Consider the following 144,179-nt stretch of genomic DNA (forward strand, 5'->3'; position numbering starts at 1 on the left):
GATTGGCAGTACAAAACAACGTGTGGCAATAACATGACTGCTGGAAAGCATGCTTTGTATTTTGGTCAGAGACATTACACTGCTCTCCTGTTTTTTCTTTTGAAGATTTATTTACTTCAAAGAGTTACAGAGACCTTCCATCTGCTGGCTCACTCTCAGATGGCTGCAACGGCCAGAGACGGGCCAGGCCCCAAGAGCTCCATCTAGATGTTCCGTGCAGGTGGCACGGGCCCAGGAATTTGCTTTTTCCACATTGTCTAGCCGAGCAGTGGAGAAGCTGGGACTTGAACCAGTGCCCATATGGGATGCAGGTGTCCCAGGGAACAGCTTTACCTGTCAGGCCACAGTGCCAGCCCCGAGTGGGCTCAATCCTTAAATGGCCCACACTTTGCTGGCATGAGAGCTTGCACTGAGCTGAAGTCAAGGGCCATCTCCAAGTGCTCACAACGGATCCACTTTAGCAGGCTCTTGCCAGTCAATGATGAGTTAATGTGAGCGTTGAGGATGTGAAACACAACAAATATATTTAAATACCTGAGTTTTTGATAACGTTAAAAAAAAATTGGTCACTAGTAAAATCTAACATGAAAAAGTATATTTTGTACATTTGCAAACCAAGGAAATGAAACAGGCATTTATTCTCGCTTCCTGACATGAACTGTCCTAAATATGGGCTGGAGGGAGGTTTTCCTCTTACGGCAATATTTCAGAGGCTGGTGTGGTGGTACAGCGCGTTAAGCTTCCACCCGTGATGCTGGCATTCCTTATTGGAGTGCTGGTTCAAGTTCTGGCTGCTCGCTGATCCAGCTTCCTGTTCATGTGCCAGGGGAAGCACCAGACGATGACAGCCCAAGGAAGTGGAGCCCTGCCACACATGAGGGAGACCCAGATGGAGTCCCAGGCTCGAGGCTGCAGCCTGACCTCATCCTTGCTATGGAGGCCATCTAAGGATCCTCTGTGAGGATCTCTGGTCGCCGCTTTCCCCCGTGGCTCTGCCTTTCAAGTAAATAAATCCATATACGTGTGGCTGTATTTTTAAGATTTGTTTTATGTACTGAAAGGCAGAGAGAGAAAGATCTTACATCTGCTGTCCCACTCCCAAGTGACCACAATGGCTGGGGCTGGGGCATGCTGAATCAAGGAGCCAGGAGCTTCCTTTGGGTCTCCCAGTTAGGTGCAGGGGCCCAGGCACGTGGGCCATCCTCTGCTGCTTTCCCAGGTGCATTAACAGGAAGCTGGGCGAGGAGAAGTGGAACAGATGGAACTCGAACTCATGCCTATGCTGGAATAGCTGCTGCAGGCAGTGGCTTAACCCGCTATGCCACAGCACCTACCCCCAAATAAATGAATCTTTAAAAACAGGAATCTTTCAGTTGACAAATGTGAAGAAATAATGATGGAACTGGAGGGCTTTTCTGCCAGCCTTAATGAATGAGTAACTCGAGACTGTAGTCATTAAGGGCGGCTGATGTCCTGGAAAGATACACCCTTACAGCCCCGTATGTGCCTCCTGATGGATAAGCCCGAGGGAGACACATTATGCTCCCTTCCAAAAACTGACCTCAAATCAAGTGAACTGGACTCAACCACCAATTTTTAAAAAGAAGCGAGGACAGAGGAGCATGTTAAAAAACAGACTTCGAGAAGTTGGGCAAAAGTGCCCAAGTTCCGATACAAACGATGCACAAGAGAAACAAGGAGAGCAGAGGGAGCTGTGCGGAGGCTGGGCGAGCCGACGGTGCAGCTGCAGGGGGGATGCGACCAAGCACAGAGGTCTGCTTACACATCGGAAAATAAACGCAAACACTGAACCTTGGGGTAGTTGTTGATTGCCAACTTCTTAAATATGCTAATGGTATTGTAAGCTTCAAAAACATTTGATTTTGTGAGCGGTTCAAATCGAAATATTGGCATTTGCTGGTGAGTGGTATGTAATGTAATTGGAGTGTGTGTGTGTGGGGGTAATGCAGGGATGGGCTGGGGTGTGTGTGTGGGGGTAATGCAGGGATGGGCTGGGGTGTGTGTGTGGGGGTAATGCAGGGATGGGCTGGGGTGTGGGAGTGTGTGTGTGTGTGGGGGGGGTAATGCAGGGTTGGGCTGGGGTGTGGGAGTTGTGTGTGGGGGGGGGTAATGCAGGGATGGGCTGGGGTGTGTGTGGGGGGGTAATGCAGGGTTGGGCTGGGGTGTGGGAGTGTGTGTGTGTCGGGGGTAATGCAGGGATGGGCTGGGGTGTGGGAGTTGTGTGTGGGGGGGGGTAATGCAGGGATGGGCTGGGGTGTGGGAGTGTGTGTGGGGGGGGTAATGCAGGGATGGGCTGGGGTGTGGGAGTTGTGTATGTGTGTGTGTGGGGGTAAGGCAGGGATGGGCTGGGGTGTGGGAGTTGTGTGTGTGTGTGTGGGGGTAATGCAGGGATGGGCTGGGGTGTGTGTGTGGGGGGGGTAATGCAGGGTTGGGCTGGGGTGTGGGAGTGTGTGTGTGTGGGGGTAATGCAGGGATGGGCTGGGGTGTGGGAGTGTGTGTGTGTGGGGGTAATGCAGGGATGGGCTGGGGTGTGGGAGTGTGTGTGTGTGGGGGTAATGCAGGGATGGGCTGGGGTGTGGGAGTGTGTGTGTGGGGGTGTAATGCAGGGATAGGCTGGGGTGTGTGTGGGGGATAATGCAGGGATGGGCTGGGGTGGGGGAGTGTGTGTGTGTGGGGGGGTAATGCAGGGGTGTTCACTAAGCAGTTCTAGCCATGAACTAACTGTGATTCAAAGCAAGCCAGGAGATTTAGGTAGTTTAATATTTGTCATAGTAGAAATTTTTTTTTCTGAATCCGCTCGCTGGCTTGTGTCAGCGTGTTGGCTTGTGACAGCAGCTGGGGTGTCGGACGCCACACCTATGTGCCTCACTCAGGTTCTGGCTCCCTGCTGGTCCACACCCTCACGGGCAGCGGCTGACCATGCAAGGTCTTGGGCTCCTGCTGCCCACCCAGGAGACCTGCCCACCGTGTCTCTGGCATTGGCCTGGTCATGCCTTAACTGCCCTGAACATCTGGAGAACGAGCTGAACAAACCAGCACATGGGAGATCTCTTTTTCAAAAATAATGAAAATAAATTAAAAAAAAATTCATACAAATCCATTTGCAGCTCACTGACCCCTGTTGTTTTAATATTAAAAGCTAATTATTACTGATAGTATTAATATGGATATTTATCCAGTGGCTTTCACAGGCGATCTGGAGGCTGGCTCACCAACCGGGAACTCTGGTTTCAACTCCAGCCTTCCCCTTTGCCAGCAGGATGGGTCTGGACCCTCAGCTCAGGGTCTCCCCGAATCCATTTGGGAGAGAGGTTTCTGCATTGCTTTGTTTGGCAAAGTGGAAGTAGCCACCGTGCCTACCTCTCCAGGTTGCAGTGAAGATCAGGCTACTTCGTGCATTTGCTCCAGAAGCCACGGAGCACCCTGCCTGCAGCTCTGGGAGGGGTATGGGGTGCAGTGGCGCAGAAAATGCAGGGGCCAGGTTGGAACCTCAGAGGGAGAGCCCCGACATCGCAAATGAGAGGCACGAGGGAGAGAAGACAGCCAGTTGGCTGCAGAATGACTTAGCGAGCCCCAGGTCCGTGTGGGACAGTGTGGCAGAAAGCGCGCACCTGTGACTGACCGGAAGTCTGCTCAGGGATGTAGCGGGCTTCTCAACGCAGGTGATTCTTTTACTTCCGCCAGTCCCTTTTCCATTTGTGGCAATGTCTGCGGGGAATTTTAGTTACCTCTGTGGGAAGACACTATTGGCAGTGGGCAGAAACGCTGCGCGTACCTAACGCACAGGGCAACCTCCACCGCAAAATGTCCACTGCGGCGAGCTTGCGCTATCCCGAGGTACAGAGAACAGGAGTCAGAAGGAGTCGGCTGTGTTTGCCTGAGTAAAGGAAGATGGAGGAAGGAGGCAGGGCTGAACCATGGCGTGCTTCTGAGGCCACGATGAGCCACGTGGAATTCTCCCCAGAACAGAAGGGGAAACGCGCCGGGGGCCGTGAGGGCGCAGGATGACCCACGCTTAACACATTATAAAAGGGCCTCAAAGAGTTCATGAACAATGGGAAGGAAAAGTAAATCTTGGTGCCAAAAACCAAACAAAAAGCTAAGAAAATCGCTCGGCCACGTTTCTCCTCAGCCCCCCGGGAGACCGCCGGGAGCCAGGCCTCTGCGCGGCCGCAGTGACTCCTCCCGGCCAGCAGAGGGCGCGGGCCGGCACTTGGCCACTCGCCGCCCGGGGCGGGCCTCCTCTTGCCTTCCCCCCGCGCTCGCCTTCCCTTCCCCGGCCGAGTCGGGAAGGTGGCGGCGGCGGCGGTTGTCCCGGGCCGGCCGGTCGGTGCGGCCCGTGAGCGCGCGCTCCGCCGCGTCCGCGCCGCGTCCAGCGCCGTCGAGGCGAGCCGCGGCGGGCGGGCGCAGGGCGGCGGCCAGGGCGGCCCGTGGGGGGAGCGCGGGCCCCCAGGCGCAGCGCCGCCCGCTTCCCGGCCCTCGCCGGCCTCCCTCCCTCGGGCGCCGCGGCCATGGCGGCCAGCGCCAAGCGGAAGCAGGAGGAGAAGCACCTCAAGATGCTGCGGGACATGACGGGCCTCCCGCACAACCGCAAGTGCTTCGACTGCGACCAGCGGGGCCCCACCTACGTGAACATGACGGTCGGCTCCTTCGTGTGCACGTCCTGCTCGGGCAGCCTGTGAGTGCCGGGCCCGGGGGGCGGCTGCGGGGCGGCCGGGGGGCGCGGGCAGCGGCCGAGGGTCCAGGCCCCGCCGTGGGCAGGGTGGGGCCGGCGTCCGCGCTCACCTCCCTGCTCTCCGGGGACGAGGAGGGCCGTGCGGGGGGCCCGGTAGTACGGCCTGGGCGCGGCGAGGCACCTGCTGGGCACGGTGGACAGGGGGTGGACGGGGGTGGACGGGGGTGGACGGGGGTGGGACGGGAGCAGCAGGGGCTCGGCCGTCTGCGCTTTTGTTGTCCACCGTCTCCCTCCTCGGGCTCAGTATCCTGGTGACTGGGAGAAAACCGGCGTTTCGGAGTAGTAAAGGAGGGGGAGGGATGGAAATATCCCGACGGCAGAGATGTGAATCCCCAGGGGACGAGCTGGAGAGGATTAATTCCGGGGCGTGGGCGGAGGCGCAGAGGACATAGGCTGGGAGGGTTTTTTGGTTTTTTTTTTTTTTCCGGGTCCCGAGAGAGCCTTGAGTTCGGGGGAAGTTTGGCTGGAAGTCAGGAGGAGCGGCAGGCGCGGGGTTGTAACTGCGGGGCAGCGCCCACGGCCCCGTCGTGCGGAGCCCGGGCTTAGGGCTAGGACACAGGACACGACGGCTGACCGTCTCCGGTTACTGGCATGGTCCGTGTTTGCCCTTTGTTTAGATGAGAATGTGCATGCCGTGGGGAGTTGGCAGATGATTTGAGAACAGAGAAGGTGCTCTTCCGTGCTGATTGTCTTGGATTTAAAGTTAAGCTGTTGTGAAGTGGTAGGTACTGAGCAGTGTCCAGAGCCTCGACTCTTAGGATGAATAAGCAGACAGCATACGCAGGTGCGGGAGGCTGCTTTCTTAGAGAGTTGAAAATGCAGGACTTTTTTTTTTTTTTTTTTCAGTTGGGCTGTCGGGCATCCCGAGTTCTCCCAAGTATCACTTCTTTGACAAACATGCATGATGAGTTAGGTTCCTGTCGTGTTTTCCATGATGCCTTGAGGTGTGCAGATAAATGCTGTGAGATTTGTATTCTCTGGGTTTATCCTGCGTTGGGGCGTGTCTCAGAAAGCTCACACATGCCACTAAACGATGCCAGGGGTCGGCTCTGGCTGTGCTGGTATAGCCCCGAAGGCTCGTTTCAGATTTGTCACCAGACACAGGCCAGCTGGCAGGACCTGGGAGGCGTCTGGCTCGTGCTTTTTGTGAATGAGGCAGAAAATGAAGTGAAAGAAGAAAATAATATAATTATAAGTGTATTTAACTTTTAAGGGACACTTAAGATGTCCTGAACATAAAGTACTTTAATGCATCAGTATTTGAAATAGGTTTACACACATTTGTATGTATTCACTGTTGTAGACAATAGATTCACACCTGTGTTCATTCAGTAAACAGCTGAAGTGAGGTTAGGTTATAAAACCTTAAAACGGGCCCATGTGCAGCAGCCTAGTGGCTAAATCCTTGCCTTGCACCTGCTGGGATCCCATTTGGGCACTGGTCCCTGTCCCGGCAGCTCCACTGTCCTTCCAGCTCCCTGCTTGTGACCTGGGAAAGCCGTTGAGGATGGCCCAAAACTCCTGCACCCCCAGTGGGAGACCCGGAAGAGGCTCCTGGCTTCCAGTGAGCTCTGCTTGGCCACTTGGAGGAGTGAACCCCCTGACCGAAGATATTTGTTTCTGTCTCTCCTCCTCTCTGTATATCTGCCTTTGCTTTAAAAATAAATAAATCTAAACCCTTTAGGCTGTTGGAAGCTCATTGTTAGTGAAGGGGGCATCCTGATGCGTCAGGTTGATGCTTTCTTGAACAGCTAATCCAAGCACTTCAGTTAGAGCCAACACTGGACTTGCACCTTCATGTTCAAGGACTGGGGCGATTTTGAGGTGTATGTCACACCAAATTATTTGTTGTGTGTCTGTTAGCATTAGTGTAGTGGATAACATTATAAAAAAAGATTGCTTGTTTTAAAAACTGATTCATGAATTTTTTCATTGAGGGTTTTGATGCAATAGAAATATATTCTCTTTCTAATACTGATTACTTTATGTAGACAGTACATTTAAACTTGAATTTTCTGGTGGAGAAATATGGTCAGATGGTAATTCTGCTCTTTTTTTGGACTATCATGGTAAGTATCCAAGAATTTTAATTCTTTAAGTTAAAAACTGAACAGATGAAAGAAAATGTTACACAGTTATTAATGTGAAATAGGTTATAACCAAATGCCCTTTCCAGAGAGCTCTTTTGCAAGATCCATTCAGTGTATTGTGGGATCACATAAGTGATATGTATTTTTTAAAATGTATTTATTTGTTTTAAAAGCAGAGTTACAGAGAGAGAGAAGGGAGAAAGAGATTTTCCATCCATTGCTTTGTTCCCCAAGTGGCTGTAACAGTTGGGGCTGGCCCAGTCTGAAGCCAGGAGCCGGGGTTTCTCCCAGGTCTACAGGTGTGTGGGTGGCCATGCCTAGGGCTGCATTCTCTGCTTTCCCAGGCACATTAGCAGGGAGCTGGATGGGAAGTGGAACAGTGGGACATGAACTCGTGTCCATATGGGATACTGGCAGAGGATTAGCCAGTTGAGCCATTGTTGCAGACCCCCAACTGTTGCCTTCTTATAAGTACTGAAGTTTTTCCATCTTAACAGGGCCGATTATGGGGCTTTTAAACAGAGTTGGACCCGTCTTCTGCTATCTCTTCCTAGAGCAGCTGCTGGGGCTGGCCCAGTCTGGACCAGGAACTGACAACACCATCCAGGCATCCTACGCAGGTGGCAGGGGCCAGTGCACGCCAGTCCCCCACTGCCAAAACATGTTCTCAGTGCATTAGCAGGGCGGCCTATTGGAAATGGAGCAGCCAGGACTCTACTGGTGTTGCAGGCAGTGACTTAATTCGTTGCACCATGATACTGCCCCACAGCTTCTGTAAAGTTTTTAACTTTATAACAAATAGAACTTGTCGGTGCTTTAATTTAGCATTACACGAATGCTTTTTGAATATGTATCCACTGTTCAGATAATTTGTCTTTTGATATATAACGTAGACACTGTGCTGTTTATGATTTCAGCATTTTAACTTTTTTGAACGAGGTATTTATGTTTGTTGAAAGGCAGGGGGTTGGCAGTGGGAGACAGAAAGAGATCTTTCATCTGCTGGTCACAACATCTGGGGCTCGGCCAGTTAATTTGAAAGGAAGAGGCAGAGACAGAGAGAGAGGTCTTGCATCCACTGACTGACTCCTAAAATGCTTGCTGCAACTGGGGCTGAGTCAGGCGTCTAGTCTGGAGATGAGTCTGGATTGTCTTGGAGCCTGGGCCTGCTGCCTCCTGGGGGGCACCCTAGGCTGCAGGTGGCCTGTGCTGTTCGGCTGCCTCCTGGGGGCGCTCTGGGCTGCAGGTGGCCCATGCTGTTCGGCTGCTGCGCTGACTGCCTGCTCCTTGACTGTAAGGCAGTTTGAATGCAGAATTGTTCTGGATTTTTACCTCATTTTTCAGTCTTATATAGTTCTCCAGTATTACGTGACAGCCTTTCCTAGTGATTCAATTTTGATTCATTTTACATGGAAGCAATTCTCATGTATTATTTTGTGTAATATTCAATTAAGTTATCTGCCTACCAGCTGCTGTACCAAATATCTTATCAAGCACCGTGTCAGACTTTTGGTCATCAAAACTCAGCTGGAAGAAGTAGGAGAGATTTGCCTGTTGGTGACTGTTCCTGGTGTGGTGTGCGAACTGTAGGCTTTTCAGAGGGGCGGCAGCGTGGTTTCCTCAGCACTGTGGTCGGAATGTTCTCTGCTGTGCTGTGAGCGTCTGCACCAGGGCAGCTCCTCGGCGCCGGAGCTTGGCGACAGCAGTGTGACGTTCACACGGTGGCGGCGTTTCCACAATGTGCTCACACTTTGTTTTACTCATTTTTCTGTGATTTTTGGCACAATTGTGATTGTGGGTGCTTTGATGATTTGTTTTAAAGTAGGTAAAGTATAATTTCTGAACTTATTAAAATTAACTGTTAGTGGAAGAAATTAAAAATACTGTTTTATGGAACTTGCTGACTTCTGGATCTGAATTTAAAACCATTGCTCCTTTAGGAAATCCTGCATCTGCTCAAGTAGCATTCTTCAGAAAGCGGGCAGCTTTCCTAGGCTGACTTCATTCTTTTTTCTACAAGCATGCGTGACTCTCAGATCAGTGAGAAGCTGGTGAGGAGACACGCAGTGCGGGATCGCGGTATCCTTGCCATGTTTTCCTCAGTTTAAGTAGTCGAAGCTCTATCATGGGAAGCATGGTTTGAGTCCTCTAATACATATAGATAAAGCAGATGTATACGTACAGAGAGTAAGTCGGTAGCTTTAGCAGCAGGTTCCCTGTGACGTCTGTTAGGGCCTCACACCTGGCAGCTCATGCACAGAAGGCACTCGATTGAAGAGGATTGGAATGAAATTCATTAACTTTATGGTGGGGAGGGAAACTTGGATTGTTTGAAATATGGGCAGTGGTAATTTAAAAATTGTTCCAAGAGATGTTAATCTTTTTTATTGATAGCATGAATGTGTTTTTTAGGTGCATTGGTCATAATTACACCTTGCTTTTGCACCTGCTGCTTAGGAAGGCCATTAACAAAGTGCAGGTACTTGGAGGAATGTATTGTAGGTAGTCTGCATGTCCTGAACTCAGCATGTTTTCAGATTTTCTGTGTCTTCTTCCTGTATCTGGGGGGGATGGGGGAGATAAGGGGAGAAGCCACACCTAGCCTCCCAACCTGCCCAGTACCTGAGGGTGGGGGACAGCCATGTGATGTGTCCCAGGGTCCAGATGTAGAGCTTGTTTTAAGGGTTCAGCTCAGGTAGTTTTGAGAGTTCTGAAATGCTGTCAGTCTTGCTGATCCAAAAATGAGAAAATCCTTCCAACGTCCATTGGCTGGTGTAGTTGACTCTAGAGTCTTCATTCACCCAGATTTTTGTTTTCTTCGTGTGGGTGTGGTAGTTGTCCAATTTGTCCTCCTTCCTCTGCTATGGTACCAGATGTCCTCTGCAGGTCCCAGTGGGCTGCTGTGTCCTCCATGTGCATCAGGGCCTGTTGTTCACTGCTCCGTCCCTTCCACTGAGGAGGCTCAGTTCTGACACAGACACTTCATGGTGAGACCACCAATGCTGCATCTGAGACCCCATGTCTCCCCACATGTGCCCACCTGTGCCATCCCCAGGCCCCCTGCAAGCCCACACACCAAGTCCTCACAAGTGCACCACCAGGCGGCTAGTGAACTTCCTCCAGCTCTATTGGTGCCCCAGACTGCTCGACACAGGCCTCACATGACTCGGAATCCATGGACCCAGCACCCAGTGTGCAGGTGGGCCTGTGGCTCCCCCGTCTCCCACTGCGCTTGGGGCTCACGGACCAGGGACCTGCCATGCAGGCAAGTCCAAGGACCCAGGCCAAGTGACCCAGGCCCTGCTGGACCCCTGTCCTTGGGCTCACAGATTTCAGTGAGTTTTTCTTTAAAGAGATTACTTATGGGGCTATGCACAGTAGCCTAGTGACTAAAGGCCTTGCGTTGCTCTTCCCAGAAACCCATATGGGTGCCGGTTGGTGTCCCAGTACCCCTGCTTCCCATCAAGCTCCCTGCTTGGGGCCTGGAAAAGCAGTAAAGAATGGTCCAGGACCCTGGGACCCTGAACCCGCATGGGAGACCTAGAAGAAGCTCCTGGCTCCCAACTTCAGTTATGCTCTGGCCATTTTGACCGTTTGGAGAGTGAACCAGCAGGAGGAAGACCTTGTCTCTGTGTATCTGCCTTTCTAATAAAAATAAACAAAAAATTACTTATGTGCAGTAAAGAAAATAGCAAAGACACGAAAACAACCCAGATGCTGGTCCAAAGAAGAGTGGGTAAGAAACAGCACTACATCTACTCCCATGGAATACTACTCAGCCGTTCAGAAGATGGGAATTCTACCATTGGCAACCAAAACGGTCCCGATGGAGAGCATTATGCTCAGTGAAATAAGTCAAACCCAAAAGGACAAATATCATATGTTCTCTCTGATATAAGGCAACCTTCGTCAAATACATGGTCAATAGCCCTCTCATAGCTGTTTTTGCTACAACTCATGGGTTTTGATATTTTTGTTTTTATTTTCATTTCTACAAAATTACTAAATTTTTCACTGATTCACAGGTCGTATAGTAGCATCAATTTCTTCAAGAAGGCTTTTGATTTTCTTTTTAATTTCTTGAGTGACACACTGGTCATTCAGTAGCCTGTTATTTAACTTCATGGCATTGTACATTTTTTAACTTTTCCTGTTGTTGATTTTGTTTTATGGCTTTTCATTTAAGGGGATGTATAGTAACTATATAATAGCGACCATCATGTCCAGATGTGAGGATACAGTGCAGTGTGCATCTGTACTTCCAGATCAAAGATGGACTTCCAATGAAACTGTTAAAAATATCTTGGCCATATTATACTGGACTGTCTGTACCTGCAATATCAGGATTCGCTTAACAGCAGAATGGTGGACTTAGGACTGTTTATGAAGGAATGTACTATTGTAATCATATAGAGGAAATCGGTGTGGGGGGAGGCATCCTGGGAGAGGGTAAGGGAAATCCCAGAGCCTATGGAATTGTATCATTAAAAAAAAATTCTGCAAGATTTGTAGAAATGTGTTTTCATTACTTAAACCTGTGTGTTTAATTTTTAAGAGGAAGAACAGTTTGTTTCAGTTATTTCTTATTTATTTATTTATTTGTGTTTGTTGGAAAGTCAGATTTACAGAGAGGAGGAGAGAAAGATCTTCCATCCATTGGTTTACGCCTCAAGTGGCCGCAACAACTGGATCTGAAGCCAGGAGCCAGGAGCTTCTTCAGGTCTCCCACATAGGTGCAGGGCCTTAAAGCTTTGGGCTGTCCTCCACTGCTTTCCCAGGCCACAAGCAGAGAGCTGGAAGGAAAGTGGAGCAGCTGGGATATGAACCTGCGCCCACATGGGATCCTGGCGCATGCAAAACGAGAATTTAAGCCACTAGTTACCACACTGGGCCCCTTTGGTTTCAATCCTAATTATCAAAGAAACACTATACACATAATTTAAGGTAGGGGCTGTGACAAGCAGGTTAACCCAATTTATGATTACCTAAAAATCAACTCTGAACTCTTTTATTTTTTTAAAGATAGTGGCGAAGAGGCTGAGAGAGAAGGCTCTTCTGCTGGTTCATGCCCCATGTGGCCATAGTAACTAGGGCTGGGCCAGGCCAAAGCCAGGCCCCCACAGGTTGTTCTGGGTCCCATGTGGGTGCAGAGGCCCGAGTGATTGGGCCATCCTCCACTGCTTTTCCTGATACATTAGCAAGGAGTTAGGTTATCTAGGTCCCAAACTGGCACCCATGTGGGATGCTGGCCTCTTAAAAGAAGGCTTATTGTGTTACAAATCTGCTCCAACTCTGAGCACTTTTTGCAGTTCTGTCCTATAGTTACCCAAATGTTTCTAATTAACACACTTAGAATATTGCTTTTCCAAAGCCAGTTTAGGCTTTTATTGAGGTTTTAAGCGAAGATGGAGAATGATGTGTATCTGTCTGCTTAACAGAGCTCCCACCGTGTTCATCCATAAGGGCTCTCCTCCTCTAAGTTTATCATTGTCTTGTTTTCTTAGTTGCTTTGTTTGATTTTAAAAATACATGATAAAAACTGACCTGAGTAGACTTTTGGACAAATTTGGGTCTTAATAATCCCTGTGGTGTTTAGTCACATTTTAAAAAAAGATTTTTTTTTAAAAAATTTTTGGAAAGACAGATATACATAGAGCAGGAGATAGGGGGTAAAAGATCTTCCATCCACTGATTCACTGCCCAAATGGTAACAACTGCTGGAGCTGAGACAGTCCGAAGCCAGGAGCCGGGAGCCCCTTCTGGTCTCCCATGCAGGTGCAGGGTCCCAAGGACCTTGACCGTCTTCAACTGCTCTCCCAGGCCACAAGCAGGAAGCTGGATGGGAAGTGGAGCATCTGAGACATGACCAGCACCCATATGGTATCCAAGCCGATGCAAGGCAAGGGCTTTAGCTACTAGGCTGTCATACTGGGCTTGGTATCTAGTTACATTTAGAAGCCAGTGACAACACACAGTTGCAGAACCCAGCCCAGGAAGAAGTGGACAGGACAGCGACCAGGACAAGCAGCTCTGGTGTAGCACTGGGCCTCCCAAGAGAAGAATGCTGTCAAGGGCTTTGCTGTCCCACAAATCGGCCTAACTCAGCACCAGCTTTGGTAGCCGTTTAGGGAGTGAACTAGCCAGTGGAAGGCCTCTGCCTCTCCGGCCTTCATTCCTTCCTCCTCTGGAATTCTGAAGAAATAAACCACAGAAAATATTAAACATAAAAATTTCCCTCTGCCTTCATTCTGCTTTTTCCCTCATTCCTTTACTGCCTTTCTGTGTTGGGTGGACTCTCTTTCTAGGATCTCTACATCTTTTTTAGGCTCCTGATTAAATCGGACAGGAGGCCATTTTTTGAGCATTAAATGGATGGTGATGCCTTAATTCTGTTCCCATTTTAAAAATCACTGGTTTATTAAAATTCACAAAGCTGAAAACACTCTAGGAAATTGTTTCCAAACCTTTATTTTTAGCTTTGAGAAATCTGATGCCGTTCCTGTTACTCTTTTTAGCCCATTCTCCCACCCCTCCTTGGGGATTATTTATGATTTTTAGTCCTTGCTGTTTTTTTAAAGATGCATTGATTTTTATTGCAAAATCAGACATACAGAGAGGAAGATCTTCTGTCTGATGATTCACTCCCCAAGTGAGCGCAATGGCCAGAGCTGAGCTGATGTGAAGGCAAGTCCTCCACGTGGGGGCAGTATCCCAAGGCTTTGGGCCGTCCTGGACTGCTTTCCCAGGCCACAAGCAGGGAGCTGGATGGGAAGCGGGATCCTGGCGCGTTCAAGGTGAAGACTAGCTGCTAGGCTACTGTACCAGTGCCAGTTGCTGCTATTTAAAAGGGAATTTTTTAAATGTGTTTTGAAAGGTGAGGCAATCGCTGGTTCCCTTGGGCGTGTTCTGTGGTAGAGAGGAGGGGGAGGGTGGGAGAGACAGAAATGTTCTTGTCTTCCACTCTGTGTGGGAAGCAGCCCTCTGCGTTTTCAGTCTTTACATCATCTTGGAAAGGGGAGTGTTTTCATGATGCCACCCTGTATCCTTGAGAGGGGCAGTAAGTCCTAGGGGATGGGTCATTGATTGACAGGTGGGTGGGAATTCCAGATTGCAGGGGACTGTGACTTCTGGCTCTTGACCTTTGGCTGGTTCCTGCCTGTCCCATCTCACTTTCTCCTTTAGTAGGCATTTCTGACTCAGTGCAAGGCTGCAGGTTCATCACATGTTCTGCATTTGCTTTCTGCTGATTAGGGATAAAGGGCTTACCTATCCTGGACTCGGAACTCTTCTTATCTCATCTGATGGATTCCTTTCACTTGCTGGGGAACTTCCACTCAGTGCCAATGAATATGTCACCTGCATCTTCATCATTACTCTGAGATGTTGTTGACTTCTTAGCACAGCAGTCAGAACATAGGTGGTCTCACCGTGCAACATGTGCACCAAGAACAGACCACCTCTGGGTCCCTGAGATCAGAGATCTTGATGTGTCTGACGCCATCATGAGATGAAAAGAAAGACATGCTGCCTACTGACAACAGAAGCCGTTGGTGGTGCTTTCCCCACAGTGGGTGCTACAGGCTGGCCCAGGGAGCCCAGTGTGCTGGCTCTTTGGGTCCCAGCACAGTTGTTAAAAGGCATCTTACATTTGTTATAGGTTTTAAATGTATATTTTATATTATGAAATTTATTTTCAGTAAATAAGCATTAAATCAAAATGGACAAATTAGCTTTTTCTTTCTGCCAGTATTGGCAACTACATGAATTTCCACAGCCTATTAAAATATTTTAGTCAACTTCTTCCCCAGCAAGGAGAGACAACTATTGAACTAAGCTCTTGGGCTGGTGTTGTGGCATAAAGAGTTAAGCCACCCACTGCAATAGCAGCATCCCGCATGGGCACAGGTTTGAGTATCTGCTGCTTCATTTCCTTTACAGCAGAAGGTGGGCCCTGCTGCCATGTGGGCGACTTGCACGAAGCTAGTGGCTTCAGCTTGGCTCTCGCCTGGTCACTGGGGCCACTTGGGGAGCGATCCAGTGAATGGAGGATGTTTCTGTCCATCTCTGTAACTCTTTCAAATAAATAATAATTTTTTATAAAAGCAGTGGAGTTTTCTTAGTCGCCCTGCACAGATTACTTGAGCAGAAGGCTGTTTGCAAGATTGAGGCATAGTTAAGAGCAGCATACTGCTGGGTGTACCAAGTGAGTCATGCCATCTGGTTCCTGGGTGCTGGTCACTGAAACTAAAATTCATAGGAATTTGTGAATTATGCAGCTAAAACATATTAGGTTGTGCCAGTAGTTTACTTCATGACTTGGAACCAGCTAGTTGGCAAATGTGCTTTCAATATATCAATACTGCAGTTTTTTTAGTGAGTCAAATAATCTTTTTGCACAGAACTGGAGACTTACTGTATGTTTTAGGGTTTAGAATGAGTGGCACATCAGGTTTGGCTGTTTAAAATGATGCAGTTCATTATTGGCCCTGTTTAAGAATGGTGTAGTGTGCTTGCCCAACGTTTTCATATAATAATTGTATGTAATATCCTTAATATGTTCTGTAAATGCTGAATTTACATAGCAGACTGGCTGAGTTTAGCAAAAAAGGGAAGTGGCCCCAGCCTCTAGGAAAACACCTTACCCATAAATATTTCAGTCTTATTCAATCAAAGGTTTCATTCATTTATGTAGCCAAATTGGTAAGGGAAGAAAATGATCTGCAAATAAGAAACTTAATTAGTGTAAAAATTGTGATTGCAAAACTGCAATTGATTCTTTGTTGAGTTAGCATACACGGGTATACAGGTCAATGGATTTTAAGTAACTTCGACTAACAGCAGAATGTGGGGGACAGGGTTGGAATGAAACAGGATGCTGATGCAAGACTTGGTCCAGCTTTCTGCCTGTGCAGCCCGTGCTGCCCTGGAGGCAGCACTTGATGGCCCAAGGGCTTCAACTGTCACCGCTGGCCGAGGCCTGGACGGGGCCCAGAACCCCTGGCTTTGACCTGGCCCTGCCCGTGCTGGTGTGGACATTTTGAGTGTGAAGCAGCAGATGGAAGCCCTTGCACTGCACTCTTGCTTATTCTATTGACTCATTTGCTCTGCCTTTTGTCACTACAGAAACTCTTAGTTCTTATTTTACTTTAGTCCTTGGCGCCTACTCTTGTGTTCTGCAGCACTGCAGGCTTTGTGTTGGTGAGAATGGCAGGTGATGGCATCATGGCAGTGCCATGCTGTTCACGTTGATCCAGGTTGGTAATTGGGCGCTTGAGCAGTTTGTTCCGCCTTTTCACCAAGCAGTGTTCTTTTGCTTATTCATCCCTTCTGTAGGATTTGAGGGAGCGTTGGGTTGCCTCTACCTTCTGATGCGTAAAACTATAGTTGCTGTCAATATTTGTGTACAAGTTTTTGGCAAATAAAAGTTCTTATTAAACATGGGTAAAATACATAGGGATTGCTGGATACATTTTCATAAAGATGCTTAAATTTCTAAATTAAAATTTTAAATAATTGTTAAAAGTTTGAAATTTACATTTGGTTTTATTTTCCATTTACACTGATGTGGAAGCTCTCAATTCTGTATTTTATGCTCGTCTTTAGATTGTGGTATTCATACAAATGTGGTAGGGTTAACAAGTATATCCTTTTAAGTTTTCTTTGAGAAAGAATTTGTCTGCCACTGGATTTCCCAAATACTTGAAACAGCAGCGGTAGGTAGGGGTGCCAAGTAGGGGAGCTGCGAACTCAATCCAGTTCCTGCACGTGGTGGTGGAAACTCATCCGAGCAAGATGCAGGGAGCTGGAGTTTGGAGCTAGACAGGGCATTGAACCCAGCACTGTGGTGTGTGGACCCCCTGTCTTCCCCAGGAGAACAAGTATCTATCCCTGGGCCTGGCGGTGTGGCCTAGCAGCTAAAGTCCGCGCCTTGATCGCTCCGGGATGCCTTATGGGCACCGGTTCTAATCCTGGCAGCTCCAGCTCCCTGCTTGTGGCTTGGGAAAGTAGTCTAGGATGGCCCAAAGCCTTGGGATCCTGCACCTGCGTGCGAGACCTGATTCCCGGCTTCGGCTTGATTCAGCTCAGCACCAGCTTTTGCGGTCACTTGGGGAGTGAATCATCAGACAGAAGATCTTCCTCTCTGTCTCTTCTCTCTGTATATCTGACTTTGTAATAAAAAATAAATAAATCTTAAAAACAAAAAAAACCCCAAGTATCTGTCCCTGAAATAGATCAGTGTTCTAAATATTATTGTGAGCACAATGTTAATTTTTTTCATTTCCTTCTACAAATTGGTTATTAGTAAACAGGTGATGCTCAGTGTTGCCTTTGCGTTTACTCATTTGTTCTTTGCATCTTAAGATTTTTTTGGATTTTTTTTTAAGTTTATAAGTTTATTTAGTGATGGACTCATGTGGTGTAGATCCTTATGTTATCATTTGTCTGTTTTTTAAAGTTTTATTTGAGAGACAGTAAGGGAGGGAAAGAGGAAGGAGAGAAAAAAAAAGGGAGAGACAGGGAGAGAGATCTTCCATCTGCTGGTCCACTGCACAGATGATCCTAACAGCCAGGGCTGGGTTGGAGTGAGCAGACTGGGACTCCATCTGGGTCTGCCCTGCGGTTGGCAGGGTGCCACGCTCTGCTGTCTTCTAGCACAGCATTCTCAAGACAGCCGGGACTAGAGCAGCCGTTACAGTGTGGAAGCAGGTGTCCCAAGTGGATGCTTAACTGCTCCGACAAAAGCCTGCTGCCTACTTGTTTTTCTTAATTTGAAAGATAACATTATTTTGATTTTAAAACTTCAAAGATAGCTTTGCCTCTGAGATTATAGTAATTTTTTTCTCTTACTATTTGAAGATTATATTCCTTGTATTAATTAATGAATTCTTTGGAAAAGTCAAAATATTTTTCCTTTGTCTTAAGATTGTTCTTAAGATTTTTTTTGGTGTTTATTTGTAGATCATGCCTTTTATGGCATCTGAACAATATCTGCCATTTTCTCTTCGTATGTTACCACTTTTTGATTTTCTCTCTTGAAAGACAATTTATTATTTGTTTTAAAAGCTGATTATCTTTTTTTCTGTTTTCCTGCATGTCTGTATTGCCTTCTGAGTTATTTCTTATTTTTACTTTCCAATTTCTTGATTTTTTTTTTCCATCCAGCTTCATCAGATCTGCTCCTTGACTGATTTGTTGACTTGCCTTCTTCCCCCAAGATTTGTGTGTTTAATTGAAGGGTAGAGAGAGAGTGGTGTCTTCATCTTCTGGTTCACTCCCAGGCGACTGCAGTCACTGAGCTGGGCCCGGAGGAAGCCAGGAGTATGAAACTCTGGGTTTTGTACATGATTGCAGGAGTCTAAGGACTGACTCCCCCTCCCCCATTTTAAAAATTGTTATTATTATTATTTTATGATACAGTTCCATAGGCTCTGGGTTTTCCTTACTCCCTCACCAAATCCTTTCCTTCCCTTCTGATTTCCCCTCCATTATGACAATAGTATAGTTCCTCATAAACAGACATAAGTCCTTCATTGCAGGCATGGACAATGGCAGAGTCCAGCATCCTACTGTCAAGATAGTAAACAGTTTTAGTGGGAGTCCATCTTTGATCTGGAAGTAGAGAAATATACTGCATTATATCCTCACATCTAGATGTGATAGTCTATTACACAGTTATTATACATCCTCTTAAGTGAAAAGCCATAATACAAAATCAACAACAGGAAGAAAAATAGAAATTTACAATGCCATGATGTTAAATAACATGCTACTGAATGATTCACATGTTGCTGAAGAAAAGAAAATCAAGAAGCTTCTTGAAGAAAATGATGCTGCTGTATGACCTGTGAGACAGTGAATAATTTAATATGAGAAAAAATTGTTTTGAAGAATTGAAAGTAAAAACCAGAACATCAAAAATCCATGATATAGTTTCCACTTATCTTTGTTAGTGAGATGTTTTCCTGTAGACAACATATAGATGGGTTTTGTTTTTTAGTCTGGTCTACTAATCTGTGATGTTTGATGGTTTTAAGCCATTTACATTCTACTTTAATATGAATAGTTGGTAATTTGGTCTTTCCATTTTAGCAATGGGTTGTTCATTATTTAATTTTGCCTTCTGTTGTTATTTTATTGGGATGTTCTTCACATTTGCCTCTGGTTTTGGTGGGTGCTATTCCTCTTCTCTGACAAGAGAACATCTAAATATCCTTTGTAGGGCAGTTTTGGAAAAGGCATATTCTTTTAACTTTTCTTTACTATGGAAGAATTCTATTTAATTTTCAAAAACAAAAGCTTAGCTGGTTATTTTATTTTGGGCTGACAATTTTTTGCTTTTAGAATCTGAAATATGTTGCTCCATTCTCTTCTGGCCTGCAGAGTTTCCTGGGAGAGGTCTCCTGTGGGTTTGGTTGCCATTCCTCTATATGTCCATTGAGTTTTTTCACGTGCACATTTAAGGATCTTTTCCTTATGTTTGACTGAAGATAGCTTGATGATCATGTGTTGTGAAGATCACTTTTGGTCCCTCAAAGTTGGCTTAATTCAGATCATGGTCTAAAAGGTGTGCCATTCATCTGACAGTTGGAAGGAAGAGAGGAAGCAGAATAATAAAGTGGAGGAGTTGTTCATCCTGAATTTTTCTTAGTTTTGGCTAAAATGATTATTGAATTTAAAATATTACCGTGGCATACTTAATTACTCAAAAATTTCCCAGAATACATTTGAAAGACCTTGGTCCATTCATTTTGTTATTGTTAAATCTTTCATTTGATTTGTATGGGTAACAGATGAACTGGCAGAGTTTGGAAAATGCTATTGATGTGCTGGAGAAGGTAGAATTCAGATATGGTGTTTATAAGAGGACATGACTTCAAGGCAGTTTCATGAAACGTTGTGTAACTTACTGTTACTTTGTGTTGATTAACTCTCATTCTTCTTGGTGGAAGGCTGATTTTGGACAGGTGGACATGATTTCAGTGGCTCTTACTCTCTTTGACTACATTTTTATTTAATTATTTAGCTGCACAGTTAAATGTCATCAAGATAAAATCCTTAAGGCCAAACATACAGAAATGTCTTTAGTGTATTAAAGGGTCTTAAACTTAATCTTTGTATTTACCTGTTTCTTGGTTTTCTTTATACTACAATGGTTTCTTGAATTTCTTTTCCATGCACCAGTGGTTTCTACTTGAATACTTAGTTGAAAATGGTATTTATTGTGAATCCTTACTTAACGTGGTAGAAGGATGGGACTTTATTCAGAGTGATTATCTGCTTTCATGTTGTTAATTTTCATAAAGGTATAAGTTAATCTAAAATTTATTTACAAGTAGGGGCTATTTGATAAGAATCTTTGTATAGCTCTAACACTTTCACAGATGTTTTAAGAAACATGGACATGTATAAATATTATGTTCATAAAGTTCACTCTAGAGCTTCCCTTTCCTTCCATCACAAGTACATTAAAGTAATATTTGTTTTGCAGAAGCCCATAAATATAGTACATGTTCTCAAGTAGATAGCTAATTGAATTTATCTTTAAATTAGGGTGGATCTAACCATGTTACAAAGGTTAATAGCTTAAAATAATTAGCTACTTTTATGGGGTAAAAGTAATGCTCTGAACTTAACTGCTAAATGTTTTAAAATTATTAGGTTTGTCATTTTTAAAAATGTGTAGTAGTAAATTCTGTCAAATATTTTATTTTTTTAGGCGAGGGTTAAATCCACCGCATAGGGTGAAATCTATCTCCATGACAACATTTACACAACAGGAAATTGAATTTCTACAAAAACATGGAAATGAAGTAAGTGCTTTTACTGTTTTCAACTGTTTTAAATATCATTGTCTAGAAAGTTTTTTTGGGTATTCTGTATTTGGTAATGTTGTAATGTTCATATTTAATGGTGTGCTGGAATTTCTTGGGGGATTTCCTGAGCAGCAGGCCCTTGAAACCACTGAGAGTGAAGTGACAGTGTTCAGCAGAGAAAGAACCACTGGACACAGTCTGGTTGAGCATGTCTGCTTATTGTAAAGCATGCACAAGCTAATATAGACTAAGAAAGGGGAAGGCAGAGGATGTTTCCCCACAGTCATCCCACCCAGTAATGACAACTGCAATTGGCTGGAAGACTTGTCTATCTCTCTGGACCCTCCTGTCACGTCACAGGTCCTGTACAACACACATGGCTGGCAGGTATGCTTCAGGTCCCATGCAGATAGGCCTGGGGTCACATACAGCACACAGGCTGGAAGGTGTGTCTCAGGTCACCTTTGTCACGTGTGGCTGCTTGGTAGGCTGCGTGTCGCATTTGACTTCTCAGAGTTGCTTATCAAGGAAGTCCCAGCACAGCTCATTCATGGACAGAGAAAAGAGGCTGGGGTGCAGCCCACCATTCTTGCCTGTATGACTAGCTAAAAGGTCAGGTTGAAGTCTTGGTTAGCCGAAACTATTGTCAGGAAGCGTCCCCCCACGACACAGTGTGCCGTGTTCCTATGACCCCCACATAGGCCAATCCCCACCCTCGGCAGGGATCCAAGGGTGATATCCCACAGGAATTAATGTCTACTACATAAATACTTTACCTTAGACCTTAGGTGAGTCTTTTGCTTAAAGCTCATTGAGGTTAAATGTAAAAGGCATTTTTGGAGGCCATCTAGTATGAGATACAGGTTAATCTTTGCTTTGAAAAAAGTCAAAAAGGAAGAGGAAAAATCACTGCTGTATTAAGCTAAGTGAGCTCTAGTGTGACCAGTTTTCATGTAAGCTTCTTTTTTTATTACATGTTCCTTTGGGAGTTTATGTAATGGTTAATGTACATAGAGGGCTGGTGGTTCTGAGGGGAAGCCTGGTGTTGTGGGGAAAAGCTGGTAGGAGCTTTGACTGCGCTTCTGGTCCTCCTGTTGCAGTTCTGTGTTCTGCTGGTACTATGATTAGTGATGTAATTTATTGTTCTTGCAAAGACAGATTGACAGAAGGAGAGACAGGAAGGTCTTCCATCCACTGGTTCACTCCCCAAATGACTACAAAGGCTGGAGTTGAGCTGACCCAAAGCCAGGAGTCAGGAGCTGTGGATAAGCTGCAGACTGGTCCAAAAATAGCAAGGCTGAATTTTTAACTTTTTTTATGCTCAGATTTATTTTTATTATTTTTTCATTGGAAAGGCGGATATACAGAGAGGAGAGACAGAGAGGAAGATCTTCCGTCCGATGATTCACTCCCCAAGTGAGCGCAACGGCCGATCCAAAGCCAGGAGCCTCTTCTGGGTCTCCCACAGGGTGCAGGTTCCCAAAGCTTTGGGCCGTCCTCGACTGCTTTCCCAGGCCACAGGCAGGGAGCTGGAAGGGAAGCGGGGCTGCCGGGATTAGAACCTGCGCCCATATGGGATCCCGGGCGTGCAAGGCGAGGACCTTTAACCACTTGCGCCACCGCGCCGGGCCCTGAATTTTTAACTTTTAAGAGAGGTTTATTGGGGCTGGTGCAATGGCTCAATTGACTCATCTTCCACCTCCACGTGCAGCATTCCATGTGAGTGGTTTCTGTCCTGGCAGCCTCGCTTTCCATCCAGCTCCCTTTTTGTGGCCTGGGAGAGCAGCAGAGGACGGCCCAAAGCCTTGGGATCTTGCTCTCGTGTGGGAGACCTGGAAAGAAGCTGCTGATTTCTGGCTTCGGTTGAGCTCAGCTCCAACTACTGCATCACTTGCGCAGTGAGCCAGTGGATGGGAAATCTTTCTTTCTGTCTCTCCTTTCTGTTAATCTGCCTTTTTAGTAGAAATATATCTTTTAAAAAAGATCTCCATTTCTTAAAAAAAAAAAAAGCCCACAACAAACCTGTTATTTATTTGTTTAGTTTTAAGAAAAAGGTTGATTTATTTGAATGCAGATGCCAGTGAGGGAGGGAGAGAAATCCTGCATCCTCTGGCCTAACCCTCAAGTGCCAAGGCTGTGCCAGGCTCTAGCTAACTCCATGTGGGTCTCACAAGTGGCAGGAGCTACAGTAGGTAGCAGCTTTCCTGGGTGTGTTAGGCAGCGAGCTGAATGGGAGCTGCTCCATGTGCCTGCCCCAGGACCGTATTTTTAATTGTGTTAAGAATACGCAAGGTGAAATATAGCCTCTTAATAAATGATATAGCATAACATGTTTAAATGTAGTTTATTAGCTGTAGATGTAGTGTTGAATGGTAAATCCCTAGAATGTTTCTAATACAACTGGAACTTTTTATTTTACTTTTGAATAAAAACTGATTTATTTGGAAAGAAAGTTGGAGAAAGAGAGATCAAGACTGTGTATCTGCTGGTTCACTTCCCAAATGGTTGCAATGGCCGGAGCTAGGTGACCTGGACCAGCAGGTGTGTCTCACATGGGGGAGAGGCCTAAGGACCCAGGTCATCTTCTGCTACTTTGCTGGGCACATTGATGGAACTGGGTTTGAGTTGGAGAAGCTCAGACTGTAACCAGCGCCCAAATGGAATGCTGGTGCTACAGGCAGTGGCTTTATTTGCTATACCTTAACATGCCCCTTACCTGGAACTTTCTACTCGTTGAATAACAGTTTTTGGTTTCGGTCCCTGCCATCAGCTGTTCTACTCTCTGTAGTTTGAACTGTCTTTGGTATCTCACATAAGTGTAACCATGCGATAGATGTGTTCTGTGAATGGTATAACTCAGCTAGCAGGAAGTTCTTAGGATTCATCCTTACTGTTATAGAACTTGCAGGAGTTCTGAAGTCGTACTTTACGTCAAAGTAGACTTAGCTGGTGTAAAAACAAATGTGGATTTTAGGAAATTCACTATCAAATAGTTGAAGCAAGTATAAACATTAGAAGTGAATGTAGGGACCAGTGAGTGATACAACACAGCTGGTAAGACTACCACGTGCAGTGCTGCCTTCCCACATGGGTGCTGGTTTGAGCCTGGCTCCTCTGCCTCCGTTCAGCTCCCTGCTAGTGGCCTGGAAAAAGCAATGGAGAATGGCCTGAGTGTTTGGACCCTTGGTTGAAGCTCCATGGTCCTGACTCAGCTTGGCCTAGCCCTGGCCTTTGAGGCCATCTGGATGGAGGATCCTTCCCTCTTTCTCCCTCTTTTACTCTGTAATGGATTTTTGTAGCCTTTGGGAGCGAACCACAGGTGGAAGATCTCTGTCCTGTTTTTGTTCTGTAAATCTGCCTTTCAAATAAATGAAAAGTAAAATTAATGGATTCATGAGTTTGAAGGCCAAACAAAGGCATGCAGGTTGCTAGACCACAGTGTTAGATAAATAATAAAAGCAAGAAGTTTCACAGAAACGGAGGAAGCACTCATTCGGTTGAAGGAAAGTAGAGGATTGGAATGATCTCATTAAGAGACAGCGTTTGCTGAGTTTTGAGGGTAACTAGGACTTAAGCTGGCAGGAAAGACATTATAGAGATGGGACAGACATAGCGCACAAACAAAAAGGCAACTTTACGATAGATTTCTAGGAAATGTAGCACCTTGTAAATGTGGGTTAGGAAAGGTCAGTGTACTCCGTCAGCGTACCTGAGGCTATCTTAGAATCCAAACAGTGGACTGAGCATCTTGATTCTTTTTGGTATAACTAGTGTCTGTGTCCTTAAAAGCCTAAGGGATATGTAGTTGCTGAGGATTGGTATTAAAAAGTAAAGAATGGTTGTTAAATCTTTATAATCATTCACATGTGATCGTTCTTTTATTAGCTTATTTAAATCTTGAATGTAGTATATGTAGGGCCTAATACACAGAACTTAGGTTTATTTTCAGAATAGATAATGTATTTCTAAGTGTTAGCTTTTTAAATCATTTGGAAAAGAACCATACTCAATTGTAAAAATTTAGAACTGAAGTAGCACTGTTACACATCTCGCTCATGGATGAATTCATGATTCAAAAAGAGTGTTTCATTATGGCTCCGTTGGTACAGTTGATTAACATGTAGTACTTACCTGATGAATGCTTCAGAAAGTCTGTTGACTTAGGTGGGTGTTTTGGATCTTCTCCTTCCACTGGGGATTTTCGTGTGTGGAGGGCTGTGTTTGGTTAGTCACTGTGGAGGATGTTGCTGAGTGGAGTAGGCAAGCTATAGATGGGGGATGACTTGCAGAGTGTCAAGCCACATGCTTTGAATGTTTCTCCATTTATGTGGTCAACAGGTGTGTATAAACCCCTGCATGTATGATTTAGTTCAGTCTTAAGTAATTTGATGCTAAAATAGTGAGCATCCTGTTTATTTTCAAAGAAAATCGTGCGCTAAGCCTGTGTCAGGAGTTTTGGGAGAGGACCAGCAAGTTACAGACAAACAGCATGGTTACACCAAAGGCTATGGATTTATTGGATTTTGATTCCCACCTCTTGTTGCCCTAGCAAGAACTGAGCAGCAGGGACAGATCAGATTATTTCACCATCCATATGAGGCCACAGACCTCATATTCCCCATCGCTATTTTGGGAATTGGGTTTTATTTTATTAAGATTTATATTTATTGGAAAGGCAGATTTCCAAAGAGAAGGAGGAATAGAAACACCTTCTGTCTGCTGTTTCAATCCCCACATGGCTGCAGTGGTTGGAGCTGAGTCGATCCAAAGCCAGGAGCCAGGAGCTGCTTCTGGGTATCCCACGTGAGTATAGGGTCCCAAGGCTTTGGGCCATCTTCGACTACTTTCCCAGGCCACAGTCAGGGAGCTGGATGGGAAACGGAGCAGCCAGGATATGAACCTGTACCCATATGAGATCCTGGAGCATGCAAAGCGAGGACTTTAGCCACTAGGCCAATGCACCGGACTAATTTGACAAAATCATTTAAAAAAATCAAGAGAGGAAGACAATTACTCCCTCTTCAACACTACATGTATTGAATTCAAACTATAATACAATTTCTTTAAATCATCTATGATCTCCTTAGCCACTAAGCTATCGTACCAGTCCTTAGGAACATTATTAAAATCCAAACCAAAGCCTTGGGAAGAAAATAAATCTTAAAGACAAATTTTTATTGAAAATAAGAAAAATAAACAATGGAAGAAAAACTGATAATTTTAACTAAGTAGAAGCATGAAAACTACTGAAACTCATAGCAAATACAACAACTCAAAGGCAGTGCTGTCAATAGGTAGTTGTCATGCTATTTTACTTATAATATATATATGACTTCTAAATTCAGAAAGTATGGTAGATCGAAACTCTACTGTAACTGTGCTGATAGGAAATTTGTAACTGCATTTGGGACAGGGTGGGTAGTGCTTACTTGGCTTATGCTCCTTGCTGAAGGAGAAAGCTGCAAGGCTTCCTGCCCCGGGAAATCAGTGGCAGAGAGCTGATGGGACAGGGATCTGAACAGCTAACCAACTGCTAGGCAGGGCTGGGAATCAAGGCTTAATCAGATCTGCCTGCCTTTTATAGAAGAAATAGATAAAGATTTTTTTTCCCCCCGTTTAATGCAGAGTTCCATACTTAGGAGATCAGATCCCCTTTCTTAAGAAGTTGAATTAAGACATATAGAGGCTGACCTCTGGTGAAGAATCAGTTGAACTGAAAGGGTAGCATGTACTGGGCCTTGTGTGGGTTAGTGAAGAAGTAAAAATAAGCAAATACTGAGAACGGTAAGGGCATGACTCTGAAAGCAAAAATGATAAATTGTGTTGGAACTGCTGATAGTTGAGAAAGCAAAGCTCCCACTGCTGTGGCTCCTAGGTAGCTTTCTCTGGGCACCTCGTATCCCATGAGGGTTTTGTTTTCACGAAGCATTGCTGTGTGTGTCCCGGGCCTGTTTACTTGTCATCTAGGCTATTTTATTGGATTTGGGTTTTTTCAACCTGTGCAGGTATTGTATATGTTTTATAGTAAGCTATGGAAGGCTGTGAGTTGTGTGTACAGCCCTTTACTAAGTCTTCACAGTGAATATCTTGAATTGGAGCTCATGGTCTCTGCCATAACAAGGATTGGAAGAAGGGGCTTTGGCACAGTAGCCTAGTGGCTGACTTCCTTACCTTGCATGCTGAGGGGTCTCAGTAGAGGATGGACCAAAGCCTCGGGACACTGCACCTGCATGGGAGACCTGGAAGAGGGTCCTGGTTCCTGGCTTTGGATCGGCTCAGCTCCAGCTGTTGCAGCCACTTGGGGAGGGAATCATTGGACAGAAGATCTTCCTCTTTGTCTCTCCTCTCTGTACATCTGCCTTTCTAATAAAAATCAAATCTTTAAAAAAGAATTGGAAAAACAGCACATTTAATTATCCTTTAGTGTTCTAAATATTTGCTCTATTCATTTAATTTTTTAATCTAATCCCTGTTTTGCCATTTTTGTTTCTATCCAAATCAGTTCTTTAGATGACAAATGTTTAATACCTGTGTGGTTTTTTGCCACAACTTACTCTTTTTTTTTTTTTTTAAGATTTATTCATTTTTATTACAAAGCCAGATATACAGAGAGGAGAGATAGAGAGGAAGATCTTCCGTCCTATGATTCACTCCCCAAGTGAGCGCAATGGCCAGTGCTGTGTCGATCAGGAGCCAGGAATTTCCTCCAGGTCTCCCACATGGATGCAGGATCCCAAAGCATTGGGCTGTCCTAGACTACTTTTCCAGGCCACAGGCAGGGAGCTGGAGGGGAAGTGGGGCTGCCGGGATTAAACCAGTGTCCATATGGGAGCCTGGCGTGTGCAAGGTGAGGACTTTAGCTGCTAGGCCATGCTGCCAGGCCCAATATGCTTAATTTTAAAATTTTTTTTTTTCTTTTTTTTTTTTTTGCTTAAATAAGCTAGGGAACCAAATATTCTACATCGGTGTGTGCTTTTCAGTTGCAACAGAAGAAAATATAATTTCTACAGTACATATTTCAAAACTAAAGAGGTTGCTTTTATTGCTGTACCAAATGTCAAGTGCCTGCTTTACATCTAGTATGCTGAATACAAAAGTAAAGAGAGAAGTTTCCTGCATCAGATTGGCATTAGAAATTGTGACAGGTTATAAAAATAACGTATTGCACATTGTATCTGAATTAAATGAAAATAATGGCTTTTTAAAAGATTTGTTTGAAAGGCAGTGTCATGGAAGGAGATAGGAAAAAACCTTCCATTGCTTACTAATTGCATAAATAGCAATAGTGGAGTTGGCGGGAGTGGGCTGAAGCCGGAGCCAGGGACCCAGGAATCTGCTACTTGCATGGCGTTAGTTGGATACTAATACGCAGGATTTGAACTCTCAAGTAGCATCTAGGGCTAGCATGGGGCTCTCAGCCAGCATCCCGAGTCTGATGCAAAGGCCCACTGTACTGTGCAAGCGCTTACCCCAGTTTTGTCCTTTTGGATTGAATGGTCAGTGAACAGTTTCTGAAGCCACAGCCTGGCTAGAGTAATGATAAAAGATAAGTATGGAGAGTTTTTAGGTTCTGTTGGGCCTAGTGGACTATAATGAAAATTTTGATTCTTAATGAGTCATTAATAAGAATAAATAAATAAAAAAACAGAAAGTAGGAAGAAGTGAATTGAATTTGAAATCAAGTAAGTCTGAGAGTCTCTCCCCTCTGTTAATGTGAGTGAAGATAAATGTGCTTGGGCCCGGCGCGGTGGCGCAGTGGTTAAGTCCTCGCCTTGCACGCCCGGGATCCCATATGGGCGCCGGTTCTAATCCCGGCAGCCCCGCTTCCCTTCCAGCTCCCTGCTTGTGGCCTGGGAAAGCAGTCGAGGACAGCCCAAAGCTTTGGGACCCTGCACCCGCGTGGGAGACCCGGAAGAGGCTCCTGGCTTCGGATCGGCATAGTATCGGCCCGTTGCGCTCACTTGGGGGGTGAATCATCGGACGGAAGATCTTCCTCTCTGTCTCTCCTCTCTGTATATCCGCCTTTCCAATGAAAAAAATAATAAAAATAAATCTTTAAAAAAAAAAAGATAAATGTGCTTGTGTATCTCAAGTGGGCACATACAGCTTGTGTGTGAGTTGGTTTAGCTGTTCAGGTACATATGTTTCAGTTACACTTTATAAAACTGGTATATAACGTGGTTGCTAAAAAGATGAATATAAATGCAGAAATGCAACTTTTATGATCTCGTCTTTACCAGAAAGAAGCGTGCTGGTCCCTGACATACAAGCAGTCATGGACTTAATATGGCCCCATCACATCATCCAAACAAGATGGATGTAAATGTAAGAGAATGCAGTCTCTTACATAGAACATATTTGTGATTCTCCACATGCCATTCAGTTTATGAGTTGTTCTCCATGAGAAATACCTTTCAGCTCCTGGCTGTTAGCATAGTCGTGCCATTACAGGCTTGGTGAAAGTAAGAAATGTTAATGGTGTCCTTGATAATCCATATATAATAATCCATTTTCTGATTGTTAACTTTCTCTGCTTTGTTTCTTCTTTGAATGCCTAGATTTTGTGTAGGTCTCTGTAATTAGGAACCTGTGTATAGTCTTTCTGCTTCTGAAAGGTGGGTAGGATATCTGCTCTTCAGCTCCCGTTATTCCTGTACTTTCTGTATGTGCTTATGTGCAGGAGGAGAGAGTCATCCCTTCTCCATCTCTGTGAAGGGGAGTCGGGGCAAAAACGATGTCTGAATTCCAGGGGGATGTGAATGTACAGGGGCTTAGAGATTGTCTGAATTCTGAACAAGTCAATTATTGGTGCTAGAGTAAGGAAAATATTACTTTGTTAACTTTATAAGTTTATTCTGTTGGCTATTGTGATTTAATTTTTAATTTTCCACAAGATCCAGTTTTGTGAATTACAGATTTGTTAGTTGAATACTGGCTATAGCACAGTTCTTTGGTTTAAGCTTTGTGGTTAATACAGAGCTTTAAATGAGGGCTGGCACCATGGCACAGTAGGATAAGCCTCCATTTGTGGTACTGGAATCTCGTGTAGGCACCAGTTCAAATCCTGGCTATTCCGCTTCCAATCCAGCTCCGTAATCTGCCTGGGAAAGCAGAAGTAGTCTCTGCCTCCAAGTAGGAGACCTGGAGGGAGCGCCTAGCCTGTGGTTTAAGACCTGCCCAGCTATGGCTGCTGTACCCACTTGAGGAGTGAATCAGCAGGTGGGGCCAGAGCTGGGCCAAGCTGAAGTCAGGAACCAGGAGCGGCTATTTTTCTTTATCTCTCCTTTTGTCTCTGTAGCTCTGCATTTCAGATAAAAGGGATACAATGCAGTATACATCTCTACTTCCAGACAAGGATGGACTTACAATGAAACTGTTTACTGTATCTTGACAGTAGGATGCTGGACTCTCTGCCATTGTCCATGCCTGCAATGATGGACATATGACTGTGTGTGAAGAACTATACTTTAGTAATGATATAGAGGAACTAGGTGAGGGGGGTTTGGAGAGGGGGTAAGGAAAATCCCACGAACCTATGGAACTGTATCATAAAATGATAAATAAATAAATAAATATTAAAAAAAAATTTTAAGAGAACTGAAAATAGACCTGCTATATGACCCAGTTATCCTAGTGCTGGAAATGAGATCTGCATATGCGAAACAAATCTGTAATCCTATATTTACAGCAGCACAATCTACAATAGCAAAGACACGGAAACAACCCAGATGTCCGTCAAAAGAAGAGGGATGGGCCCGGCAGCGTGGCCTAGCAGCTAAAGTCCTTGCCTTGAACGCCCCGGGATCCCATATGGGCGCTGGCTCTAATCCTGGCAGCTCCACTTCACATCCAGCTCCCTGCTTGTGGCCTGGGAAAGCAGTCGAGGATGGCCCAAATCCTTGGGACCCTGCACCCGCGTGGGAGACCTGGAAGAAGTTCCTGGCTCCTGGCTTCTGATCGGCATAGCATCTGCCATTGCGCTCACTTGGGGAGTGGAATCATCAGATGGAAGATCTTCCTCTCTGTCTGTCCTGCTCTCTCTATATCTGACTTTCCAATAAATAAATAAATCTTTAAAAAAAAAAAAAGGAGTGGATAAAGAAACTATGGTACATCTCCATTGAATAATACTCAGCCATTCAAAATAATGAAATTCTACCATTTGCAACCAAATGGTCCTAACTAGAGATCATTTTACTCAGTGATATGTCAATCCCAGAAGGACAGATATTATATATTCTCTCTCCATGCAAAATATAAGATCAATAGCACTTTCAATACAATTTTTCCTGCAACTCGTGGGTTTTGATGTTTTTATTTTCACTTTTTCAGAACAGTTTCTGTTGCTAACTTAATTCTTAATTGGCTCATAGGTCATTTTCTCCGAGAAGGTTGTTGATGTGTATGACTCCAAGCAGTCAGTCCCTTTTTCATTTTGGATTTTAGCACACTATTTAATGCCACTTGCACTAATGTTAATAACATGTGAAATCTTAGTTTCTACATGGATAGTGCACATGGTTCTGTGAGTTCTCATTGCAGCCATTATTTTGTTCACGTATTGCTGATTTTGTTTTATGGCTTTTCATTTAAGGGAATGTGTAGTAACTGTAGCAGACTATCATACTCAGATGTAAGGATGTGGTACAGTGTACATCTATACTTCCATATCTAGGATGGACTCCTGATGAAACTGTTCAATATGTCTTGACAGTAGGATGCTCAACTCTGCCGTTGTTTATACCCTTGATGTGAGGATACACTTAAATAGCAGAATGAAGGACTTAGGACTGTTTATGAAGGTCTATACTGTTGTAATAATATAGGGGAAATCAGTGTGGGGGGAGCAATTTTGGGAGAGGGCAAGGAAAATCCTATGGAATTGTATCATAAAATTGAAAAACTTTAGGAAAAGGTGTTGAAAGTATGAGAAAGTCCTAAATGAAACATGCTCAATGATTCCAGTATAAACGGCTGTCCTGTAAATGTACCACAGGGTGTCAGGAGTGGGAGCTTACTCTGTCATGATCACTTTTTCTTTTTCATTTTCTTTTTCTGTTCTTTTTCCTTTTTCTTTTCCTTTCCTTTCCTTTTTCTCATTTCAGGTATATTTGTTTTTATCTTTAAGTCAGAGTTATAAAGAGAAGGAAAGATCTTTCATCTGCTGATTTACTCCCCTAAATGGCTGCAACAACCAAACCTGAGTTGATCCAAAGCCAGGAGCTTCTGGATATTCAAAATGGGTACAGGGTCCTAAGGACTGGACCATCACCTGCTGTCTCTCAGGCTGTAAGCAGTTAGCTGGATTAGAACTAGAGCAGCCAGGTCACAAACTGGAGCTCATGAGATGCTGGCTAGCAGGCGGAGGATGTCATGTGCCATGCCACTGCACTGGGCCTAGGATCACCTTTGTTTTGAAGGCAGATCTCTGCAGTTTTTACTTAATTTCATTACTCCATAATCTACCACTGCAAATCACTTACAAGACCATACCTAATGTTAGAACTATTTGAAGGTTACTGTATATTCCTATTCTCAATACCAAACACATTATTTGCCTTTTACAGATGAAGAAAAACGAAGTAGCTTACCTGTGTCAGGTGGATTACAGTTGGAATTCAGACTTAGGCAGTCTGATTTTCTAGCCCAGACTTGTAACCGCTGTAGCCACCACGTTAGTCTGTACTTAGAACTGCTGATTACTTCCTCCAATGACACCATCAAGCTAGCCTGTATCCATTGGTTCAGCCCTTGGCCTCTAATACTTGATTGCTTCGCACTCTTTCTAGTCTCCTACTCTGTCCTTCCCCCTTGTCCTGTGAATACATTTTATTACTTGATGTGTTTTCTGGTTGGAGTCATACCAGTCAGTCCCTTTTTCATTTTGGGTTTTAGCACACTATTTAATGCCATTTGCACTAATGTTAATAACATGTGAAATCTTAGTTTCTACATGGATAGTGCACATGGTTCTGTGAGTTCTCGTTGCAGCCATTATTTTATTCACGTATCACCTTAGATTTCTGTATCAAAACTCACATTCTCTGACATCCCCAATCCCCAACTAATGCTGTCTTCCAAGCCCATTTTTCTTCCTTTTCTTTTCAGATGATTTATTTTGGGACCAGTCTTGTGGCTTAGTAGGCTACTCCTCCACCTTCAGCCCCAGCACCGCATATGGGTGCCAGTTTGTGTCCCACTTGCTCCACTTTCCATCCTGCTCCCTGCCTATGGCCTGGCCAGCGCTCATGGGATGCTTCAGCTTAAGCAGTGTGCCAGGCTCCTGACCTTCAGGCCGTTCCAATCGTTCTGGAGCAGCTGTCAGGACCTATGTTCCTCTTTTCTGTTAAACCTCTGTTTTTTCCATCACCCTCATTAGGTTTTCATTTTTTTCTTAACCTAGCTTAGATTCCCCGCTAAGACCATCCTTTTGTGTTTTAAAAATCATATATAATAGCTGTAGGAGTTTTAGAATGTAAAGATTAAATCTTACCAATTGTCTTAAACTAATTCTGTTAATTATAGTTAATTGACTTAGGGCAAATGACTGTCATGTCCTTTGTTTTCTCATTTAGGGGGTTTTGCATGTTTATTAGTTCAAGAGAACATTAGATGAGAAAATATTAGAATATAGAGTGACATATAGTAATACAGAATAATTACTATAATGTTTATTTTCCATATATGGGAAAGGTTGAGACAGGAGGAAGGGTGACAGAGCCCCCTTCCAGCTTGGTCTGAGTAGGTGGAAGCCAGCACTGAGTCTGTCTCCACGAGGGTGGTCCTGGGGTTGTCACATGTGTGCATGACCAAGAGACAGAGAGCAGTGTGCAGAGTTGGCCCCAGGCTGTCCTAATGGAGTGTGGATGTTCCCAGAGGTGCCTTTACTGCTGTGCCACTGGCTCCCCCAGTGTAAGGTTTACAGAGTTCCAACTGTAGGTTACCCGGTCCAGCCTGATCTCTATAAATCTCAGCCTGTGAGACAAATGTGCTGGGGTGTGATGATGTTCGCTTGTATCAGCTCTTACTGCTTGAGTGACTTTGGAATGCCTGGTCAAGAGGGAATCGCAAGTAATATTTTGAAACATGTTTGAGGGCAGGATAGGAGAGGGGAAAAAAAGAGTGAATCCTTTTTTCTATTCTTCCTCATTTTGCTTATTTCTCCCTTACCCAGTTCAGTGAGTGGGTAAGATGTTTTACCTTTGATTAATGAGATGTTTGTCATGCTTTTTTTGAAACTAGATACTGTATGCTTTTCACATGGCATAATTGGTTATTTAAATGAATATAGTTTTGGAAACCTGGGAACTTGTGTTTTAGAGCTTTACTGAGGAAAGATTCATTGATTGTAATAATTTATAGCAATGTACAGTTCTCTGAGTTGTGACGTGTGTAGTAGCATGCTTCCACCATTTTTCAAGTACCCTTCTGCTCCTTGTGATGAATCTGCTAATCTGCTTTGTTGTCTTCTTGGCTACAGATAAAGTTTAAGTGATTTAAAGCATATGGTATCAGTTGTTGTGCTCATCTTGAGTTTTTTTATACTTTTTCTTTGACACTAATTTGTTCCTTTTATTGCATCCCATTTTTGCTATCCAAAATGTGTGTATTTTGTTATTTATGGACATTCAGATTATTTCCAATTTGGTTATTGCCAAGAAAGCTGTTTTAAGTATTGTGTACAACTTTCTGTAAGCATGTGCAGGAAGTGGAATCATTGGGTGTGTGCTAGTTGTGTGCTTGTTTTTTTTTTGAAAACTGGCAGATGTTTTTCATAGCGATTCCATTTTACATTCTCACAAACGTGTAATCTAGTTAGGCTGTGTCTTTCCTGTGCTCTGTGGATGTGGATGTCCTGGGCTCCCAGTGCTGTTTTAATTTTCATATTCTGCATGACTAGTGATATTGGGTGCCTATTTGGCATCTGCATATCTTAAATTTCTGTTCAAATCATTTCCCCTTCTTTTAAAAATGTATTTAACTCTTAATAATTAAACTGTAGGAGTTTTTTTAAAAAATATTTTGAAGTTGTTTCAAGTTATTATGATATGTTAAAAATATTTAAGTTTTTGAAAGGTGTTTTTCATTCTGCAAATGCTTTATATCAGTTAGTAGCCTGCCTTTTCAATTTTTTTCTTTTAAATTCTTTGAATAATTTAGTTTTTAATTTTATTGGCATCCTCTTTATCACTTTTTTCTTTTTGCCCCAGGTTTTGTATTGTTTTTCTGAATATTAGTTACTTGCTCAGATTCTCACTTTGTGTGCGTTGGGCAGAAGGCATAGGAGGGAGCTGAAAAGCTGGAGTTGTAGTGTCTTGTTTTTACCTTTCGTATCTTTGTTTATTGTACTTTAACAACAAGTTTTGCTTTTTGTTCTTAATGGCTGATAGTTAAGCTTGTTAAAATGGTTTATAAAATCACTACTGGTCCAGTCTTTTGTGTTTGTGGTTATACCAGTTTTTTGATTTACTAATGGTTTATACATTATGATCATGTCAAATGCAAAACACCTCTTGCTCCTCACAGATTCTCTTTGATTTTTCAAGCCCCTGTGATTCTATTAATAAGTTTTAATTCATTCTGCAGTGATAAAGTAAGCTTAGCTTCTTCATTTCTCTTTTTGTTTTAAGATTTATTTATTTTTATTGTCAGTGCAGATTTTACAGAGAGAAACAGAGAGAGATCTTCCCTCCACTGGTTCACTCTCCAAATGGGAGCTGAGCCAATGCAAAGCCAGGAGACAGGAGCCTCTTCCAGGTCTCCCACACTGGTGCAGGGTCCCAGGGCTTTGGGTCATCCTCGACTGCTTTCTCAGGCCCAAACAGGGAGCTGGAAGGAAAGTGGAGCAGCCAGGACAAAAACCAGCGCCCACATGGGAGGCTGGCTCTTGCAGGAAGAGGATCAGCAAGTTGAGCCATTGCAGCAGCCTCGCTTCATTTCTTACAATAAGAAATAACCTTATTGAAAGCAATGCCAGTAAAATTACGAAATGAGTTAGCTTTTTTCCCTTAAAAAGTTCAGTAGGTGAAGATGAATTTAACAGTTTTTTTTTCCTTTATATTCTTTCCCAAGGTCTGTAAACAGATTTGGCTAGGATTATTTGATGATAGATCTTCAGCAATTCCAGACTTCAGGGATCCACAAAAAGTGAAAGAGTTTCTACAAGAAAAATATGAAAAGAAAAGATGGTGAGTGAATAATGTTTTGTTTGTTTTTTAGAATAAAGGCTCCCCTAATTGCATTAATTATGGGTGAGGTTGAGCAGACATGATTGACATGATACGGGAAAGAAAGTAGACTATAAAGCAGGCAGTAAAAGGCGGGAACGTAGGTAGGAGGTGGTAAGTGGGATAGGCCGGTGGGGGAGGCAGACCTCTGTTTGCTTTGAGCTCATGATTGGCAAGTCTCCCATCCTTTTCACAAGCTTCCCAAGACCCGTTCACTTCTCTAAACTTTTTCTTAAGATCACTTAATTGCATCTTGCACAATGTCGTCATTCGTAATATTCCTTGCTTTCCACCCAAGAAGTCAGTTTACTAGCTGGTGAAGAGAATACTTATGTTCCTTTTTTAAAAATTCATTGGTACTAAATTAAGCAGCAGCTCTGATGGGTTGTATTTGTTAGTAGTGTGTGCTTCCCAGCCTGGCAGGGTCTGCAGTGAACTACCCAGAGTTCATCACTGTTCACTATGTCAGCACGATTTAAGACTCAGTAACTGTGGCTAATGCAATTCCTTGGAGGCTTTATTAATAATTACTATTTTTCTTGGTAGGTTAAGGTAGAGAAGGGTCACAAAAAAGTTAATGGGGCAGTGCCTGCTGCTTATTTCCCTGAGGAAATGGTGTTTTAACCCAGAAAGAGAGCCCTTCGGAGCCCGTTGTCCTGAGGGACACTGGGCTGTGGCTTTGTTGGAGCAGTAGATACTATTTATGTCAGGATTGGCCAGGACTGTTCAGCTGTGCTAGATACATTAGGTAGGGCTGCAGATTAAAGATTAAAAAGGGAGCAACAAAATTTTAGTTCAGGAAATGAGAAAATATTAGAATATAGGTGATATTTAAAATGTGGCACAAGTAATGTTTTAAAATGTAAGATGTACTATCTTTTTATCATTTTCATTTTTAGTAGTTATTCACCCTAGCTAAGACTTCCTGCAGAACTTAATTTTTATACTTGTCATCAGTGTTACTTTCATCAACTAAGGTTAGCATAGTTAGGGTTTAGCTGAGGTCTTACAATATTCTTCCAAATTGTAACCTTAAATTACTGAAAACAAATCTTAAATAATTGTAATTCATATTATTTTTTTCTTCCTGCACGTGGAGTGGTGGGATAGATGAGGGTAAACATCAAATAAGAAGCCCAGACTTGTAGATTTGTACACAGTGCATCTGCCTACCAGTAACATGGTCTAGATTAATTAGAAGAGCTTAAAAAAAGATGCAGGCATTTTCAAATGCAGCAGAAATACTGCATTTGTGGGGTACTGTAGGCATTCGTTTTGCAAAGGGATTTGGAAATTGGTCTTTTGACTAGTTTTCAAAATCATTTCCTAGCTCATGTTTTTTCTCTCCCTTTTGCTTAAAGTAGTTTTATTTTTTTGTAATTATTACATGATTTAATAATAGTTTACACTTATGCTAGCGCCTGTTCCATGAATTGTTCTAAGTGCTTTAAAAATGTGAGGTGGTTTCAAGCTCATAGCAATCATATCTCCAGCAATAATAATAATAATAATAATTTAATTTTCTCATAGTCTTTGAGTGGTGGAACTGTGATTGAACTCTGAAATGGGTGCTCCTAAATTATTGCTTCCCAATTTCCTTCACCTTCTTGGGTCTGAGGTGCAGGAGGTGGGGAAGGGCAAAAGCCCACATTTGAATTCTAGTGCTTGTCTACGGCCATACCACCCTGAACGTGCCCGACCTCGTCTGGATTCTAGCACTTGGGTTAGCGTTGCTGTTGACATTTAGGCGTGTATTCATACTGCACTTTCTTTACTCTCTGCATATCCCATATTAATGTGACTGATATCAAGCCTGAAAAATATGAAGGTGTTCAGACATCTTTTCATGTTAAAGTGATACGATTTTGTAAAGCATTATGAGATTAGTAGCATGAATTAAATATTTTCCTCCTGCTAAGTGGTTTGTTTCCCAGTTTTAGTATTATGTAAAGTATCGTGTTGACATTGTATATGCCTGTTCATTGTGCACTTAAATCCTGGAGGTGGATTTCTGAGAGCGGCACTTCTGGGGCACAGAGCATGTTGGTAATGGTCTAGCTGGTAGTCGGCGGCAGAAAGTTGGTAGCGTTTGCACTCAGCTGAAAGGTGCATCCCACCATGGTTATAGATAGCTACATTTGTTTGTATTGCCTTGTATGTGTGGACTTCTCTATTTAAAATGGGTTATTGAAGTTGCAGATTTGTAATAGACCTTTATGTTTATCCTGTTAACTGAAATAGAGTGTTTAATCTACCTGTTCGTGTTTCTACAATTATTTTATGATCTATAAAGACATTTTAGTTTTCATAATTTATAGTCTTAAATAGTTTATGGTTATTAATGATAGGTTTTCTGTTTTTAAAAAGTGATTTGTGTAATCTTAAAATGATAAATAATTGAAATAAGTTCTGTGTTTACTCTTCATTAGTCTTGATCTGAATATTTCAGTTAAGCATAGCTTTAAACTATCAATCCTAAGTGAAAGAATTTTCAAATAAGATTAAAATGTTGAAACCATTTTATAGGGATCTAATTAGCTTATCGTTTTAAGTGTCGGATTTACATTTTTCTTAGTTAGCAACCTGTTGTAATTTTCACATGTTTCAGGTATGTCCCGCCAGAACAAGCCAAAGTGGTGGCATCTGTTCATGCGTCTATTTCCGGCTCCTCTGCTAGCAGCACCAGCAGCACACCGGAGGTCAAACCGCTGAAGTCGCTCCTCGGAGACTCTGCACCAGCACTGCACTTAAATAAAGGCACACCTAGTCAGGTGGGTGGTGTGAGACTTCGTGGAGACCTCTTCATGATGACCAAGGGTTGAGAATCCTTTAAGCATTCTTTCAGAATGCCAGTAGCATTGTGTACTGATGGTTTGTAATAACTCAAGCATTATTAGTTAAGTAGAATATAATTTTGCTCTTACCACTAATGAATTTCTTTGTGGTTTTGTCAAGGCAGTATGTTGCTATAATTGTTTACAATGCACAAAATTAGTAAGACATGAATCTGGTGAATATGAGTTAATAGCTTCTGTGACATAGAAGCTTGACATAGGAAAGGTTAAGCAAGGGGGTTTTCCTACATGTTTGATTATGGAGCATGTTGTTGAAACTAAAGTGGCTTTGCATCATATTCTAAAAAACTGAAGACTGGCTTTTTTCCCTAGTTGGTGCCTGCAGTTTGTGCTTGTGCACTTCAGTATAGTTGATGGAACGCTAACATTGGTTACACATCACAACTGCTGGTGTTAAGAATGGTTTTAAGGTTTGTGGTGTGGGTTAAACCCTACCCCATCAAATAATGCATTCTAGCACATGTGATAACTCTTATTTTCATAGTATAAAAATGGAGAGAGGAATTAAGTCAGCATACTGTAACTTCCATATATGCTTTAAGGTTGATAAATTGGAGCTGGTTTCATGTAAAGTTATGTATCTAATATTTGGCTTTTAGTCTCCAGTTGTAGGTCGCTCTCAAGGACAGCAACAAGAAAAGAAGCAGTTTGACCTTTTGAGTGACCTTGGATCAGACATCTTTGCTGCCCCAGCCCCTCAGTCAGCAGCTACCGCCAATTTTGCTAACTTTGCACATTTCAATAGTCATGCAGGTGAGTGTTTTTCCTGGCACCTTTTGCCCAGGATCTTTACAAAACCCCAGGAAACATCCATACTTGATTGAATTTAAATATCAATGAACATGTTCAGTTGAGAGTAAACGGTCATTTATAACTGTTCAAACTTAATATGGAGCAAACTGTGGTGCTTTTGGTCACATAAGAGCATCGTTACTGTGAGATGTGGATTAGATTTCTTTCAGCAGAAAAGTAGAATACTTGTCTGCAGCTTCTTCCGCCTCTTTTCCTCTCCAAATTGTCCTGTTGAAATCGATAGTTTGTGCCACTGTTGTGCCCTGGATTCAGATAACTCAGTCAGTTATAGGCCTTTGTTGTGTATGCATTGGTGAAGAGGGTGACTAGGGCGTTACTCCATAGGGTTTAACAGGAGCAAAATTTTGGATTTTGTGTGTATATGTATATATTAGTTTTTTTTTTCCAATGTTTGCTATTGGTGTTTAAGACCTGGATCCATTATAAAAAATTATATTCCTTCTCAAATATTTGTCTTAAAACCTTTTTTAGCCTCAGCTCTCCAGACCAGACTTTACAGCAAGTGTTTAGTTGGTGGATACACCAAAGTAGACCCAATCAGACAGTGAACCCTAAACACATTTTCTCAGCTGGGTGCAATGATGCTGACAATGTCTCAGAGCTATCAAGACTGCTTCAGCCATGCCTAGGAGCATTCTTCCTCATTTTGGGATCTCTAAGGTGACATCAAATGATTATCTCCCCACTCTCCCTGGGCACTGATATAGTTTGACAGCAAGGAGCAGTCTGTCCCCTGTCCATGTGCCCCTGTCCCCCAAACACACAGGAGGAATAAAAAGAAGCAAAAAGAACTGAAACATTTAGCTAACCCAGTTCCTCCACACCTCATCCCTCCCCACCCTAATCATGCATCCCTCTTAATTATGTGAACTTTTAATTTTTTTTAATTAAAGATTTAGCTTAGTCTGTGGCAGTTTTTGTTTCTTAAGACTTATTTGTTTATTTGAATGTAGCAGCAGCAGCAGAGAGGAGAAACAGCATTGCTGTCCTCTGGCTCCAGCCCCGGCTGGTTGTAATGGCCAGGGCTGGAACAGGCCTGCCCCATGACCTGACCCACGTGTGTGCTGCCAGGTAGTGGAGCCTGGCCTGCTCTGGCCTGCTCTGGCCTGCTCTGGCCTGCTCTGAGCTGCTCTGAGCTGCTCCTTTTGCTATGGTTCCTGCACTCGTCTGCAAGGGCTGCATCCTGACAGAACAGTTTCCCTAGTTCCTCTATTGGCTCTCCTCCCAGTGGCAGTTGTTGTGCACACCAGTGGGTCCTTGGTCCAGGTTAATTTTGTCCACCTCCTGTCTCGGTAGGACAGTGTCCTTACCAAATAGGGCCGCACCCATTCTGATTCTCACTGTTGGGTGCTGCATCCCAACCACACCTGGTCCACACCCAGACACAGCTCTCACTTGGCTCAACAGGAGTCGAAACTTAGCCCAGCCTGTTCTACATTCACCCTGGCTCTCACAAATACCAGTGGATGCTGGAGTCTGACCCAGTCTGGCACTCCCCAGACCCAGTGCACAACTGTTCTGAGGGAGACTGTAGCCATGTCCAGCCCAGCCTGCTGCTGCCGTTCCAACTCTCACGCTCACCAGTGGCAACGCCAACCCAGCTGTAGCGTCCCCTTCTTCCCCAACCAGGCCTGGTGCTAGCCAGAGATCTTGTGTGTGCCAACATAGATGGTTGTTCCACAGGGCTGAGCATCCATGTGGCATGCTTTTGTTCTTTCCAGTTCAAGAGAAAAAATTGTTTCATCCTTAACTGATACGTGGTGATGCCCCTTTATGCCCATGTTCCCTTAGTGTCATCATTGCTTCTTATATTACATATTTGTTATATCTCACTTTATTTTTGTTCCCCATCTGTGGGATAGAAACAGCCTTAGACTGGGTACCGAAGAGATAACTCTTTTGGTAAAATTCTTTACATACAGTCTTTGATTTACCATATGGGATCCCGGCGGGTTCAAGGCGAGGACTTTAGCCTTACGCCTCAGCGCCAGGCCCTATAAATTAGTTTTGTTTACCTAAGTAGTAAAGTTCAAATGAGATAACTCACCTGGAAGGCTTAATGCATTCTTTTCTGTCTCTCATTTCTTTCCCCCAACATAGACATGTATGTATATGTATATATAGATGTGCATGTAATATAGACCTTGAAGTGTATGTGTATGCCTGTGTTTCACAAAAGGAATTGCACTGTCATTTTTATTCTCTTATAATCTTTAGATATTAACAAAGGTATCTCAAAATGGGTTAGATTAAATTCCTTAAAGTTTGTAGAATTTACTTGAATGCCAAGATAGTCCTTTTTTAATTAATGGGTTTATTTGTGTTTAAATTAAGCACTAATACATTTTTAATTTTGCAGATCCTTAATTTTACTAACAACAGTCCTTGGAGATGGTGATTATATTCAGTAACTAGAAATGAAAACTGATAAAAAAAAATTGAAAGCCCCTCGTTTTCATCGATTGTGTTTCATTAAAGTGTTTGAGATTCTGTGTGGAAAACACCAAGAAAATATGATTTAAAAGTGGGCTTGAGTAATAGGAAAGCATGTGCTGTGAACCTCATTTGTCTTCTCTCTCTTCGTAATGAGAGTAGGGAAGGCAGGCACAGAAGTCTTTTACCTGCTTGTTCCCTGTCCAAGTGACTGTGGCTGTCAGTGCTGAGCAGGCTGAAGCCAGGTGCCTCTGCAGGGCCTCCCGCTTGGTTACAGGGGTGCGATCACTGGGCTATCCTCTGCTCCTTTTTCCTTTTAGCAGAGAGCTGGATTACAAGTAGAGCACCGGAGACCCAGACTGTTACCACTGTGGGATGCTTGTCCCAGCAGCAGCTTTACCTGAGCCACAAATACCAGCCTCTGACCTGATTTGCTTTAAGTGCTGGCATGGTGGCTCAGCAAGCTTATCCTCAGGCTGCAGTGCCAGCATCCCCTGTTGGATCTGGTTTGATTCCTGGCTACGTCACTTCTGATCCCGTTCCCTGCTTGTCACATGGGGAAGATGCCGAGGGTGGCCAAGTCCTTGGGACCCTGGGCCCAGGGGAGAGACCTGGGCCAGCTCCCTGGCTATTAGCGGTGATTAGCCCTTGGGGAGACATGGAAGATTCCTCTGTCTCTCCTCTCTATAAAATCTGCCTTTCATATAAAAATAAATGAATGAATGACTAAGTTGTTCAAAAAAGCAAAAACTTGCATTTTGGAATATAGTGCACAGTAAACTGGAACTTCCTACGCGTGTTCTGTTTTTGCACTGTCTAGTTATATATGTTTGTGGTAGAACTTTGTCTTTACTAGACTTTTCAGTCTAGTATGTGAAAGATTGTAAAGAGCTTCTTTCTTTTATCTCAGAAATTATGCAATAACAATTGTTAGTGAAAAAGCTGATAGGAAGCCATGAGGTGCTATAAAGGCTATGTATGCAGTTAGGATGAAGTCTCCCGATTGTTAACCCACAGTCCCTTTTCACGAACTGCACTTGCTCACTGTATTCTTAGCAGCATTGTATGGTAACTATAATCTTAATCACATTTTTTATTACATTTGTTAATTTTGTGTAGCTATTTTCCGGAATATATTTGAAGAAATTCTTAAAAATTACCTTTCATTATTTTTATTTTCTGGAAATTATTGAATTTTTGAATGAAAGGTATTCAGAAAGCATGCCATTTACATTTTTAAAGATTTATGTATTTTTATTTGAAAGGCAGGTTTATAGAGAGAGGGAGAGACACAGGGGTAGAGAGAGATCTTTCTTCCACTGATTCAATCTGCAAATGGCCACAGTGGGCACAGCTAAGCCAGGAGCTAGAAACTTCCTCTGAGTCTCTCCTGGGTTCAGGATCCCAAAAACCTGAGCCCATCCTCTGCCACTTTCTCAGGGATAAGCATGCAGTGGAGTACCTGGGACACAGACCAGTACCCACAAGGGATGCTGGTGCTTGCAGGCAGAGGCTTAGTGTGCTACACCAAAAAAAAGGGTACTTCGAAAGTTCATGAAAAGATGAAATTAAAAGATGTTTAGTACAACAAATTTGCTATCTTTGTCATTTGTGTCTAGTACACGTTTTTTGTGACACACATTTTTTTTGAGAATGAGAGCAACCCACATACTAGAACAAAGGAGTAGAGTGCCAAAGACAACTTGTAAAGGGAAATAGCGTATTTTAGATATAGTTGCTTTCTTACTGTCACGTCCCTTCAGATTTATATAAGAACAGTGGTTAATATAATATGATCTATGCTTTCCTTTCTAGATTAATGTTGCTTTCTTATTCGAAGATTTTTTATTTAGTAACTTCCTTTGATTTGTTTATAAATAGAATATGCATTCATTTCAAAAGCTTGACAGAGTCTTGACAGATAAGAAGAGAATGGTATTGATTTGAAATCCACTTCTGGAAGTGCCATATTTGATGTAATAAAATGTCATATTTGATATAACAAAGTTGACAGATGAAAGCTATCTGAAGTTTATTAACTTGTTTTATTTACCTTGGTATTACGTTTTAATGGGATTATGTATCATTTTACATGATTTTTTTCGGTGTCAGCCCTTATATTGCATGGTATGTTTGCTGTTTAAGGGATCTGTTTTTGGTGAACAGTTGATTTTCTAAATTTGTTTTTACCATTTTAGAAAACAGTTTAGTGTTTAGGTGTAACCATACTCATTTGCAAAATACACATTTTTAGAAGATTTATTTATTTTTAATTGGAAAGGCAGAATGACAGAAGAAGAAATAGATCTTTCATCCACTGGTTCACTCCCCAAATGACTGCAGCAGTCAAAGCTGAGATGATCTGAAGACAGGAGCCATAAGCTGTCTCCTGATCTCCCATTCAGATGCTGGCTCTCAAGGTGTTGGGCCCTTCTCTACCACTTTCCATGGTCATAACCAGGAAACTGGATGGGAAGTGGAGCAGCTGGAACACAGACCAGCATCCAAATGGGATCCTGGAGCTTGGAGCCTGCAAAAGATTTTTTTTACAGATTATTTATTTTTATTTGAAAGTCTGATTAACAGAGGAAAGGAAAGTCTGGGATAAAGAAACTGCATCTACTGGCTCAATCCCCAGATGGGCACAAAGGCCGGACTTGAGCTGATTTGCAGCCAGGAGTTTCTTTTGAATCTCTCACACAGGAACAGGATTCCAAGGACTTGGGCCATCTTCCACTACTTTCCCAGGTGATAAACAGGGAGCTGGATGGAAGTGGAGCATCCGGTAGCCTGTGCATGATTGTTTTTAAGGTGCATTTATTTTTATTTGAAAGGTAAAGTTACAGAGAGAGGTACGAGGGAAATCTTTTTCCACTGATCGCTTCCCATTGGCTGCAGCAGGCATAGCTAAGTCAGTGGAGCCAAGAGCTCCTTCCTGGTCTCCCTCATAGTACTGGGTCCCAAGTAATTGGGCCAGCCTCTGCTGCCTTGCTAGACCATTAGCAGGGATTTGGATCAGGAGTGGAACAGAAGGGACACAAACTTGCGCTCATGTAGGATGCTCACGCTTGCAGGTGAAGGATTGGTCTGTTGAGCCATGGTCCTGGCCTCATAAGATAATTTCTCTACGAAACTTCCTGGAAGTGGAATTACCTGCAAATGATATAAATTAGCTGCTTTTTACTGTGTTCACGATATTGAAACTTTCTGTGTTGTTTGATGTGCTTTACATTCTGCCTCTTAGCATTTTCTTTCCCATATACACCATTTCTTATCATTTGTTTTGGCTTATAACACTTCTTAAATTGTTTTTCTTGTTTAAAATTTGAAAAGAGTTTTGAGGAAGTCTGGAAATTTGAGGCCTCAATTAAGGACTAGTTGAGAAACTAAATCTGTTTTTCCACCCACTATAAGTACAACTTTGTTACAGTATCTACTAGTTTTTATTGGTTCCTAAATTTTATTATAAGATTAAAATTATAGATTGCAAATTTAAAATTAGCAGCATGCAAATATCTTCAGTGTTTTGATGATGCCTTTCATTATAAAGTAGGCTTTTTGCCCACCTTTATATGCCTTTGATACAAGGTTCTTGTAAACTGAGAAATGTCTGCATCATTGCCTCAGGTACTTATTCAGAATCACATGGCTAGTTATTTTAAGTAAGTGAAATTTTTAGATTGCTTTCTCTAACTCACATTTTATGCTTTCAGTTTTTTTTATTTTTAAGGAAAAAAATTGTTTTTATTGGAAAGGCAGATATACAGAGATAAGGAGATACAGATGGAGAGATCTTCCATCTGCTGATTTGTTCCCTAAGTGGCCACAGGAGCCAGGATCTTCTTCTGGGTCTCCCACGCAGGTGCAGGCTCCCAAGGCTTTGGGCCATCCTCCACTGCTTTCCCAGGCCACAAGCAGGGAGCTGGAGGGGAAGTGGAGCAGCCAGAATATGAACTGGTTCCCATATGGGATCCCAATGTGTGCAAGGCGAGGACTTTAGCCACTAGGCCATTGTGCCAGGCCCAATTCAGTTTTCTTTGTTAATAGAATCATTTTTATAGTACCATTCTTCCTATCACTCAGAAAGCATAGATTGTGTTTGGAAATTTCTGGGTGCCCTTCAGGAAATTGTAATTGAGGTCAATACTGGCAGAGTTTAGGGACTGGTGTCTAAATGAATTTTCTTTAAAATGAGTTGTGATTTGTCGACAGTTTCCATAAGAAATGTTAAATTCATTTGTCATGTATTTTCATTTGTAGTTTCATATTCATTAACATATGTTGTTCCTTACCATTTACAGCTCAGAATTCTGCAAATGCAGATTTTGCAAACTTTGATGCATTTGGACAGTCTAGTGGTTCGAGTAATTTTGGAGGTTTCCCCACAGCAAGTCATTCTGCTTTTCAGCCCCAAACTACAGGTAGAGCTTCTCCAGCGTCATGCTTAAATGTCTCCTTTAAAGAGCAGAGTACTTTAGGTATTGCTTGGAAAACACTCTAGACTGAAATTTTGTGAGTTTAAAGTAGTTGTTTCTTAAAAAGCTCTGGGGAAACCTGCTTACCTGCTTATTATTATTTGTTTTTGTATGTTCATTTGTTTTTCTGAGCTCCTTGTCATGTCATCTGATCCGACATGTCAGTTGTCTTTCCTCCTCTTCCTGCACAGGAATCTTCCTCGCACAGAGGCAGTAAAGTACTGAGAGAGAGTTGCTTGGGCTGGTGGAAACATGTAGGCTGTTAGACTCTGAATCAGTGGAACAAATCGCTTGCATGAAACCAAAAATGTTAATTTTCAGGACAATTAGTTCGAGAAAAAGTTTTAAACATAATGAATCAAAGCTAGATGATTTAAGAATCCCTTAATAAAACGAGGAGATACTTTTCTGTGCAGAAATTGGACTTGGCTGTGGCTACTCTACCTTATTTAGATCTTTGCTTGATTACTTTTCCTTCAACTCTTAACTCTGTACATATGTCTGAAAGTTTTTTCTTTCAATTTTCTTTTTTTTTTTTTCCTTAACTTTCGTCATTTACGTACTGTCTGGCTGTCCAGCATTTAGAATGCTTTCATCTAGCTGCAGCTTTGGTGAATTCACTTCCGCTTTTCCTCTCCAGGCTACCCACAGTAAGTCTTGCTGTCACATAGGCTCTTTTACTGATCTGTATATGTATGTTGTATTTTGTGAGTGTTTATAACAGTTTTTTAACATTTTAATGATTTGATTTGCCATCTCCTTGAGAAATTAGAAAGAGCAGAATACTATACAATAAAGTCAATACAGTTTTTAATTATTTGAAATTAAATTGTATAAATTTAGAAAGTTTAATATGTACTTTGGTGCTTGTAGTGCAACATTATGTTTTGAATGTTAGCACATGTTTCTTGGTTTCAGTTGAAACAACCAGAATTTAATCCCTTAAAGAAGCTTTCTGTCTGTTGGATTTAGGATATCTAAACTGAGGTGCCCAGTGATAGTTTGCTGCTTCTGCTTTCATAATATCTGCACTTTGCTGTCACTTTAAAATATATGTTCATGCCTTTTTTTGTTTGTTTGTTTAAGTTTTAGAAGCGTAGAGACAACTCCCACTCCAAAAAGCAGTCCCCAGATGCCCACAGTGGCCAAGATCGGAGCTGGTATCTGGAACCTTAGTACAGGCTTATCGTGTGGGTGCCAGGAGTCCAGCTGTTTAAGATATTACTTCTCCAGGGTTGGCACCATAATGATGCAGATGTTTTAATAGATTTGATCAAACATCTCTTTTCCTAGTTTGATTGCTTATACTGAGGTTTAGGAATAGAGAACTAGTATCTCAATTGTAAAAATCAAGAACAACGAAGAAATACTGACTTGAGTCTTGTTTTAGTACTTTAGAAGGTCTCTAGGAAACAGAATAGTAGGAGAAACGCCATAGTGTCCTTTAGTTGATTTTGCTTTACAAGGTCAAAAATTGCTTTATTCTATACTATGATTTATATGCCTTGAACTATGTGGTATCTGTGGCAATACCAAACATATGATGTTATATTCCCATTAAATTACTAGGTAGAAATAAATAATAGCTCTTTTAAAAAGTGTTAGTTTCACTTAAATGCTGGATCAAAATAATAAACCTTAAACATTTGTTTGAAACACGTTACCACAAAGCTAAAAATGCTTGAATTCCACTAGCAAGATATTTTACATCTTAATTGTAGAGCTTTACAGAAAGAATTAGTAAACATTGTAGTAATTGCAAATAGCTGGATATTCTGTAAAGTAACTGAATCTGGAGGTAGCATGTGTTACTGCTCTGAATTATATCCTTTACTTCATAGTAGATAATTAAATCCAGAATCATGTCCTTTTTCATGTTACCCAGGCCTTTAAAATTCTAGTTTGGAAAATGATAAGAAGTCTGTGTAGGTGAATAAATTTAAATGCCATTTACCAGTCTTTGATTTTAATAATATCTGTGATTATAAGATTCAATACATGATCATAGAAAATGTTCAGTGTTTATTGAGCCCTTACTTTAAGAAGAAATGATCGTATCATCTACCAAAAGGTATTGGGAAAAGTATGGAAATTTCAAGTGTTTTGTTTATTCTGTTACAGGTGGAAGTGCTGGATCAGTAAATGCTAATTTTGCTCATTTTGATAACTTCCCCAAATCCTCCAGTGCTGATTTTGGAGCCTTCAACACCTCGCAGAGTCATCAGACAGCTTCAGCTGTTAGTAAAGTTTCAGCACACAAAGCTAGTTTGCCGACAGCAGACAAATACGCGGCCCTTGCTAATTTAGACAACATCTTCAGTGCTGGGCAAGGTACCACCCTTTAAATAAAACAACACATATTTTATATTAAATGGTGCCCTCTGTGCTCACTTGGGCAGCACATATACTAAATGGTGCCCTCAATTTGTGCTTCAAAATTGATGACAAAAACTAATTTTTTAAAAAAACAATTTAAAAAATATAATTGAGGAAATTGTTTTTTCCTGGAAAGCCTGTTTTTAATCGCCATAGGGGAGACTAAAGACTATCACTACAGCTAACTAGGTTAATTTGGTACTACTTATAATATATTCGTTTTGAAATATTCTCTATATTTCATAGTACATTTTTCTAAAACCATTTTATATTCAGTCTTGGTTTTCAGGTCTGTAATGTGTCTCTACAGAAGGCAGTGGCCTGCATCAGGCATCCGGTGTAGACTGCGTTGTGCAGCCTTGTGTCTGCATAGCGAGACTGAAGGCATGCGGCTGCATTCTGTGTATATATGTCGGGCATTTGGAACAGTGCTTCGTGTACAATGCCTGGAAATGCTGAGTTATTTTTGAAAACTGGGAAAATGGTACTGATGTGTTATTCACATTACATCCAGTATTTTTGGATTTATATGTTGACTTGAGTGAGATCTCGTGTTTTGAATTACTTTGGTATGTTATTGGTCACAGTCTTAGCTGTTAATTGAAACAGTGTTCTATCTACCCTAGAGGTATGTAGAGCAACTAATAATCTTAAACAGTATTATTTGAGTTATTAGACTAAGATTCAGGAGGTCTCATCCATTGGGTTATTTTAGCTACACATCAGTTGTACATTTATCTGTATTCATTTAAATTTATGCTTTGCTCTCTGTTCCCAGGTGGTGACCAGGGGAGTGGCTTTGGGAGCACAAGTCAGGCTCCGGTTGGGGCTGTGGTCTCAGTGCCCAGTCAGCCTAGTGCGTCTTCAGACAAGTATGCAGCCCTGGCGGAGCTCGACAGTGTTTTCAGCTCTGCGGCCACGTCCAGTAATGCATACACTTCCACAAGTAATGCTAGCAGGTATCTTGTCTTTATATTTTCTATTGTTGTATTTTTCTTTTTTTTTTTCCCCTCAGGGTGGTTAAATAATGATTATTTGAGCATATAACTTTTAAGTTGATGAATAGTTTTCAAAATTTGAGGAAAGTTGAGGGAATTTGCTTATAAACTTAGTGTTTGATGGGCATGCAGGTGTCCCATGGAGGCAGCAGTTAAGTTCTGGATGTTCTACTTCTGACCAGATCCTGGGCAAGTGGCAGAGGATGGTCCAAGTGCTTGGGCCCCTGCACCATTGTGGGAGACCCAGAGGATACTCTGACAGCTGGCTTCAGCCTGGCATGGGCTGGAGCAGCCACCTGGGCAGTGAACTAGTGGATATAAGACTCTTATCTTTGTCCCTCTGCCTCTCCCTCGCTGCACCTCTGCCTTTCAAAAGAATCCTTTCAAAAAACAACAGTGAGCCATCACAATTTATACTTAATGCAACCAAGGTTTCGCTGCTTTCATTGTTGAATGTTAAAATGCAATTCAAAGAGTATGTATAGCTATCTGAAAGTGGACAGTTCTTCACAAGTTGTACAGACTTAACTTTGAGAAAACAACCTGAGAAGTACTAAGGCCTAAGAGGCAGTTGTCAGTTAACAGTTTCAAAAAAATATATATATATAGTGTTTCGTAAAATAACCCCATAATACAAACTACACAAATAATTTTCTTCAAGATAATCACATGCTTCAGTGTGCATGACTACTTGATGTCTTTGTTAAGTGCAAAAAGCATGCTCATTTAAGGTTAAAGATTTAATAATTCAAAATTGGTTATTTTGGTGCCAGCATGGTGACACATCAGGCAAAGCCTCGGCCTGTGGTGCTGGCATCCCTATGGGTGCTGGTTCATGTCCCAGCTGTTCCAGTTCTATGCAGCTCTTTGCGTATAGCCAGAGAAAGCAGTGAAGGAAAGAAGACTCGTAGCGTAGGGATCCTGCATCCACGTGAGAGATGCAGAAGAAGCCACTTGCTCCTGGCTTTAGATAAGCTCAGCTCCAGCTATACGGCCATTTAGGAAGTGAGCTAGCAAATAGCAGATTTCTGTCTCTCCTCTTCATGAAAGCAACATTTCAAATAGATATATAGTATTTTTTAAAAAAACTGATTATTCAAGTGTGTTTGTCATTTTTCTGAAAAATGAATTTGTTAAAAGAGCCAGTACAATGATTCAACTGCCTGATCCTCCACCTCCAAGTGCTGGTTCTTGTCCTGGCTGTTTCCATTCCCATTCAGCTCCCTATTTGTGGCCCAAGAAAGCAGTGGAGAATGACCCACAGCCTTGGGACCCTGCACTCACATGGGAGGCCTGGTAAAAGCTCCTCTCTCCTGGCTTTTGATTGGCTCAGTTCCAGCTGTTGCAGCCACTCGGGCACTGAACCACTTACTGCCTCTCCTTCTCTATGTAACTCTGACTTTCCAGTGAAAATAAATAAGTCTTTAAGAAAAAAATGAACTTCTTAAATCTGTTGCCTTAAGGGAAATGACTGATTAAAATAATGCTGTCAAACAATTGTGGAAAATGTACAGGTTCCACCTTGAACTTGACAGTTTGCTATTAATATTCTGATGATATGGTTTTTTACATTAAAGGCTGTGGCTTTTAATTTCACTTAAATAGGTCAAAATTTGGCAAGTTAGCATAACTCCTTAAACAAGTATTTTCTGAATGACTAATGTGCAATATGAAGTTCCTAAGCCTAATTAAAAGTGCGGTGAGGGGCTAATGTAGTGAAAGGTTAGCAGCTTTCTGGGGGTACCCGCACCCCACACTGGTGTGCTGCGTTTGGGGTCCTTGTTCTCCCTGTCACGCCTGGTGCCGACCTATACCCTGGGGGGCAGCAGGTGACTTGGTCCTTGCCGTTCATTAGAGACACTTGGAGTTCCAGCTCCTTATTTGGACCTGGCCTAGCCTGGCATTTGGACAGTGGAACAGCAGAGGGAAGACATGTATCCTCTTCTCTGTTACTCTGCATATCAAATAAATGAAAAAAGGTTAAAGCGTTGTAAGTGTGAATGGGGTAAGCTGTTCATTGATCTGGTCTCAACTTCCAGAACAACTAACCTTTCGGAAATGACTGTTAGTGTTTTCAGCATGATATCAAAGGGTAGGTTCACCAACTCCTGAAAGGGCTAATAAAAAATGGTTGTCTCTTATTCAGCTTTGTTTGTAAGGCCATATTTCCTTCATGCACTTCAGCCAAAAAAGTTATAACTTAATCTCTTCTGTCGGTTAGCTGCTAAAAGAATTTGGAAAACGAAAACAGTTCTACTCCTCTCATTAAGTCCTTTTTGATTTGAAAATGTAGCTAACTCCCAAGTGCTGCTTGTGTTACCACCTAATGGGTTTATTAAGTGGATGAAACATTTAAAGCCAATTTTTTTTCCAGTTTTAATTTCTGATTGAAAAATGCAGCACTCACAGTTTGCTTATTAATCAGGTCTTGGTAGTTAGGGAGAAAATATTAACATGTCCTGAGACTTGAGTTTACCCACTGCTATACTGCGTGGTTAGTGTTTTATGTTTCATAGCTAACCTATAGAGAGATTACAAGTCTTTTTTGTTTGTTTTACATTTATTATTTTTCTTTAATTTGAAAGGCAGAGTTACATAAGGGGAGACATTGTCTGTCCACTGGTTCACTCCCCAAATGGCTGTAGTGGCTGAAGTTGAGCCTATCTGAAGCCTGGAGTCAGACTTGTGTCACTGTCTCCTGTGTGGATATAGGGCATCCCAGGACTTGGGCCATCTTGCGTTTCTTTCCAGAACACATTCAGGAGGCTGAATCAGAAGTGCGACAGCGAGGAATAGAACATAATGGGTGCCAGTGCCATGGCAGAAGCTTGGTCTGCTATGGGCTAGCTCCAACCCCGCGTCTATTTTTTTTCCTCTGTCTTACATTTAACTCTTTGAACATCTCTTTTCAGCAATGTGTTTGGAACAGTGCCAGTGGGTGCTCCTGCACAGACACAGCCAGCTTCTTCCAGCGTGCCTGCTCCATTTGGAGGTAGGTGCTTCTGGTGAATGCACTGGGTTTTATACACACTGTCTATATATTGTATTGCATTTGGGGTGGGAGTAATAGAAAACATTCAAGTATTTTGTCATCCGAAGATTCAAATTTTCTTCTTCATAAATATATTGAAGAAATATTTTAAAACTTGTAACACCCTGATACACCTGGTATCCATTATATTTTATAATTTTTTAAAGCTACGCCTTCCACAAATCCATTTGTTGCTGCTGCTGGTCCCTCTGTGGCATCTTCTACAAATCCATTTCAGACCAATGCCAGAGGAGCAACAGGTAAGATTGAAACGGGGACAGGGAGCCTTGGGAAAAGCGTTGCAGAGTAGCATGTGAAAAACCAGGAGGGGGACCTCTGTCTGACAAGTGAAGGGGGATAGATGGAAGAGTTTGTGTAAGGCTGATACTAGCGGAAAGTTGGTAAAATTGTGGAATTTCACAGCTAAGAGGGACTTGGAATTACCTCTCATTTACTTCCACAGTCAAATCTTTGATCTTTCAGATAGGGCAGTACAGATATGGAGATGACAACTTCTCTATTAGAGCCACACGTGTGATTTGGCATGGGTGTGAACTGGTCTGCTTTCACAATTACTGGTTGTAACTCTTGCCTTACAGTTTATTTATTTATTTTTTTAATGGAGAAATATAGAATGCATTTCCTCTTGTTACTGTGCTGTGCAGTGGCATGCCAGAATTTCTTAGTTCTTGCTAGCTATAACCTAGTGCCCACTGATGGACTTGCCTAATCCTTCCCTCTCTCCTCTGCTCCCTCTCCTAACATCTCTTTTCTTACCTCCCGTTGTCTGTCTTTACTTCCATTTCCTTTCCTTTTTGTTAAATCTAACAATGTCTTCCTCAATACCTTAAGTCATTTCAGGTTCCCTTAAATATCTAATGCATATAAATATGATTGTGGATCATTACTGTATACCATATTGTTTAGGGAATGGCAGTGAGAAAAAAAGAGTCTGCAAATATTCAGTACAGACCCCTGTGCTTCCCCAAGTGTCTTCAGTCCATGGTAGGCTGAGCCTAGGGCTGTGGAGGCAGCGGGTGCAGAGGCTGATGGAGCCTTGTCTTCAGGCTGTGACCAGCAGCTGCCTTCTCCTGCTCTTTGCTTTTGTCATGACAACAACTCGGAGGGGATGGGAAGTGATAATTCTGATTTTGTCCCATTGCTATCCCTCAAGGGTGCTAAGGGACAAATCCAGGGAAAAAGTGTTCTTGGAAGAGTAAAAATGGGGAGAAGCAAGATTTTCTGTTTTCACTCTAGTTTGCAGATGACGGGATTGAGGCTTCATAGTCATTAAATAATATTGTACAGCCAGAAATATACTTAGGACTTATTCAAATCTCTTAATCACCTGTCTCCAAAAGTTTTGCTGATAAAATAATTAATTTAAAATGCATGGAAATCATTTTTTGAAAACAGTCCTACTTCAAGTTGTTGAATAAACCAGCACAGTGGTTCAACGGGCTAATCCTCTGCCTTGCAGCGTTAGCATTCCATAAAGTTAGTGGTTCTAGTCTCAGCTGCTCCACTTCCTGTACAGCTTATGGCTGGAAAAGCAGCAGGTTATGGCCTAAGTCCTTGGGCTCCTGCACCCATGTCGGAAATCCTTAAAAAGCCTGGACAGTTTGGGGCATGGTCTAACAGCTGGAATGTTTCCCTGTCTCTCCTTTCCCTATAATATGCCTTTCAGATAAAATAAATAAATCTTTTAAAAAAAAAAGTGGGGGTGGGCAGAAAGGGCTTTAGTATTTGACAACCCTAGTGGATTATCTGTTATACTTTTTTGTGACATCCGTCCTCACTTGTAAGGTTCGAGTTGTGACAGGTGCCTTTTCCTTTCATGTGTGTTTTGCCTTCTTTCAGCGCTCTTAGTGTGTATATGTATACAAAAAAATTTTTTTTTTACTCAGATTTCAGAGAAAGCAGGAGACAGAGATCAAATTGACTCATAGTGCCCAGTTTATCTGAGTTATCTCTGTGTATTTCTGGTTTTCTGGATTGTATGACTGTTCTCCAGAATTTAAGGTTGTATTTTGTAAATGAATAGCATCCTGGTGTCGGTCATCAGGAGTGCAGACCTCGCTTACACTTGTTTCTTCACGTGAAACAAGTGTCAGCACTTATCTTCAAAAATGAAAGCCACCAATATCTTTGACATTGTCATTCCAATCTCCCTTTTTACAGTATAAATATTATGTTGTCATGAATATAGTTAACTATAAGGCTCATCTTGTTAATGTGTTTGATGTGTTATACTATCCACTTGGTAAATGAAACTCTTTAACAAGGTAAATTTACTTTTGAAAAAAGTTATCCATAAGTTAATGACATTGGTCTCTTTATGCCTTTCCATAAGGCCTTTCTGGAGCAATGCATTCTCAAGTGTTCCCTCACGCTCACTTTGGTAGGTGGCCACAGCTGATGCCTTAGCTCTGTGTGGCAGTGTGTCTACCCGCTTGTGGAAGCTTCTGCTAGTGTTCTGGATCCTTGCATGTGGAATTCAGTTTTTCCCATGTTTGAAGATGGAGTGGGCATGAATGCTTGGCATTGGGATTACATTGTATTTAAAGATATGTGAAAATCTTTTCTATCAATTTATGGTTAATGCTGAATAGAAAGCATTATTGCTTAACTCCATGGTCATATTTGAATATTGGTAGCTGTTCTGATTCTTAGTTTCAATTCCTAGTAAATGGAGGAGATGTTTTTGATGTACCAAAACCATTTGGCCACATTATTCCATGGAGTTTGGTATTGCTTCACTGTATCCAGTTTGCTTTTTAGAGCTTTGTTAGAAAGTGATTGCCAACATCACGTCGGTGCATTGCTGTGTGTTACACAAACCTCTTGTTTCTTTTGCAATGTCTTCATCATTCTTTAATTCATGTGTTTCCCAGTAACCTGTTTTTCCTGTTTCCCTCATGAAGTATAAAAATGATGTTTAAAACTTTTATTCTAGTTAGGTTCATTGAAAAAAGCTGCATTGTTACCTTACAACTATGAGGGCTACTTTGAACTTGTTTTTTAGTTTGAAAAAAAAAAATTTCGTGTAACATTTGTAGTATTCATTGTGCCTTGAGTCAGCAGAGAGTTGATAAGGTTCCTAAGATCAGAGAATTTAGTGAGCTACAGTGTGATGATAAAAATATTTGGTTGTAACTTTCGGAGTCCATTTTTTGAAGCTTTATTTTGTTTTCATTGGAAAATCAGATATGCAGAGAAGACAAGAGACAGAGAGGAAGATCTTCCATCCAGTGATTCAGTCCCCAAGTAGTCGCAATGGCCAGAGCTGAGCCAATCCGAAACCAGGAGCCAGGAGCTCTTCCGGGTCTCCCACCTGGGTCTGGGGTCCCAAGGCTTTGAGTCATCCTTGACTGCTTTCCCAGGCCACAGGCAGGGAACTGGATGGGAAGTGGGACCATTGGGATAGAACAGCATTCATATGGGACCCTTGCGTGTGCAAGGCAAGGACTTTAGCTGCTAGGCTACCATGCCACGCCCCCAAAATCTATTTTTAAACATGACTTTTTTCTTTACTCATTTGACATTCTTTCCAGAAGATAACAGTCTTATGATTATGTTTTTATTTATCTTGATTTTTAATTTTTTTAAATATTTATAGGCAGGAAATAATAGTATAATAGTTTTATTGTAGTGTGAATTAGTTCATAAGCAGTTACTAAGGTTAATAAAAGTAGCACACCAAGTGTATGTCAGTGATTCACACAGTTCCGTTGTGTGCCTGTTGTGCCTACCATGTAAAGACAGTGAGACGTGCAGGCAAGGGAGTAGATAGTGTTCTGTGCAGTGCCCATTTACTCTGTCAGGAATGTTGATGTTTCCAATCTGTGTACGTTTTGCATTGATTTCTGTGCTTTAGCAGCAACCCAACCTTCTTGCAACCCTTTCTAAAGCTGCCTTCCTTTGCCTTGCAGCAAAGGAAGAGTCCGTATTTTGCTTTTGGAGTTGGTTTACTCTCTTGATGGCTCTGAGTTTAAAGTGTTACAGATCATGGGTGGTGTACCGCTAACCCCGTAACTTTGTTAGGTCTTGTAGAGACGTTCTAATTTTTCTTTCCAGGAGCACTATATATGTGTGTGTGTTTTGTACACACATGGTGTGTGCACAAAACAAATTGTGTGCTGATATATATATGTGATTTTTCACAGTGATGGGCTTTGAGGAGCAGACTGCTCTTTCAGAACTTAAAATTATGTGTGAGAAATGTTCTTGAATTTAAAAGTCACAGTTTTACTAATTTGTGGACATCGAGTTTCAAGAGAATAAATTTTCATAGATAGGCTATATAGTTCTGACGTTCTTTTGGAATTTCAAATGTTTTTAAAGGTACATTTCATGATTTTTGAAGGTAAGTGATACCTGTTCTACAGTGTTGAGTATGAGAAATAAACAAGCTTGCACACATCTGATCAACCTTTCTTTCTCCTATAAGCCGCAACCTTTGGCACTGCGTCGATGAGCATGCCGGCAGGCTTTGGCACACCTGCTCCCTACAGTCTCCCCACCAGCTTTAGTGGCAGTTTCCAGCAGCCTGCCTTCCCAGCCCAAGCAACTTTCCCTCAGCAGACAGCTTTTTCCCAGCAGCCCAATGGTAAGAAAGGTGTTAACATCAGAGCTCTTCATCCACTTTGGGTATCCCTTATGCATCATTGCATATGTTTAGTAAAAATCATACCAAAGAATACTGCAATGTTAGTTCATGAGTGTTGGGAGGATATGTGTTTTTGTGTGCTTGCATGTGTAAGATAATTTTGTATTGTAGTTGGAGATCATTTTTAGGTCAAAGTGAGAGGAGTTATTTGTTCTGTTTCTCTTTTACCCATTTCTTTTATTAAGAAGTTGATAGGTTTGAAGATTGTTCTTACTACGAAGTGCTTTTATCTTTAAAGTCAGTAGTTAGAAAAATCTTTGGGAATGTGGGCCACGGATGAGTCATATGTGATTTAAAAAAAAGATAAAACTGGCTAGAAGTACTGTGATATTCATATGGAAACCATTGTCTCCAGATAGTCCCAAACTCATGTTTTGATTAAATGCTTTGTCAGTGATCCCATAACTGGCTAGTTGGAGTTCGTCATTTCTGAAGAGCTGAATGGAAGCTCTGTTAAGACCACAGGCAGCTTGTGTGCGATGGCTGCAAGAGCATGACATTCTCTGGAAGGTCACGAGGCTCTGTGAGATCTGATTGGCTCTTGCAGACGAGGGTGTAATTGATGGTTCTGTCTTTACAAGGTTCAGGTTTTGCAGCCTTTGGACAGACAAAGCCAGTGGTAACTCCTTTTGGTCAAGTTGCAGCTGCTGCAGTATCTAGTAATCCATTTATGGTAAGTAAAATTTTATTTTTAGTACTTTTAAGTTTTTGAATCTTATTTTCACATTAAAAAACAACATCTAAATATTCTTACTGTTCTATGTCACAGAGTCTGACGATTATTGAAATTGAAACAAGGCCATTATGTGTGACCCTTTTTTGACTAAAGAGTTGCACATCAAAGCATTGACAATAAGCCATTTTAAGAAAGATTTATTTATTATTATTGCAAAGTCAGATATACAGAAAGGAGAGACAGAGAGGAAGATCTTCCATCCATTGATTCACTCCCCAAGTGGCTGCAACAGCCAGAGTTAAGCTAATTCAAAGCCAGGATCCTCTTCTGGATCTCCCACACAGGTGCAGGGTTCCAAGGCTTTGGACTGTCCTCAACTGCTTTCCCAGGCCACAAGCAGAGAGCTGGATGGGAAGCGGGGCTGCTGGGATTAGAGCCGGTGCCCTGTGGGATCCTAACACATGCAAGGCGAGGACTTTAGCCACTAGGCTACTGTGCCGGGCCTGGCAATAAGCTAATTTTATAATATGAAACTTGTCTGCTGTCTTTATGAGAAATTGAAGGATTTATTGTGCATTCTGAGAAAATAATCTTAAGATTTTGTTTCAATGAGAACTGTCATAAGAATGATATGAAATAATGGGCAGGAAAGAGAGCATGGGCAGTTACAGTTTGTTGCCAGTAATGGGTAAATATTGCTTCCTCTAGCAAGGGTGAGGCTAAGTTAATTAAAATTACTTATTTTATTTCCTTTAGACTGGTGCGCCAACAGGACAATTTCCGACAGGAAGCTCATCAACCAATCCTTTCTTATAGCCTTATATAGACACTTTACTGGAACGGACTTCTGTGTGGTCACATTACATCTCTCCGCCTCTTGCACTGTTGTCTTGTTTCACTGATATTAGCTTTAAACACAAGAGAAGTCTCTAAAAGCCTGCATTGTGTATTAAACACCAGGTAATACGTGCAAAACAGAGGGCTCCGCTAACAACTCTTAACCTGTGAATTGGCAGAAAAAGGTCGCGGTATCATGTATATTAAAAATTGGCGAATGTTAAGTTATTGCAGATACCACATTCATTATGCTGCAGTACTGTACATATTTTTCTTAGAAATTAGCTATTTGTGCATATCAGTATTTGTAACTTTAACACATTATGTGAGAAACGTTACTGGGGAAATAGATCAGCCACTTTTAAGGTGCTGTCATATATCTTGGAATGAATGACCTAAAATCATTTTAACCATTGCTACTGGAAAGTTACAAAGTCAAAAATTGAAAGGTTTTATTCATTCTCGAATTTTTCCTTTCTAAAGAGCTCTTCTATTTATACATGCCTAAATTCTTTAAAAATGTAGAGGGATTCCTGTCTGCATATTAAAGCTCATCATGTTTTGCTACAGTTTGCAGGTGAAAAAAATAAATAATAGAAAAGATGGTATTGTTTCTGTGTTCTTGCTGCAATGCCTTTACCAAAGTGGCCTTAAATAAGAGGAGTGAATTGAGAACATCTTGAATTCTTAAGTACTGATAATGACTAACTTTTTATAAAGAGGCCATGTAGAAAATTTATTAAACGACTATGACTGCTATATTCAGGAATGTGTTAGTGGTAAAGCATTTAAATGTAACCTGTCAGATTCACCACAGTCCTTCTAATTTCTTTGCAACTTGTTAATTTTTTTGACATTTGTATATATAAAGAATTTGCATGTATGTGTAATTACAAAATTTTTAAGTATCTTGAATTCTCAGACTGCAAAAAGGCCTATTTTAACTATTGATTTTTTAAAAATGTCTTTGAATGTATTGGAAACAGACATGCATTAACTGTGACATGATTGCACCTCAGTTTTTTGTTTTTTTTGGTTTTTTCTTCCTCTTTTCTGGACAAACTGATGCTCTGTAGAATATCTGTGTTTGTTTTGCGGGGCGGAATGCAGCTGGAACCCAGGGTTATCTGAAAGCTATGGAATATCTTTCCAATGCAATGAAACTAAGTGTGTAGTTGTATCATTTTGTTAATATTCAAGTGAACTTGTTTAAATATTTATATACAGTAATGCTTCCTTCATCCAGGGATAATCTGGCTGTGTCATCAAAATGAATACAACTAAGAAATTTGGAATGGTGTTTTTTAAAATGCCTCTGTGTAATCCATGTAAATCAAAGTTTCTGTGTTAGAGCTTATGCCTTTGTTTTATATGAGACTTTAATAATTTCTATTTCTCAGCCCTAGCGTCTGCATAGTTCAGAAGTGATGGCTTGAAATGACAGAAACTGAGAAAACTGAAAAACATACAGTGACCAAGACTGGTGTTAGTGTAGGCCCAGCCTGTGCAGCCTATAGGACGTCACTGTATTATGTTATCAGAGAATTGTCATAATGACTGTCATCAGAACCTGGGGCAACTGCATACACACATGTGTACTACATGTTTGAAAAGTTTATCTGAAAATGATTAAAAGTTTTTACAAAGCTTTGGTATTAAATGTGAACATCAGTTTTCTCATACTTTATTCATGTTGAATGCCTTTTTCAGTGATGACTACATCGGTTGTTGCAATAATTTTAAATCTGTGTAGTGTTTTAGACTTGTTAAAACATTGTTGTCCAGTGCATATCTCACTGAAAACATGGTTGATTTGAACCATTTGGATAAGATAACTGGGAACTATCTGCCCATGCAGTGTCTGTCTGCTTTTAAAATTAAATGGAAGATGCACAGTTCCAGGTTTGTGTTGCAGACTTGAAATCTCTCTACATTTTTAAAAGCTCTTAGCCCTTTTGATATATGGAAAACTTACTGTATTTAAATTTCTGTTTAGGTTGTATCAGGTCCCAGTTGATTCCTATGTACAAACTTATATAAATGTAGGTCATTACCCAAATAACCTACGAGTCTTTCCTTCTAATAAGTACATTAAACAATTGTTACCAAAACAATTTTAAAGCCTTTTTTTTTCTGAGTGAATTTGAGGTCTTTAATTAGGTGGGGACTCTTACTGACGTTAAATGAGTGCTTATACAATGAAAATGTTTAGTTTAAGACCAGCTTCATTTTTAAGGTGAATTTTCTCATGACCCTTACTGTTTGCTAAGAAAACACAGCTTCTATTTGGTGTAAATACCTGCAGTTTTCTAGTTTTTTATAGATCAGCAGAACTGTGTTGAGTACTAATCAGAAAACTGGAAAGAGATAAAGCTGATATCAAAGGTTCCTGATTTACCAATCGAAGCTGTTCCTCTGTTCTGTTCTGTCTTTATTCGGGAAAGAAATTTGTGTTTTAGAACAGCAAACTTATTACAGTAAAGGCATATTCTACTTGATATTTATTAAAAAATACACTTTCTTTGTTACAGTAATCCTTTTTGTACAGTTGAAAACAGCGCATTAATGCTTTACCTGTGCTGTGCCACCGTTCCCAGCACGCACTTCTCTGGTGCGGTGCCTGCACATTCACAGAAAGGAAGAGGATGAATTGGCTGCTTCTGCACCAATAATTCTGAAGAATTTTCGCCTCAGGACCATAACTCTTAAAAATTCGAGAAGATCCCAAAGAGTTTTTATTGAAGAAACTTGTATCTCATTGTATTCGAAGTTAATATTGACATGTTTTAAAAGCATGCTTAGTCATTTAAATTATAATAGTAATGAATCCATTATTTGTTGACATAGATAACCTTTGGTATAAAGTAAGTTTTGTACATCTTTCTGCTACATGGGTTGATCAGAACAGATTCTCATGCGGCTGATAGGCACTTGGAGACTCCATTGTGCACTTCTGAGGTCAGGAGAGGAGATGGGTACACTGTATCTTAGTATTATGAGGGCAGTTTGACCTATCCACTATGCTTCCCAAACCAGCTTGCTTTAAGCTTGTATGTTTCTGTAACAGTATTTACTTGTAAACACCACTGATTTATGAACCTTGTTTGGTTGGAAAATTGAAATTACAAACTTAAACTTTGCTTATTCAGAGTAACACTTCCTGTGAAATTATGGGATATGGTTTCTGAAGCCCCTTTCATTTGTGTCATTGAAGGCTTGCTAAGTGCTTTTCTTATTCTGTCATAAAAGCCTTGATGGTATAATTCATACTATAAATACCAAGGTATACATAAGTTGAGTTAGTGACGGATTTGGATCTAGGAAGTCAATTTTTTCCATTAACATACTATTACATGTTTTTGTGAGTAGATTTCTTTTTTAATCTTTTGAAGTTGAAGAAAGTTTTCACATACTTAGAAAAGTCTTAGTCATTTATTTCTTTTTTATAAATCATTGCAGCCTGTTCTGTGGTTTTAATCTTTGGAAGTGAGTTATGATAGCTGGTGGAATCCGTTTGGAAAGGCACAGACATCTGATTTCCACAGTGACTTCTGTTCTGGGACAAATCTTACCTTTATTGGTATGTGTGTCCTGTACCGTCGGAAACTTATAAAAAAAGATGTTAAAGTTTATATTAACTTAGTCTGTGGAGTTCATCCTTAACTAAAGGTATTTATTTGCCTTTGGCATATGTGTGCATGTGCGCTGGGGAGCAGGGTGTTGTATTTAGGCGAATAAATGTATGGTAGTATGTAACTCAATGTTGTCCTGGTATACCAGACAACTCTATCTTATGAAAAGGTGTTTGGTTGGTTTTGGTAGTGTTTATTTTTTCTTCTTTTTTTTTTTTTTTAGCATGTATTTGTGATACAAATGCTCTTGGCATTAATGGTTGATTTTACCAATCTGATACCATCAAATGCAATTTGAAGGAGAAGTACCCGCAGCTCTCCCATACCTTTGCAAACTGTCTCCAGCACAGAGCACCAACATTAGTTGCTTTAATTTATTGGTCATTTGTTGGTTGTATTCAAGAGTTGAAGAATCTTTTTTATTGTTTGTTTGTTAGAACTTCCTGAGAAATTGAATGATTCCATAAACATTTTGTCAATAATTGTTTTCTAGGGGTGTGCTGGCACTGAGATGTTAATCTTGAATGATCCAAGTATTGCGAATCTTGGATTTTGGAAGTTCAGTTGTTACATCACTGTAAGCGTTGTACACTCACAGCTTATATACCATTTTGTCTGCAGTTCTGTTTCATTTGACCAGCACAGTGTTTCCAAGTGTTAAAGTTTGAACACAGCTGTTTAAAGTGGCCATGCACTTGTGGTCACCTGCTCTACACTTTGTGTCTTTCAAATCCTTTTCAAGGCCGTGAATCACTAGAAGTGCTTTTCTTGCACTTATTTCTCATTCTTGTTTTGGATTAATTAAGGTAAAGTGTGAATGTTTGGTGATATTTTCAAGTGAAAGCTTTTGCCTAGAATGTATACCCAAAAACTTGTATCCGTAACTAGTTGTCTTATACCAGTAATCAGAATTCATTTATATTTAAATGTATTTTAAAAAATCTGTCCCACAGATTGGACCATGAGATTCAGTGGAATGTTATGCATATCATCCTGTATAAATATTGTAATTGGTCATTAAAATGCCCATTGTTTTTTGTTCCCATAAATTTCAAATATTGTTTTCAGAGTTACCTATGAATCCTAGATTTGCCAAGATTTCCCTCACCCTTGTGCAGATGGCAGAGAAAGCAAGTGCCCGAGTCTTGTGGTTTTGACTAAATTACTTTAACCAGAGGCAGCAAAGGATTGTCCACTAGTTCTGCACAGTGTTGCATAGAATGTTTTGGGTACAATCAGGTTTTTAAGATTTTGAAGATTTCTGTATTATACATGCTCCTGATTTTTAAAATTATAAAGTTATGCAGTATGTATAGGGCATTGTGAAGTGTGTCTCCTGTGACTGTTCCCGCACTGAGGCCGGTAGCACGGTTCCCTGTGTTGTTGTGTGGGTGTCATTTTATCTATCTCCATAGACCCCCTCGTGTTCTCCTTTGTTTGGTTGCTTTTTTGTAGTAATAAATCCAGCTCAAACTCACTGTTTAAATGTCTCCAGGACTCCTTTATATGGATGTCTCTTTGAAAGACAATTCTCAGACTATTCAACTGCAAACATTGCTAAAATGTTTAAAACACATATATGAAGATTACTTGAGTGTCTTACTGGAAACTTTCAATGAAATAGGCATTGTATTTTGAGCATCACCAACTGTTTAAGTATGATCTTGTGCTTCCTTGTAAGAAATTCTCCACTTAAGAAAAAAAATGCCTCAAATTGACTAAAGATATTTGAAAACTCCTATCTTTTTCATTGAATTATGAAGGCATTTAGTCAATCCATTGAAAGACTGCAAGTTGACATCTGCTTTGTACCTTATGTCTTCTGTCCTTGACTCTACTGGGTTTTAACAGGCTTGATATATTCCTTATCCACTTCACTTTAGAGTACAACTTTTAAGAATAGAAAATACAAATTAACTGTGGTAACTTTTGGCACAAACACTTGTTCATTATTTTTTCAAAATTAGCTTCTTTTGTTTTGGTAACGTTTGAATAATGACTCTGAAAGTTCTGTTCCTGAATCCTTGAAGTTTGGAGTTAAGTTTCCAAACGTGTGTTTACTGTTAGTCAAGCATTGGATTTACTTCTTGGAAATACCCCAATACGTAATAAGAACTACTTCTGCCGCGTAACACTGGGACATGAGAAACTGAAAAACTAGGAATGGCCCTTTTAGCAGGGCCACTTAAATCCAGTCTGAGCATAGAGGTGGTTTTAGTTATTGGATAAATGCTTGTTCACTGATTTCAGTATCCATTACTAATGATAAACCTGGCTAAAAATTTGTGAAATGCTGTTGGAATATCTTTTTTTCTTTCAAAATAAAGGTTTCTGTATTTATGTACCATTTGGGAAGAGCCTCTCTCCTTCATAGAATGTATATAACAGGCTATTTAGGATGTTGAAATAATCCTGCAGTGATCCACCTTGGGTATTTCTGCAGAGCAGGTCACTGAACTGCCTTCATGATAAGCATTTTTTTCATCCATTGACTACGTTAGTAATTTTGTCACCCCCCTCTTTTTTTTTTTTGAAATTTGCATGACCATGTATTTGCATTTTAAAGAAAAGGACATTATGTTACTTGTGACGTAGTCCATTTTTTTTCTCCCCTAAGGTATGATCTTTTCTCTTGAAATACATGTTGATGTGATTTAGTTTGAGAATAACACTGTAATGAAATCTTACCTACTTGCAGCCTGTAACAATTGGAAAGGTCAAGGGTGAAATGCCCCAGTTCCCAACACCTTTGTCGTATTTCCCTTTACTATCTGTCATTGGCTACATATCAAACCCAGAACCCAAAAGAAAATTTGTTCTTTTTTTAGTGTCTTCACCACTCTAATTTCAGACTGGGATGAGACAAGAAAGAAACTAATGTTCCATTCTTGAATGAAAAAAAAAATCATTTCAATAGTTTTCTTTTTTGAAAACGAAATTTAGAGAATATGAGCCAAAGAGAGTAATTCTTCCACTGTCTCATTCCTGAAACGACACAACAGCCAGCACTGTGCCAGGCAGCTGGAGCCTCTTGCTGATTCCCCCATGTGGATAGAGGTGTGCAAGCACTCGGACCATGCTTTGTCTTATTCCCAGGTACACCAGTGATGGAGCTGAGTTGGAAGTGGTACAGCTGGGATTGGAACCGGGACTGATATAGTCATTGCTGCAGATGGCGGCTTAGCTTGCTAAACTGCAGCACTGGCCCCCTATATTTTGCTTTTATGATGTGTTCATGGTTTTTGCTTTGTCACCGTAGAGGTGCTGAATCAGGGTCAAGTGTCTTGTATTTAAATCAAGTTCTGCCTTTAATTGGTTTTAGATAGTGTAGGATGGTTCAAGTCCCCCAACTTCAAACTCTCTTCCGAAATGTAGAGTGAGGTTCTCACCGTTCATTTGAACGATACGTTTAGATAGTAATCGGCCTTAGAATTGGGACTAAGCTTAAATGTTTTTCTTTTATTTGGAAGGCAGATTTACAATGGCAGATTTTCAGTTTTCTGTTCACTGGCTCACTCCTCAAATAACCACATAGGCCAGGCTGAGCAGATCCCAGGCCAGGTGCCTCCAGGTCCCCTATGTGGTTGCAATTGCCCAAGGACTTGGGTGATGCTCCACCACCCTTTCCAGAAGTGAAACAGCTGGGACACAAACCAGTGCCTGGGTGGACTGCTGGTGTCATGGGCAAGGACTGGCTCACTGTGCCAGCCTTTAAATTATGCATTTTTTTAACAGATTATACATGAAGTGCTTCTGTGGGTTTACTGTGTGCCTGATTATTTAATGGACACACCATTTAAGGCAGTATTTGTTAGGGAGACTGCACTTGACCACTGTTACGCAGTTATTTAGTGTGAAGAAGAGAATCCTACTGTATTTTCTAATCCATCTATATATCCCTACTCTGAAACGCCTATTTTCAGTGGTCTTAGATCTTATAAGTATGGAGTATTTGTTTTTTTGAAAGGTAGATTTACAGACAGGAGGAGAGACAGATCTGTTGGTTCATTCCCCAAATGGCTGCAATGACTGAACCTGGGTTGGTCCAGGCAGGAGCCTGAAGCCTTTTCTTGGTCTCCTGCCTGGTAGTAGGACTGTTCACTGCTTTTCCAGGTACATCAACAGGAAATTGGATTGGAAGTGGACAGCTGGGATTTGAGCCAGCACTCATATGGGCTGCTGTATGTTGACCACTAGAAAGCAGAAGTACAGCTGGAATTCCTACTGTGAATGGTCCGACTTGGCCTTCTGTTCCACTGTGTTCCTTTATTTGCTTCATGCCCACGTGGAATTATGCATTGTGATTATAGCCAATTGTTAGTATTGTGCTTTTCCCACATAACATTTTTCTTCCAAACTTGAAACTTTTTGTGGAGATATTTTCATTTTAAAGAATCTTAAAATATAGAAAGATAATTAAATTGTGTTGTGTAGGTACTTTGTAAGTTCTTGTGGCTTACTGTATAATTTTCAAAACTTACATAATGTATTTAATATTTTGTAACTTTTTTCTTAATATAGTCACCTTGTATTTTACTATGTGGACTTACTGTAATGAATCCTTGAGTTTAGCAAGGATTGCTAATTGTTAAGTGCTGGCCTCTTGGTGTAGTGGGTGAATCCTCTGTCTACACTTAGCATCCCATTTGAGTACCAGTTGGTTCTAGCTGCTCTACTTGGAGCCTGAAGAAGCTCCAGCTGTTGGCAGCCATTGGTACAGTGAACCAGCCAATTGAGAGTCTCCCTCTCGATTTTTTTCAATTAGTAATTTTAAAAATTCTAAAAAATTTTTCAACAGCAGTGTTATATATCTTTTGGAACATGATTTGAGGTCGTGCTTTTTTGTAGTGGAGTTGATGAGGCAGTACATATCCTAAAAACTGTTGTATCTCATTGTATTGTCTTCATGGCCATTTGTCATTTCCACGATGAATGTTGAGTGCCTCACTATATGTAATTATTTGGATTAGACACTAGTATAAATTTTGTAAATTTACAATATTGGTTTATAGGAATTCATGTCCGTTCAACTAGATACTACTTAAAGGATTTCCTTAGTTGTTTTATCAAGACGCAAAGCATGTGTTCTAAACTCTTACTCTAAGCTCTAGAAGTTGAAATAAAAAGGATATGAAATAGTATCATTAGTGGCGAGGTTAATTTTCCCCCATGCTTTCCTCATTGCTTGTTTTCATTTAAAATGTTATGTGGGAAAAGCACAATACTAAAATTTGTATTCAACTCTCATTTCGTTGTGAATTACTGAGACACAAAATAGGATTTTTTACTGCTAATAATACTTTTAGCCTCAAGAACCTTTATTTCTTTTTGGAGATGATATACTTGGTAGCAGGAAAGGAGACAGGAATGTGCTGGCCCAGTCCCCGAATGGCTGCAGTGGGTGGGGCTCAGCAGGCTGACGCAAGCCCCTGGGCCGTCCTCTGCCCTCCCAGACACATGAGCACGGGTTGGTATTCCAGGTGCTGGCTTAGCCTGTATGCTGTAGTAACTCCCTGGATTCAGAAACCTTTAGCTGTAGCAAAGGGATTTACAACATAGATAGCTATTAAGGTTCCTTGTAGTTGTTTATTCTAACAATTACAGAGGGAACAGGGTAGGTGGGTCCTGTGTTTGTGTTGACCTTTTCACCTGCCCCCCATCATCAGAAGTGGTTTTCCTGGAAGGGGTACTTCCTTTGCAGTGTGTCTGTGTTGCACATGGAATCTCTTCTTGAATTGGTGTCTGCACCAGTTACGTTTCTAGCCAGTCTATCTTCAGATTAAGTATCTTAAGTTTTAAAGACCTAAACATTTTTTTTAAATCCTTGGAGTATATTAAACATTATGACTATTGAAATAATTCAGACTGCATTTCCATAATTGTATGACAAGTACTTAGAATTAGAATACATATATGGTGTTGGAACAGCCCAGTTTCAGCCTTGTTATTGTAGTTGTTCTGAATATATTGGGTTCTCAATAAATTGTCAAACCTTCCAGATAAGAGTGCCAACACTTTAAGCTTTGGGAACTTACAAGGAATTTATGGATTTGTGCATGAGCCTGTAACTTCTATGACTTTTATCCTATAATGACATATTCTTAATGTAGAATAATTTTGACTTTTCAAGAGGATGTTTGCAAATTGCATATTGTGATGGAAACCACAGCAAACTGCTTGCCGTTGTCATGGTAGTTTGCATTTAGTACTGGGCAATTTGGTACCATTTTGCTTACTGATTTTTAAATCATTCCATATTATAATCACAACCTGATAATGCAGGTGTGATATCTCTTTTACCAGCAAAATAAGCTTGGGCATGATGGTTTCCTTTCTGAAACATGGAACAGAGCTTTGAACTCGGCTCTCAGCGGCTTCTCAAGACCGCTGCCACAATGCCTGGAAGAAACTGGTCATGTGGGTGCCGGGGGTGGGCTGACGTGCAGGTCCAGGGCAGGGCATGGACTCTGGGACAGCTGTCTGGACTAATACACATAAAATAGCGTCCTTGAAAGAATACAGCTCAGGACGAGTTAGCCTGTGTGCCAGGAAACCTAGCTGGAGACGCAGGCGTGCAGGTTAGGTTATCTGGATGCTTCCTGACCTCGTCCGACCGCAGGGTTCTGAACCAGCCTGTGTTGTGGTTGTTCCTGGACCAGATGCTGTGCAGAAGAACACTCATTGAAATTATAGTCTGGCGTTACATCTACTTGCCCTCGCTTAGGGTTCCCACACATTTTGAGAGTGTTTATTTACAACACTCATATCATTGGTTGCTTTTAAAATTGTATCCATCGGATAGGTCAAGGGTGTTTTATGTTTCTTGGATTACGAGTGAGGTGACCATCTTTATTTTTTGTGAATTAGCTTCTCATAGTATTTAAGTCTCTTTCCTAGTGTGCTCGTCTGTTATAAGTTGGTGTGTAGATCTGTGTACTGAAGAGAAAAACGAAGTATGTGGTGGTGGTGGTTTTGTTTTCATGTGTATAAGTTTTATTGCTATGAAGTCAGATCTGTCCCTCTTGAATTTCTAGCGGAATGTGCTCAGAGAACACTTTTCTAAGCAAGTGTTATATAGATCTTTCCCTTTGTATTTGCATTGTAAGCTTGGTTAAAAGAAGTGGTTTTGTAACTGTAGGAAATATGAATTCTGAGTACGAGCAGACAGAAGTGTTGCTCGGGTCGCATACGTTTTTTGTGGAATTTTGAGCTGAAGACTGAAGCTTTCACCAAAAGCTCAGACGGTAGTAGTGCCGAAATCTCTTGAGCGGTAGGTAGGAAAAAGTAAAGGACAGGAAAAATACAGTTGAAAGGGTGGATTTTAAGAGGGGCAGGATTGCTGTTCTAATGAAGGGGCGGAAAAAGGCAGGTCTGAGGCTACGTGCGGGGAGAAAGAAATAGGCCACGAGGAACCAGTTTCTCAGTGTTAGCAGGCAGACAGGAAGCCAGATGCTGTCCAGGCCGACTCGGGTCCTGGACGAGCACTTTGACTGCTGACTGCCTGCGTGGCAGAAAGTAGCCCTCTGTGGGAGGAGGCTGCAGGGACGAAAGGCAGGATTTCCTAGAATAGCTGGCAGCATGGTGGGATGTTTAAAAGCCACGGTTGCCTGGTGCATTGATTTGGACAGGCTCAAGAAAGTATGAAGTCTTTAGGAACTGAGTTCGTTCTGCGTTCACAGAAGATTCTTCAGAATAGCAGCGAAGTCGTCAGCATTTGTTTTTGAAAAGGCAATGCCTTCTGACAATGGACAAGCAATACATATAAGAAAGATAGAAACAGACGTTCTGTCCTAAAGGAATTAATGACTCATTTCATGCACACGTGAAGATAGCTTTCGGGTCTCTGGTTTCCCCAAGTCTTGTAAAATCGGAAGAGATCGTTTATGTTTTAGTATAAAATCCAGAGTGTTTGATCACAGATCAGTAAACTAGGTTACCGGCTGGCCAGATCTGGCTAGCCATCTGTCTTGGTCAATGAGGTTTTCCTGGAATTTAGTTGCTTCCGTTTTTCATTTACTCCTGCAGTATTCTTGACCTGCAATGCGCATTATGTAGTTGAGACAGGCTGAGGACCTACAGACCTAAAATGTCCCTTTTCAGAAAAATGTTGCTGGCTTCTGCTCTGTATAATGCTAGTGAGATAATGAGGCAAATGTGAGTAGGTAAATTTTGAGTTTATAGTTTACTGGTCATAAACTTGAAATAATGGGTATGCTAACATACACATTTCAGTCATGTATAATGTCATTAAATGTTGGGAAAACGAAGTTTTTAATGGGTATGCAGTAATTTATTAAACATTACTCTAGTTTGCTTCTAGTTTGTGTTAATACATATAATGTTAAAAGAAATGTTTCAAAGATTGATTTTTGGGTCCGGTGCAGGAGCCTAGTGGCTGAAGTCCTCATGCACCTTGCATGTGCCGTGTTCCCACAAGGGTGCTGGTTTGTATCGTGGTGTTCACAGAAAAGCACACGCGTGTTTGTGTGGATGCTTACAGCAGGTTTATTCATGGTTAGCAAGGATGCTACCCTTCAGTGGGCTAAAGGACAAACAAGTGGTGCTGTATATTCATACAATGGAATGTATTACTCAGCAATAAAAGGGGTAAGCTGTCAGGCCACAGTAAAATGTGGAGTCACCCTAAATCCATGCTGTTAAAGAGACCGTCCCCAGAGGCCATGTACTGAATTATTCCACATATGTAGTATTCTGAAAAATGCAAGGGTATCCCAACAATAAGAAGATTAGTGTTGGCTGGGGACTGGGGAGCTGGAGAAGGATGACGGTGTGAGACCATTCACTCTGGTTTCCAGTGACATGTACGTTATGCTATACTTCTGTCAGAGCCCATAGGAGCTGTACAAGAGAGTGAACCCTAATTTAAACGTGGTGACTGATGCTGTGTCAGTATTGATTCATGAACTGCAACAGTGGCACCATACTGTCCTACTAATGTAAGATGTTAATAATTTGGAAAGGAGGCCAGGGCCACGGCACAGTAAGCTAAGCCTCCGCCTGTGGCACCGGCCTCCCATGTGAGCAGCGATTCTTGTCCCATCTGCTCCGCTTCCATTCTAGCTTTCGCTTGTGGCCTGGTAAAGCAGAGAAAGATGGCTCAAATTCTGGGGTCCCTAAAACCACGAGGGAGGCCAGAAGAAACTGCTGGCTCCTGGCTTCGTATCGGCTCCAGGAGCTAGGTTTACAACCTGTATCCCACGACGGTGCAAGGGACTCAGTTACCTTGTCACCACTCTCCCACTGGCAGGGAAGAGGAGTCAGGAGCCAGAGCCAAGAGTGAATACAGGTGGCCCACTGTGTGATGTAGACAGACTAATGTGAATGTGCCAGTGTTACTCGTGAAGTCTTTTTAAGGTTCTTTATTGTTTCATCTTGTGCTAAAAGGCATTTTACCAAACTTGGACTCCCACCATTAGGAAATGAATGCTCATTTTGTCTGGTCCTTATCACATGCAAGGTTTTTAGTAGTCACGTATATTACAACAAAAATCATTAATGGTTACTGAATATCTAAAGAAGTTGGCTATTTTTCCAAATCTTAATTTGCTATTCTATTTGGGTTTACCTATTCGTGTTCTTAGCACATTTCTGAATTATTGTGTAAGTATAAAATATCTCTCTGTGCTCCTTTTGTAAAGATTGATTTGAAAGAGTTGTAGAGACAAGAAGCAGAGAGAGAAATTGTTCTTTCATCTGCTGGTTCACTCTCTAAATGGCTGCAATTTCCAAGGTTATAGCCAGGTCAAAACCAGGAACCTTCACTTGCATGTGGTCTCCTGACTAGCAGGGGCTATCACCCACTGCTTTCCCAGGCGTATCAGCAGAGAGATGCATCCGAGTAGAACAGCCTGAATGGCAGCTGGAGCTCATGTGGGATACTGGCGTAACAGGTGACAGGTTAACCCACTCTGCCTTAATGACAGCTCATCCTATCCGCATTTCTTATTATTTCCCATGATCATTTTGTATATGTAGGATTCCCCACACTGCCTCCTCTACTTCCCTCCTCGTCTCCCCCATGTTGGTATGCTATTACAACACAGTAGAATACGCTATTAATACAGTAATATAGTCTTTGAGCAACAGTTACAAGTTCAACATTCTGCTGTTTAAGTGTGTCATGGCATTGTAGGTATAGACAACGGTAGATAGTCTCGTATCCTGTTGCCAAGGTGTGTTTAACAGTTCCATTGGGAGTCCTCTTTTCATTTGGGGATAGAGATGCATACTGCAGTGTATCTTCCCTTCCCAATATGCTAGTATCCATTGTAGAGTTCATGAATGAGAATATATGAAAATAAACATGTATATATCTGTTTTCTATTTTGCTAGAACATATGGTGTTTGTCTTTTGGGATTGGCTTATTTCACTGAGCATATTGGTCTCCAGTTGGGATCATTTCATTACAAATGGTAGAATTTCACTCTTTTTAATGGCTGAGTAGTATTCCATGCAGGAAATGTACCACAGTTTCTTTATACATTCTTTCAGTTGGCATCAGGGTTTTTCTATGTCTCCACAATTATGGATTGGGCTGCTATAAATACAGGTTTGCGGATCACGCTCTCATATTCAGGTTTCACATGCTTTGGATATAGTCCCAGGAGTAGGGTAGGTGGCTCATACAGGTGGGTCAGTTTCCAGTTATCCTAGCACAGTCCTTACTTTCTTGATGGCTGCAGTAGCCTACATTCCCCATCCTGCACTCATTTCAAATGTAGTTTTATAATTCCAGCTGTATTTCTAATGTACTTCCTGCATGCTGCTGCTTTGAAATACAGGCTATTTATAATCACTTATTCACTTGCTTCTCTAGGAGGCAGTGAGCTGTTCCACAGTGATAAATCTGTGCCAATTATTTTGAATTGCTCTGCCTACCGCTGGGACAGGCATATGTCAAGCACTCATGTTGCTGTTTTAACAGCCTTTAAAGGAGTTATTACCTCGAGACGTCTTTATCTTCATCAGCACAAATGTCAGATATGCACTGTGAGCCAGGGATCAGATGAGGTACTGGCATTGAGCAGTAGATAAAATACAGTGCCTTTCCAGAAGCCCAGAAGATTGGGATTAGATTGTGCTATAAATTACAGTGCGATGAGGGATATTGATGCAAGTTCTCAATGAAAATAACCATGATGGAGGCTCAAGTACTATGGATGAAAAGAGGTACCATCTCAAGTTAGAGCACAGGCTGATCACACTGGACAATGCCCGCGGGCCAGCCCGCTAAGGAAAGAACAAGTGGCAAAATGTCACTGCTGTTGAGAAGCTATGCATTCCTTTATAAGAAAAATCTAAATTTATTTGGCACTTTGTTAGTTTTCATTTAAGAGTTGGTAGAGATTTTAACACTTCTTATGGTAACTGCAGATAGTCTGATTTCAAAAATTTTGGTTGATAAATTATGCAAATTATAAAATAAACCTAAATATTATTAGCATTAAGCATGTACATAAATCATTTTTTAAGAGATTTATTTATTTATTGGAAAGTCAGATATACAGAGAGGAGGAGAGAGAGAGGAAGATCTTTCGTCCGATGATTCACTCCCCAAGTGAGCTGCAATGGCAGATGCTTATGCCAATCCAAAGCCAGGATCCAGGAACTTCTTCCAGGTCTCCCACGCGGGTGCAGGGTCCCAAGGCTTTGGGCCATCCTCGACTGCTTTCCCAGGCCACAAGCAGGGAGCTAAATGGGAAGTGGAGCTGCCGGGATTAGAACCGGTGCCCATACAGGATCTCGGGGCGTTCAAGGTGAGGACTTAAGCCGCTAGGCCACGCCGCCCGGCCCAAACATAAATCATGTTTACTATTTTTTATACCTTTATAGGAATAAATTCTTAAGAATAAAATAGCAAAAAAATTTTTCAACAATAAATCAACAAAAATGAGCATTTCAGAATAGATATCTCTTGAAAGAGTTATTCAAATATCTAGTGAGCACATGGAAAAATATGCAACACCACTAGTGACTAGGGGCATGTCTCTCTCGGCTCTTTTCCATGTGTCTATCCATCCACTCATCCATCTCTTGCTCTGCCTTTAAAGTAGATGAAAATAGGTAAACATTAGAAAAATATTTGGGTTTATATGCTTATACAATTCTGGCATTATCTGTTTAACCACTCACTATGAAAGCAAATTTAGTTGAAATCACTCCATTGATTGTTTGTATCAAGGTAACAAAAACCTTCAATCCAGTCAGTTAAAAAGAACAATTTATATCCCCTTGGATAAATAAGTAATCCCCTTGATAAACATATTCCCAGGGAATGTTTTTTAGTTAGAATGGATGATTTTCTAGAATAATTGAAATAATTTTAGACTTCTTGAATGTTTATGTGAAAGGCAGAGTTAGAGTTACAGAGAGATATGCCATCTGCTGGCTCATATTCTGACTGCCATGATCATGGCTGAGACAGGCTGGGGCCAGGCTTGCTGGCCTCTCAGTGCAAAGGCCCAGGGACTAGTCCGTGTTCGGTTGATTTCCCAAACTCATCAGCAGGAAATTGGATCAGAATTGAAGCAGCTAAAACTTGAACCGGAGCTCATGTGTGATATCGATGCCACAGCTGGTGGCTTAACCCGTTGTGCCACGATGCCCACAATGGAAGAGTTTGACCTCCTCCATTTCCAGTGTTTGCAGGAAATAAATGGAGGCTGCCAGAGGTCCAGTGACTACTGACAGGAAGATAGCTGCACAGTGAAGTGTACTAAGCCAGTCTCCCAACAACCTTGTGCCAAGGTGCCCTCTCCTGTAGAAAAAAGGGACAAATAATGAGATAGGTCCCTTGCCCTTAAGGCTTTGTTTTGTATGATCTCTGCTATGACCTATTGGGTCTCCCTACAGAACACCATCTACGCCTCGGATCTTTCTGATCCAACCTCATCCATCAGTGTTACAACACTATCATGGCTCTTTTCTGACGTAAGTTCAAATGACTCCCCAGAGCTGCCAGTGGCAATTACAGCCTCCCACGCAGTATTCTCACAGTGCTACGAACAATTATAGGGCTCGTTATTTCCAAGTAAAAGTATTCAGACCCACATCCCATTGAGATGTGTTTGATGGAAATTTTCGTCCTACCTGCTGCATTGGCAGTGTTGCCCAGGCACCTGCTTCATGTGTTCTTCAATGGCCCTCAGTTTCTAATTCTTTATCCTGTTCGGTGTCAGGACTCAGAAAAGAATATGCATTAACATTCTCCTCAAAAAATAGTCAAAAGCTGTTTTGGAGACCTGAGGTCCCAGGAAAGAGGTGTGACTCTTTGCTCTTGTTTTGTTCCTGCTGGGAAGCCTGAGCTGCCTCCTGGGCTGGTACAGCTGTACCGCCTGTGCGGGCTAGCGCAGCATGCAGGATTGGGGCGGAGGCAAGCTTCTCTCTGGATGCACAGCTAGCTGACAGCCAAAAAGTGTTACCAATTGTCCATACTCACTCCTCCGTCTAGGCGTACCTCATAAAGATTTCTTTCCTCTGAGCAACTGTTTGGCCTGTTTTTCTGTCTTTGCTTCCTTGTGATTGTTTTGCTCCATTATATGTACTTCTTTTTTCACAATGAGCACAATGAGCGGTGAAAGTTTCAATAACAAAACTATATCAGTTAGGGAGGCACTTTAATGTTTTTAACAGCACCAGCATGATTTTCTTTGTTTTGAAGATTTATTGATTTATTTATTTATTTGAAATGCAAAACAGCAAAGAGAAAGAGACAGAAATGCGATAGGGGAGCAAGAAAGAGAGAGGAAGATTATATTCACTGGTTCACTCTTCCGATGGCTGTAGCAGTCAGGTCTGACCAGGCTGAAACCAGGAGCCAAGAGTTCCATCATGGTCTTGTCCTGGGTTGCAGGGGCCCAAGCACTTTGGCCATCTGCTGCTGCCTTCCCAGGCACATTAGCTGTGAGCTGGACTGAAGTGGGGTAGCATGGACTCAAATCAGCACTCTGATATGTGATGCCAGCATTGCAAGCAGTGGCTTAACACACTGCACCACAATGCTGGCCTCCTTTATATATATATATATAATATGTAATATTATAATTTTTATCAATTTTTCAATAGCAATGACTAGCAAAGGAAATGTATAATTGCAAGATAGGTTTTTCCTTCCAGTGTTCATTACTTGCTCTGTTAACATGCAATTTTGATAGACCCCAGAGATCACTTGGCTGTTCCTTTGGGAAATCATTGATTTGAACACAGTTGAGCCTATGGCTATGAGGCTTTCCTCACTTGGATGTTGTAGATGGATCTTTGCTTTCTTAAAGGTTGCAATGCCAAGTACTATGTGTGTTTGCAGCTTTAGGACTTTGGTTTGTGAGCTTTCTGTTTCGCATGTCACTGGCACACGGTTACTTACGCAGCTGAATTGCATACTCCAGCCAAAGTGTCAGGTCTTCCCTGTCTAACGTACAGACTTCACATAAGACATAGTCCAATACACATTATTGCTGGTTTTGTAATGGCTTTAAAAAACAAGATTTATCTATTTTTACTGGAAATGCAGATATACAGAGAGAAGAGGCAGAGAAATATCTGTCTGCTGGTTCACTCCCCAAGTGGCCACAATGGCCAAAGTTGAGCTGATCCCAAGCTAGGAGCTAGGAGCCAGGAGCCAGGAGCCTCTTCTAGTTCTATGCAGGTCCCAAGGCTTTGGGCTGTCCTCTACTGCTTTCCCAGGCCTCGGGTAGGGAGCTGGACAGGAAGCAGAGCAGCCAGGACACGAACCAGCACCCATCTTGGATCCTGGTGCCTGCAAGGTGAGGACAGTAGCTATTGTACTACCGTGCCAGGCCCTCATAAATGGCTTTGAAGGAATTCTTAGTAACATGAGCTTCTGAAATCATCTCCTAGAAAGACAGCAAAGATACTCGTGGAAGATTAGTTGATTCAAAACAAAAGCATGGTTTGTGCCTCCAAGAGTGTCAAGATATAATAAACTGACATATGAGTTAAGTTGATCATGTAGCAAGGTTCTGCAGCACCAGAGAGGAGCAACTGAATAATTGAGTTGAGGGCTGCCTAGAGAAGGCCCCAGGGTTTTCCTGCATTCCTTCAATGGGAAATCAGTATGTTCCTAGTACCCTGTTAGGATCCAGGCACATGGTGTTGAACAATAGGCCGAGCAGATGCAGCTCTCATTAAAGAAAGGGAAGGAGAAGGAAAAATGAAAGGAGGAGGGAGAGGGGGACATTTGTGAAAGAGGACAGGGACTCCCCAGTATCAATCACGCAGGGGGGCAGTCCAGACAGAGGACTCGTAACAGTTCCTTAGTTGCGGGGGAGGGACATTAGACAGCTGCCTTAGTCCAGGGGCCAGACTAATGCAGATGTGCTTGCTGTGTGTTTTAAAATTTTAATTTGTGTTTTAGCTCTTTATGTTGAAATATCATAGATCCACAGTTTTAGGAAATAATCCAGAAGGATCCCCTTCACCCTTCTCTGTGTTTCTCCCAGTGGTACCTTCTTGCACAGCTGGAGTCCAGTAGCACAAGGGAGGAACTTTCTACTCAGTGTATTTCACCTGTTTCATGCACACTCATTTGTGTATATTTTTATGCAACTCTGTCACACGTGTATTAGAGTGACAGCCACACCGCTGTCAAAACAATTATCCCATCACAAAGATCCATTCTACCACCCTAACCTGCAGGGACCACTATTCATTGCAAAACAGCTATATACATAGAATTCTGTACCACAAGAAACCTCTTGTCATTTCATTTCACCATGCACCTCTTGAAGGACTCTTCTCTATGTACAACCATCTGGTGGCCAGGTGAAGTGAATCTTCTGCATTTTGTTCTACTTATTTTTTGTTTTTAAGTCTCTTCAGCTGTTACAGGTCCACACAGGTTTCATAATAAATCTCTCTGTGTCTACGATAAGCCTTTCTGGTGCACTGGACCCGTGTCACAGAGGATCGGTGTCTGCCAGTGTGTGGGCGGCTGATGCGTGGGTATGAAGAATGCACATCATGTCGCTCTTAGTTTTTCTTCATCTGCATTTTAGAATTTTCAGGATTTAGGTAATTATTAGATTCATCATTTTTTTTTTGGAGGGGAGAAATTATAAATGATATAGTTTTGAACTTGTTTCCTTGTTGTTAGTATGCAATTTTTCTTTTGTTGTTGTTGTTCATTGAATTCTGCACTTGTCCTCAGGTGAGAGATGGTACCAAGAGAATTTCGAGCCCAAGAATTGTGATTACCCCAACAGGATTGAGATCTGCTTTTCTGGAACCCTAATCTGGGCAGGTGTTTGCTGTCTGTGTGTTCCTGGGAGCCTGGGGAGCTGACTGGGACGCTTCGGTGTTGGCAAACATGGAGGTTTCCAGAGTTGTTGGTCAGGTGGCCACACTCCCGTATTACCCATTTCCCCCCTTTTTGGGTGCATTTGGTACTGGGTATCTGACTTAAGAAAACTTTGTTAAAAACGTCTTTGTCTAAGCTTATTTCCTTCTTATTTTTTGTTGGGAAATGCTAAAAGGACTTTCAGTAACGCCAAGCTTTCTCTTTTTTTTACTTTACTCTCTTGTCAAAGAACCAATGACAAGGTAAGTCCCCGGAGAGTGGCGAGCCTGGTCACCGAGGGGAGGCTGAATGCGCAGGCACCAGCATCTGGGAAGTTAAAGACTGTGATTACGCATTTTATTGCAGCCTTGACCAACATCGTGAAAGGCTGTCCAGTGCCTGGCTCCCTGCTGGGCATTGCAGCGCAATAAAGGAGAGCTGACTTATTCTTTGTTCATATGTAAATTTCATGTGTGTTGAGATATGCGTGTTCAGAAATAGAAGATTATTCTTAGGAAACACCATATTTGGGGTTGTGATTGCGCAAATATAGCAGATGGTTTAGTCTTAAAAAAAGAGGCTACTTTTAAAATAATTGGCTTCATCGGCTTAGAGGCCTAGAAAAGGTGTGAAAAAAAGAAAACTGCAGGCAAAGTAAGTGTAACAAAGTGACTGAATAATGCAAAATAGTAGTACAAGTTAAGTTGCTGCAAGTTCTAGCTGCTCCACTTCCAATCCACCTCCTTACTAAAGTGTCTGGGAAAGCACTAGGAAATGGCGCAAGAACTTGCACTCATGTGCAAAATCCTGATGGAGTTCCTGGCTCCTGTCTTCAGCTTGCCCAGTCCCTGGGCACTGTGGCCATTTGGGAAGTGAGCCAGGGGATGAAAGATCTCTCTCTCTGTGTCTCCGTACATGTATCCTTGTTTCCCCCTCTCTAACTTTATCTTTCAGATATGTATATATTTTTAAATGGCATAGAAACAGTGTACTAAGTGCTCTTGATAATTGAAGGGTCTAAGATGCAAGATAACTTTTATTCCTTATGTTTATAAAATCCAAACTTGGTCAAGCTTGAGCGTGAATCAGCCACCAATAGAGCTTGTAAGCACAGGTGGCCAAGCCCCATCCCTGGGGTCTGACATTGTTATGTTTTACAAGCTCCAAGGTGTAGTTCATGCTGTTCCTCCAAGTGACCCAACTTTTAGATCTACAAATATAGCTTATCCTTAACACCTTGTAAGGCTTAAAAATACTGGACTTCTTGGAATTTTACAAATGAATCAAGTCATTACTGATCAATGCGGAAGATTGTTTTCAGATTTACAGTTCATTGAGCTGACCCCTAAACGCGGCTTTTCACTCTCAAGTGGACAAGAAGAAAGATGAAGGCAGGGAGATTTAGTAGTTCATGTGGAGACTTTACTTCCTAGGGTACCAGGGCATTGGAATGGGCTAACAGTGCAAGGCATAGATCGTTACATTTTGTCTTTCTTTAAAAGAAAAGGGATCACCCTTTTGTCTTGCCTTTTCGAGATGGTCTTCCCTCCAGAAGTAGACGATTGTTTCTACAGATGTAGGATGTGTCACAAGATCAGATTAACTGCTGCCATTGCATAAATCTCCTAAGGGTAGGCATTGAGTTCGGCAAGTGTATGGATTCTTTTCTCCCTGTGGTTGACTTGTAGTCTTGTAGTTACATACGAAGAGCAGCTTCCTGGGTCTTAGCCAGGAGAATCCCGTGCTCTTCTCATACTCTTGCTTTGGCTTGGCTAAGAGCCACTTCTGTCTTTATTCCCATGTTTCTGACTTCATGTTTTTGCATAGGAAGGGATGTGAATAGCATGATAGGTCCTTGATCATGTTTTGCTTTGTATGTTCACGTCAGAATAAGGTGCAGAATCACTCTTGGGAACTGGCAATTATAAAGTGACACATTTAGCATCGTTTCTAATGTGGATCTGAGAGGAAAAATGAAGAAACTGGGACCTCGGCCTTCAGGTGGAGGCCTTGTTCTTTCTCATTGCACTGGATACACACTGGGCCCACCCAGCACGGAGTCCAAAGAACAGGCATCTGCTAGCTTGACCTGGCCACAGCATCTTGAAAACCCACCTCTGGGATAAAGTTTTTAATTTGATTTTCTGAACAAGCCCATATATTTCCGATTGGAATTAGAAACGGAAAGATTGTTGGCAGGTTAGATACAATATTGTATCTGTGTCAAAATTGTCCTTTTCAAGTGTGGACTGATTTGGGGTAAAACGCCTGCCAATTTTTGGAAGCATCAACAACCCAAATTGGGTTCAGACTCCTGCAGTCATCTATAAAGCACAAGTTAAGATGCAGACATTTTTGGAGTGAAGACTATCACCTCCATAGACTCCAAAGAAGTGACTGTCATCACAGGATAAAATTGGACTTTGGAAAGTGAGGAGCCATGGGAAAACTGCTCCCATGGAAGAGGTGTTTCTGCCCGGGGCATTGGGTTTATGACGCATTGCAGCCCGACTTTGGGTGTAAAACAAATCAATCCAACAATAGGAGCAATTTTCGCCAACAACAGTTTATTTAGCTTAAATGAATTTGTTGAGTACAAATGGACTTTTCATAAAAGACAAAAGGCAGTAAATAAAAGTAGAAACAACCACTGCAGCATCAAAAACATATTCATTCAAAAACCGGTGGCATACTCTTTTATACATTTAATTTTCAGCCAGTAGAAGTGCTAGATATAAGAAGACAGTGGAAATGAAACACAAGGTACAACACAGAAAAAGAACTAGGGGAGCTGCAAGACCCAGAAAATAGTCCAATACCTGCACGGTACCTTGTCTTCAGAGTTCTCATTTTTTTCCTAAAGCAAAACCAGTATTTAGAATTAATGGATTTAACTTGTGACAGCGGAGAGGGTAAAATCCACAACCATTGATTGCATAGCAGTGACTTTAAGGTCACAGGAAAATCACCTTGGAGTACGAGGAAAACCTGACTAATGAAGGGCAAATGACATCCCAGAAAACACTACCACAGGCAGGCTGGCTCTCCTAGCAGCAGCACTGCTTTTGGCAACCACACGACTGCTGGCAGCAGCACTTCTGCTGGCAACAGCCCTTCCCGCAGCCCTTGCCACATGAGCCGCACGAGCCACAGCCACAGGAGCGACAGGTGCGGCGGCAGCAGCACACCACGGGGGTGCTGCAGCAGCCTCCACAGCAGCCACGGCAGCAGGGGCAGCAGTTGGAGCAGCAGCCCACCCGGTAGCACCTGCAGGTGGTGCAGCTGCCACAGCTGCCACAGCCACCACAGCCGCCACAGCCACCACAGCCACCACAGCTGCCACAGCCACCACAGCTGCCACAGCCGCTGCTGCAGCCACCACAACCTCCACAACCACAGCAACCCATGGTGTCAGTAGAGAGGATTCAGGTGAAGTGAGGAGAGAGGATTCAGGCGAGGTGAAGGAAGGAGTGATGCCTCCTCCTGCTAGGAGAGGGCCTTATATACCAGCTCTGGGAGCAGTGACCTAAGACTCTGTTACTTCCCCATGGCTGCTGATGCAAACAGCACAGCCACATCTCACATGGCCACGTGTGCACTTCCTGCTGGATCCTCTGACTTCAAGTACTTACTAAAATTAGCTTTTACTTGACTTTTTCAGCCATCGTTTATATGGAACAGGTACCAACTTTTTTCCTCCTTTTGCTTTTTGATAATTGCAAGACAAAAACAGGACTAATATTTTTACAACTATTCATGAACCATTCTCACTCATATTTCTTCTCCAGGACAAAGTGTTTGTAAAAAGCCCCTTCAGTCAGGGCACAGCAATCTTAGATGTTCATGAAGGATGAGTCCAGACATAGAATCATTTCCTCCTGCGCTGCTTTCTTAACTGTCATGGGAAAGGAGCTGGAATGCTGCATGAGCTGATCCAATAGAGCAGCTGGGACTTGAAAAAGTTACCGTGGGATATGGGCAAACTCAGACAGCAGCCCAACTCACCATACCACAGAAACAGACAGGCACTCTGACTTACAAATAAGTATACTAGAAGCTTTTAACAGAAAAACCTTAAAATATACTTTATTAGAGAACAAATTTAGGAATACCACAGCTACCACTGCTGGGTACCCACACCCCATATCACAGTGCTTAGATTTGAGTCCTGCCTCTGCAGACCAGAGCAGCCAGCAGACGTTGACTTGAGATTTGAGCCTTGAGTCCCTGCCAGCCTTGTGGAACTCACCAATGGAGTTTCAGACTCCTGGCTTTGGCACAAACCAGTTCTAATTGTGCTAGTCATTTAGACAAGGGCCAGATGAAAGAACTCTCTACCTATCTTTATTCATTTTGGAAAGGCAGATTAGAGAAGGAGAGGGAAAGACACAGACAGACATACCTTCCATTACTTGGTTCACTTCCCAAAGGAGTGCAACAACTGGAGCTGAGCCAATCCAAAGCCAGCAGTCAGGAGCTGCTTCCGTGTCTCCCACACAATGCAATACCCCAAAGCTTTAATTCATTCTCATCTTCATCTACTTTTCCAGGCAAGAGCTAGGGAGCCAGAAGGATACAAACTGGCATTCATATGGGCTGCCAATGCTTGCAGGCAGAGAATGAGCCAATTGAGGCATTTCGGTGGGCACGGGAAAGAAAAGATGCACAGTGCTGCCACAAGGATGCCTCAAGGACAGAGCAGCTGAGAAACCCTACGTTTTGATGGGAGGACACTAGGCAGAAATGGGAACACACACATTCGATTCTGCAGAGACCCATGAGAGCTCCCAGACTTCAAGTTGGCATGCACACACAGCTCTGATGATGCCCACAACAGCAGAAAGTCAAGCCAACCACTAGGAATTAGACACTCACTGAAGGAACAATACCCATGGCTTTGCACTAGAGGGAAAGCAGAGTAACACACGAGCATCACGATATTGAAGGCCATACATCAAACACACCCTTGCAAAGGAGAAGGCACTCACCATTTCTGGAACACAGCCAACCTGTTTGTTCCAAAATAAATCCAGATTTCCCCCCTTAGAGACCATGAAAGCAGAGAACTTCATGCTCACTGCAATTGGAGGACAGTGTGTGTGCACAGAGTACCCCTACTCTCCCACAAACCTGTCAAACCAGATGGACAACACTGGGAGCAAAGCTTCCCAACAACAACCAAGCAACCCTAAGGATGACATGGACACAGTCCTACATGACCTGGGGGGCTCCTGTGCTACAAACTCCCCCAGATGCTGTAGAGGCCCAAACAGTGCCTGGCTTCCCAGCCTCTTCACCTGCTGACTCAAGGCAGCACCTGTGCTCTTGGGCTGACAGGTAGCTGACAGGAACCAAGCAGTTCTCAGCACACAAGCTCTGATGAAAGGAGGACTTCATCACTCTTTGTCTTTGGCAATGAAGGCAAAGATTATGTTAACAGATCCTGATTAGAGGAAAACCATGAGTCTCCAGTGTTGTTAGGCTTGCCCACCCACAGCTTGATACCAGGGTGTATGTCCCTGTTCTCACCCTGTATCTCTCTTCTTGCCAACAAAACATGTGATACAAGGAGACTGTGGAAGTCAAAGACCATCTCTGAAGAAGAAGGAGTCAGAAAGCATGAACACAGAAACCACAGCTGTCATCATGGCTGAACATGTCAAACAAATAATTTTCTTAATCAGAAGTGGGACAAGAACAGATAAAGTGAGATGTTCCCTCTTCATGCTGGAGCAGGTCCTAGGAGCTGAGATCTGCAAAAGCTGATTGTGGTGAGCTTTCTTGCTGTTCTGGTGTGGGATCTCACCAGTGTCCCCGGATCTCATGCCTGGGCTCCAGTGTGCTATGCTGTTTTTCATCCCCTTATTTGGGAGAAGCAGACAGGGGCAACAATCTTCCTCACATACACAGGCTCGTGACTCATGCTCCCATCACAGAAGGCAGATGACAAACATTGATGAAATATGTTCAATCAGAGTGGACATGACCCAAGAATCTTAGCAATGAGGATCCAAAGGAAACATTCTTTCTGTGCAGAGAAGTTTATTTAGTAAGAAATGAAAAGTGATGAAGAAACGTGCTTGGACAAAAATGGTGCCATTCCTAGGGACAGTCTATGAGGAGAATTCTAGAAAGCCCATCTTTCTAGGTCCTTCGCAGTGTCTGTGCAGGGAGCCTTCCTCTTCAGTGCTGGACAGGACCCCTCAGGGACAAGTGTCCATAAGGAAGAGAGAGAGGGAGAACATCACAGTATACCTGGCACAGGGGCAACACCTGGCATCCTGATCTGCCAGCCAGGGATTTGTGTTCACAGTGGCATATGTGAGGGAGGAGTTCTAAATTGGAAAAGCCTACAGGGCAAGCTTTCCCAGAGGAAACCCTCACTTCTGCAGCCTCCAGTGCCTTAGGTCTGAGTCGTCAAAATCCCCAAGCTCCATCCAGGTGAGGTGTTGAATATGGCCCTGGAACCCAGCAGGAGCAGAAAAGTGTGTTCCAATTTTGTCTCAGTAAAACAAAACAAAACAAAAAAACAAAAATGAAAAAAAACATCAGTAATGTTGTGACCTTTCCTGAGTTGCTATCAATTCTTGTGATGGCCTGATATACTCCCAAGGGAGGTGGGCTTGTACAGGGAAGCCAGGGAGCAATGGCAAACACAGTCATCATACTCAGAGCACAGCAGCTATCAGGACATCCAGGAGTTCATCAGGCAGAGGCTCCTGAGTGTCATCAACTGCTTAGGCCCAGAGATCACCACCTAAACACACATGCAGAAGGCTGGGCCTCCATATGCCTGCCCATGACACTGGTTCCATGTGCTAGTGTTGCCGGAAACACACACACACACACACACACACACACTGAGAGAGTACTAAGACACCAACATTCCGTGTCCAGAACCCACGCACCAAGGTGTCAGCACTTTGGACATTCTGAGGACTCACTCCCAGGACTCTAGACAGCCATCAGTCCATCCTGCGCTGCATCTTCACATGGTCCTCGCTTGATGTGTGTCTGCATCCAATCTCTTCTTCTTAGGAGCACTTCAGTCCAATGGGATCAGAGCCCAGCCTACTGACCTCATGCTAACCGAATCACCCCTAAAAGGACGCTATCGACCAAGCTCATCACATTCTGACCTACATGTCCAGATATCAGTATTTGTGTGGAACAAGATTCAGCCCATAAGAAAGAGCAGTGAAGCATGGAGACCTTAGTTGCCTCATCCTTCATTCGTGTGACTTTGCTCATCACCTGCACTCAGCCCTGCACACTCTTTGCTTGCTTTCCCAGCAGTCATTGCAGGTTTGTACTTGTGTTCATTTCACATTTCCATCTACTTAAAGGAAGGATGGGCCCTGAAGTGTGCCTAAACAACTCGGCAGCACACCTGACCCCAGAAGGCACAGTGCATGTCACAGGTGCACTGGGCTGTACATTTGGGACAGCCATCACAGGGGACCAGGTGCCCCAGGGTGACAAGGGAAGTCCCAGCTACAGGGTTTCCTTCTGGCCCATGACAAAATGAGACTTGGTGACATTCAGCTGCACCCAGGAGCTCCCTGCTGCCTTGGGGAGCTGTCTCACACCCTGTTGCAGGAGCAAGCCATGCCCTTGCCTGCTCTCCTCCCTGCTGGGCTCGTGAGGCTGTCCCTTTGGTGCTCCCTCCCTAGCTCTGGCACCGCCAATCACCTCCTTCTCTAAGACCCAGGAGCACACTGGGCACTGCTTCCCTGAGCCTCTCCTCTGCCTCCTCTGAGGACAATCCTGACTCAGCATCACAGGACCAGGACATCCTTGAACTCTGTCAGCCAAGATCTTTTAGTTCCCCAGTTCATGCCCACACTGACTGCTTAGACCACATGCCATCCTACCTATGGCTTCTCATCCCTTCACATGGAAACATCTCCTACAGGTCTTGGAAGGTCTTTGCCAAAACATCCTTCTCCACAAAGTGCCAAAAAGCTCAGCTTCCCAACCCCACAAGGAGCTCCACAACACCTCCACACTGCCCTCTCCCTTTACACTGAAACACCAACAGAGCTTCTGGAACTGAAAAACAAGCAGCAGAGCATGAGAGAGCACAGTGGGAAAGGCTGCAGAGCGGCAATGTGGTGAGATAGTTCTCTAGTGTGTGTCAACCATCTCCGTGGTGTTCAGCTGGCTTTCATGCTGATGCTAATCTTAGAGAACACCCAACCCTGATCCTTTGGTCTGTGGTGGCCAAGAGTCCACTGAGGATCATCACCAATGGCAAACCTCAAAGGGAACTCAGCGCTTAAGGACTCAGAGTGCTTTGGAGTCTGTACAGAGCCATGCACCAGGTTTCTGCTGCTTGGCCCACTCAAGAGGGCAGTTTGGGGATACCTTACAATTATGACATAAATGGGCCACGTAAGAACCTGTTCCACATCCCACTCATCTTCACCAAGCAGCAGTGAATTGCTCATCCACTCCTCTGTCTGCATCTCTCAAGCTCTGCTTTCTGATTCTTTGTTGATTGTCCATGTGCACTCCAGCTCATGTCTTTGAGGATGAAACTCATGTTTGCAGTAGAGACACAGTGTGACACAAGAAAGAGTAAACAAGATGACTTCTGAGGTTGATTTGTGAAATTTATTAGATAAGCATTACCTTGCATACACAGAGACACCCGTGTGTTCGTAAGATGAGGGCATACATAAAGGGAAAGGGGCATTTTTAGTGCTGACATGAAGTCTCTTGATTGCCTAGGTAGGCATGCTTTGAACAGTAACCAACAGAAGGTTGCCCATTTCTTACTCTGAGTGGTTTAAGTCCAGTGCCAGCAGGATTATGAACTTCCCAGACGTGTGACAGTCCCCTGGGCGTCATCAGCTCCAGTCATGCTTGTGACCTACAAGGCAAGAGGAGCAGACAGAAAGGAAGCTGACCTAGAGCAGGTGCCTGCCACGGCTGCCCAGGAGTCAGGAGAGCACATCTAGCAGCAGCATTGCTTCTTGCAACCACACGACTGCTGGCAGCACTTCTGCTGGCAACAGCCCTTCCCGCAGCCCTTGCCACACGAGCCACAGGAGCCACAGCCACAGGAACCACAGCCACAGGAGCGACAGGTGCGGCGGCAGCAGCACACCACTGGGGTGCTGCAGCAGCCTCCACAGCAGCCACGGCAGCAGGGGCAGCAGTTGGAGCAGCAGCCCACCCGGTAGCACCTGCAGGTGGTGCAGCTGCCACAGCTGCCACAGCCACCACAGCTGCCACAGCCACCACAGCTGCCACAGCTACCACAGCCGCTGCTGCAGCCACCACAGCCACCACAGCCACTGCTGCAGCCACCACAACCTCCACAACCACAGCAACCCATGGTGTCAGTAGAGAGGACTCAGGTTGGTGAGAGGAGAGGATGTAGAAGAGGCGAGGAAGGAGTGATGATTGCGTTAGCCTAGCAGGCCTTATATACCAGTTCTTGTTGGCACCTGGCACAGGTTATTTCCTTGTTTTTGTTTTGTCTACTTTCTCTGCTGGACACTTACTTCCTGCTGTGACTTCCTGCTGCGTGCATGCACTTTTGCTTTTCCTGCAACTTCAGCTAAGTTCATTTTTTTATAAGAAATGGAAGTGGAGCTAAATAAATATGAAGTGAAACACTGTGTTTTTCCATTTCTTTCTTCTTTGTTTTCTCTCAGGCATGTAAGCTTTTCCTCCTGCTTTGTAGTTCCATGTGAGGTTTCCAGTGGGTCAATTCCATATTCTGGTTTTATCTACCTCTTGCTGTGTGCGTTTTCCACTTACGCATGACAATTTTAGTCATCCTACGATCCAAGTTCAGTATCTAGTGTGACTATTCAACGGGTTTGAAATCAAACCTGGGCCTGGCACTATAACATATCAGTTAAAATCCTCGCCTTGAACACACCAAGATCCCATATGGGCACCGGTTCTAATCCCGGTGGCCCTGCTTCCCATCCAGCTCCTGTCTGTGGCCTGGAAAGGTAGTCAAGGATGGCCCAAGGTTTGGGACCCTGCACCCACGTGGGATACCTGGAGGAGTCTCCTGGCTTCAGATTTACTCAGCTCCAGTTGTTGCAGCTGCTTGGGGAGTAAATCACTGGACGGAAGATCTTCCTCTCTGTATATCTGCCTTTCCAATAAACTAAAATCTTAAAAGAAAATCAAACCTATTCAAGGTCTTGTTTGAGGAAATCACTTCAACATATTAGAGGTTATAAGAAGTCCTGGAAGGAAAAGGGTCTCTGAAAGAAAAATCAATATTTTGCAATGAGTATATTCCGCAAACCAAATGGAAGAATGTAAGGATAAAATAAACCTGTCCGACAAAAAGCAACAAAAGTTTGCAAATCTGATAGCAAGCAAATCTTCCTGAAGGTGATTATTAGATTTTATTAAAAGGGCATGAAGGAAGAAACAAATGGAAATATACAGTAGCTTCATTGGCGATGTCAGTCTCTCCCAAAGTCAAATTCACTGCAATTCCATTAAGGCTAAGAACCTTTGCCCCTAAGTACCATGACAAAGCTTTGGATGTGCAAAGAGAAGGACATGGAGTGTTTCATCCAGCAGCTAGTGGGTCTTACCCTAAGGTTGTCATCACTTGGGTAGGCTGGTCTTATGTTGTTGAGAGAAAATGATGGGTAAGAGAAGAGAGCTGACACAAAATCACACAGACTTTGGGACATGGTCTAAAGCAGAAGCATCCAAAGTCTGAGGAAAATGTAATGTATTTAATATTAATACCCAAATGACAATTTGTCTAGATGGATAAAAATGCTAGGATCCTTCTTCAAAGCAAACAATTGTAAGACATTTACTTGAAAAACAAGGTTTGGCATTTTAAGGTTATACAGGGATAGGCATTTGACACAATGTGTGAGCTTACACTTGGGATGCCAGCATCCCATACTAAAATCCCAACTCTGGCTCTGGATTCCAGCCACACGCTGTCATGTGGTCTGGGAAGGCAGCAGGTGACAGATGAAGGGTCATTCGTCAGTCCTCGTCTCCCCTTTGGCTGAGTCAGGGTTGTGCTGAGCTCCTGGCTTCAGCTTGGCCCAGTCCTGGCTATTGTGGGGCTGTAGGAAATGAATCAGTGCAGCATACCAGATTAAATGTGTAAGAAATAAAATTCACCTGCCTTTAATGAAGCTAGGAATTGAAGACGTGCAAAAAATGCAAAATAGTGCCCATGAGTTCACCAAATATATTTTAGAAAACGTAGTTGCTTCTATCCAAAATACATGTGCCTGTGAGCAGGTGATGGTTTATATTGTTATTATAGAATATTTTAGTGCTATAAATTTCAATTTCATTTTTTTGTAAAGATTTTTTTTTTTTGAAAGGGACTTGACTCAGTCCTCAGATGGAGTGCTGGTCCTGCAGGCACAGGCTTTACCTATGTCTGAGACCCAAGAGTAGAGAACCCTGCTGCATCATTGCTCTTCCCTGTGGAAACACCATCCAAATGTGAGTAGGAGTGAGCACGCTGCCCGGGAAGGAAGAGACCCGTCTCCCACACTGGAGTACCTGGGTATTTGGAGTTAGTCCCTCTGGTTCCTGGTTTCAGCCTCCTGTTAACATGGAGCCTGGAAGACAGTGTTGATGGGTCAAACAGTTGAATTCCCACCAGCCACATGCCAGATGTGGACTGGGTTTCTGCCTCTTGGTTTTGAGCTGACTCAGCCCTGGCCACTGCTGGCATTGGAGGAGTGAGCCAGTGGATGGGAGATCTCTGTTTACTCTGTCTCTCTGAAATAAACGCTAATAAGGACGAGTGTGAACATGGGACTGTGCCAGGAGCGCTCTCACCTGGACGCTGATCGAAAGTAAATTCAGTGGTCAAATGTTTGGGCGGGAGCAGCATCTTCCCCTTTTGCCTCAGGGAGTGACAGAGTTCGTGTTAGGTGAGAGCCTCTGAGACGACCCCAGCTTCCAAAAGCCTGTTTGGCTTTCTGTAGCTTGATTATTTCCCAAATGTATTTAAACCTTTTCTCCACACAATCGGTGTCCTGCCAAATGAATGTTAGGAAGCCTCTGATGACTACTCCCTCCTGCAGACTGGCATCCTTCCCGGTCCTCAGCTAACCCTGCGGTCAGGCACCGGGAGCTTCCTAAAGGGCCTCTGACACTGCCCTTGATCTTGCCTTGTGGGCAGCTTTCTCATCCGGATTAGACCTGTAGTTGTGACTCATGCAGAAAGAAAGATGAGGCAGCAATGTGAGGAGGAGATGGTCCTGAAGATGCCTGGGTGGACTGCAGGCCTCCTGGTGAGGGCGGTGTGGGTACTCCCTTTGTTGAAGCGTGTTGATGTTCTCTCAAGTGGTCAACCAGACTTAGCCATTCCTCTGGAGGCTCACGGTGGCCTTGAAGTGGGATGATGGAATTGGCAGTGCTGCAATCTAACTTTTAGAAACCTGTTCATTGATTTAATTTGTTCGGCAAGCAGAGACACAAAAATCTCTTCTCTGCTCACTTGTTCTAAATGTGTCCATGAGAGCCAGGCCGAAAAAGCTAGAAGCCAAGAATTCGATCTGGGTCTCCGGTGTGGGTGGCAGCACCCCAAATATTAGAACCCTCCTCTGCTGCCTCTGCATGAACATAGCACGAGGCTGGATCCAGGCGCAGAATTGAGGCCTGAAGCAATGCATCCCCATTGGAATGTGACTCTCCCAAGAGCAGACTGAACAGGTGAACCAGGCACCTGCCCTGCAACTACCTTCTTTCTGTTAGTTTCTGTCGTTCCCACGTGCTAGGAATTCTCCCTGGAGATGGGCAGAGAGAGAAATACGTGAGTTCCCTGAAGCAGTACTGGGGAGCAGAGAAAGCCTTAACAGGCAGGTGGATGATTCAGCGCCTCTAAGACTTGTATTTGAAAATAGCTACAGCTTCTCTGCTTACTGTTCTTACTAGGTGTGACAGAGATAAATTTAGCTGAGCCTGAAAATAGGTGGCTTAATGAGATTAAAGGTGTCTGGTGGAAGAAAAACAAGAACCTAAAGCTTTCCTATAAAAACAAAAAACAAAATAAACAAAAAGGAAGTGATCATGTGGCCCTTTTCCTGTCCCCAGAGCTGGTATAAAAGTCCCTCCCCAGCAGGAGGAGGCATCACTCCTTCCTCACCTCGCCTGAATCCTCTCTCCTCACTTCACCTGAATCCTCTCTACTGACACCATGGGTTGCTGTGGTTGTGGAGGTTGTGGTGGCTGCAGCAGTGGCTGTGGTGGCTGTGGCGGCTGTGGTGGCTGTGGCAGCTGTGGTGGCTGTGGTGGCTGTGGTGGCTGTGGCAGCTGTGGCAGCTGCACCACCTGCAGGTGCTACCGGGTGGGCTGCTGCTCCAACTGCTGCCCCTGCTGCCGTGGCTGCTGTGGAGGCTGCTGCAGCACCCCGGTGGTGTGCTGCTGCCGCCGCACCTGTCGCTCCTGTGGCTGTGGCTCCTGTGGCTGTGGCTCCTGTGGTTCATGTGGCTCGTGTGGCAAGGGCTGCGGGAAGGGCTGTTGCCAGCAGAAGTGCTGCCAGCAGTCGTGTGGTTGCAAGAAGCAATGCTGCTGCTAGGAGAGCCAGCCTGGCTTACGAGCGGCTGGTGGTCAGGTTCTCCCCTACTGGTAAGAACTTGTCCTGTGTGGTCCATCCCTTCTCCTATGCTGTCTCAGCTTACCTCCTAGTGCCTCTCAGGCCTATTGATCTGTGCTTCTGGGATTGGTATTCCTTTACTCATGTTCCAAACAAATGCCCCTTAACCACAGAGCATGAAACAAACATGTAACCAGAAAATGAATGACACAAGAACCGGATAATGTAAGGACCATTGAGAACCCAAATAGTTTATTTGTTGGTAATAAAGATTTCAGCCTGAATTTGGCTAGTTCAACATCACTGCCCATGTGCAGTGTCTTCTATTGCTTTACCCTGTTTGCTTTTTGTGACTTTCTAATAAAATGACTCAATGCACAATTAAAATCTTGCTTTGTCCTGTTTTCTATCAGCCCTGTAGTTGTCTGTTCTGTCCCCTGCACTGAGGCCAATTCTGGCTCTCACATTCCTGCATCCTCTTGAAGCCAACCATGTGGCCAGAGCTGGCATCCTGGAGATTCATGTCCTGTGGTACTGCCCTGCAGGGCCTCTGTCCTGGGCTCGCCCATGGGCCTCTTGGGGGTATATCCAAAGTGGAGTGTCCATCTTCTAGAATTTATCTAGAGTATGCACAAAGGAAGAACGTACGTGCATGGCCTCCATCCCCTGTTGCACCACAAAAGCAAGGGTACCCAGGGAGTGCTGAAGCCACCAGGAAGCTGTGGTCAAGGCTTGTGCTCAAGTGCTCAAGTGCTACGGGGTCCATGTGGCCGTGGTCCTGGCTGCTGGGCTTGGTCTGGCCTCGCACAGCTCCTGTCTTCTCTCTCTTGTCTCATGCTATAACTTCCCAGGTGTGCCCTCAGGATGCTGTTCCCCAGCTGATGACAGTGTGGGCTACCCTAGGTCACCTGGAAACTGTCCTTTCAGTCCCACTCCACCAGCAGGGCTAACTTTCCTTTTCATTTGCATCCTGCTCCTTTGCCCATTCAAAAGAGAAGGGGCAGGTGGTTAGTTCTGCTGACATGCTCTCTGCACACTGCCTGCATTTCTCACCCCATGGCAAGGCACAGCTACCAAGCTGAGATTTAATTGCAGGTTTCTCTGACACTAGTCCACCACTGTCCTTGTTTTATTTCACACCAACTTTTGTGACTTAGCATGGTTTCTTTTGTTTCATTCCTTCTTTTCCTTCATCTTCCCAAGTCCATACACACAACTGCCGTCACATGGCTGTTCCTTCCCCTGTCTGATGGCCTGTGGAGTTGGCTGGCAGATACAGGATGCACAAGGGCACCCACTGTGCTACCCAGGTGACAGGTACTTCATCTACTTGTTACTGGTGGGATGTAAGTGTCCTCTGATGCTTAACACGGGAAGGAAGGTGACTCTCTTCACGTAAAGAGGTTTCTTGAAGTTGCTCTATTCACTCTGAGTCTCACGACAGACTGTACAGAAGACATTTTTCACCTCCTGAATACTCTCAAGGCCAGTTAGATGTGGCTTAAATCCCACTCCCATCAAACTTCCCCGATCTTTACCTCTGAGCTCCCAGAGCCTGCTTTGTTTCTGAGGCATAAAAAAAATATATGTACTGTATGTATTACTATTATTACTTATGAAGAAGAAACTATACATAGATTGTCTTTCTTTATGTGTATATTCTCTCTATATTTCACACACACACACACACATACACAAATTCCTATTCTGTTCTATTGAGGTATCTGTCTATTCAGCTTCCAGAACGAATCTCAACACTTGGTTCATGTACTGTACTAGATGCTAAGTAGGGAAGGCAGCAAGCTCTGGCTCCCAGCTCTACATTGTGCACAGCCTAGTGGGGAGATAAATCCATCAATAATAGCTGCTAGGTGATGTAAGACATGCTACAGTTGTGAGTGTTCAGGACATTATGGAAGTACACATGGAGTACCTAGCCTGGACTTCTAAGCAGTAGGTGACACTTGAGCCAAGTCCTGAAGGATGAAGCCAGCCGTGTGTCAGGAGATATTGTGGAGGGCTATTTTACTCAGAGGCAGTGTGACTGGTGCAGCCACCTAAACTCAGTGTGACTGGAGGACTCAATGAGGGTTAATGTGGTGAAAGATGAGGCTGGGACGTGAGCACAGTGCAGGTCGCTGAAATACTCACTCATAGGTTTCCACACTGTGAAAAACTCTTTTGAAGATACAGAGGGAGGGGAACCATGTTTGTGGAAAGTATCAATCTGGTCGCTGGGAGAATGGATGAGAGGGAAGTGAGCCGTGAAGCAGACAGACTAGAACTCACATAGTGATTGGGACAGACATGACTGGTGACTGGAGCCCCAACTACGATGCCTAATCAAAGGAACTGATTGCTGAGTGAGTGAACTCAACACAGGTGGAGGATGATCTCACGTAGAATGGTGAGGCAGCTGGGTGAGTGGACCATCAGATCACCCACCGAGATGATAATGATGACACTAGCAGCAAGCTGCAGCTCACTTGGTCCTACCAGCAATCCTAGTAGCAGGTATGTCCGCTTGCTGTTTCCAAAACAACAACAACAACAAATCAAAAAAAAAAAAAACAAAAAAAAGCAGAAATTATGGTTGAAAGGGCACTGAATGGTGGTTGCAGGATTCAGTTTAGTCTGCTTGATGTCAGAGCTGGCTTTCTCAATCCCAGGCTGTGTGGTCGGTGAAGTGCAATGTTGGGGGTAACACCTTGCTCATCCTTGTCTTTCAGACTCTGGCACAGTGTTCATGACAGAAGCTTCCCCAAATATTTCTTATTGGGAATATCATTGGAAAATATGACCCATGGGAAATAAGACCTTAGATTTTTTGAATTCCTGGCCACCCATGTGTCTTTTCTCTTGACACAATCTTTAATAGCAGGAAGGATATGTTTATGTTTGTGGAACGCTGGTGTCCTTTAAATACCTGGTCAGTAGCAAACTCTTGTGAAATAGAAAGAAGCCAGTGGGATGGGGATGCTGAGTTAGGCTGAGTGGAGTCCAATTCTCTCTTTATATAAGATTGTGATGGTTTGATCATTATGGAATTTCTGCATTTGAGTTTTTGGTGTCATCCTAATTTTTTACTCCAAACAGGTGTCTCATTCACTTCATTTTAGCCTTGGTTCTGGGTAGAACACTAAACATCCAAATATTCCTTGACTAGTCCACCACTGTTATTTCTATGCAGAGCTAAATGAATATTCTCCCTGAGGTTATGTGCATTTATTATTAAGAGTGACTACTTCAAACTGGCTATTCCATTGCTATTCCTACCAATAGGCACTGGTGATCTTGAAGACTTTGGGTGGATGTCTGACCTAGTAGTTAAGATACCCACATTCCATGTAGAAGCTAACAACGAAATGCTTCCCACATCCGAAGCTCTCATCTTCGTGTTTTGTCTGTGTTTCTGCATTTGCATTCCACAACCACTGCCTTTTAAGGAATGTTCCTATGATAGAATGAAAGCATAAAAAGATGAGGTCTTGGTGAAGGGTCAACTAGGTGAGGAAGATCTCAAATCCGAAGCTCTACAACTACTCAAGCCCAGATTTCCATTCACACACTAGCCTGTCACTTCTCTGCTTACTCTCAATGTTCGCAGGAAACTTCACCAATCACTACTTCAGCACAACTCTTATTAGACTGTAGTTTTGTCATGTGCATTTCCTGATTATGTTACCATCCTCTCTTTTAGCAGAAGCACACATTTTTTTGGTGTCACCTGTATTATCTTGTACCTAATGACAACAGCTTTCAACAAATACTTTCTGATTTGGTTAGGTTTTGCTTAGATGTTTGTCACTCACACTAAAACAACAAGCAGAAGGTTAAATGGTAGATGCCCTAAGCAGCACCCTCCGGGTATTTGGTATGGGCTATATGTAACAGCATGTAAACTGTGTCTTTTACAGGAACTTATGCTGCTGATTAATGGGTCACACATTTGGTTGCCCTGGGGTTCCCACTGACCTGTGTTTTATGAGTTTGCTGATTGGCAGTTGGGACTGTTGTTTACCCAGATGGAGCCAAACCAAGCTGGCTGCCCATATGTAGGTGAATAGAAAAGCAGATGCCCTTTGAATAACTACTGATCATTGCCTGATGTTATTTTTCCAAGAAAAGCAAAGATCCCATTGCTTGATCTCTATGTAGGACTCTAATTTAGTCTTTGGGTAATTATAGGGATTCTTATGCACTTTTCCAAGGGAACGTGTCATTAAGATTAAGTATGGTGCTCTGGGACCTGCTGGTGACCTTGAAGTACTCAGTCCTGATTTCTTCAGCCATCATGGCATAGCTTTGGCATAAGACATTCAACCACGAATCTGCAGGAGGTAGGAACCACCATGTTCTTTCATGGAGCTTCCTCTTCATGAGAACTCACTGCCACTACACTGTGCAGCAGGGGGCCACTGACTGGGAGCACATTGACACCTCTTAGGGAGACCTCCCCCATTCCCAATTAATGATTGGGACAGAAAGAATTTCAAGAAAATGAAAAGACACGCAAGGCACATAACTGGATAATTGAATCAATCACATGATCAAAGTATTCAACAGGTGTGTGTTTACAGCCTACTAAGTAGCAAATCCAGAAAAACACTACTTACTGAGCAAGACCCTGATGTCTATCTTATGGCAACATCACTTGGAGAATATTACATGCCCAGATCATGGTTCTTTTCTGCCTCACAACCTTGCTTTTGGCCCACTGAGGACCATTTTCTAAAAGGCTGAGAGGTTGCAATGATTCTTTTACCTTTCTCTATTCCATTTTATTTGAAATGGAGACATACACAGATATCTTCCATCTATTGGCTCACTCCTCAAGGGTTGGACCAGTTGAAGCTGGGACACGGGAGTTCAACCTGGGTAGCTCACATGGGCAGCAGGATCCCTGGTATTGTAGCCATCATCAGCTGTCTTGCAGGGTACTTTGTACATTACCAAGAAGCTGCATTGACATGTAAGTTGGTTGTGAACCCTGGTACTTTGATACAAAATGTGGGTATTCCAAACAGTAGGTTAATTGACAAAAACCTTTTAACTGATCACTATTTTGGACCTTCCCTTGCAAGTCCTGATGCCGTTGTTACTTCCTGTTGTGAAGCATGGTCCACACTAATCACCAGTTTCATACCTCCACTATTTTATCAGTGTGGTCCCCAGGAATGTCTGCACATGAACTCTGTGTTTCCAGGAGTGGCCCTGATGCTGCATGCTACTCAAGCTCTTCCAGTCCTGTGCTGGAAAGTTGCATTCAGGAGTGTTGTAGAAGTGGCCGCCAAAAATCTCCAGATTTCTCCAACTCCATTCTAAAAACAAACAAACAAACAAACAAACAAAAAGATTCATTTATTTTTATCGGAAAGTCAGATATACAGAGAGAAGGAGATTCAGACAGAAAGATCTTCTGTTGGCTGATAAACTACCCAGGTAGAACTGAGCTGATCTATAAGCCTGGAACTTCTTCCGGATCTCCCATACAGGCGTAGGGTCCCAAGGCTTTGACTGTCCTCCACTGCTTTCCCAGGCCACAGGTAGAGAGTTGGATGGGAAGTGGGGCTGCCGGAATTAGAACCAGTGCCCACATGGGATCCTGGTGCATGCAAGGCAAGGACTTTTTAGCCTGTGCAATGACACAGTTGGCTAAAACTGCATACAGGTGGCACCAGATGGGTGCTTATTGCTGTCCTGGCTGCTCCACTTCTCATCCAGCTCCCTGCTTGTGGCCTGAGAAAACAATGGATGATGGCTCAAAACCCTGAGACCCTGTAACTTATGTAGGAAACCCAGAGGAAGCTTCTGGCTCCTTGCTTTAGATCAGCTCAGCTCCGGCCATTTTAGCCATTTGGAGAGTTAGCCAGAGGATAGACGATCAGTCTCTCTCTGAATTTCCTTCTCTCTGTAAACCTACCTTTCCAATACAAAAAAAAAAAAAAATTTTTAAACAATCTGATGGTGCTGAACCGAAGGATACATGACATTCATCAAGAAAAAATGAGTCAGTGTCCACAATTTTAAAAAAAGAGAAAGAACTAATACATTCTTTCCGATCTCTCTAAGAAGATCCATTTGTAGGTAACTCTGACTCTTTTGCTAGCTGCCTACATCTATATTTCTTTACATACACGTCTGAATATATCCTACACTCAAGGTTCACCCTGCTGTGACCTTGCAGTGCTTACTGGGTCAGTGCCTCCTAACAGGACTGTGCAACAACATATGCCAAATGGAATACACATGGGCAAATATTAAGGCACATGAAGGTAGAAATAACTGAATCCCTTTCAATACAAACAGACAAATCTTGGAGATTAGAGAGTTGGGAAGAAATATGTATTAGGTGATGGTGTAGGGAAAAGAATTGCTCATGGTGTACTTGGCAGTGAATGCAGTTAACTGCTCTGGCTTTACCCTGGAATGAGGCAGGAAAACTACCATACAATCACAAGAAAAGAGTATAGTCCAGAATTTTGCTCAGAACAGCATCAACTGGAAGTGAACTATTTTGTACAGAGACCCATCTTCAAGCTGTAGCGGCTGAAGCTGGGAAAGCATAGGAGGATACAGAGTGGGGGGCTCAGCACAGCCATGGCACCATGCCCCTTTCTTGGCTTTCTGCTTTGAAACAGATGGAGGAGCTTGGGAAACTCACTGGGACGCAGTCCCTGCAGGTGAGCACAAGAAGCAAGGCAAGGAGCAGCCCAGACTGTGTCAGGTTACAGGCATACCTATGGATCAGGACTGGGGACAGACCAGTCTAGACCAGCACACACCAGCACACTCCACCCACCGGCAGATCTGAGAACCAGATGAGGCCGCAACACCAGTCAGTTCACATTAGGACCAGGACAGCAATCAGACTGGGCTGGGATAGGCTGCAGCACCCACCAGCAGGAGCTGGAACAGGGGGTAGACTAGACTAGGCTAGGCTGTGTAATAAGATTGCAGATGCTGAGGTGAGGCTAGTCATGCCAGCCTGTGCCCAGCAGGGGCCGGGTACGTGAGTCCCAGGGGCGGGAGTCTGTCAGGACTCCAGTGGCTTGGCTCAGGCCTGCCTGGGGCCCAGTTATGTAGTTGGGGGCCCGGTTCCTGAACCCTGGGGATGGGGGAACTGGTGGGGTTTGAGTTGTTTGGCCCAGATCCTGGGGCCCGCCTTCTAGGTGGGCTTTGCTTTTGTGAACCCCCAGGGGAAGGGGATATGGCAGGGCTCCGGTAGCCTGACATGGGTCCCAGGGCTCACCTACTAGGTGGATGCTGTGTTTGTGAGTCCCAAGGGCGGAGGATTCGGAGGGATCAAGTTACCTGACCTGGGTTCAGAGGCCCACATTCTAGGTGGGGTGCGGGATTTGGGGGGGCTCAGGTTGCTTGGCCTGGGCCTTTGGGCTACCTGTGAATGGATGTCAGGTTCATGAGCCCCAGGGGTTGGGCATTCAATGGGATTTGGGTTTCCTGACCTGGGTCCTGGGACCTGCCTACTAGGTGGATGTTGGGTTTGTGAGCCCTGGTCCAGGTACTTTGACTCTCCTGCAAGAATATGTCTTACTTAATGAAAAAGGTGGAGCAATGGACACAGGCCCTGTTGTAAAAGGAGAATATAGTAGCACATTTGGTGCTGTAGCAGAAGGAGAACAGAAAAAACTGGACAACTACCCCAAATAAACGGTGACAGCAAAAGATTTCAGTGAATGGAGCCAATGGACACTGGGAGGGTGACATCATCCTTGGATCAGTGAAATCAGCAGCATTTCAGAACCATCCAACCAACTGGAGAGAACCCTTGGGATATGTACACATGGACACTCTGGGTTGATATGAGGTGGTGGTTGCTCATCCCTGGTACTGGGACGTGTGAAAGTCATGAGTGGTTTCCCTCTTTGTCTCTTCCGTTCCCCAGGAACAACAAGAAGAAATAGCAAATTTGGAAGCAATGGGTTCACCCAATTTTCCCTAAACCTTGATCCTTCCCACCCTGATCAACTATGTAATCATTATTAAAAAATAAAATTTATAAAATCTTAAACAAATAGAGAAGTAATTGAATTTTCAAGTCATTTTTAAAAAGATTTATTTATTTTTATTGGAAAGACTGATACACAGAGAGGAGAAGAGACTGAGAGGAAGATCTTCCTTCTGATGATTCATTCCCCAAGCGGCTGCAACAGTTACAGCTGTGCTGATCCAGAGCCAGGAGCCAGGAGTCTCTTCCAGGTCCCCCACCTGGATGCAGGGTCCCAAAGCTTTGGGCCATCCTCAACTGCTTTCCCAGGCCACAGGCAGGGAGCTGGATGGAAAGTGGCACCTCCGGGATTAGAGCCGGTGCCTATATGGGATCCTGGTATGTGCAAAGCGAGGACTTTAGCTGCTAGGCCACTGTGCCAGACTCCAAGTCATTTTTAACATTTCTTTAGTAGAAACTGGAAATTAACCTGACATAACCCATGTGAAAAATCCAGATCGAAACATGACTCCCCTGGGTGTCTTTGTGAGAATGTGTCATTAAAAGAACCAACAAGCTGCTTGTGCAGCAGGTGCTGGATCCATGGGGAGGGGGCTCTAGCATGGCCAAGGTCACCTGGCTCAGGTCCATGAGCCTACCTGTGAGAACTGGTCCTCCTCAGTGCAGAGGATGGAGTGCTGGTCAGCAGACCTTGATGCACATGCAGGACATGGTAGCTCATTGGGGCCCGAAGAGGATATCTGGTACCATAGGAGAGAATGGACAACAGAACATATGGACAGCTACCCCAGGCAAACGATGACAGCCAATATCTGGGCTACTGGAGACTATAAGGTTGATCGTGCCAGCCAATGGTCATTGGATGGGATTTCTCATTCATAGATCACCAAGATCAATAGCATTGCAAAACTATTACATCGACTTGGGCAGAACCTTTGGAACATGTGCTGTTGTGACCGCGGGTTGATATCTGGTGGCCCTTCCCCATACTTGAGTATTGGGTTGGTTGGGAGGCTGCATATGGCCTATCCTCCTATCTCTGCCTTTGCCTGAAATGGAGAGAAGAAATAGAAAGCTTGGAAATAATAATCACACCCACTTCTCTCTAACCCTAGATCTTTTCCAACCGGACTGACTATGTAAACATCTCTCTCTCTCTCTCTCTCTCTCTCTCTCTCTCTCTCTCTCTCTCTCTATATATATATATATATATATATATATATATATATAAACACACACACACATACACATATGCCATGAAAACACATACACGGATGCAAGGAACTTCATAAGTCATGGAAAAGACATTTTATGAGAAAACTATACATTGATTTTAATTTTTTTGGCACCAAAATAAGCTTATCATTTAATTGTCTTTTCCCACAAATGTTATGGGAATTGTCCCATACAGTTGTGAAAGCTAAATCTCTTACCTGCCATCTGCAACCTAGAGAACCAGGTCAGCTGGTGATGTCATTCAGTGTAAAGGCCAAAGACCTGGGAGTGCGGATGTGCAAGGACACAAGCAGATAATAGCCTACTCAGAAGGGAGGGAGAATTCTCCAATCCTCCTGCTCTAGCCAGGCGCCTCCATAGGTTGGATGATACCCATCTCCGTTTATGGTATGCTGCTATTACATAGCTTGTACAACTGGGTTATTTAGAAAGAACAAGAAATTCATTCACCCACCGCTCTGAAGGCTTCGGAACCTGTGACCAAGGAGCTAGCCTCTGTGATTGGTGTGCTGCTTGCGCTGGCAGCGTCCCGTATGATCATTTCTTGGAGTTCTGGCTACTCCACATGTGATCGAAGACTCTGCTAATGGGCCTGGGAAAGCAGAGACACAGGGCCCACATGGTTGGTCCCCGACCCCTATGTGGGAAACCCGGAAGGGATTCCAGGCTCCTGATTTCTATGTGGCCCAGTTCTGGCCATTGCAAAGGGGAGTGAAGGGCACAGGAATGTCTCTGTCTCTCTCTCTCTCTATTTCTGTCACTTAGTCTTTCACATGAATACATACATACATATGCACGTAAATATCTTCAATTTCTAAAAAGCAGTCAGCTTCCGACGGTGTCTTTCTAACATTTCCTCTCTTGGTGGGAGCTAAAGGATGGAAAAGGATAAGCAAGATGTCCTCACATGGCAGGAGCACGAGGAGGATGGCCACACTTCCATGCAACATGAACCTACTGGGCTCAGGAGTGGAGGTTATGGCATCACCCAGGCACAGTCAGCAACACAGTGTCAATGTGTCCTCTTTTAAAGGTTGAAGCAAACAAGTGGAATGCTGCTACACCCCGACCCGGGCCTGAGGGCACTCTGGTGTGACACCTGACAATGTGGAGGCCATCCTTCATAGAGATTTCCAGCTCATCTTTCGTGATCAAGCAACTGAGCAACAGGATGCAACTTATACCAGGAACATCCTTCATTAGAATTCCCAAAATGCTCTCCTCTGTATAAAGGGAACCTTAGTGTAGCTATATAATATCATTATGTGGTTATACATATGATATAAAAATATAAAAATCTTTGTGCTGTGTAAGTGAAAATGGTTGACGTGAGCTGAAAAACGTTAGTCTATTTTTGTATCATAATTATCAAAAAATCAACAGGAGGAAACTAGTGGCTACCAATTTAATATAAATGACGGCTGAAATGGTCAAGTAAAAGCTAATTTTAGTAAGTACTTGAAGTCAGAGGATCCAGCAGGAAGTGCACACGTGGCCATGTGAGATGTGGCTGTGCTGTTTGCATCAGCAGCCATGGGGAAGTAACAGAGTCTTAGGTCACTGCTCCCAGAGCTGGTATATAAGGCCCTCTCCTAGCAGGAGGAGGCATCACTCCTTCCTCACCTCGCCTGAATCCTCTCTCCTCACTTCACCTGAATCCTCTCTACTGACACCATGGGTTGCTGTGGTTGTGGAGGTTGTGGTGGCTGCAGCAGTGGCTGTGGCAGCTGTGGCGGCTGTGGTGGCTGTGGTGGCTGTGGTGGCTGCAGCAGCGGCTGTGGTGGCTGTGGCAGCTGTGGCGGCTGTGGTGGCTGTGGCAGCTGTGGCAGCTGCACCACCTGCAGGTGCTACCGGGTGGGCTGCTGCTCCAACTGCTGCCCCTGCTGCCGTGGCTGCTGTGGAGGCTGCTGCAGCACCCCGGTGGTGTGCTGTTGCCGCCGCACCTGTCGCTCCTGTGGCTGTGGATCCTGTGGCTGTGGTTCATGTGGCTCATGTGGCAAGGGCTGCGGGAAGGGCTGTTGCCAGCAGAAGTGCTGCCAGCAGTCGTGTGGTTGCAAGAAGCAATGCTGCTGCTAGATGTGCTCTCCTGACTCCTGGGCAGCCGTGGCAGGTACCTGCTCTAGGTCAGCTTCCTTTGTGTCTGCTCCTCTTGCCTTGTAGGTCACAAGCATGACTGGAGCTGATGACTGCCCAGGGGACTGTCACACGTCTGGGAAGTTCATAATCCTGCTGGCACTGCACTTAAACCACTCAGAGTAAGAAATGGGCAACCTTCTGTTGGTTACTGTTCAAAGCATGCCTACCTAGGCAATCAAGAGACTCCATGTCAGCACTAAAAATGCCCCTTTCCCTTTATGTATGCCCTCATCTTACGAAGGCATTGGTGTCTCTGTGTATGCAAGGTAATGCTTATCTAATAAATTTCACAAATCAACCTCAGAAGTCATCTTGTTTACTCTTTCTTGTGTCACACTGTGTCTCTACTGCAAACATGAGTTTCATCCTCAAAGACATGACCTGGAGTGCACATGGACAATCAACAAAGAATCAGAAAGCAGAGCTTGAGAGATGCAGACAGAGGAGTGGATGAGCAATTCACTGCTGCTTGGTGAAGATGAGTGGGATGTGGGGCAGGTTCTTACGTGGCCCATTTATGTCATAATTGTAAGGTATCCCCAAACTGCCCTCTTGAGTGGGCCAAGCAGCAGAAACCTGGTGCATGGCTCTGTACAGACTCCAAAGCACTCTGAGTCCTTAAGCGCTGAGTTCCCTTTGAGGTTTGCCATTGGTGATGATCCTCAGTGGACTCTTGGCCAGCACAGACCAAAGGATCAGGGTTGGGTGTTCTCTAAGATTAGCATCAGCATGAAAGCCAGCTGAACACCACGGAGATGGTTGACACACACTAGAGAACTATCTCACCACATTGCCGCTCTGCAGCCTTTCCCACTGTGCTCTCATGCTCTGCTGCTTGTTTTTCAGTTCCAGAAGCTCTGTTGGTGTTTCAGTGTAAAGGGAGAGGGCAGTGTGGAGGTGTTGTGGAGCTCCTTGTGGGGTTGGGAAGCTGAGCTTTTTGGCACTTTGTGGAGAAGGATGTTTTGGCAAAGACCTTCCAAGACCTGTAGGAGATGTTTCCATGTGAAGGGATGAGAAGCCATAGGTAGGCTGGCATGTGGTCTAAGCAGTCAGTGTGGGCATGAACTGGGGAACTAAAAGATCTTGGCTGACAGAGTTCAAGGATGTCCTGGTCCTGTGATGCTGAGTCAGGATTGTCCTCAGAGGAGACAGAGGAGAGGCTCAGGGAAGCAGTGCCCAGTGTGCTCCTGGGTCTTAGAGAAGGAGGTGATTGGTGGTGCCAGAGCTAGGGAGGGAGCACCAAAGCGGCAGCCCCACGAGCCCTGCAGGGAGGAGAGAGCAGGCAAGGGCATGGCTTGCTCCTGCGACAGGGTGTGAGACAGCTCCCCAAGGCAGCAGGGAGCTCCTGGGTGCAGCTGAATGTCACCAGGTCACATTTTGTCATGGGCCAGAAGGAAACCCTGTAGCTGGGACTTTCCTTGTCACCCTGGGGCACCTGGTCCCCTGTGATGGCTGTCCCAAATGTACAGCCCAGTGCACCTGTGACATGCACTGTGCCTTCTGGGGTCAGGTGTGCTGCCGAGTTGTGTAGGCACACTTCAGGGCCCATCCTTCCTTTAAGTAGATGGAAATGTGAAATGAACACAAGTACAAACCTGCAATGACTGCTGGGAAAGCAAGCAAAGAGTGTGCAGGGCTGAGTGCAGGTGATGAGCAAAGTCACACGAATGAAGGATGAGGCAACTAAGGTCTCCATGCTTCGCTGCTCTTTCTTATGGGCTGAATCTTGTTCCACACAAATACTGATATCTGGACATGTAGGTCAGAATGTGATGAGCTTGTTTGATAGCGTCCTTTTAGGGGTGATTCGGTTAGCATGAGGTCAGTAGGCTGGGCTCTGATCCCATTGGACTGCAGTCCTCCTAAGAAGAAGAGATTGGATGCAGACACACATCAAGCGAGGACCATGTGAAGATGCAGCCCAGGATGGACTGATGGCTGTCTAGAGTCCTGGGAGTGAGTCCTCAGAATGTCCAAAGTGCTGACACCTTGGTGCGTGGGTTCTGGACACGGAATGTTGGTGTCTTAGTACTCTCTCAGTGTGTGTGTGTGTGTGTGTGTGTGTGTGTGTGTGTGTGTGTTTCCTGCAACACTAGCACATGGAACCAGTGTCATGGGCAGGCATATGGAGGCCCAGCCCTCTGCATGTGTGTTTAGGTGGTGATCTCTGGGCCTAAGCAGTTGATGACACTCAGGAGCCTCTGCCTGATGAACTCCTGGATGTCCTGATAGCTGCTGTGCTCTGAGTATGATGACTCTGTTTGCCATTGCTCCCTGGCTTCCCTGTACAAGCCCACCTCCCTTGAGAGTACATCAGGCCATCACAAGAATTGATAGCAACTCAGGAAAGGTCACAACATTACTGATGTTTTTTTTTATTTTTGTTTTTTTGGTTTGTTTTCTTTTGTTTTGTTTTTTTTTTTTTGTTTTACTGAGACACAATTGGAACATACATTCGTGCTCCTGCTGGGTTCCAGGGCCATATTCAACACCTCACCTGGATGGAGCTTGGGCATTTTGACGACTCAGACCTAAGGTACCGGAGCCTGCAGAAGTGAGGGTTTCCTCTGGGAAACCTTCCCCTGTAGGCTGTTCCAATTTAGGACTCCTCCCTCACATATGCCACTATGAGCACAAATCCCTGTTCTGGCTGGCAGATCAGGATGCCAGGTGTTGCCCCTGTGCCAGGTATACTGTGATGTTCTCCCTCTCTCTCTTCCTTATGGACACTTGTCCCTGAGGTGTCCTGTCCAGCACTGAAGAGGAAGGCTCCCTGCACAGACACTGCGAAGGACCTAGAAAGACTGGCTTTCTAGACTTCTCCTCACAGACTGTCCCTAGGAATGGCACCATTTTTGTTCAAGCACATTTCTATATCACTTTTCATTTCTTACTAAATAAACCTGTCTGCATAGAAAGAATGTTTCCTTTGGATCCTCATTGCTCAGATTCTTGGGTCATGCACCACTCTGATTGAACATATTTCATCAATGTTTGTCATCTGCCTTCTGTGATGGGAGTATGAGTCACGAACCCTGTGAGTTTGAGGATAGACACTGACATTATTTTATTTTGTCTTGTTTTATTTTAACTTCTTGTTTAATTATTATTATCATTTTATGATACAGTTCTGTAGGCCCTGGGTGTTCCCTTATCGTCTTCCTATATCCCCCCATTCCCGAGTTCCCCTGTGTTATTAATGTAGTCATGTTATTCATAGACAGCCATAGGTCCATTTTTATGGGCATAAACAATGGCAGAGTCCATCATCCTATTGTCAGGATAGAATTAACAGTTTCTTTGGGAATCCATTTTTGATCTGGAAGTACAGATGCATACTGCATTATGTCCTCATATCTGGATATGATAGTTTCCATTGCACAGTTACTGTACATCCCTTTAAATGAAAAGCCACAAAACAAAATCAATAACATGAAGAAAAAAAGGAATTAAACATGACATCAACGTTCAATAACATGTACTGAATGACTAATGTGTTGCTGAAGAAATGAAAAGAAAAGCAAGATCCTGCTTGAAGAAAATGATGCCACTCTATGGTCTGAGTCAGTGAAGAAATCAATGAGAAAGTATTTTGAAGAGATGAAACTAACAAAAAAAATCAAAATGCATAAGATATAGTTTTGGTTGATCTTTGTTGGTGAGATATGATCCTGTAGGCCACTAATAGATGGGTTTTGTTTTTTTAACCTGAGTACTATTCTAAGACGTTTGATTGATCCGTTAAAGCCACGTATATTCAGGGTTAATATGAATGGGTGGTAATTTGGTCCTGCCAATTTAGCAATGGGTTGTTAACTTATTTATTTTGCTTTTATTTTACTGGGACGTTCTTCACATTTACTTTGGTTTTGGTGGGTGCTATTCCTTTTCTCTGTCAAGAGAACATCTTTAAGTATCCTTTGTAGGGCAGGTTTGAAAGCGGTATATTCTTTTAAGTTTTCTTTACTGTGAGAGAATTTCATTTCATTTAAAAAAGCACGGGAAAGCTTAGCTGGGTACATTATTCTGGGCCAACAAATTTTGGTTTTAGAATCTGGAATATGTTGCTCCATTCTCTTCTGGCCTACAGTTTCCTGTGAGAAGTCTCCTGTGAGTTTAATTGGCATCCCTGTACATGTCAATTGATTATTTTTTCACGTGCACATTTAAGGATCTTTTCTTGATATTCGATTAAAGAGAGCCTGATTATCATGTGCCTTGGTGAAGATTGCTTTTGGTCAACCGTGTTGGGAGTTCTTAACCCTCCTGGATGTTGTTTCCCAATTCTTTCTCTAAATTAGGGAATGTTTTAATTATTTCATTAAATGCATTTGTAAACCCGCTTCTCTTTCTGCACCTTCCAGGACTCCCATAACTCCTATATTTGCCCTTTACATAGTACCTTTTAATTCCTGAATACCTCTTTTGGCCTGATCCAGTTCTGCTTCCAGCTTTTTGTTTGTTTCCCCCATGGTGACAGGAAATATCTTTGAATAATGAGATTATTTCCTCTGTCTCCATTCTATTTTGAAGACTCTCCACTGTACTTTGAGTTTGTTCCACTGCATTCTTCATGTCTGATATATCAGCTTTCATTTGATTCATTTTCTGTGTGACATATGCTTTAAAACCTTAAGCTCCTGCATTACGTGCTTCTCTCTGTTGATCTGAATCTTTATAACAAGTGTTTTGAATTCTATATCCCCCCTTTTCTCAATGTCTTACTCAGTGAACTCTGAGGTTGGCAAAGGCTTTGCTCCTTTGCGGGTGAGTCTTCACTGTGCCTTTGTCTGCTTTGCTCTTGTTCATTGTACCTCTGGTTAGCAGATTCTTCCCCTTAGAACAGGTTTCTAAATGTGTCACCCATAGGTCAATAGCTTGGTTTCCTTATTGTGGTTGGTCCATGGTTCTTTGTTGGCATACCACTCCCTCCAGTGAGTTCCAGGTGTGGGTTCTTATGTTAGATTTCCACCATGGTCTGCATAGACCCAGCTCCTGGCTCACCAGACTCCACCTCCTGTAATACCGTGCTGAGGCTGCACCGTTGTCTCTACAAATGTTCTCCCAGTTTCTATTGGAGCAGGATTTGGAAGTCACCAGGTGTCCTATATAGGTAGGTTGTTGATAGTAAAGATCTTGCTGAAACCTGTTGGTCATTATGTCTGAGGTCCACATGCACCTATTTGACCCACACAATACCATAGTTGATATTATTTTCCTGTGGAAGGTGCATTCCAATGAGCTCAGTGAGTTCTCGCGAGCTCTGTGCATGCACAGCTTACTATTGTGCCTAGGGTGCCAAAACTTTTGCCACACTGTACAAAATGGTGTCTGATGTGCCACTACTAGAGTTCTTGATCTGCTGGCCATGAGTTCTGAGGCCTAGCCAGACCTGTCTTGGGTGGAACCTGTGGGATGCCATGCCACGTTGTTGCAGTTCATTGAGCCAGAAATGAGATCACTCCCAGCTCAGTGCATTCTCAGTCCTGTCCCATAGCTTTGCCTCTCTAAACAAAAGAAGCATGGTTTTATTTTTGGGGGTGGAGTGAGCTATGGAATCCACCTGCACCAACTACTGCACCTGCTGGTATCTGTTGCTCTTTCTCTGCTCCTTGTTAAATCAAACAGATCTGCAGGACGAGCAGTTGTTTGTGTGCATTCACCTCCTGAGCTCCTTGTGAACGTCTCTTCCCACCGGGTTACAGATGAAGTTCCAGCTCTCAGTGTAATTCATATTGCTCCTCACTGAATGCCGCTGTGGTATCAGTCATTGCAGCACCACACGTTGTCTCTGCTGCTTTCCTGTGTATGTCAGTCTCTAGATGCCACTCTGCTGTAGTTCTGTCTTCTCCTATTTAGTGGAATGTGCTCTCTCTAATTCATACTGGTTAATATTTCTTTGTCTGTTCAAACGTGTCCTTAACCTATTGCACCATTTTGATTTCTCCCATTGCTCCTTTCTTCCTCTCCCAAGTAAGAGGACGAATAAGCAGCGTAGGCATGAGATCCTGGGACAATGGTGAGATAGCACACCAGAACAGCAAGAAAGCTCACCACAATCAGCTTTTGCAGATCTCAGCTCCTAGAACCTGTTCCAGCATGAAGAGGGAACATCTCACTTTATCTGTTCTTGTCCCACTTCTGATTAAGAAAATTATTTGACATGTTCAGCCATGATGACAGCTGTGGTTTCTGTGTTCATGCTTTCTGACTCCTTCTTCTTCAGAGATGGTTTTTGACTTCCATAGTCTCCTTGTATCACGTGTTTTGTTGGCAAGAAGAGAGATACAGGGTGAGAACAGGGGCATACACCCTGGTATCAAGCTGTGGGTGGGCAAGCCTAACAACACTGGAGACTCATGGCTTTCCTCTAATCAGGATCTGTTAACATAATCTTTGCCTTCATTGCCCAAGACAAAATGTGATGAAGTCCTCCTTTCATCAGAGCTTGTGTGCTGAGAACTGCTTGGTTCCTGTCAGCTACCTGTCAGCCCGAGAGTACAGGTGCTGCCTTGAGTCAGCAGGTGAAGAGGCTGGGAAGCCAGGCACTCTTTGGGCCTCTGCAGCATCTTGGGGAGTTTGTTGCATGGGAGCCCCCCAGGTCATTTAGGACTGTGTCCATGTCATCCTAGGTTGCTTGGTTGTTGTTGGGAAGCTTTGCTCCCAGTGTTGTCCATCTGGTTTGACAGGTTTGTGGGAGAGTAGGGGTACTCTGTGCACACACACTGTCCTCCAATTGCAGTGAGCATGAAGTTCTCTGCTTTCATGGTCTCTAAGGGGGGAAATCTGGATTTATTTTGGAACAAACAGGTTGGCTGTGTTCCAGAAATGGTGAGTGCCTTCTCCTTTGCAAGGGTGTGTTTGATGTATGGCTTTCAATATTGTGATGCTCGTGTGTTACTCTGCTTTCCCTCTAGTGCAAAGCCATGGGTATTGTTCCTTCAGTGAGTGTCTAATTCCTAGTGGTTGGCTTGACTTTCTGCTGTTGTGGGCATCATCAGAGCTGTGTGTGCATGCCAACCTGAAGTCTGTGAGCTCTCATGGGTCTCTGCAGAATCGAATGTGGTTGGTTCCCATTTCTGCCTAGTGTCCTCCCATCAAAACGTAGGGTTTCTCAGCTGCTCTGTCCTTGAGGCATCCTTGTGGCAGCACTGTGCATCTTTTCTTTCCCGTGCCCACCGAAATGCCTCAATTGGCTCATTCTCTGCCTGCAAGCATTGGCAGCCCATATGAATGCCAGTTTGTATCCTTCTGGCTCCCTAGCTGTTGCCTGAGAAAGTAGATGAAGATGAGAGTGAATTAAAGCTTTGGGGTATTGCATTGTGTGGGAGACACGGAAGCAGCTCCTGACTGCTGGCTTTGGATTGGCTCAGCTCCAGTTGTTGCACTCCTTTGGGAAGTGAACCAAGTAATGGGAGGTATGTCTGTCTGTGTCTTTCCCTCTCCTCCTCTAATCTGCCTTTCCAAAATGAATAAAGATAGGTAGAGAGTTCTTTCATCTGGCCTTTGTCTAAATGACTTGCACAATTAGAACTGGTTTGTGCCAAAGCCAGGAGTCTGAAACTCCATTGGTGAGTTCCACAAGGCTGGCAGGGACTCAAGGCTCAACTCTCAAGTCAATGTCTGCTGGCTGCTCTGGTCTGCAGAGGCAGGACTCAAACCTAAGCACTGTGATATGGGGTGTGGGTACCCAGCAGTGGTAGCTGTGGTATTCCTAAATTTGTTCTCTAATAAAGTATATTTTAAGGTTTTTCTGTTAAAAGCTTCTAGTGTACTTATTTGTAAGTCAGAGTGCCTGTCTGTATCTGTGGTATGGTGAGTTGGGCTGCTGTCTGAGTTTGCTAATATCCCATGGTAACTTTTTGAAGTCCCAGCTGCTCTATTGGATCAGCTCATGCAGCATTCCATCTCCTTTCCCATGACAGTTAAGAAAGCGTCGCAGGAGGAAATAATTCTATGTCTGGACTCATCCTTCATGAGCATCTAAGATTGCTGTGCCCTGACTGAAGGGGCTTTTTACAAACACTTTGTCCTGGAGAAGAAATATGAGTGAGAATGGTTCATGAATAGTTGTAAAAATATTAGTCCTGTTTTTGTCTTGCAATTATCAAAAAGCAAAAGGAGGAAAAAAGTTGGTACCTGTTCCATATAAACGATGGCTGAAAAAGTCAAGTAAAAGCTAATTTTAGTAAGTACTTGAAGTCAGAGGATCCAGCAGGAAGTGCACACGTGGCCATGTGAGACGTGGCTGTGCTGTTTGCATCAGCAGCCATGGGGAAGTAACAGAGTCTTAGGTCACTGCTCCCAGAGCTGGTATATAAGGCCCTCTCCTAGCAGGAGGAGGCATCACTGCTTCCTCACCTCGCCTGAATCCTCTCTCCTCACTTCACCTGAATCCTCTCTACTGACACCATGGGTTGCTGTGGTTGTGGAGGTTGTGGTGGCTGCAGCAGCGGCTGTGGCAGCTGTGGCAGCTGTGGTGGCTGTGGTGGCTGTGGTGGCTGTGGCGGCTGTGGCAGCTGTGGTGGCTGTGGCAGCTGTGGCAGCTGCACCACCTGCAGGTGCTACCGGGTGGGCTGCTGCTCCAACTGCTGCCCCTGCTGCCGTGGCTGCTGTGGAGGCTGCTGCAGCACCCCGGTGGTGTGCTGCTGCCGCCGCACCTGTCGCTCTTGTGGCTGTGGCTCCTGTGGTTGTGGCTCCTGTGGTTCATGTGGCTCATGTGGCAAGGGCTGCGGGAAGGGCTGTTGCCAGCAGAAGTGCTGCCAGCAGTCGTGTGGTTGCAAGAAGCAATGCTGCTGCTAGATGTGCTCTCCTGACTCCTGGGCAGCCGTGGCAGGCACCTGCTCTAGGTCAGCTTCCTTTGTGTCTGCTCCTCTTGCCTTGTAGGTCACAAGCATGACTGGAGCTGATGACTGCCCAGGGGACTGTCACGCGTCTGGGAAGTTCATAATCCTGCTGGCACTGCACTTAAACCACTCAGAGTAAGAAATGGGCAACCTTCTGTTGGTTACTGTTCAAAGCATGCCTTTCTAGGCAATCAAGAGACTCCATGTCAGCACTAAAAATGCCCCTTTCCCTTTATGTATGCCCTTATCTTACGAAGGCATTGTGTCTCTGTGTATGCAAGGTAATGCTTATCTAATAAATTTCACAAATCAACCTCAGAAGTCATCTTGTTTACTCTTTCTTGTGTCACACTGTGTCTCTACTGCAAACATGAGTTTCATCCTCAAAGACATGAGCAATCAACAAAGAATCAGAAAGCAGAGCTTGAGAGATGCAGACAGAGGAGTGGATGAGCAATTCACTGCTGCTTGGTGAAGATGAGTGGGATGTGGAACAGGTTCTTACGTGGCCCATTTATGTCATAATTGTAAGGTATCCCCAAACTGCCCTCTTGAGTGGGCCAAGCAGCAGAAACCTGGTACATGGCTCTGTACAGACTCCAAAGCACTCTGAGTCCTTAGGCGCTGAGTTCCCTTTGAGGTTTGCCATTGGTGATGATCCTCAGTGGACTCTTGGCCAGCACAGACCAAAGGATCAGGGTTGGGTGTTCTCTAAGATTAGCATCAGCATGAAAGCCAGCTGAACACCACGGAGATGGTTGACACACACTAGAGAACTATCTCACCACATTGCCGCTCTGCAGCCTTTCCCACTGTGCTCTCTCATACTCTGCTGCTTGTTTTTCAGTTCCAGAAGCTCTGTTGGTGTTTCAGTGTAAAGCGAGAGGGCAGTGTGGAGGTGTTGTGGAGCTCCTTGTGGGGTTGAGAAGCTGAGCTTTTTGGCACTTTGTGGAGAAGGATGTTTTGGCAAAGACCTTCCAAGACCTGTAGGAGATGTTTCCATGTGAAGGGATGAGAAGCCATAGGTAGGATGGCATGTGGTCTAAGCAGTCAGTGCAGACATGAACTGGGGAACTAAAAGATCTTGGCTGACAGAGTTCAAGGATGTCCTGGTCCTGTGATGCTGAGTCAGGATTGTCCTCAGAGGAGGCAGAGGAGAGGCTCAGGTTAGTAGTGCCTAGTGTGTTCCTGGGTCTTAGAGAAGGAGGTGATGGGCGGTGCCAGAGCTAGGGAGGGAGCACCAAAGGGACAGCCCCATGAGCCCAGCAGGGAGGAGAGAGCAGGCAAGGGCATGGCTTGCTCCTGCGACAGGGTGTGAGACAGCTCCCCAAGGCAGCAGGGAGCTCCTGGGTGCAGCTGAATATCACCAGGTCTCATTTTGTCATGGGCCAGAAGGAAACCCTGTAGCTGGGACTTCCCTTGTCACCCTGGGGCACCTGGTCCCCTGTGATGGCTGTCCCAAATGTACAGCCCAGTGCACCTGTGACATGCACTGTGCCTTCTGGGGTCAGGTGTGCTGCCGAGTTGTGTAGGCACACTTCAGGGCCCATCCTTCCTTTAAGTAGATGGAAATGTGAAATGAACACAAGTACAAACCTGCAATGACTGCTGGGAAAGCAAGCAAAGAGTGTGCAGGGCTGAGTGCAGGTGATGAGCAAAGTCACACGAATGAAGGATGAGGCAACTAAGGTCTCCATGCTTCACTGCTCTTTCTTATGGGCTGAATCTTGTTCCACACAAATACTGATATCTGGACATGTAGGTCAGAATGTGATGAGCTTGTTTGATAGCATCCTTTTAGGGGTGATTCGGTTAGCATGAGGTCAGTAGGCTGGGCTCTGATCCCATTGGACTGAAGTGCTCCTAAGAAGAAGAGATTGGATGCAGATACACATCAAGTGAGGACCATGTATTCAAATTTCCTACCAATTTTTTTCTAAGGGAACCTTATTTGCTCCGTAAAGGCCATTTTGCTTTCTCAAATTTATATGGTAATATAGAAATTATGACATTCCAATTAAGCCTAGGGACTAGAACCAGTATTTCCAGTTGTAAGAACACAACAGTTTCTTATATTGTTAAATCACAACACTTGGCATTAGGACTTGTGTCCCTTGTACCCATGTGAAACACCAAGGCTGAGTTTCAAGCTCCTGACCTTGGCATAAACCAGTTCCAACTGTGCCGGTGATTTAGAGAAAGGCTAGGGTGAATGGACTCTCTACCTCTGTATTCTTTTAGGAAAAGCAGATTGATGGAAGGGGAAACACAGAAACATCTTTCATCTTCTGGTTCACTCTACAAATGACTGCAACAGATGAAGCTTTGTCAATCCAAATAAGGAGCCAGGGGCTTCTGGGTCTCCCACACAGTGCACCATCCCAATGCTTTAGGTCATTCTCATCTTTTTTTTTCACTGGCCACAGGCAGGGAGCTAAGATGGGAAGTGGAGCAGACACCTCAAGGACAGAAAGGCTAAAAGCACTCTGAAGCATTGATGATGAGGAGCCAACCACATTCCATTTTGGAAGGACCCAGGTGAACTCCCAGACTTCAAGTTGGCATGCACACACAGCTCTGATGATGCCCACAACAGCCAGAAAGTCAAGCCAACCACTAGGAATTAGACACTCACTGAAGAAACAATACCCATGGCTTTGCACTAGAGGGAAAGCAGAGTAACACACGAGCATCACGATATTGAAGGCCATACATCAAACACACCCTTGCAAAGGAGAAGGCACTCACCATTTCTGGAACACAGCCAACCTGTTTGTTCCAAAATAAATCCAGATTTCCCCCCTTAGAGACCATGAAAGCAGAGAACTTCATGCTCACTGCAATTGGAGGACAGTGTGTGTGCACAGAGTACCCCTACTCTCCCACAAACCTGTCAAACCAGATGGACAACACTGGGAGCAAAGCTTCCCAACAACAACCAAGCAACCTAGGATGACATGGACACAGTCCTACATGACCTGGGGGGCTCCCATGCAACAAACTCCCCCAGATGCTGCAAAGAGTGCCTGGCCTCCCAGCCTCTTCACCTGCTGACTCAAGGCAGCACCTGTACTCTCGGGCTGACAGGTAGCTGACAGGAACCAAGCAGTTCTCAGCACACAAGCTCTGATGAAAGGAGGACTTCATCACTTTTTTGTCTTGGGCAATGAAGGCAAAGATTATGTTAACAGAACCTGATTAGAGGAAAGCCATGAGTCTCCAGACAAATGTTGTCGAGCATAGGCACCCTACTTTGCTAAGGTACTTCAGCAGCTGTTCCAGCTAATGAATGATGTTCCTGGGTCCACTGAGCCTCATCTCTCAGTACCTACTCCTCGTACTCCCCTAGGCTCTGACAGCACTCTTCTGCTCTCAACTTCTTTGAGTTACATTTGTCAGTGAGAATATGAGGTATTTGAGTTTCTGTACCTGACATATTTGAGTTAATGTCCTGGCTTTCCAGCCATGTGGTCCCAAATGCATAGAACTGCATTCTTTTTATGACTGAATAATATTCCAGAGAGAGAGAGAATAGAGAGAAGTAACTTCCATCCAGTGGTTCATTCCCCAGCTAGCTGCAATGATTGGAGCTGCACTGATCTGAAGCCAATAACCAATAGTCAATATTGGGTCTCTAGCAAGGGTGCAGATGTCCAAGGACTTGAACCATCCTCTGCTACTTTCCCTGGGCATAAGCTGGGAGCTGGAGTAAAAATGCACCAACTTGCATACAAAGTGGCATCTGTATGGGATATCAATGTGTAGGCTGATGCTTACCTTACTATGCTACAGTGCTGACTCCCACATTTATGTTTTCTTTTCTCCCTTTTAAAAAAAGGATTCATTTATTTTTATAGGGAAGTCAAATTTACAGAGAGAAGGAAAGACAGAGAAAAAGATCCTCCACCCATTGGGTTACTCCCCAAGTGGTTGCAATGGCCAGAGAGGAACTGATTGGAAGCTAGGAGTTTGTTTTGGGTCTTTTATGTGGTTGCAGGGTTCCAGGGTTTTGGGTTGTTATTAACTGCTTTCCCAGGCCACAAGCAGGGAGCTCTAAGGGAAGTGGAGCAGCTGGAATAGGCACCCTTGTCCATATGGGATCCCAGCACCTACAAGGCAAGGCCTTTAGCCACTAGCCTATAGTGCCAAGCCCACGTTTTGTTCTTCTTTTTTGATTATTTTGTTCTTTTGAAAGGCACAATTAGAGGATGGAAATGGATAAACAGAGAGATCTTCCATTTGCCGACTCACTCCCAAATGATTGCCATGGCCAGGCCTGGGACAAGCCAAAGACAAGGACCAGAATCGTTCCCCAGGTCTCACATATGAGTGACTAAGCCCCGAGCACTTGGGCCAGCTTCTACAGTTTTCCAGTGCACAGTAGCAAGGAGTTGGATTGGAGGTGGATCAGCCAAGACTCAATCTGGCACCCTTATATGATTTTGGTTGGCAGAGTCTTAATGCTGTATGCAACAGTCCTGGCCACATTTTCTTTGTCCATTCTTCTATTAATGGAAAGTCGGGTTGGTTCTTTACCTTGACTATTGTGAACACTGCTGTAATAAACATTCATGTGCTGAAATTGTTTTTACAGTCTGATTTGGATTCCTTTGTATATGTATTGGGTAGTAGAATTGCTGATTCATATGGCAATTCTATCTCCCCTTTTTCTTTCTTTCTTTCTTTCTTTCTTTCCTTCCTTCCTCCTTTCTTTCTTTCTTTCTTTCTTTCTTTCTTTCTTTCTTTCTTTCTTTCTTTCTTTCTTTCTTTCTTTCTCTCTCTCTCTCTCTCTCTTTCTTTCTTTCTTTCTTTCTTTCTTTCTTTCTTTCTTTCTTTCTTTCTTTCTTTCTTTCTTCCTTCCTTCCTTTCTTTCTTTCTTTCTTTCTTTCTTTCTTTCTTTCTTTCTTTCTTTCTTTCTTTCTTTCTTTCTTTCTTTCTTTCTTTCTTTCTTTCTTTCTTTCTTTCTTTCTTTCTTTCTTTCTTTCTTTCTTTCTTTCTCTCCTGATAGGATCCTCCACACTCTTCCCCACACTAGCTCTTCTAATGTACATTCTTTCAAATAGCTGTCAGAGTCCCTAGTCCCCTAGTCCCTTCATTCTTGCCAGTACTTGCTGGATTTGTGTGTGTCCTTGAAAATACCTCCCCTATTTTGGCTGGGAAATATATCAGTGTGGTCTGATTTTGTGTTCTTGATGATTAATAATATTGAGTATTTTTTATATGCTTGTTGACCATTTGTATGTCTTGAGAACTATTTATGTCATTTTTTATTGCATTGTTTGTTTTTATTAGATTATTATGCTGCTGAGTTGCTTAAGTTCCTTATGTAAATCTGGACATTAATCACTTGTCATGAATTGTTCAAAAATAGTTTCTTCCATTTATCGGACTACCTCTTCATTTTGTTGATTGTTTTCGTGGATTTGCAGAAGTATTTCAGTTTCAAATAATCACATTGTCAAATTCTGCTTTATTGCCTGTGCTTTTTGGGATCACAACTGGAACAATCTTCCTCCAGATCTCTGTCCAGAAGTGCTTCTCCTATGTTTCTTTGTACTAGTTCAAAACATTGGGGCTTACACTTAAGTTGTTGATGTATATCGGTTTTTGTAGGTGGTGAGATGTGGGGAATCGGGACTTGTTTTATTCTTGTGAATTTGGATATCGGGTATTCCCAGCACAATTTGTGGAATAGACTTCAAGTTTTAAATGTATGTTCTCACTGCCTGCGTTGAATAAGAGTTGGCTATTGATCAATGAATTTATTTTTGCTTATGAATCTAAAATCTACAGGGAGCCTCTAGGCCATGAAAACAACCAGCACTCATCTAAGCTCCATGTTCACCTGTGCCTACTCATGTAACACAATTGGATTGCATGAGTTTCCTAGTCAGAGAGACGGAAAGCTCAGTCAATCACATCACAGTTCGAATTGTACACTTATGAAGAAAAGTAGATCCACAGGGCAAGGGTGAGACTGACTAGGCGAAGGTGAATGACTCTAGAAGACAGAGCCTGAATCAGTAGGATGATCCCTAGTGTCAGAATAAACAACTTTTCTAAAACTTAGATGAATGGTCTCTTTGTTTATGAGACAGGATTTTCAATGTATTTGGGAAATACCACTCCCTTCTCAACATCACGCATTTAGGTAGAAGGCAAACTTGGAGGTGTCTGTATGCCCTGGGGACTGGAGCACCTGGACTTTAGTGTCAGAAAGACTGATATCAATGATTCTAATCTGCTTAGCCACCATGGCCACCTGCCACAAGCCTTTGAAAAGACCGAGGTTTCTTAGTTTATGAGATATGCCCACACCAAATAAAGGCACAAGAGACTTTTCATGGTTACATGTTTGTTTTATTGAGACACTTTTAAGGTAACTATAGACATAAAGGAATAAGGGTGACAACAGGCAGAGATCAAAGCATGGCAGTGGGAAGGAAATGATTGTCTACACCAAGAGCAGAGCTTCTGGGTCCACGTTTGTAGTGGTTGTGCTCAGCATGGCAAACTCCTCTGCAGGAACTCGGCTGTCCAGAGGCTTGAGTTGAAGATTTGCTTAGGATAGGAAAGCTCTCAGAGAGGAAGACTAGAAGCACCCAAAGCAGGAAGGACAGGAACCCAGCAAGCAGGAGCAAAGTCACAGCCCAAGGAGAGAAGTCCCTGCACGTGAGGAAGACAGGTAGGGCCAGTGCGTGAGGTGGAGGAAGATCCCAGCATCTCTTGCCCGGGGACAGAGGCCACGGTCATCCCACCTAGCAGCAGCACTGCTTCTGGCAGCAGCACTTCTGCTGGCAGCAGCCCTTCCCGCAGCCCTTGCCACAGGAGCTGCAGCAACAGGAGCGGCGGTAGCAGCAGACCACAGGGCAACAGCACCCACAGCAGCCACCACAGCAACCACCACAGCAGCCGCCACAGCTGCCACAGCCACCACAGCTGCCACAGCCACAGCTGCCACAGCCGCCACAGCTACCACAGCCACAGCCGCCACAGCCGCCACAGCTGCCACAGCCGCCACAGCCGCCACAACCTCCACAACCACAGCAACCCATGGTGTCAGTAGAGAGGACTCAGGTGAGATGAGGAGAGTGGATGTAGGAGAGGTGAGGAAGGTGTGATGCCCTCTGCTGTCTGGAAGCCCTTATATACCAGTTCTAGAGAGAGAGAGAGGAGGACGTGAGCAGATCACATGACTGTTGGTCATTTCCCTGTAGCTGCTATTGCAGAGTCCACACAGCTTTTCTCTAGGCATCCCTGTTTACATTCTTGTGTGCTCTATTTGACCCAGTGTAAGTTCTAATTTAAGCTCATGTTATTAAAATGATTACAGAAGCAAACCAAAAATGCTAGCATTTACTAACGAAAAATCTTCATTTTTGTTCAAAACATGATCGACTCTTGAGAGCTTGAATCTTTCAGGGTCTCAAAGTGACCACTGAATCCTTCCATTTGCTCCTTAAGGGATTTCTGTCCAGGCACTCAGTGGCAATCAGCTCACTGTAATAGCCATGCCTCAGGGGGAAAAAGGAAAAAAATGAACATCCAAACAGAACTTAGGAGTTGTTTTCTTTGCAGAAACGCTCACTTCCTTGGCTTTAGTAAACTATACATCTCATTACATTGGCTGATTTCCTTTTTGTGCAGTAGCATGCTCCTACTTGTATTTGAAATGGAGTTTTATACTAAATGATGCCCTTATCTCTCTGTCCTTTTCACCACTCTGTAATCTATCAGAAATCTCCCTCCCCGTGCAATCCTCTCCACTCTCCCCGGGCACCGTTGTGAAGGCTCGTGTTCTTGCCATGGGTTTCCTGTTTATGTTTTTATTTCCCAGTCAGCTCCTCAGATGACGCCTCTGGCTGACTCTCCTCCCACACCTAACCCAGCAGTGGCTGACTCTCAGGCTCCCCTCAGAGGCACCTCTAGCGACCAGTGCTCCATACTCAGTCACAATGTTCCATGCCCCACCACGCGAAGTCTTGTGGGGCTCCGGGATATTCAAGTCCTTCCACTTGAAAACGTCATCCTGATTCCCTGTTATCTCTCAGCCCTGGGTCCAATCTTTCACCAAATGCTGCTGCCTCCCTCCGCTGAACAGTTTCCCACTTGCTCATACCCTCCCATCTCTACAACCATCCTCTTCACTTCAAGCAGGTGCGCACGGCTCCTGGCCATGAAGTCCACACCTTCCTGGAGTCACTAGGAAACAGTAATGGGTAACGCAGGGCCCTGCATCACTGCCTCAGAGTCAAATCCTTGGAGAACAGTTTACCAGGTGGAGATGGACTTTGAGTGGTGATTTTGTTACAAGTGAACATTTGCACAGATGTCCTCATCACTGTGCCCTGGACTCGGGACATGCGGAGGTAACCGTCCCTCAGCAGGCAGAAAGAGCCTACTGCTATTCCCAGTGTCTGCTTTAGGTTTTATATCCTCTTTATTGGTCACCAACCCACTTTTCTCCCTAAGAGACAAAGCTGTCTCCACCTCTTACTGTAAGCCTCTGTCCTCCTTTCTGAACCAACCTTAGTTCACCTACTCCCTCCCTGGCCTCTGATCCTGCATTCCCCAAGTGTGTACCTGTGTCACCTTAGAACCCAATAGCTTGTCTCTGGGTGGCCTCTATCAAGCCATTTGGCACCAACCTCAGATCCTCAATGAGTATGAGACATGTCAATGATCACAATTTTTAAAAAGCAGAACCCTTTTTATAATCTATTCCTGCTTTAATAACCACGTGTGAAGAGAAACAATCTGAATGGCATGCTTCAGATGAAGGGTGAGTGATCAATGGCATCATCAATGGGCTGATGGCATTTGGACTTGGCAGTGGCTATTTATTTGCTGTCATTGTCACACCCTCAGCTCCCAGTGTTACTTTCTATTTAGCTCCTGAGACAGGGACTGTATCTTTAAGTCTCCAGCGCCCATGATTAGAGGCTCATAGACGCCCAAGGGAGGCTTTTGCTGAATTATTTCACTAACTTCCATCTTTGTATCTGCTTTGTAGGCAGTGTGGGGAGAGGCAAAAAGGTGCTCATCACCACTCAAACCTCATCACACCTTTACTTCCAATATTGCCTTTCTAACATTCTGACATTATCATGATTTGTATAGCATATAGCACTGGGGAAAATACACAACTGGTAACAGTGAGGGTGAAGGTGGCTGAAGAGGAAGCAAATATGTGTCACCAGTGCATGACAGGAAAGAGAGCAACAGGGAAGTGGTCATGTGTCCCTTCCCTTATTCTCTCTCTAGAACTGGTATATAAGTACCTCCAGACAGCAGAGGGCATCAGACCTTCCTCACCTCTCCTACATCCACTCTCCTCATCTCACCTGAGTCCTCTCTACTGACACCATGGGTTGCTGTGGTTGTGGAGGTTGTGGCGGCTGTGGCGGCTGTGGTGGCTGTGGTGGCTGTGGCTGTGGTAGCTGTGGTGGCTGTGGCAGCTGTGGCTGTGGCAGCTGTGGCGGCTGTGGCAGCTGTGGCGGCTGCTGTGGTGGTTGCTGTGGTGGCTGCTGTGGGTGCTGTTGCCCTATGGTCTGCTGCTACCGCCGCACCTGTTGCTGCAGCTCCTGTGGCAAGGGCTGCGGGAAGGGCTGCTGCCAGCAGAAGTGCTGCTGCCAGAAGCAGTGCTGCTGCTAGGTGGGATGACCGTGGCCTCTGTCCCCGGGCAAGAGATGCTGGGATCTTCCTCCACCTCACGCACTGGCCCTACCTGTCTTCGTCAGATGCAGGGACTTCTCTCCTTGGGCTGTGACTTTGCTCCTGCTTGCTGGGTTCCTGTCCTTCCTGCTTTGGGTGCTTCTAGTCTTCCTCTCTGAGAATTTTCTTATCCTAAGCAAATCTTCAACTCAAGCCTCTGGACAGCCGAGTTCCTGCAGAGGAGTTTGCCATGCTGAGCACAACCACTACAAACGTGGACCCAGAGGCTCTGCTCTTGGTGTAGACAATCATTTCCTTCCCACTGCCGTGCTTTGATCTCTGCCTGTTGTCACCCTTATTCCTTTATGTCTATAGTTACCTTAAAAGTGTCTCAATAAAACAAACATTTAACCATGAAAAGTCTCTTGTGGCCTTTCTTTGATCTGCTCATATTGCTCAAGCTTAGGAAACTCAATCTGTCTTCCACGGCCTTCAGCAGACACCCGAGGAAGCTGCGGACATGAGGGAGGCTGGAAACGGTGCTCCCAACACTGCAGGCCTGGTGCTTCTACCATGGATGCAAGCGGGGCACTTATACTCAGGTTTGTTCTGAGCAGGGAGCTCTATTCCAGGACAACCTCCTCACAAGGACTGAAGACCTTGCATTCACGATGAAACTATTCAAAGATTTTGCAGAAGCACATTCTACACTATAGGTGACCACACTGAGCTGGGTTTGTCCTGCACTCTCCTCGATGGTGAAGCTTCACCCCTGCACTGTGGACTCTCCTCTCCCTCCTACACAGCCTGTCAGCAGTGTGCAGTTAGACCTCAGTGTGACCGGGTGAACTTTGTCACCAACCACCGCTCTTGTTTAGTGGGCATGGATGGACCTGGGCTGTCCTTAGTGAGTGCTTGCTGATGGTCCCAACACGTGCCTGAGTTCTGCATATCTTGCAGTCCAGAGACCCACAGATGTTCTCAGGTGAATTGCTGAGTGCACTTGGTCCTTAATTGACTTCACCATCAGTGCACTATTTGCCTTCCACTCAAATACATTTGTAACCTTACTGTATAACATACATTGTTATTTTCTTTGATTTTTATCAATGTTTCAGACTCCTCTGACTAGAAGGGACCATGAACAGACATGGCATTGTGTCCTTTTTCCAGCCATAGGGAGTCTCTTCCTGATGGTAAAACCATTGTCTTGGTAGGGTTTGTGCGTGTGTGTGTGCGTGAGCGTGTATGTTCTGAGACATTACTAAATATCCAATGATTTTTGTCAATTTTACACATTAAAAAACAAGCCTGAACCATCAATGGAACATTAGAAAATTTTAGAAGGAACCATTACTATGACATAGCAGGTTAACAACAGTTTGTAATGGCAACATGGACTGTTTCTTGGTTCATCTGATCTGACTCACTGCTCATATTCACGCGAAGCAGCTGAAATGGTCCAAGTTCTTGAGCTCTTGAACTCATGTGGAATACCTGCAAGAGGCTCTTGGCTCCTGGCTTTGACCCTGGCCTGTCCCCATAATTGCAGCATGTAGGAAAAGAACTAGCATGGAACATTTTTTCTCTCTCTCTCCCTATCTAGCTGCCTTTCAGATAAATCAATATATTATTTAAAAATATTTGGAAAAGAGTTTGCTGTCTGTTGACCAATGAGGACAGTATAACCCAGGGATGTGAGGAACGTCTCTAGCTATGAGCCTCTCTCAAAGGTGAACCAAGCCTTCCATGACTGTCTTTCAGTGGGCTCTGCACACAGAACTCTAGTCACAAGCTCAGGGTTGGCACCTGCCATGGTAGTCCTATATGAGCAGTAAGATGGGCCCCTCAGCTCTCCAGACTGGCTTCACAGTATGGAGTCTTGTGAACCTCTTACTGCCTGTTTTCTGTTTCACTCAGTCTCTGTGTGGCCAGTGCTGGAGAGAGATTAAGACAAAGAATTGTGGTTTGAGTGGCACGGGCTGGTGACCTCTATGTGAACATCAGCTGGCATTTCTGAGCAGTCATTGCATCCCTACATTGTGAGATGCTACATTTTCAGATGAACTAAGTGTCAAGAAGAAAAAAGATGCATCAATGTTTTGGAAAAATTAATTAATCAACTAATTAATTTTGTGATACAGTTCCATAACCTATGGGATTTCCCTCACTCCGTCTCCAGTTCCTCTCCCCTGATTTCCTTTTAATTGTTACATAGGTAAACATGCATGTCCATATAGTCACCTAGGGGACAACGTAATAGAGACTATCATATTGATACATGAAGACACAATGCAGTATGCAGCTCTACTTCCAGATCAAAGATGGACTCCCAATGAAACTGTTAAATTTTTCTTGACAATAGAATGCTGGATTCTCTGCCATTGTCTGTACCTACGATGTCAGGGTACACTTAGCCTGCATCAAAGTTTTGAAAAAAACACTTGGCATAATTGGCTCAACAATGATTTTCATTTTGCATTTGATGTCATCTTCACTGGGTTTGCATGTTCCCATTGACCTAGGGTATAAATTCCCAGTGAGTGACATTGATCATGTTGTGCTAAGTGTGCTGGTGACCAAGCAGACTCCAAACCATTCTCAGATTACAGACAAGAATTTATAACCACTGCAGTAGTTGAGGTGTTTGGGTGGCAGAAAATAATGATACATTTTTCACATTCATCACAAATACCAAGGTACAAAATCCTCTAACCAAAGACAGATAGGGGAGAGAAAAGCACAACAAATATTTATCATCAGGTTGTTGACATGACATGATACACTTCAGAAATGAAGACTTAAAGACCTGTAGATAACTCTGATTTTACACTGAGATTCTTTAAAGTGTGGACAGCCTTGTGGAAACATGAACACAAAACTTTGATATATGGCAAGAGCCTGAGGGGAGACTCTTAGCACGGCTTGTCTATCTGGATGCTTTAATTGTGTGTTTAGCATTCCTTCCTCCTGGGTCACCTGGAGAAAAGAGCATATACAAGGCAAAAAAGAGAAAATGAAATTTTCTTTCAGGAAAGAGAGCCTACAATGGAAAAGGGAGAAAATGAAATTTCCTTTCTTACTTTTTTCCTCGCTCCCTCCCTTCCTCTCTTTCTCTCAAGATTCATTTATTTTAAAGGCACGCACACACACACACACACACACACACACACACACACACACACACACGGGGAGCGGGGGGGAGAAGGGAGAGAGAGAGAGAGAGAGAGAGAGAGAGAGAGAGAGAGGCTATACATTCACTGGTTCACTTCCCCAGGAGCTGCAATGGCTGGAGCTGTGCTAGGTCAAAGCTACCATGAGGTCTCCCATGTGAGTGCAGAGGCCCAAATACTTGGGCCATCCTCCACGGATTTCTCAGGTTTAGTAGCAGTAAGCTGGATCTGAGGGAGCAGTTGGGATTTCAACCAGTGCCCATATGGAATACTGGCACTGCAGGTGGTAGCTTAATTCAGTAAGCTACAATGCAGACCACAAGAATCAGATATCTAGGTTTGAGCTCCTGCATTGAGTTGGAGAAGTTTTACTTTCTATTACTGACCTTGGGGAAAAGGAATTTTGCTTTCTGCATTTCCCTTGAGGGTAGAAAGAATCAGTAAACAGAGAGTAGCATAATGACAATGAGAAAATTTGCTTCTGAGCTAGTGCTTGAAACCTTCTCATGTGTTTAGATGAAAGTCCTCACCATGCGAAAACTCTAAATTCTGTTTCATTTTCTAAATTTAAATATTCCTGGTATGAGACTTCTTGGGGAAGTTCAATTATTTTCTGCACACTAAATCCCAGACTGATGTGTGCTTTTAAGTACCCCTTCAAAATAACATTCTGAATTTATGTCTTGTGGGGTCACGCATATTCATTCAACATCCCTTACTGCAGGTAAATTTACAGTAAGAGCTGATAGTTGAAAATCAAATGAAGATAACATTAGATAAAGAAAATGACAGGGGTCTGATGAGTAAACTAAACTTACAGGAAAAGTTTTCCAACGCGTGATTTAATCCAGCATCTGGGGTGGTGGGTGCTCTCTTAGTTTATCTAGTAACTGTTGGGTCTCTAGGAGTGGATCAGTCCTGTTTAACAGTTCATGATTGAGTCCCCTGTTATTTAGTGGTGTTACAGATGGGCTTCCCGTAACTGAGGACTCTTTGTTGCTGGAGAAATCAGATGTTTATTGTGAAGTTTAGAATGAAACAAAAGAAATGCAAAGACTACTTGTTAGGAGAATTTACTCATTCAATTTTTGAGCCCAGAAAGCAACAACTTGAGAAGATTTCTAGGTGTAAAGACCCAAGCAACTTCAGCTACAGTGAGGGCAGACAGTGCCAATGCAGGAGGCTTCCCTGGTTAGCAGTTTATATCAGATCTTTCAGTGAACTTGCTGGTAGTCCATTTGTCAACAGGAACAAGAGGTTTTCTCCATGAGCTCCTGTGATTTTTCTGAAGTCTGTATCAAATCATCTTGCTTTAGTTTGCAGGAATTCTGGAAAAAGGCAGGTTTCATTTCAATGATTCCAAAGCAGAAGGGAGCAGAATATATCAATTTGAAAGTTTTAGCCAGATGTGGGAGGAAATGTCATAGAATGTCAGGAGCCAGTTCCTATTTCACATGTGGGATTACGAATCCTCAAAAACAGTGAGTTACAACAGGTGCATGGTAGTTCTTTTTCCTGAAACATTTTGCCTCTGTAGCCATTTTCATTGTTACCAGAAACTATCAAAGCCAGGCCAATTTGTCTGTATTACAAGTCCCGTCTCAGTGAATTTGGTCTTGTTATTTACCTAAATGGAGCAAGAATATTGGTTGATCACATGACTCCTGTTACATTTGTAGTTATGAATCTCTTCACTAACAAACTCCGGATAGATTTTTGAAAGGCTACCAAGTCATAGAAATTGAAGAAAAAAATCACTCTTTAAATTTGCATCTAACCACATCCTAAATAGCCAAGGCAATTCTGGGCAGAAAGAACAAAAATGGAGACATTGCCGTTTCTAGATTTATACGAAATTACAAAGGTGGGGAAACCAAACAAACATGGTACTGGCATAAAATCAGAAAATGGGTTAGAACAAAGAGAGAGAGAGAGAGAGAGAGAGAGAGAGAGAGGAGGAGAGGAAATTGACATACCAAGGGTCAACTGTTTTGCTGCGAAGGTAACAGGAGCATTCATTGGAGAGTGGAATGTTTCTTCTCTAAATGGTGCTGGGAAAACTGGATATTCATGTAGAAGATTGAAGCAAGATCCTCTGAAAGAGAAGGCTCTAGCCAGAGATCAGCTGCTCGACTGAAGATTTAAATGTAAGACCAAAATCTGTGGAACTACTAGAGGATACATGAGAGAAACATTTTTAAGACATAGGTTTTGGTAAAGAACTTTTGAATATAACTGCAAAAGCACAGGTAATGAAAACAAAACTTGATAAATGAGATCACATCAAACTGAGATTCTGCAAATTAAAAGAAACAGTCATCAGAGTAAGGAGGCAAACTAACAAATGGGAAAAAATATTTGTGATGTATTCATCTGACAAGCAATTGATGCCTAGATTATATGTTGGAGTTGAACATTTCCACAGCAAAAATCCAAATTATCCACTGGAAAAAACTAGTCAGATAACCTGTATATGTATATCCTTCAAAAGAAGAAACATAAATAGCCGGCAAATATGTGGAAGAATGCATAGTACTACTAATCTTCAGAAAAAGGCAAATAAAATTCACAATGGAATATTAACTCATGCTGGTTAGAATGACTGCACCAAAAGTCAAAACACGACCGTGAGGGAGCTAACATGTGACCCAGCAGTATTCAACCCTCATGAGTCCTGGCTGTTCTACCTCCTTCTGAGTCCCTGTAACATTCCTGCGAAGGCAGTGGATCATGTCTCAGGTAATTGTGTGTTTGTCCTCCATGTGGGACACCTGAATGGAGCCTAGACTGGCCCTGCTACTACAGCCATTTGGGGAGTGAATCAGTGCATGTAAGTTCAATCTCTCTATATCTGTCCTTTAAAAAAACAAACGAATCTTTAAAATAAATAAATACTCATAAGGATGTAGAAAAAAATGAAACTCTTTTTAAAAAATTTCATTTCATTTTATGGCACATTTTCATAGGCTCTGGAATTCCCCCAACCCCTCCCCATGCCCTCCCCCATGGTAGATTCCTCCACATTGTTGCAGTATTAAGGTTCAAATCCAGTCATGATTCTTTTATTGCAAACATGTACCAAGCATAGAGTCCAGCATCTTATTGTCCTTGTAAATTCAACAGTTTCTTGGGGAGACCATCTCTGGTCTGAAAGCAGAACTGGCAGAATATCATCCTATCCAATGAAAAGCCACAACATACCATCAACAGCAATTTACAACATTATGGAGTTAACTGACATGGTATTGAGTGACCCATATGTTATAAAATGCAAGTTCTTAACCACATCCGGTGACCACTTCATTGACATTTCAATTTTAGTTTATACAGAACCAGCTGCTATACACCTTAAAATGGCCATAGGGTACTATTCGGTTGTCTCGTGTCTATTTTCATTTTTATATTTAGCAGTTTATAGTGTTGAAGCATAATTTTTTACTGAACTTGGCCAATTTTAGGATAGTCCATACTGACTTATAACTCTAACAAGGCATGTGTCAGCAGTTGAAGTGCAGAAGAGTTTTAGGAGGGGTGTGCAGAGAAATCTTCAATACCTTAGTGAGGAGTAACTAATCTTTGTGTCTTACCTAGTAAGGTATGTATAAGTCTGACCTGACCATTTCCTGTCTGGCTCTAAGCTTTCCTTATTGGTCTCTGTCTATCTAATCTAATTTTTGGGGGGTGGTCTCCGGAGTGACCCTAATGGCCATTGCAAGAGAGGGTGGGGATCCAAAGTTTGAACTAAGTGAGGACCAGAGAAAAGCAGAGCCATGAAGGAGGACAGTGTGGAGGTTTCTCAAAAAAAAAAAAAAAAAAAAAAAGTAAAAAGAAATATTACAAGACTTAGCAACTGCTCTACTCAGCACATATCCCAAGAAAATGAAAACTGCTTGTCTAAAAGACATCTCCACTCCCATGTTTATTATAGTACTACTCATAATAGCCAAGAATTGGAAATGACCTATCATCAAGGTATCACTGATGGGTCCCCAAGATGTGATTTGCAGAAAAGTGACCCACAAGACAGGGACTTCCTCCCAGTGTATTCCCGTTGAATTCTGAGAGCCCAACCATTCGTGTAATATTAGTCTTGTGAATTTGTACCCACTCTCAGGGTTGCTTCATGTAGTGGGAATTAATATGTAAAATGCTCAGGAGAAGGAGAGGCAAGGATGTAAAGAGAAACCAGGAACCAATGGCAGACACAGCTATGTCATAACAGAAACTCCTGCTTGTCTTCTATGTGGTCAATTTTAGATAGATTCTCCTAAGTTCTAGGCTCTATTTAGGTTTAACAACCCACACAGTGAGTCAGTGTGCTAAGGCAGCCCAGAAGTAACCCAAGCTGGATGGCTTCACCAGGAGCCACCTTACTCCCGGCTGAAAAATCCAGAGTGAAGATGTCCTCCTTTGCTTTCCCAGGACATAAGCAGGGAGCTACATCAGAAGCAGAGCAGCTGGCCACAAACCAAAACACACCACAGGTGGAACCTTAGCCTACTGTTCCGCAGCTCTGGCCCTGTATTGATTCTACACTGTGCATCTTGGCTGAGGTCTTTTATGAGTCGTAGTAGTCCCTGGCAGTGTTTTATTTCTGTTACACATAGAGTCATCTTATCTGCAAATAGGGTTCATTTAACTTCTTTCTTTCCTACTTGTACCACTTTCATTTCCTTTTCTTTCTTAAAGTCTCACACTAAATCTTCTCAATCGATACTGAGCAAGAGTGGTGAGAGTGGTCGGATTAGGTGAAATTCTTCCCACTTTTCCTTCATTCCATTTGGTGTTGAATGTAGGCTTGTCACATGCAACTTCTTGGGTAAGAACTACGTCCTCCATAAAGTGTTCAGGATCTCCCATTATGAATGAATTCACCTTTTATCAAATGCATTGTTTTAGTTCAATTGACATAGTTGTGTGGTTTACATACTTCATTGTTAGGTGTAATGTATTACATTTCTATATTTGGTATGTTCAACCAGCAATGCGTTCCTGGGAGAAATCCCACTTGTCAAGGGTGAATGATAGTTTTGTGGTGCTAATGGATTTGATTTGCTAGAAAATGTCTTCAACAACCATTGTGGGGAAATCTGGCTTTCCACATGCAAGGCATGAAGCCAGACCCCTACCTCATATGCTTTACACAACCTAACTCAAAATGAAGTAATGATCTAAATGTGAGTCCTAAAACTATGAAAGTCCTCGAAGAAGGGAAACACTCCAAGGCCTTGGCATAAGCAGTGGTAATTTGATAAATCCCAGGATCATAGGCAATAAAAGCAAAGATAGACAAATGGGACTATTTCAAAGTAAGCTTTTGCATATCAATGGAAACAACAGAATGAAGAGATTAAAGAAATGACGAAAGCATTTGAAAACAAGAAACACAATAGTTCACTGACACATGAAAAAAAATCTCAGTATCACTAACCATCAAGGATGTGTAAATCAAAACCAGGATGAAGTATCATGTCACAGAAATATTGTACCTATTACCAGAAAGTCCATATACCAACGCTGGCCACATTATGGAGTAATAGGAGCCCTGATGCACTGCTGGCAGGACTGGGAATTAGGGGCCAGCATTGCTGTGTAGCTGGTTAAGCACCACCTGCAATGGCAGTATCTCATAAGGGTGATAGTTTGTGTTCTTGTTCTAAAGTACTGATGCAGCTCCCTGCTAATATGCCTAGGAAGGCAGAAGAAGACGGCCCTAGTGCTTGGACCCCTGCCACCTATGTGGTAGACCCAGATGAAGTCTTGCTTTCTGGCTTTTGCCTGACCCATACCCATCCATTGCATCCATTTGAGCAGTGAACAAGGCAATGAAAGTTCTCTCTCTTAAGTTAAATATTTTTTAAAATTATGGAAATTAGTAATCTGTTCTGGAAAGTTACAGGCTGATGCCTGGAAAACTAAAATGAGATCTACCATATGACCCAGTTGGCCTGCTTCTAAGTCAGCATTGAGAGAAGTGCCTCCATTCCCAAGGTGACTGAGGCGCCATGCGCAACAACACAGATGCAGACTCTGCCTAGGTGGCCATGACAATGCACTATTGATCAATCTCTGAAAGAAATGAAACACTGACATACGTAACAAAGCAAATGCAAATAGAGCCTATTGTGCTAAATGAAATAAGCCACACACAGTAAGACAAGCAGTTCTCTTCTCACTTGTGGGCAAGTGTTTGTGTTTACATGTGCTTAAATGTGTGTGTGTTTGCATTTAAAAATGATATTATTTGGAGTGTACGGATTTATAAATGTTGAATTGTATCTCTCTTGTAAAATTTTATAGCCTACTTTCCTCATTATGAAACCAACATTGTTTGACATTAGGGTATGCAGATATGTTTAAAATCATAGTTTGTGTATGGATATATATATAATGTTCATATAATAAGTCATTATGGAAAAGTTGTTATAATTTATTGTGGTCGATGAACTTTTCTTCACACATTTCTGTATTAAATATTGTAAAATAAAAACAAAATGTATTTAAAATATTTCCATTGATGTCCAAATAGGCTTAGTCCCACCATCAAAAGCTACATTTTTGTCTTTATGTAAAGGCTCACGTGTTCCGTGTGGGGCTTCCAAGGAAGGGCTAGGTCAGGGCACACCAATAAACAGAACCACAAATCTCCAGGCAGGAGCAGGTGTACACACGGAAGACGTGAGGGATTTGGGTCTTGGAGGAAACATGAGGTTTCAGGAAGGGCATCGGATGTCCCCGGAAGCCTGTCCACAGCTTCTTACATGATCTCGGCTCACAACATCAGCATTGCACGCGTTCCACAGCCATTGCTTAAACACACGTAACTCTCAGATTTCAGAACAATCAGTAGTTCATGGAGTCAAATAGAGCAGTGACAAAAGTAGTTTTGACACAGAACCTGCTTCATTTCATGAAAAGTTGTTGATAACATGACATGACAGCTAAGCTTTTAAAAGGAAGCAGAAAGACCCTGCATGCAGAAGGGGACATGGGAACACAGGAAGACTGGATGGCAGAGAGCATCTAGTGCACAATGACTGGTTTCACTCAGCAGAGAAGAGAGGGGTGAAGAGGCTTAGGGATCCTCAGGTTACGTGCTGGGATCGCTGAGGAGGTTTTTGTGAACGATGTCTATCAATGTGCAGTGTTCAGACAGGAAACTTGAAATACTACAGGAAGTAAAGAACAGGACCCAGGAGTCTCAAGGTGGGAGAAGAGGAGACAGGATGAGGGGCCATGAATCCTTACCAGAGTGGCATTCTGGAGCCGATGCCCAGCACATGGTCCATTGCTTGGCTGCAGCATTGCTTCTGACACCAAAGGAGCCACTTGAGCCACAGGATCGGTTGTAGCGGCAGAGCACCGGTTAGCACCTGTATGTGGTGCAGCCGTCACAGCCACCACAGCCACCACAGCCACCACAGCCACCACAATCCCCAGAGCCACCACAGCTACAACAGTTACCACAGCCACCACAGCCACCACAACCTCCTAAGCCACAACAGCCCGTGCTGTCAGTAGAGAGGACTGAGGTGTGGTGAGAAGAGAGGGCCAGGAGAGGTGAAGGAGATCTGCAGCCTCTTCCTCCTGGGGAAGCCCTTCCTTTTGTAGTGGAGGAGCAGGTGGTGAACTGATCCCATGAGCACGGTTCACCTCCCTGAGGCTTCTATTTCTCTGTCTAAAGTAAGTTTATCTGGCCCACCTCTGTTTATAATTTTATATAGTACATCTCCCACAGTGCAATCTCCAATGTGAATAACTCTTTTATAAAAAGATATATTAATTTATAAAAAGGCAGAACTTACAGAAAGAAAGTTCTTCCTTTTGCTGGTCACTCCCCTAGGGTTAGGGTTAGGATTAGGGTTAGGGTCTGAGCCAATCTGAAGGCCAGGAGCCAGGAAGTTCTTCCAGATCACCCTCATGCGTGTAGGTTCCCAAGGCTTTGGACCATCCTCTACTGCTTTCCAGGCCACAAGTAGGAAGCTGATAGGAAAGTGGAGCAGCTGGGTTACCAACTGGCACTCATGTGGGATCTCAGCATATGCAATGCGAGAACTTTAGCCACTGGGCTACCGTGCTGTGACTGTTAATGACTTTTTAAAACTCATTTTCAAAATGAACCAAGAGATGCTAATCAGTGGAAATGTTCATTTTCAAAGAAACACAGATCAATCATTGAGATTTTGACTTGGGGTAGTCCAGCTTCCTTTCCTAAGTTTTAATTTTCTTTAAGATCTATATATCTTTCTTGGATCTATTATCATTCTATTGGCATGTCTGTTTGTCTATCATGAGTCTGTAATCTTTCTATTTCTTGATCAATCTACTTGAAAGGAACAGTTACAGAGAGGGTAAGAGAAGGAAAAACACACATGCAGAGAGAGAGACAGGTTTTCATCTGCTGGGTCACTGCCCAAGTGGACACAATGGATAGAGATTAATCAGTCTGAAGCTAGGATTCTCATGCGGGTGCAGGAATGCAAGCATTTGGGCTAAATTCTGCTGCTTTTCCGGATGGATTATCAGGGAAGAGAACAGGAAGTGGAGTACTTAGTTATCTTTCTCTTTCTCCAATTAAAATCTGTAGTTTCCACTGGTCAATATCTGCATGTCATGAAATGGGCTTATTTGAATTTGTTAACTCTTATACCTGCATCTTCCACCGTCACTTTCTTTCACAGTTCTTTAGGTTTGGAACTGTTTTCAACCATGCACAGCAGCCAACATCTGACCAGGGGGGAATACAAGGCCCTTGCAATCATTTCATTTGGCCCTCACAAGGCAAGTGCTGGTGGGAATCCACATTCAACAGACCTCTAGCAGGTCAGTCTTAGAGGTGACAGTTGTGTATAATTCAAAAGTAATATTGTAAATATTCCAGTAGACCTGCTCAGAAGGAAGTTTCCCCATCCCTGCAGAGAGTCTCAGAGCCTTTGGTCTTGGAGTTGCTGGGTGGTGCTTGTGTTGCATAAGCTCTCCGACATCTTCCACAGTGGTTCTCCGTCTATGCGCACTGTGACTGAAGGAGAAAGATGCCATTACTTCCCAGAGCCTTGTCATGTCATCGATTCCCAGGAGGCATCCTCAGACAGGCTGGCCTAGAACAGTGTGATGACTTAAATTGAAAGAACTCTCTAGAGAGAACAAAACCTTGAATAGGGAGAAGCACATGTCCCTGAGCAGGAAACAACAAAGCCCAGAAAGATCTTTCACGTGTTTCAAGGTCAAGGAACAACAAGGAAGTGGTCATGAGGCTTCCCTCTGTGGTGCCCAGAGCTGCTATAAAAGGGCCTGCCTGACAGCAGAGGGCATCAACATCTCTCACCTCTCCTGAATCTTCTCTGCTCACCTGACCTGAGTCCTCTCTACTGACACCATGGGTTGCTGTGGCTGTGGAGGTTGTGGTGGCTGTGGCAGCTGTGGCAGCTGTGGCGGCTGTGGTGGCTGTGGCAGCTGTGGCAGCTGTGGCTGTGGTGGCTGTGGCAGCTGTGGCAGCTGTGGTGGCTGCTGTGGTGGTTGCTGTGGTGGCTGCTGTGGGTGCTGTTGCCCCGTGGTCTGCTGCTACCGCCGCACCTGCTGCAGCTCCTGTGGCAAGGGCTGCGGGAAGGGCTGCTGCCAGCAGAAGTGCTGCTGCCAGAAGCAGTGCTGCTGCTAGGGGGGCTGGCCCTGCCCTCAAGCAGCTGTGCCAGGTCACTGTGCCAAGCGAGCTTCCCTTTCCATCTACTCCTCTTCATTTGTAGGTCACAACTGTGACTGGAGCTGATTCCTGCCCACAGGAATCCCACATGTCTGGAATTTTCTTGATCCTTCCAGCACTGCACTTAGCCACTCAACGTAAGAAATGCACAATCTTCTGATAATTCTGTTTAAATTAATCTACATTTGTAGTCAAGACATTTAATATCAGATCTTACAATATCTCTTAATTTCTATTTATTCATGTTCTTCTCTTACCAATGTATTGGATGTATGTGTGCACATTATAATTGTTAAAATAATAAATGATACAAACCACCCTCAAGAGGTTGTCTCGTTGACTCTTTCTTGTGCTGCACCATCTCTGTACCAGCACGTGTTTTTCACTCTGAAATACAAAACCTGGGTTACACATATTAAATCAGCCAAAAATTAGAAAGAAGGCATTTTATGATTTACACAGAATGGTGGTGTTGAAGTCATTACTGGGAGGTCAAGGAGGAAGGTACTACGAACTGCAGATCCTGACTTCTCACTTAGATATTGTAAGCGTGAGCTTTGAACAAACTGCTCTCTTGATCAGATCAGAGCTGTGGAGATCTGGTGTGTGAGTTTTGCAGACTTCCAAAGTGCCGAGAGTCCTCAGTAGTTTGCTATGTGATCCACCATTGGTAATGTCATCTTATGTTTATGCCTAAGGCCTTCTCGGACAACCTCATCGTCTTGGAGCCAACAGCCACAGTTCTGAGAATACTAACAGGGCCTCTCCCCCTGCAAAAAAAGAGGAAAAGTTCTCTTCACACTTCTTGCCTGCTACATCAGAAGTTCCCTGTCGCATTTCCACTCAACCAGCCCTTTCATTGTTCTTCAGATACACATGTCAAAGGCAGCATATCAGAGAGAGGGGAAAACAGAAAGAAGGAAGATTCCTCAAGTGCTAGTTCACTCTTTAATGTCAACTATGTGCTGTGCTGGTCCAGGTGGAGGCCAGAATATTTGAGTTTCATTCTGGTCTGTGCTTGGGTGGCAGGTACTGTGGGAGTTTGCCCCTGGGTCTCCACCTGCCACGCCCATATGGAAGGCCATAGGCACATGGCACAATGTGCCCCTGGCTAACAGACCCCAACAAGACATGTTCACTGGGCATGCAATAAGAGCGATAGGCTGCACTCCAGTCTCTCATCCCTACCCTGATAGGACATCCTTTGTAAACAACTCTAGAAATTCAAGTACTACATTCTTCCTGCCTCAGCAGGTAGGGATTCTGCCCTGAGATAAAATTTCCTGTGCTTTTTGTGCTTCCTGGCATCTAACTTTGTGGAAGCATACAGAGAGATAGACACATCTGTTAGCCAGTCATACTGTTGCTGCTGGGACTGCCCTTCTGCTTGCCTGCTTCTCCTATACAAGCTTGTGACTTCTGTCAAATAAATGGATATTCTTCGCCATCAGTTTGTCTCCAGTGTTTGTGCTGTAGAAGAGCACTGTCGTCTGACTGTTTAGTGGTCTCGGGTTTGCTGGACCGAAGACCTCCAAGAAGGTACCCAACAAACTTGGGTCATCTTATACCTCTTAAATGCACTGGATCAGGAAGCACATAGGGCAAGTCCCCTGGTCACCACAGGCTCCAACCCCTGCAACCCATGGTGTCAGTTGAGGAGACTTAGAAGTGAGGAGAGAATCCAGGGGACCAGGGGACGGGAGGTAGGTCTGATGCCTCCTGGGGGAGGTCCTCTTTCATTCAAATTAGACTCCCGCCTATTTTCTGGTTCCTGTCTTCCCTGATGTGCGTGGTGACTCCATGAGTCTCTTTGCTTCCTTTTCAATGATCGTCACCCACACGACTTCAGTTGTTTATTTTAATACTATTTCCTGTGTGATTCATAACTGCCTGAAAATTTTAGACAGCCTCTGATGGAAGGCTCCAGGTAAGACTGAATGGTGATTGAAATTTTGATGCTTGTTCCCATCACAGTTTTCACAAAGTAACATTTTAAACTGATTTAGGGTTTTTTTTTTTTTTTTGGTAGGTATTTTACAAAATGGAAAGTAACTCGGGGAGTTGAGGGAGTGACAATCGCAAGTGATGCCATCACCCCAAGGACTGATCAATGGAATCTCTGCCTCCATCTGCAGCATGCCATTGGAGTTGGTCATCACACACTTAGCCTTGATTATTGTTTGAATGCAGGAATAAGGCATGGGAGGAATGTGCTCTTTGGTGATGTGACCCTTGGCACGATGAACCCTGAATGGGGAAATGATGTTGATAGTAAGTGACCTGACAGAGACCCCAGAGAAGCTGCTGGGCTCTGAGAGGGAGCAGGTGCATACTTTGAGATTGTGTGGGATGAGGCCATAGAGAGATGAAGTGACCTGAGGCCCAGTTGAAGGGGAAGGACAGAGGTTCACTGTAAGATGTGAACAGTACAGCTGTGACCCATGGTGGTACTGTGAGTGGTAGCAGTAAGGATGATGTAAAACCCACATGGGCAACAATGGGAGTAGTTTGAGCTCTTCTTCACACCTGCTATGGGAGGGTCCCTCAGCAGCCTCGAGTTCAGGGAGCAGTGATCAGGATATTAGATTAGATGACACCCTCCATGTTCATTGGTATCAGACTCTGCACCTGAAGTCCATCTCCACCTGGTAAAGCGTTCTCTATCAGTTTGTCTTGGGGCAGTGCTCCAGTCCCTGGAGCTGACTGGCACTGTTTCCTAATGACCCCATACTAAGGATGTGAGTTTCAGACCAAGGGGCCCTTGAGCAGCTGCCTGAAGTGCATGGGGGGCAGTGGAGGTGGGTTGTATGAACCAGTGTGAAGCTCTTCAGGAGGCAGAGTCAGCAGCAGTTGGTGGAAGACAGGACCTGCTGTTGAGATGAGAGGGACTCGGGGTGATGCTTCCTTAGGGAAGATTGGGAGTGCCAAGTGCCCCCAGAAGACTTCATGTGGTGTTGGAGCTGGGAAGATTGTGCCGGAGAATGTGCCTCTGGAGGTGCCTCTGAGACCGCCGGGGTAAGAGGAGCTGAGAGTCAGCCAAGCTGGGTTAGGTGTAGGAGGAGAGTCAGCCACTGGTGTCATCTGAGGAGCTGATTTGGAAATAAAAATGTGAATATGAAATCCAGGGCAAGAATGTGAGCACTCACAAAGACGCACTGGGAGAGTGGAGAGGACTGCACAGGGAGGGAGATTTCTAACGTATCATTGATTGTAGAAAGGGAGAGACAACCAACCATTCCATTTTCTGTTCTGCTCCATCACAATGCATCAGGGAAAGCAGCATAATTCAGCCCCAAAGCTTGTGTTTCAAGAATGAACTCCTGGCTCCTAGCTTCAAACTCTATCCATTGTGTCCATTTGGGCAGTGACCCAACAGATGAAAACCTCTCTCTCTCTCTGCATGTGTATTTCCCTCTCTCTCTCTCTCTCTCTCTGTAACTGTGTGTTTCAAATAGATAAAGAGATTGATCAAGAAATAGAAAGATTACAGACTCATGATAGACAAACAGACATGCCAATAGAATGATGATAGATACAAGAAAGATAGATCTTAAAGAAAATTAAAAATTAGGAAAGGAAGCTGGACTACCCCAAGTCAAAATCTCAATGATTGATCTGTGTTTCTTTGAAAATGAACATTGCCACTGATTAGCACCTCTTGGTTCATTTTGAAGATGAGTTTTTGAAAGAGTCATTAGTAGTCCCAGTGTGGTAGCCTATGCATACGCTGAGATCCCACATACGTGTGTCAATTCATTTCCCAGCTGCTTCATTTCCCTTTCAGATCCTTGGTTGTGGCCTGGAAAGCAGCAGAGGATGGCCAAAAGCTTTGGACCCATGAACCCATATGGGAGATCTGGGAGAAGTTCCTGGCTTCTGTCTTCAGATTGGCTTAGACCAGGCTGTTGCAGCCCCTAGGAGAGTGACCCAGCAGAAGGAGGGTCTTCTTCTTTATCTTTTGTTTTCTCTGTAAAATCCTCCTTTCCAATAAAAAAAGTCAACAAATCTCTTTGAAAAAAGTCATTTATATTGGATATTGCACTGTGTCAGCTGTAGTGTATAAGATTGTAAACAGAGGGCCAGGTGCAATGGCCTAGTGGCTAACGTTCTTGCCTCACATGCGCTGGAATCCCATACGGGCACCTGTTCTAATCCCAACGGCCCTGTTTCCCATCCATCTCCCTGCTTGTGGCTTGGGAAAGCAGTCATGGATGGTCCAAGGCTTTGGGATCACCCATATGGGAGACCTGGAAGAGGCTCTAGGATGCTGGTTTCAGATTGACTCAGTTCCAACTGTTGCAGCTGCTTAAGGAGTGAATCAGCAGACAAAAGATCTTCCTCTCTGTCTTTCCTCCACTCTGTATATCTGACTGTCCAATAAAAAATAATTATTTTTAAAAAAGATTACAAACAGAATTTTGCCAAATAAACTTATCTTGGACAGAGCAGCCTCAAGAAGGTGATAAGTGGTCATGGGATCAGTTCACCACCTGTTCCTCCACTATGGTATGAAAGGACTTCCCAGCAGGAGGCTGCAGACCTCCTTCACCTTTCCTGGCCCTCTCTTTTAACCTCACCTAAGTCCTCTCTACTGAGAGCATGGGTAGCTGCAGCTGTTCAGGCTGTGCTATCTGTGGCAGCTGTGGTGGCTGTGGCCGTTGCACCACCTACAGATGCTACCAGGTGCTCTACTGCTACAATGGTTCCTGTGGCTCAAGTGGCTCCTTTGGCTGTGGTGTCAGAAGCAATGCTACAGCCAAGCAGTGGACCATGTGCTGGGCATGGGCTCCAGGATGCCACTCTGGAAAAAACTCAGCCCTCACATCCTCTCTTCTCTTCTCCCTCCTTACACTTTCTGAGTCATAAAGTAGATATCCTCTCAAAACTACTCCTACTGTTGTTCTTCATTTCATGAAAGACTTGAGTGTTTGTTCTGACATTTGAGTTAAGCATGTTTAATCAATGGCTTTGGAACATGTGCAATGCAGGTGTTGTGAGCTGAGATCACTTAAGAAGCTGCAGACAGGCCACAAGGGATATCCCGTGCCCTCGCTGAATCTTCATCTTCCCTCCAGGACCTAGGTCCCTCACATCCTCACCTGCTCCTGCTGGAGATTTATGGTTCTGTTTATTGGTGTGCCCTGACCTTGCCATTCTGCAGAAGCTCCAGATGCCTCAGGTAAGCATTCCTGTCAAGATTCAAATGCAGAGAATTAAAATGGCGGAATAGGGTAAGGACACGTTTAAATATATGGAGAAATATTAGCCAATGTGAAACAGAGTGGGCACATTCTAGGGAATAGACGAGGACAGAACAACAGCAGAGGGGCACCTGGAGACTGACAAACACAGGACAGCAGCACACAATGCTGTGGTTTTGTTGGTTTTGTAGTGACTGATACTCCAGTGGCATTCAGCGAACGGTGATCTGAACTCCACCAGCAGCCAGAACTCCACCAGCAACAAGTTTCCACTCAAGATAGGTCCGGGTAGCCCTCAGACCTGACGGCCAGCAGATCGAGAACTCTAATAGTGGCACATCAGGTGCCATTTCTTATAGTGTGGCAAAAAGTTTAAGATTGCAGGGACAACAGTGAGCTGTGCATGCACTGAGCTTGGCCAGAACTCACTGGGTTCAGTGTATTGCACTGGTCCCACAGGGAAAATAATACTGACTATGGCGTTGTATGGGTCAAAATTGGTCTTTGTGGCCCTCAGACCTAACGACCTAGAGGTTCTGTCAAGATCAGCACAACAACAATCTAGCCATATAGGACACCTGGTGTCTCCCCAATCCTGAGACCTGCTCCAACTGGAAGTGGGAGAAAAGTTGTAGAGACAACAGTGCAGCCTCAGCCTGGAATCATAGGAGGTGGAGTCTGGTGAGCCAGGATCTGGGTCTACGCAGAACATGGTGGAAATCTAACATAAGAACCCAGACATGAACTCACTGGAGGGAGTGGCACAAGTGACTGCAAAGAGACATGTGCAACTGCAATAGGTAAAATTGAATTGTAGACCTGTGGGTGACAGAGCATAAAAACCTGCTCTAAGGAGAAGAACCTGCTAACCAGAAGTACAATGAACAAGAGCAAAAGAAGAGAAAGTGGCACAATGAATATTACTAAAGACTCTCCTGCAAAGGAACAATGCTTTTGCCAACCTCAGAATGAACTGAGGAAGACAGGGAGAAAATGGGAGATGTAGAATTCAAAACACTTGTTATAAAACTTCAAATCAACAATGACAATCACATAAAAAAAGGCAAGCAAGGAATTCAAGGAATATGTCACACAGGAAATGAATCAAATGAAAGCTGATATATCAGAAATGCAGAGTACAGTGGAGCAAATTAAAAGCACAGTGGAGAATCTGTACAATAGAATGAAGGAGGCAGAAGAAAGAATCTCAAAAATTAGAAGATGCTTCATGTCACTGGGGGAAAAAGCAAGAAGCTGGATGCAGAGCCGGATCAGGCCAAAAAAAGTATTCAAGAATTAAAAGACACTATTAAAAGGCCAAACATAAGAGTTATGGAAGTCCCAGAAGGTGCAGAAAGAGAAGCGGGTTTGCAAATGTAGTTAATGAAATAATAATGGAAAGTTTTCCCAATATAGAGAAAGGATTGGAAAAAAACATCCAGGAGGGTCACAGAACTCACAACAGGGTTGACCAAATGCTATCTTCACCATGACACATGTTAATCAAGCTCTCTTCAATCGAACATCAGGAGAAGATCCTTAAAAGTGCTGGTGAAAAAAATCAACTGACATATAAAGGAATGCCAGTTAAACTCACAAGAGACCTCTTACAGGAAACTCTACAGGCCAGAAGAGAATGGAGCAACATATTCCACATTGCAAAAGCAAAAAAATTGTTGGCCCAGGATTATGTACCCAGCAAAACTTTCCTTTGTCTTTGAAAATGAAAATTCTTCCACAGTAGAGTTAAAAGAATATGCCTCTTCCAAACCTGCCCTACAAAGGATATTTAAAGATGTTCTCTTGACAGAGAAGAGGAATAGCACCTACCAAAACCAAAGGCAAATGTGAAGCACATCCCAGTAAAGTAACAACAGAAGACTAAACCAATGAACAACCCATTGCTAAAATTACAGAACCAAAGTACCACCTATTTGTATGAACCCTGAATGTAAGTGGCTTAAACTCATCAATCAATTGTCATACATTAGTAGACTGGATTAGAAAACAAAGCCCATCTATTTGTTGCCTGTGGGAGACACATTTCACCAACAAAGGTCAGCCTAAACCATATCTCCTGGGATTTAGAAGCTTTTTGTTATTTTCATCTCTTCAAAACGCTTTCTTCTGATTAAATTCTTCAATGATGCATAGATCATACAGTAGCATCATTTTTTTTTCAAGAAGGTTCTTGATTTTCTTTTCTATTTTTTCAGTGACACATTAGTCACTCAGTAGCATGTTATTTAACTTCTTGGTGTTGTTAATTTGTTTTTTCTTCCTAGTGATTTTGTTTTGTGGCTTTTCGTTTAAGGAGATGTATAGTAACTGCGTAATGAAGACTATCATATCCAAATGTGAAGATGCAATGCAGTATGCATCTCCACTTTGAGAGGAAGATAAACTCCCAATGAAACTGTTTACTATAACTTGAGAATAGGATGTTGGATTTCTAACATTTTCCATGCCCTCAATAGTGGACATATAATTGTGTATGAAGAACTATATTATAGTAATTATATAGGGGAATTCTGTGAGCAGAGAGGGATTTGGGGAGGAGTAAGGGAAATCCCACAACCTATGAAACTGTATCATAAAATGATAATAATAAAAAGAAAATAAAAAGAAAAATTTATAAAAAGGCTCAAATGTAGTATTTGATGATGGGAATGAGCCTATTTGTATTTTTGTTTTGCATTTACTTAATGCATTTTTGCTTTTATTTAAAATATTTATGATAATACAGTTCATTTCCTCTCTGGCTTTTTAGGACAGAAGCTCTCTGGCTTCTGACCATAAATCCCGAAGTATGCACCTGTTCCTTCTGAGAACCTGGTAGAATGCTCTCCGGGGTCTCTGTCAGGTCAGTTACCATCCACATTAGTCCCCCTTCCAGTGTTATCATGCCAATGATCATACTACCAAAGAACACAGTCCTCTCATGCCTTATTCCTGCTTTCAAACAATAATCAGAGCTAAGTGTGAGGATGATCAATTACAATGGCATGCTGCAGATGGAGATGCCATTGATCAACCGTTGGGATGATGGCAATCCCTCAATCCCCATGTTACTTTCTTTTCTTCTTCTTTTTCTTCACTAAAAACCAAAAAAACAAGCTAAACGAGGCAAATCAAAACAAAACAAAAACTCTGTGGAAACTGTGATAAAAACACGGAGGAATGTTTCTTCACCATTCAGGTTCGCCTTGACCCAATTACCAGAAGCCTCCCTAAAATCTTCAGAAAATTATGGCTTACACAAAAAATAGTCTTAGAAGAAATAAACAGCTGAAATACTGCAAGTGAAGATAGTTGAAAAGGACGGAATGAGACTCATGGAATCGCCATGCACATCACATCGGGGAAGACAACAACCAGGAAGTAGCCGGGATTCTCCTCTCCTCTTTCAGAGCTGGTACACGAGGACCTCCCCGCCAGCAGGAGGCGCCAGACCTCCCTCACTTCGCCTGGATCCTCTCTCCTCACCTCTCCTAAGTACTCTCCACTGACAGCATGGGTTGCAGTGATTGAGGTTTTAGAACTCGTGATGGAGTGGGGAGAGCAGTGGATGTGGATCTTGCCTGCTTGCTTCCCGCTGTTGTGCATTTGAAAGCAGTGGAAGATGGCTCAAGTGTGTTTGGATCCCTGACACTGAAGTCGAGACCAGGATGAAACTCAGGGATCTGGGCTCCATCAGCACCACCA

General features: G+C 43.5%; 1 protein-coding gene across 12 annotated transcripts; it reads left to right on the forward strand.

Annotated features, from left to right (window-relative positions):
* Positions 1–4,304: 4,304 nt before the first annotated feature.
* On the forward strand, positions 4,305–79,141 carry AGFG1 (ArfGAP with FG repeats 1). Of its 12 annotated transcripts, XM_040982834.1 has the most exons (15): positions 4,478–4,699; positions 20,564–20,657; positions 35,733–35,848; positions 38,496–38,658; positions 39,342–39,495; positions 46,290–46,409; positions 47,042–47,113; positions 48,585–48,794; positions 49,618–49,798; positions 52,750–52,829; positions 53,036–53,128; positions 55,222–55,269; positions 57,319–57,477; positions 58,119–58,210; positions 58,970–60,710. In XM_040982834.1, the coding sequence occupies exons 1-15, from the start codon at positions 4,533–4,535 to the stop codon at positions 59,027–59,029; spliced, it is 1,809 nt and encodes a 602-aa protein (XP_040838768.1). In that variant the 5' UTR covers positions 4,478–4,532; the 3' UTR covers positions 59,030–60,710. The 12 variants fall into 12 exon arrangements, with proteins under 12 accessions (XP_040838771.1, XP_040838773.1, XP_040838774.1 ...); XM_040982837.1 differs by lacking the exon at positions 55,222–55,269 and having other exon boundaries at positions 4,305–4,699; positions 58,125–58,210; XM_040982836.1 differs by lacking the exons at positions 47,042–47,113; positions 58,970–60,710 and adding an exon at positions 78,870–79,141.
* Positions 79,142–144,179: the final 65,038 nt, after the last annotated feature.

Source organism: Ochotona curzoniae, unplaced genomic scaffold (genome assembly GCF_017591425.1).
Source record: "Ochotona curzoniae isolate NIBS_2020 unplaced genomic scaffold, NIBS_Ocur_1.0 contig_3643, whole genome shotgun sequence".
NCBI lineage: Eukaryota > Metazoa > Chordata > Mammalia > Lagomorpha > Ochotonidae > Ochotona > Ochotona curzoniae.

What these genes read in the sequence shown, in the direction of transcription:
- AGFG1 (XM_040982834.1), top strand. Translation starts at nt 4,533, where the DNA reads ATGGCGGCCAGCGCCAAGCGGAAGCAGGAGGAGAAGCACCTCAAGATG. An exon ending in TACAAAAACATGGAAATGAA is followed by an intron (nt 20,658 to 35,732) that starts GTAAGTGCTTTT and finishes TTCTTTCCCAAG; the next exon opens with GTCTGTAAACAGATTTGGCT. An exon ending in AAATATGAAAAGAAAAGATG is followed by an intron (nt 35,849 to 38,495) that starts GTGAGTGAATAA and finishes CACATGTTTCAG; the next exon opens with GTATGTCCCGCCAGAACAAG.